The sequence below is a fragment of the Salvelinus namaycush genome, chromosome 13 (genome assembly GCF_016432855.1).
Source record: "Salvelinus namaycush isolate Seneca chromosome 13, SaNama_1.0, whole genome shotgun sequence".
In the NCBI taxonomy this organism is placed as follows: domain Eukaryota; kingdom Metazoa; phylum Chordata; class Actinopteri; order Salmoniformes; family Salmonidae; genus Salvelinus; species Salvelinus namaycush.
This window is the reverse complement of record NC_052319.1, coordinates 24,811,383-24,946,763: the sequence shown is the minus strand read 5'-3', so window position 1 is coordinate 24,946,763 and position 135,381 is coordinate 24,811,383. Positions and strand designations below refer to the sequence as shown.

At 42.2% G+C, this 135,381-nt stretch overlaps 6 protein-coding genes across 6 annotated transcripts; 5 read left to right on the top strand and 1 right to left on the bottom strand.

Moving 5' to 3' along the window:
- Nucleotides 1-3,923: 3,923 nt before the first annotated feature.
- On the bottom strand, nucleotides 3,924-20,225 carry tgfbr2l (transforming growth factor beta receptor-like). The gene is made up of 10 exons (XM_039006408.1): nucleotides 20,078-20,225; nucleotides 12,408-12,558; nucleotides 9,349-9,551; nucleotides 8,966-9,129; nucleotides 8,407-8,661; nucleotides 8,120-8,296; nucleotides 7,684-7,935; nucleotides 6,195-6,336; nucleotides 5,926-6,053; nucleotides 3,924-4,671 (listed from the first exon to the last, which is right to left on the bottom strand). Exons 1-10 carry the CDS (start codon nucleotides 20,124-20,126, stop codon nucleotides 4,408-4,410), a joined length of 1,785 nt encoding a protein of 594 aa, XP_038862336.1. The 5' UTR covers nucleotides 20,127-20,225; the 3' UTR covers nucleotides 3,924-4,407.
- Nucleotides 20,226-20,998: 773 nt separating this feature from the next.
- Nucleotides 20,999-37,645, top strand: LOC120058360 (sorting nexin-4-like). Its single transcript, XM_039006967.1, has 14 exons — nucleotides 20,999-21,119; nucleotides 21,590-21,720; nucleotides 23,990-24,128; nucleotides 24,317-24,466; nucleotides 24,964-25,011; nucleotides 25,364-25,419; nucleotides 25,827-25,899; nucleotides 26,530-26,591; nucleotides 26,724-26,789; nucleotides 34,380-34,469; nucleotides 34,860-34,959; nucleotides 35,362-35,507; nucleotides 35,711-35,825; nucleotides 36,105-37,645. The coding sequence occupies exons 1-14, from the start codon at nucleotides 21,030-21,032 to the stop codon at nucleotides 36,150-36,152; spliced, it is 1,314 nt and encodes a 437-aa protein (XP_038862895.1). The 5' UTR covers nucleotides 20,999-21,029; the 3' UTR covers nucleotides 36,153-37,645.
- Nucleotides 37,646-40,632: 2,987 nt separating this feature from the next.
- On the top strand, nucleotides 40,633-49,616 carry LOC120058359 (phosphatidylcholine-sterol acyltransferase-like). Its single transcript, XM_039006966.1, has 6 exons — nucleotides 40,633-41,770; nucleotides 43,279-43,435; nucleotides 46,715-46,830; nucleotides 46,915-47,010; nucleotides 47,147-47,371; nucleotides 48,016-49,616. The coding sequence occupies exons 1-6, from the start codon at nucleotides 41,623-41,625 to the stop codon at nucleotides 48,561-48,563; spliced, it is 1,290 nt and encodes a 429-aa protein (XP_038862894.1). The 5' UTR covers nucleotides 40,633-41,622; the 3' UTR covers nucleotides 48,564-49,616.
- Nucleotides 49,617-57,198: 7,582 nt separating this feature from the next.
- Nucleotides 57,199-63,416, top strand: LOC120058358 (zinc finger protein 148-like). Its single transcript, XM_039006965.1, has 6 exons — nucleotides 57,199-58,507; nucleotides 58,719-58,847; nucleotides 59,035-59,158; nucleotides 59,315-59,398; nucleotides 59,523-59,641; nucleotides 59,826-63,416. Exons 1-6 carry the CDS (start codon nucleotides 58,205-58,207, stop codon nucleotides 61,476-61,478), a joined length of 2,412 nt encoding a protein of 803 aa, XP_038862893.1. The 5' UTR covers nucleotides 57,199-58,204; the 3' UTR covers nucleotides 61,479-63,416.
- A 4,324-nt stretch (nucleotides 63,417-67,740) lies between these two features.
- On the top strand, nucleotides 67,741-100,130 carry slc12a8 (solute carrier family 12 member 8). Its single transcript, XM_039006407.1, has 16 exons — nucleotides 67,741-67,938; nucleotides 68,637-68,824; nucleotides 79,858-80,004; nucleotides 80,770-80,961; nucleotides 81,165-81,396; nucleotides 93,358-93,471; nucleotides 93,881-93,968; nucleotides 94,208-94,295; nucleotides 95,545-95,691; nucleotides 96,724-96,875; nucleotides 96,966-97,089; nucleotides 97,277-97,715; nucleotides 98,026-98,123; nucleotides 98,217-98,334; nucleotides 98,815-98,875; nucleotides 99,452-100,130. Exons 2-16 carry the CDS (start codon nucleotides 68,684-68,686, stop codon nucleotides 99,615-99,617), a joined length of 2,307 nt encoding a protein of 768 aa, XP_038862335.1. The 5' UTR covers nucleotides 67,741-67,938; nucleotides 68,637-68,683; the 3' UTR covers nucleotides 99,618-100,130.
- A 240-nt stretch (nucleotides 100,131-100,370) lies between these two features.
- Nucleotides 100,371-122,111, top strand: heg1 (heart development protein with EGF-like domains 1). Its single transcript, XM_039006963.1, has 14 exons — nucleotides 100,371-100,868; nucleotides 103,666-105,036; nucleotides 107,059-108,105; nucleotides 108,300-108,413; nucleotides 108,591-108,713; nucleotides 109,728-109,819; nucleotides 110,152-110,207; nucleotides 110,466-110,626; nucleotides 110,932-111,066; nucleotides 111,728-111,770; nucleotides 111,853-111,890; nucleotides 113,123-113,210; nucleotides 113,482-113,659; nucleotides 120,776-122,111. The coding sequence occupies exons 1-14, from the start codon at nucleotides 100,547-100,549 to the stop codon at nucleotides 120,917-120,919; spliced, it is 3,912 nt and encodes a 1,303-aa protein (XP_038862891.1). The 5' UTR covers nucleotides 100,371-100,546; the 3' UTR covers nucleotides 120,920-122,111.
- Nucleotides 122,112-135,381: the final 13,270 nt, after the last annotated feature.

Here is a 135,381-nt window from a genome sequence, read left to right as displayed (position 1 = left end):
TAAATATTTTGTCTTGCCCAGTCACCCTTTGAATGGCACACAGACAACATCCATGTCTCAATTGTCTCGAGGCTTAAAAATCCTTTAACCTGTCTCCCCTTCATCTACACTGGTTGCAGTGGATTTAACAGGTGACATCATTAACAGGGATGCAAACTAGTCACCAAACTAGTCACGTTTTGAATCCAAAATAGGTGACCTACGTGATTCGTGTAGATCCGATGAGAAAAGGTTGGGAGGGAGGTTTGGATGACTACTGGCTCTATACGAACGAGTGATGCGCGTTTGACGCAATACTGTCTGTATCCAACGCTCAGCCAATCGTTCACATAACAGAATGCAGCGCAGCACACGACTGAAGAGACAACCAACTTACTAGTTACAGCATCAGTGCGCGCTCTGGGAAAGCAGCTTGCCAGTTACAACAGCGCGTCCCCTGAACGAGAACGAAGAGGTAACGTTAGGTGAGAAGCCTGACCACGGGGGTGAGAAGGTGATGAAGCGTACTTCATGAGCTGTAACCGAACAACTACTGTAATTTTGAACGTTTTTGGGGTGAGGGAGAAAGTGTGATGGAACAAGTATTAGCATTGTTAAGTATCTTGCTAGCTGGAATTACTTCTCAGCTAGCCAGATAAATGTGGAGCAACATTAGCCAACTTATCTGATCAAAATATTGAGTTTATGGTGTGAAAATTGGCTTCCTAATAAAGTCAGACAGCGGACGTTAGCTAGCTAACGTTACAACATCAGATGACCTAACATGAGTAACCTAACCAATTCGCTATGAACGTTAACTGGTATACGACTCCTTGCCGTTCCTCAAGTTATAACGCGTTAGTTGCTTACTGGACCCTGGCAATATGTGTGACGAACTAACCATCTGTTTATTAACTAATGTTTACCTTTTACAGTATGTTGTAAATTTTCATTATAAGAGAATTAGGTGAAAATTAGGCGTTGCTTGTTAAACAAGTGGATTCAGGGATCAAATGGAGCTGGAGCTGGGTCTGGTTTAAGCTGGATGCCACTATAGAGGTGAAAGGAACACCACACACTTTCTCTTTCTCACTTTTGCTGGCACATTGTAGAACAGACGTCCAAAGGCAGAACGTGTACAATGTAATAATGTGTAGTGTAGCAGCCTAAATATATTGTTTTTGTTGTGTTGAACTGTAAAACGTGTATGTGTGTGAATGAGGGGGATTATATATATTTTTGACTCAGTGAACGTTATTTTTGCACAAATGTAGCCTTGTGCACTTGGTCGATGTCTATAGTGGCCACTACAATAGAGCAAAAATGGAATGCCTGTTTGTTTCATTCTATTTCTACTTTAAGATGTTTTTTCCCCAAGTGCAATATTTGTGTGTGGTCACAAGCGTTCTATTATAAAGGCTGTCATGGCTAACAGCAATATTAGTGTATTGTTTTTTCTCAAGACTTGAGTGTCATTTGCAGTGAAGTCTAGGCAACAAATCACATTGGATTGCTTTCTTTACATTCTTTTAGCTGTGAGTTAGGTTCACATTAACCACTTTTTATTTTACACACAGAGACTGATCATGTAGATCATATTCTTTGGTGTTTAATTAGTTAACCTGCATTTCCCCTTAGCAGGGATTTTGTTGCATGTTTCAGTGCAACAACAAAAAAGTCACCTTTTTGGGCCCTCAGCAGTTTGCATCCCTGCAATAAGGGATCACAGCTTTCACCTGGATTCACCTGGTCAGTCTGTCATGGAAAGAGGATGTGTTTGTACACTCAGTGTATTTTACTTGTAGTTTTAGGTGTAGTTTCTTTTTTCTCAGTAAAAGGGCTGTTTTGTCACTTGAATCAACAAAACTATTAAAACAATCAGAATAAATTATGACAAACTTGAATGTTTTTTCTTTCAATACATCTGTTCATGTCATTATTAGTTCTTGATACACAATACTGTATAATATTGCTGCTCTAGGGCCGGGATTCAATCCGATCACACTTTGTCGACATTGTTCCCGCCTTTGTGAAGACCACATTCACAGTAAATGCTGCATATGTTGGCTCAATCGGAAATTACCTTTAAATGGCACATACTGACAAAGCGTAATCAGATTGAATCCGGGCCTAAATCTGTGCTCCTTACTGAAATATTGTGACGCGTATAATGTCAACCTCTCAAAATAAGGGTTCTGAAACAACAAACCAATAAAGCTGCTTGACATTGGAATGTTTGATGATCTTTTTCATGTGTCTTTTTATGACAGTTTTGTGGTGGTTTTTTCCCCCACTCACAAATAGTAACAAAATAAGAGACCTGATACAAAACCTATTTTACAAGAAAAATAGGTAACATGTTGTGGAACCAGTTCACAATAATTTGGTTTTTATCTGTGGTCATTCATCAGAAGTTCAATAACATCATTCTTTAGTATTCTGCATAGTTCATTAATATCATACTTAGATATTTCTCCATATAGTTAAGGCCATGGTCTTACTCTGTGCATCCTCAAACTTGACCATTCCCAAGGGAAGAGTGTTAACCTTGGTTGTGTTCATTAGGGCACACCGTTGCAATGGAAATCAAAAAATAGACTTGTCCAATAAGAAAGGCTAAGGGAGTACTTTTACATTTCACCTTGTTTTCTTCCATTTGTGCCAATCTAACACGACCCAGCTCATGATTCAAAGAGGATGTCACTGTCATGCCTCTCACAATTAGACAGCGCTTCTTTCCCAGACATTGATTGGGTTCTATGAGAAAAAGCTATTGATCTTCTTAATGGCTTAATCAAATCTACACCAACTCCTGTTAATTATTTTAGTCCGCTCGGTTAGTGTGATAAAATATTTTAACATTACCTTTGAAGCAAGAGAGTCGGTGAATGATTGAATTGGTGTAGATCTGAGTGTCATACCAGGCTGTCTGGGAGAGCAGTCGCTCTTACTGTGAGTTCTCTGATGTATAGTATATAAAGATAGATCATGCCCTCCTCTTAATAATGCTCAGACATCAGATTTGAATTAAACAAATAAACTATGTGTCTTAGTAAACAGATGAAGGCAGCAAGTACTTCACATGGTGGGGAAAAACAAGCCTTGACAATCAATGTAGTTGTATGCAATAGCTACAAACGGATCAAAGTATCCTTAGAAAGTCCTTGTGTACAGCTATCAGTTCAAATGATCATTAAAAGCTCCTTGGGTCTCATTTATCTTAAAAAAGGTATTTCACCCTGCTAGCTTGTGTGTTGTGGTCTCTAGCCTATATAACAACATTCACCATTTGCAGTCAGAGCAGCTTGTGGTTAATCAGAATGAAACCCTTAGAAAAATACTAACCTCTCAGCTCTGCGCTAACTGGTTACAAGTATTGCACCACAGTATGTAAGACATAGGGAGCCATTTAGGACACATTAAGGGGGGGATGAGAACCACACCACTGTTTGAGGCTACACACTGTGAGAAGGCAATGGAAAACTCATTTAAAAAATAAATGATAATTAATCATAAGTAATAATTCTTGTAAAGTAAATGATCTCCTATAGGAGTAAGGACCAATTTAAATAGCTGGTACACCAATGAAGGTTGTCAAAACGTAGTGCTCTCTATACTGTAGTGAATAATAAACATTTGTACGTCCCAAATGGCATCCTATTTCCCTATATAGTGCAGAGCCATAGGAATCTGGTCAAAAGTAGTGCAATCTGTAGGGAATAGGGTTCCATTTTGAATGCAATTTGCATTTTTCGGTCATGAATCTTGTTCTGGAGGCAGCTCTGCAGAGTGGTCACTAGCTGGCACAGCCACAAAGTCATAAAACCTGATTTTAAATCTAACCTTAACCACACTGCTAACCCTTATGCCTAACCCTTACCTAAAATTAATGCCAAAATCACATTTTTGTTTTCATGAATTTTTACAATAATAGCCCATTTTTTTCTTTGCAGCTGGCCTATCTAAGCGGAAATAGATCAGTTCTGCCTCCAGGACAAGACTCATGAAAATAAACGTCAACCTGCATTTAGAACAGATCCATGTGATCATTCATTACAGGATGTATCTACTTCAGATTTGGAAACTAATCTGCTTTTTGAGTTATTTGTAAAATTGACATGTTACAGTGTGATAGTGAAGTTGGGATAATGATTTGTGGTCTGCTTGTTTGCTCTGTTCCCTGAATCCTGTACACACAACTTTCCAAGGGGCAGAAAGAATATCTCTTCAGTGGCAAAAGTTCATAAGTGCATTCATAAGACACTTCATAAAGGTTATATTACAAATCAATCCGGAGACCAGCTCCTTCAAATGATACAATCTATCATAGAAAAATGTGTCTTTTTTCCTCTTTGTTCATAGGGTAGAGTGCCTTCAATCTATCATACAAAGATGTGTCTCTTTTTGGTGATCGAGTTTAAGTCCTCCTTATAATATCTCACTTATCTGCCCAGGGATGAGGGTCCCCTCTGTATCTGTTTCAGGGGCCAGAGGGTCCACATCACAGCCGGTGGAGTCAGGGAAGGTGTCAGAGGGAGGACACTCCTGGCTGTTGTTGACAGCATCTAACACCCCCTGCTCCATCTCCTCTTCGAGACTTCCAAAGCGCTCCACCACACAGTGGGCTGTGAGCCTGGCCTCTGGGTCATGGTCCCAACACTCAGTGATTGTGGCACACAGCAGATTCATCCCCTGCAGTATGGAAGAGCAATACCAGGAAGGTTTGATTATTGACAACCAGCGTTGGGTTCAAGGAAGTAAAAAGTGAATGTATACAGTTGAAGTCAGAAGTTTACATACACCTTAGCCAAATACATTAACTCAGTTTTTCACAATTCCTGACATTCCTAGTAAAAATTCCCTGTCTTGGGTCAGTTAAGATCACCAATTTATTTTAAGAATGTGAAATGTCAGAATAATAGTAGAGAGAATTATTTCTTTCAGCTTTTATTTCTTTCATCACATTCCCAGTGGGTCAGAAGTTTACATACACTCAATTAGTATTTGGAAGCATTGCCTTTAAATTGTTTAACTTGGGTTAAACGTTTCGGGTAGCCTTCCACAAGCTTCCCACAATAAGTTGGGTGAATTTAGGCCCATTCCTCCTGACAGAGCTGGATAACTGAGTCAGGTTTGTAGGCCTCCATGCTCGCACACGTTTGTTTTAGTTCTGCCCACAAATTTTCTATAGGATTGAGGTCAGGGCTTTGTGATGGCCACTCTAATACCTTGACTTTGTTGTCCTTAAGCCATTTTGCCACAACTTTGAAAGTATGCTTGGAGTCATTGTCGATTTGGAAGACCCATTTGCAACCAAGCTTTAACTTCCTGACTGATGTCTTGAGATGATGCTTCAATATATCCACATAATTTTCCTGCCTCATGATGCCATCTATTTTGTGAAGTGCACCAGTCCCTTCTGCAGTAAAGCACCCCCACAACATGATGCTGCCACCCCTGTTCTTCACGGTTGGGATGGTGTTCTTTGGCTTGCAAATCTCCCCCTTTTTCCTCCAAACATAAAGATGGTGATTATGGCCAAACAGTTCTATTTTTGTTTCATCAGACCAGAGGACATTTCTCCAAAAAGTACGATCTTCGTCCCCATGTGCAGTTGCAAACCGTAGTCTGGCTTTTTTATGGCGGTTTTGGAGCAGTGGCTTCTTCCTTGCTGAGCGGCCTTTCAGGTTATGTCGATATAGGACTCATTTTACTGTGGATATAGATACTTTTGTACCTGTTTCCTCCAGCATCTTCACAAGGTCCTTTGCTGTTGTTCTGGGATTGATTTGCACTTCTCGCACCAAAGTACGTTAATCTCTAGGAGACAGAACGTGTCTCATTCCTGAGCGGTATGACGGCTGTGTGGTCCCATGGTGTTTATACTTGCGTACTATTGTTTGTACAGATGAACGTGGTACCTTCAGACGTTTGGAAACAGTTTACCTGATGTGTTGTCCAGCTGGTGGGTATCTCAGGTCTGCCTCTGTCCCTCAGGACCAGGTCCCTCATGCTGTCCACACACGGCTGGTCACACACCTTAGAGCCAAACGGCGGCTCGTAACTCTTAACCTCTATGAAAATACAGGAAACACACTGTAAATCCTTTGTTATTTATCATCTATTCTACATTTACAGACAATGCTACTTTCATCAAAGTCTGAGTTACGAACATTTACTGCTGACTTGGCCCATAATAGAATAGCTTATTGTACCTCCTATGACTTCACAGCGGGACACCATTTCCCAGAGGACCAGGGCCATGGAGTAGACATCCATCTGTTTAAAGGCCTCCAGATCCTCCAGATTCACTCTGGACTCCAACACCTCAGGGGCCATGTAGCGAGCTGTACCCACCTGGACAACAAGGACAGTGACAGTAGCTTAACTTCTCTAGGATAGGGGGCAGCATTTTCACGTTTGGATGAAAAGCATACCCAAATTTAACTGCCAGCTACTCATCCCCAGAAGATAAGATATGCATATTGTTAGTAGATTTGGATAGAAATCACTCTGAAGTTTCTAAAACTGTTTGAATCATGTCTGTGAGTATAACAGAACTTATTTAGCAGGCGAAACCCCGAGGACAAACCATTCAAATTTTTATTTTTTTGAGGTCACTCTCTTTTCAATGGATTTTCATTGGGAATCCAGATTTCTAATTGATGATGTCAACAGTCTTTAGAAATTGGTCGAGGTTTTTTCCTTTGTGTAATGAAGAAGTACGGCCATTTTGAACGAGGGTCACTTGTTGTGTACTGTTTGTTAGAGGCGCGTGACCAGAAAGCTAGCTACAGTTTGTTTTAATCCTGTATTGAACACAGATCATCCCGTCTTCAATTGTATCGATTATTTACGTTAAAAAATACCTAAAGTTGTATTACAAAAGTAGTTTGAAATGTTTTGGCAAAGTTTACAGGTAACTTTTGAGATATTTTGTAGTCACGTTTCACAAGTTGGAACCGGTGTTTTTCTGGATCAAACGCTCCAAATAAATTGACATTTTGGATATATTGACGGAATTAATCGAACAAAAGGACCATTTGTGATGTTTATGGGACATATTGGAGTGCCAACAACAGAAGCTCGTCAAAGGTAAGGCATGAATTATATTTTTATTTCTGCGTTTTGTGTCGCGCCTGCAGGGTTGAAATATGCTTCTCTCTCTTTGTTTACTATGGTGCTATCCTCAGATAATAGCATCATTTGCTTTCGCCGAAAAGCCTATTTGAATTCTGACATGTTGGCTGGATTCACAACCAGTGTAGCTTTAATTTGGTATCTTTCATGTGTGATTTCATGAAAGTTTGATTTTTATAGTAATTTATTTGAATTTGGCGCTCTGCATTTTTACTGGCTTTTGGCCAAGTGGGACGTTAGCGTCCTACATATCCCAGAGAAGTTAAACAAATTAACACTACACGAAGGGCCTTCTGATTCATTCTGGTTTTAGCACGGCTTTGTAATACAATTTCATTCATATAGCATAGTTTTTATTCAAGTGGGCATTCAACCACAACTCTACAATTTAATATGTTGTTATTTTCCATAATAATTCTCTCAGATACAGTAGTTATGTCAGAAGGCAGCATGCATAGGCCTACTGCTTAGTCGCTTTAGCTAGAGTGGAACACTGATACAGGTTCCCTTAGCAACTACTTTTTTTTTAATTAACTACTTTTAATTTCACCTGTTCCACCTTACCTGGCCACTGTTGGCAAAGTCATCCACGGTGAGGGAGAGGTCCAGTCTCAGAGCCAGACCAAAGTCACAGAGGGCACACTCTCTCCGGCTCTTCACCACGATGTTGCTGCTCTTCAGATCACGGTGGGCCACCGGCACCTTGGGGATCCCACAAGGGGTGGTGTCACTGTGGAGGTGGGCCAATCCTCGAGCCACCGACCCAGCCATAGCACACAGCTCAGCCCAGCTCAACACATGGCCTGCCAGGAAGTCCTAATGAATGAATGACCCATTTAGTGACCCATCCCTCACAGGATTATTTGACAACATTTTTATGAAATTGTATGTACAATAAAATTTACTAGTTATCTCTTCTAGTCTTCTACTGCACCATATAACAACAATATACACTTAATCAACCTAGCAATAAACAAAAAAAAAGCTAAATCAAACTAACCTGTAGGTTTCCCAGGCCGTGGTAGGCCATGACCAGCCAGTACTGCCTCTGAGGGGAGCCGGAGGGCCCTCGCTCCTCTGCTGTCAGGAATTGAACCACATTTTCATGCTCCAGGTTGGCGTCAGAGAAGATGGCCCTCTCGTTGCTCCAGGACACATACTCGACAGACGGGAAGATCTTCAAATCAAATAAACATTTATTCAAAGTATTATATCACATGAAAATGACACAAAAAACTACAGAAAAAATGGGGGGGTGAGAAAAAAGGGAAGAGGGAAAACCATCACCTTCACTGCCACCGTCTCATACTGAGAACCAGCTGCCTGGTGGTGGAGCCTGGCCCGCCACACCTCAGCAAACCTCCCTTTCCCCACCAAGGCTTCTAGCTGGATGGGTAGCTGCTCGGTGCTGTGGTTGAAGTTATGGGCCCGGACGGGAGACATGTCAGATGTAGCGTCGCTATTGATGGCTGACAGCTTGCCATGGCAGTCCTCACCGCCGGTGATGGCCTCCCCACTGAGTCCCTCTGGGATGTCCAAGGCCTGGTAAATTAATTCATGAATTATATTTTTAGTTACGTATCAAGTGGCCTTTAGCTACCCATCCCATAAGGGATTATTTTACACCTTTTCACAAACTGTAATGTACTGTAGCTACATGACAATAAATGAAAAGCTTCCAGTTGGTTATGGCGGTGTCCCAAATGGCACCCTATTCCCTATATAGTGCATTACTTTTTACCAGGGACCTATGGGCTCTGGTCAAAAGTAGTGCACTATGTTGTAGGGAATAGGGTGCCATTTGGGTCTCAGAGTATATTTTTCCATACCTGGTAGATCCACCTACCTGGTAGTGTGTGCGTTTGGGAGCCCAGTCTTTGGGCTGCTTGCCGGGCTGTCTGGTACGGTACAGGTAGAAAGCCATGGTAGCGATGATAGCCACTAAAAAGGGAGGGACCAGGCTGATCACCACCACTGGAATCACATCTTTACTCTTGAGCTTGGAAAAATCTGAGGACACATTTAAAAACAATGTGAAGACAACATGGAATCGGATCATAGGTTAGTATACATTACTACTACTACATTTTGTATTTACATTATAAATGCCTATTTTTCCTCACGTTGCATTTTTTATTAATATACAATTGTAAATTAATCTGTTTCAAATTAAAATGTTCTGGTTGCACCATGTACTGCCTGGTTCCAGAGTAAAACAAGTGATGTTACCATTGTAGCCCTTGTCGAATATAAGCTTATCGTTGCACTCGTGTTCTCCCAGGCAGCCACAAACGAACAGGACCCCATCCTCAGAGGGCTGAGGAGCCATCACACACTCGTTGGAGGAGTAGTTTGACAACATGATATTCTCCAGTGGCTGCTGGGGCTGGTGGCATAACGTCTTCACACTCATACTCTCATTGTCCTTCCGCCTGGGACACAGATGAAGACACTAACAGATGTTAAAGCTGTACACGCAGTCATACACTCACATGCACGCACCCACATTCAAACACAAAGTGAATTACTTACATTTCCACAGATCAATTATAAAGTTACTTATCAAACTAGTAAACTGAATTTAGTTAGACATTTTACAATAGGAAAATGTCTCTGGGAAAGCCTATAGTTGACGTTTTACTTTGTGGTTTTGTTTGGATTGGTTATTGTACTGTATGTATTTGCTAGAGTGGATTGGAAGTTTTTTTTATACAAATGGTCAATCCAATCTACCTTTGTATCCTGCCAACAACAACACCAGTCTTAATAACACCAGTGTCTTCCAATTCGGATATGTCCCACATTACATGCCCATAGTGCTCTGGTCAAAAGTAGTGCACTATATAGGGAATAGGGTGCCATTTGGGACACTATCTCTGTCATTCAGAGGTCAGTAGATAGACTTCCTATGAGGGGAGGAACTAAGATCAAGAATGTGTACCAAACGGCACACTATTCCCTATAAAGTGCACTACTTTTGACTGCGATCAAGGACCCTCTCTTTATTACTGTAGAGCAGGGATCGGCAATTTTTATGGGGGCGGGGGCCACAAAACTCATCACGATGGGCCACAGTCACGGTTCTGCATTCTGACATCCATACCCAAACATGCAGTCAGGGCCGGACCTAGCCTTTTTGGGGCCCTAAGTTAAATTTTAACAGGGTGCCCTCCCTGCTGTAGAGGTTTGACCACTGGGGCCCAGCATACCAGACGGTGAGCAACATTCAAATAAAGCCAAAATGAACTTTGTCCTCCTCATCACAAACATAGCAAATATCCCACTCACCACACTCACCACTCATCATCATTTCTTATCAGTATCGTTCATTAAAGAAACTCATCATACAGTTCCATTAATGTTTAGGAGCAACATTTGTTTTGTCTGGGATACACAGACAAAACATGTGGATCAGCTATATATCCTGTTTACTGAGAGTTCAAGAATTATTGTCATGATGAGGATAATTATTAAAGTAGAGGAGCATAACAGTCCAGTGAGGGAGTATATTGGGAAATATACCTTGTCAAAATATATTTTATAGAATGGGAAGCTATCAGCTAAACCAGATAAATATTACTAGTTGTATATACTGTACAGTACCAGTCAAAAATTTGGACACACCTACTCATTCAAGGGTTTTTCTTTATTTTTACTATTTTCTACATTGTAGAATAATAGTGAAGACATCAACACTTTGAAATAATACACATGGAATCATGTAGTAACCAAAAAAGTGTTAAACAAATCAAAATATATTTTATATTTGAGATTCTTCAAAGTAGCCACCCTTTGCCTTGATGACAGCTTTGCACATTCTTGGCATTCTCTCAACCAGATTCATGGGGTAGTCACTTGGAATGCATTTCAATGAACAGATGTGCCTTGTTAAAAGTTAATTTGTGGAATTTCTTTCCTTCTTAATGCATTTGAGCCAATCAGTTGTGTTGTGACAAGGTAGGGGGGGTATACAGAAGATAGCCCTATTTGGTAAAAGACCAAGTCCGTATTTTGTCAAGAACAGCTCAAATAAGCAAAGAGAAATGACAGTCCATCATTACTTTAAGACATGAACGTCAGTCAATTAGGAACATTTCAAGAACTTTGAACGTTTCTTGAAGTGCAGTTGCAAAAACCATCAAGCACTATGATGAAACTGGCTCTCACGAGGACCGCCACAGGAAAGGAAGACCCAGAGTTATCTCTGCTGCAGAGGATAAGTTCATTAGAGTTAACTGCACCTCAGATTGCAGCCCAAATAAATACTTCACCGAGTTCAAGTAACAGACACATCTCAACATCAACTGTTCAGAGGAATCAGGCCTTCATGGTTGAATTGCTGCAAAGAAACCACTACTAAATGACACCAATAACAACAAGAGACTTGCTTGGGCCAAGAAACACGAGCACTGGACATTAGACTGGTGGAAATCTGTTCTTTGGTCTGATGAGTGCAAATTTGAGATTTGTGGTTCCAACCGCCGTGTCTTTGTGAGACGCAGAATAGGTGAACGGATTATTTCCGCCTGTGTGGTTCCCACCGTGAAGCATGGAGGAGGAGGGATGGTGTGGGGGTGCTTTGCTGGTGACACTGTCTGTGATTTATTTAGAAATCAAGGCACACTTAACCAGCTTGGCTACCACAGCATTCTGCAGTGATACACCATCCCATCTGGTTTGCGCTTAGTGGGACTAACATTTGTTTTTCAACAGGACAATGACCCAAAACACACCTCCAGACTGTGTAAGGGCTATTTGACCAAGAAGGAGAGTGATGGGGTGCTGCATCAGATGACCTGGCCTCCACAATCACCCGGCCTCAACCCAATTGAGATGATTTGGGATGAGTTGGACCGCAGAGTGAAGGAAAAGCAGCCAACAAGTGCTCAGCATATGTGGGAAAAGCATTCCTCATGAAGCTGGTTGAGAGAATGCCAAGAGTGTACAAAGCTGTCGTTAAGGCAAAGGGTGGCTACTTTGAAGAATCTCAAAATATATTTGGATTTGTTAAACACTTTTTTGGTTACTACATGATTCCAAATGTGTTATTTCAGAGTTTTGATGTCTTCACTATTATTCTACAATGTAGAAAATAGTAAAAATAAATAAAAACCCTTGAATGAGTAGGTGTGTCCAAACATTTGACTGGTACTGTATTTTTAAAATATTTTTTATGTTTTTAATGTGAGAGTGAGAGCTCTGGTGCAAAATACTCATTTATTATACTGTATATGGCAAATAAACTTGAACTTGGGAGATAGTCCTTTGATGAAACACTTCACACTTACCATATTGCAATGCAGATCTCTTCACTCAGAGCACAGAAGGAGGAAAGGGAGCAGTTGGTATAACACACACTGTCCTCACAGATAGGGCTGGAGTAGTCACACCACTTACACAGGTTGGTCTTGATGTGTGTGAAGGAGAGGATAGGAAGACCTGTGGAATACACACACACAAACACTAATCAGAACAAATCACTTCTGGCTTTGAATAAAATGACTGGCACAAAACAGAACCATAGACTAGGCTTGATTCAATGCGTATTGCCAAAGTTCAGGATTATAGCGCGATTGAAATTTAAAGGTAATTTCCGATTGAGCCGACATAATGCAGCATTTACCGTGAATGAAGTCTCTGCTGACACAGAAATATTGCCTTTAAATTTCTATCACGCTGGAGCAAAGATCTTCAGCATTACGGATTGAATCGAGCCCTAGGCCTATACTTTACATGTGTACTATATATGGCTCTTAGGACACCAATCTGCCAAATGTGCTGCTGTTTAGAGCGCACCCTCTTTATTGTGACAAGCTACATTAGATAATATTGCAGACTCAGTTCGGGTTCATCTAGTGAAGGGGAGGTGTGCATCCAAAATGCTTGAAGTCAAGGACAGGGATAGGATATCCATTATGTATGAAGGTCTGCAGACATTGGCTGAGAGAAATTGATGATAAAAAGATTGTGGGGGCTGTTTTGTTAGACTTCAGTGCGGCCTTCGACATTATCAATCATAGTCTGATGCTGGCAAAACTTATGTCTTATGGCTTTACACCCCCTGCTATATTGTTGATAAAGAGTTACCTGTCAAACAGAACACAGAGGGTGTTCTTGGAAGCCTCTCCAACATAATCCAGTTAGAATCAGGAATTCCCCAAGGCAGCTGTCTAGGCCCATTACATTTTTCAATCTTTACTAATGAATTGCCACTGGCTTTGAGGAAAGCCAGAGTGTCTATGTATGCGGATGACTCAACACTATACATGTCAGCTACTACAGTGACTGAAATGACTGCAACACTTAACAAAGAGTTGCAGTTAGTTTCAGAGTGGGTGGCAAGGAATAAATTAGTCCTAAATATTTCTTAAACTAAAAGCATTATATTTGGGACAAATCATTCACTAAACCCTAAACCTCAACTAAATTTTGTAATAAATTATGTGGAAATTGAGCAAGTTGAGGTTACTAAACTGCTTGGAGTTACCCTGGATTGTAAACTGTTATGGTCAAAATGTATTGATAAAACAGTAGCTAAGATGGGGAGAAGTATGTCTATGATAAGGCGCTGCTCTACCTTCTTGACAGCACTGTCAACAAGGCACTACTACTACTATTTAGTCGTGTGGTCAGGTGCCACAAAAAAGGACTTAGGAAAATATCAATTGGTTCAGAACAGGGCAGCACAGCTGGCCTTTGGATGTACACATAGAGCTAATATTAATAATATGCATGTCAATCTCTCCTTGCTCAAAGTGGAGGAGAGATTGACTTCATCACGGCTTGTATTTATGAGAGGTGTTGAATGCACATGTTGAATGCACCGAGCTGTCTGTTTGAACTATTAGCGCATAGCTCGAACACCCATGCATACCCCACAAGACATGCCACAAGAGGTATCTTCACAGGCCCGAACAGACTATGGAAGGCGCACAGAACTAAATATAGCCATGACTACATGGAACTCTATTCCACATCAAGTAACTCATGCAAGCAGTAAAATTTGATTTATTTAAAAACACCTTATGGAACAGCGGGGACTGTGAAGCAACACAAACATAGGCGCATACACACACACACACACGATAGCATACGCACTATACACACACGTACACATGGATTTTGTACTGTATATATGTGGTAGTGGTGGAGTAGGGGCCTGAAGGCACACAGTCTGAATGTATTGTAATGTTTTTAAAATTGTATACACTGCCTTAATTTTGCTGGACCCCAGAAAAAGTAGCTGCTGCCTTGGCACCAGCTAATGGGGATCCATAATACATACAAATACATTGGGTTTGTTTTACTCAATGCCTGTACTTTGAGGCAGCTTCCAAACCACATGCAATGCATTGTTCAATCCCCACCAGCAGTAGGCCTACCAAGAACAGCTGGAAGCTGAAGCTTCAGTAGTTACTGGTTACTACACTGAACAAAAATATTAAACGCAACATGTAACAATTTCAAAGATTTTACTGAGTTACAGTTCATATAAGGAAATCAGTCAATTTTAATAAATTCATTAGGCCCTAACCTACGGATTTCACATGACTGGGAATACAGATATGCATCTGTTGGCCACAGATACCTTAAAAACCTCTTAAGAATCCAACCCTTTTTTCAATTTTCGCCTAAAATGACATACCTAAATCTAACTGCCTGTAGCTCAGGACCTGAAGCAAGGATATGCATATTCTTGATACCATTTGAAAGGCAACACGTAGAAGTTTGTGGAAATTTGAAATTAATGTAGGAGAATATAACACATTAGATCTGGTAGAAGATAATACAAAGATAATACACTGTACCATCATCTTTGAAATGCAAGAAAAAGGCCATAATGTATTATTCCAGCCCAGGCACAATTTATATTTTGGCCACTTTTTGTGCAAAGTTTTAGACTGATCCAATGAACCATTGCATGTCTGTTCAAAATGTTGTATCAAGACTGCAAAATGGGCCTAATTGGTGTATTAATACCTTTTCAAGTTCATAATTGTGCACTTTCCTCAAATAATAGCATGGTATTCTTTCACTGTAATAGCTACTGTAAATTGGAGAGTGCAGTTAGATGAATAAGGATTTAAGCTTTCTGCCCATATCAGATATGTCTATGTCCTGGGAAATGTTTTTGTTACTTACAACCTCATGCTAATCACATTAGCCTACGTTAGCTCAACCGTCCCGCCGGGGGGACACCGTACAGTTGAAACTTCTCCAGCATACCAGTGGCCACCGAAGTTGAGCATTTTCCCACTGAAGTCGGTTACAACAACGAACTGCAGTCAGGTCAATAACCCGGTGAGGACGACGAGCATGCAGATGAGCTTCCCTAAGATGGTTTCTGATAGTTTGTGTAAACCCACAGTTTCATCAACTTTCCGGGTGGCTGGTCTCAGACGATCCCGCTGGTGAAGAAGCCAGATGTGGACGTCCTGGGCTGGCGTGGTTACACATGGTCTGCGGTTGTGAGGCCGGTTGGATGTACTGCCAAATTCTCTAAAACGACGTTGGAGGCGGCTTATGGTAGAGAAATGAACATTCAGTTCTCTGGCAACTGCTCTGGTGGACATTCCTGCAGTCAGCATTTCATTTGCATGCTCCCTCAAAACTTTTTTTGTCCTCAGCACAATGTGCACCTGTTTAATCCGTTTCTTGATATGCCACACCTGTCAGGTGGATGGATTATCTTGGCAAAGGAGAAATGCTCACTAAGAGGGTTGTAAACAAATTTGTGCACAACATTTTAGAAAAACAAGCTTTTTGTGCTATTTCAGCTCATGAAACATGAGACCAACACTTTACATGTTGTGTTTATATTTTTTCTCAGTATAGTAGTTATTCAACATAGTCATTGCAATATTTTCTATATTGTATTGTATGGCCAATACTCAAGTTGTATTTGTAATATATTTTGAAAACGTTTTAAAATTAGTGTTTGATTGAAAAATTGAACACAGCGAATATGTATTTGACCCAGGTTTGAATGGGGGTGGGGGGGGCTGTGCTGCATTGGTTTGACACAGGCTCTAGAAAGCATTGTGAGCGTTCCTTCCCACGCATCTTGTATCTGCCGTCCCCTCCTTGTGCTGTGTTGCCACATCACAACAATATTAATGGCTGATTAAAGCCAGATGATGAGGGATTTTTTCACTCCCAGGGGGATGGTGATCTAACAAAACTACGCAAACATTAAAAGAAGCTGTACACATATTTCACGAAGGCTTCCAGATGTTGGCCAATGCCAACCAACAAAATATATATACACACACACACACACACACACACACACACACACACACACACACACACACAAAAGAAAAAAGACAAAGGAGAAAGGGTGAAGAAAAAAGAAAAGAAAAACTAAAAAGGCTGGCTAAGCAAAAACTTTCAACGTAAACTTTCAACTAATTAAAATCAGCAGTGACTGCTCCAGAAATAAATTGAAGCCAGAAGTTTCGGCGTGAGCCAAGTTTGAAGCTCAGCCCCTTTGTGTCTTTTTTTTGCGTGTGTGTCTTATGGGAAATCCAACTGCTCTGCTGCATGCTTACAGCCGGGAGGCCCAGGGATGTTGGCTGCATTTATTTGCTTTTCAGTTTCAGCCTCAGGTCTCAACTAACTCTCCCTGGTTCCCTATCAGTTTACCCATAGAAATAGAATGACTAGAATTGGCATCCAAATGCAAGTCAATCGGTCTGTAATGGGTGGATCTGTGACTCTATTTCTATGAGTTTACATATACAAATAACCACAGACACAGCGGGAGAGCTGAACGTTTGATGGTTTTAAAAATATCAAATACATACGGTAACTGTAAAAATGTGACCTCTATAGAGTCAAATGTTTTCTGAATATCGTCTTGATCTCTCTTGTAGAAGACCAGACAACACCAAAACATACAACAGTTTGCCTGTTATGGGTAAATAAGAAAAACAAAACTCTCTACACTCTCATTTATTTTGTCCCCTTTTCCAGAGAAAACATATTGATGTCATCCTATAGTCCATGTTTGTGCAATGTTCATTTGACCATGCGAAAAATCTTGCTTCAAAACAGTCAGCCTTTGGTTTTATAAGTGACAGAATCTCAGCTGACCCCCACCAAGCGTAGTAACCAAACCAGGCCACTAGTTGGCCCATTCTACACCAACCAATCTCCCCATTATTGACGCAGCATGCTGCAATTCCTCTCCACAGGACTCAAAAGGAAAGTATTTCCTGATTAAATAGACAAGAACACAATTAAATTACCCAGGTGTAATGAACGTACGTCCTTTTGAGGGACCCCGCCTAGTCTCAAACAATAAATAACATTTACGCAGCCAGGTACTGTAGTTCTAACAATTATGTGATTTAGTCCAGTCTTAAAACTGGACCTCAATAAGCACAACACAATACATTTGTCAATATCCATAACATCAAAATAAAAACACATGAGAGAGATATGAAAATTGCATTAGATACATTTCTCTGACCTACAAGTCCAAGTGAAGCATCTTATTGTAGCCATCTTATTGTACACTCTTAGAAAAAAATATTATATCTATAATCTAAAAGGGTTCTTCGGCTGTCTCCATAGGAGGACCATTTGAAGAACACTTTTTGGTTCCAAGTCAAACCCTTTTGATTCCAGATAGAACTCTTTTGTGTTCCATGTAGAGCGCTTTCTACAGACAGTTCTACATGGAACCCAAAAGGGTTCTGCCTAGAACCAAAAAGAGTTCTACCTGGAACCAGAAAGGGTTATCCTATGGGGAGAGCTGAATAATCCTTTTGGAACCATTTTCTCTAAGCCAAAGGATGAGAATAAGAAGCTAAACCTATAAGAGGGTTTTCCCAAGCCGGAGGTCATATAAGGGTCATAGTATTCACTGTTGTCATTTTTAAAAGGACCCTTATCTCATACCCAGCAATGAAAAGTTTTGTCCCAAATGGCACATTATTCCCTATATAGTGCAGTGTGCACTACTTTTGGCATAGGTCAAAAGTTGTTCATTATGTAGGGAATAGGGTGACATTTGGGATGCAAACAGGGGCTAAAAGAACACACAGGGGTCTGTATGTGTCCCCAGTGGCCTTCACAAGCTGGGCACAGAGAGAAGGAGGGGGGGGCGGAGAATAAAGGGGATTTCTACATCTTATTTTTGCCTGCTTAGGTCATCACAATCTTGTCATTATGGGCTGATGTGGGATGATGGAAGGTCAGGCTAGAGAACACAACACAAAGCTCATCATGCCACAGCACTCATTGTGCTCTGTGCTACTTCGCTCCCTCAATATCACTGAATATCACCAGCAAGCAGTAAGTACGCAACTTGTTATGTCCCCAAGAGCGCACACACTGAACATAGGTAATGTGAGAAGTTAAATACATACACAATTCAAAAGAAGACTTGCTCAACTCTTACTAAGTTCTATAGTGGGAATGTCAATGAGTTATAAATTGGTGCTATAGCCCAGGATTAATTTTCTTCATAACATGTGAGAAGTTCACCATTACCTCTATAGTACTTACATGACCTCTGTACTCCTCCTCAACCTACAGTTTATCTATGTATTGTGTCACTTTGCTTCCTCAAAATAACTTGTAAGTATCAAGTGTGAAACTTTGTAAGTCCTCTAGAGGACACACTGGGGCAGCAGGTAGCTTAATGGTTAGAGCGTTGGACTAGTAACCGAAAGGTTGCAAGATCGAATCCCCAACAAGTTAAAAATCTGTCGTTCTACCCATGAACAAGGCAGTTAACCCACTGTTCCTAGGCCATCATTGAAAATAAGAATTTGTTCTTAACTGACTTGCCTAGTTAAATAAAGATAAAATGGGTGAAGTGAGAAGTTTCCCAAATTCTCGGTATACAGTTTCTACATGAGCTCCGAACTCCTCCTCAATCTATGCTTCAATCTTGTATTCCCTGAGGAGAAGTGCCCCTGTTTGCATGCAGCAGGGATAATTGAGCCTCAGAATCGATTTCCTGTTTGGAAATTTCCATTACAGATGGCAGCAGTATAAAAATGTATGTGGTCACATTGCATCAAAGTTCTATTACATCGTTTCATCATCACAACTACTGACACTCTTGTTCTAATTAACTAGTTATTTTCTTCTGATTCAAAGTTATGATCAAGCCCTGTTCGAGCAAAATGTTTCATATGTTTTTTATGTAATTAAATACAATAACCCTAATGTTTGTAAGTTGTTGTTTTAGCTTATTGACTTCATATTCAAATAATTTCAGAAATTATTGTGGGAAATTGTTTGAGACAAATGTTAGAGTTAGTTAAGTTTACTTCAGATTCCCTTAATAGTGGCACCACTGAACATGAGAGTAAACAATCTGTGCTTTCAAGTGAAATTCTATTCTAAACATTCAACATCTGCTGATAATAAATAACAGGCATAGCTAAAGAACTGTTAAGTGTCAGAAATATGTTTTTCACCAGATTGGATGACTTGGATCGTTCAGTTATTTCCATTTTATTATGTGCCTTCAGAGGTTCTTAGGTATCTTCCTACTATTGACTGAGTTTAGGTGACTGTCACGACATCATTTAGTTGGACAGTACCTAGGTAGAGCACATACAAATTATATGTTACATGAGGTAAAACTACTGATTTAATAAAGCTACAGTGAATACATTTGTTTTATTAAAACAAATCCACAGAAGAAAAGAAAGAAAGAAATTATAGTTATTTACTTATTTATTTTTGCATTAGGCTATTCCATCACATATATGATATTGAGAAAATTACACCGAAGTCACTTTTCCACTGAAGAAAGGGCAAGAAAACGAAAAGTCGCATTTCATAAATATAAGTTTTGAGCATCTGTTTTACACGACCAGAACCTCCCTTGAATAAACATTTGATCCCCCTCCCCCTTCACAAGATTGAAGAAACAATGGACACTGAAAACTTAAAAGTGAATACGGAGTGAGTAAGCGAATAAAAAAATACTTACAGAAAGACAGAAGAACAATATTCACTGCCGAGAATCTCCAGCACCCCATAATATTGACATTAAAAAAATAACCTGATTAAAACGTCGTGGTCGCACTGTATTTGTCTATGTATTTGGGAACGTGAGTAGTAAGATAGACGTTCATTTAGCTTATTGAAGTCGTATTCAGTGAAACAACTGGTTGGGCTCGGGGCTTTTGGCTGGAGTTCCGTGTAGGCGGATCCAGATGTTTTTCATCCAGCTGTGTTAAGGGACCCGCCCAGGAACTGGACTTCATTAATCGGATCCTAAACCCAGTAGAATTTGGGGTGACAGGGTGACACGAGACGTGTAGTAGGATCATAGTAGGTTATATTAAATAATACTAATAACACTATAATTATTAATATTATTATTATAGCTCAGAATAGGCCTAAGCATTTGTGAAAATGGAGGGTCTAATTGTCTCCAATTGTAGGCTATAGCCTAGTAGGCCTATTTATATCTGCCAAGTGTGAGTTGTGCTGTGTATGGTTTATTGTGTATTTATTATCTTATCGAATGCCACAACCGAAATTTCTTCCAGGAAAAAGTTATTTTATTCCATTCACTTTGAGCTAGCAATAACAGCCTATTTTACACTTTCACTGTGCGTTATAATGCAACATATTGTTATTTTGGTAACGCATACACTAAAGGGGTTTGAGTTTATAAATAGTTTATAATTATGTAATAAACAGTTATTACACAATGTTTGTGTGATTATATTTTGGTTGTTGTCGAATATTGACATCCTTACCTAACCATTTTACCTAAAAGTATATTTGACTATGTACACAGGGCAGGGCAGACAGCAGCTGATCTTTCTCATGACACTCAGGTGAGTTGAGGTTGGGAAAAGAAAAGGGTTAAAGTGCGCATGCGAGTTTCTGCCTGTCTGCTACATTGCTAACAAGGCAAAACTCAGGAAGAGATGATGGCAGACTCCGGACCCGAGGAAATAGCGGTGATCGGGAACACCGACCTCACATCGGCAGAACTAGAGAACAACATTAAAAACACGGTATAGCTTCAAGCCTATTCTTATTGTAAAAAAGTGAGGAATTTGGATTTTGATACTTATTGAGCCTGTTGAATGAGTTGGGTTTTCTAGCTACTGACAGTAGTACTGCAGGCCTTATCGATCCACGGAGTTTCGCGAGAGAGCCCCACTGTCACTGAGTCAACAGCAGCTAGCAGGCTGTGCAGGAAAAGACAGCTAAAAGTTAAATCGTTGTAATGTCGACGCAGAGGAAAGTTAGCTAGATTGTTCTTATGGTTGGCTTGATCATTTTACCAGGAGCTAGCTTGCTAGCACACAACTTTGTTCTGATACAAAGTTAAAGGACTTTGCTAACGTTACAGTACTTATTTTAATCTGGGACCAGTTTTAGCTACCAATATTGATGCCCCATATTGCATGTAAACAACATCAAATTATACTTCATTATGGTATTGTTACCATGTTATGACTTGTGAAATATCCTCTTCTAGATGGTTGAGATTGAGAAATGGACTAGTCTTCTAAGAAAGATGGAGATCAGCGTTGGAGAGGCAGAGAAAAGGACTGGGAAGAATACAGTCAACATGCAGGAGATATACACTGTTTACCTAATTGAGACACGGTAAATATGTCTCATCAGCTCTGAATCATCTGTGTGAATGATGATTGTTATAGCCTACATCTTGCACATTTTGTGACACCACCATGAACAGCTTCTTCCACAATCACACCTACACCTCCTTGCACCTGCGCATAATTATACACATGCAGTTATTACAGATGGTCTTACCCTAACGATAATGATTCTAACATCTGACTGTTTTAGAAAAGTGACTTGGGTACACTCACTTAATTGTGAACATGTGATCTAAAGGTTTTGTTTGTCACAAACTGCACATCACACCAGCTTTCTTACTTACTTTTAGCTAGCTATACTATTAACTGGTAGTATTTTTTTGTTGGCCAAGTCTTTAAAAGGAACCATATGTTTTTATTCTGCTTGGAGCAGGGCATGCTATTCCTCATGCGCACACATGCCCGCGCGCACACACACTGGGCCTTTGTTCACCAGTTGGCCATTGAGAGGAGTGTGGTGTAACCGGGCCCTCAGTGTAGTTAGACTGGAGAATGCCCCCCAGCCACTGATGGAGTCCTCCTCTCCTTCCTCTTCCTGCTTCTCTGCTCATCTCTTTATTTCTTGTTATCCACTCCTCCTCTCTGCTTTGTGGTCCCAGTGTGGATTATTAGTGGAGACAGACCATTATGGGTTCTCATTTCCTCCCAAGAATCTTTGCTGCTGGATCCACGTCATATTTATAAAGTCTCTCTCTATCTTTCTCTGTCGATCTCTCTGTCAGTAGTCTCTCGCTCTCCTCTTGCTTTATATATACAATACCAGTCAAAAGTTTGGACACACCAACTCATTGCAAGGTTTTTCTGGTAGTAGTCACCTGGAATTGATTTCAATTAATAGGTGTGCCTTGTTAAGAGTTTATTTGTGGAATTTCTTTCCTTCTTAATGCGTTTGAGCCAAGCAGTTGTGTTGTGACAAGGTAGGGGTGGTATACAGAAGATAGCCCATATTTGGTAAAAGACCAAGTCCATATTATGGCAAGAACAGCTCAAATAAGCAAAGAGAAATGACAGTCCATCATTACTTTAAGGCATGAAGGTCAGTCAATCTGAACATTTCAAGAACTTTCAAAGTTTCTTCAAATGCAGTCGCAAAAACCATCAAGCGCTATGACGAAACTGGCTCTCATGACGACCGCCACAGGAAAGGAAGACCCAGAGTTACCTTTGCTGCAGAGGATAAGTTCATTAGAGTTATCAGTCTCAGAAATTCAAGCCCAAATAAATGCTTCACAGAGTTCAAGTAACAGACACATCTCAACATCAACTGTTCAGAGGAGACTGCATGAATCAGGCATTCATGGTCAAATTGCTGCAAAGAAACCACTACTAAAGGACACCAATAATAAGAAGAAACTTGCTTGGGCCAAGAAACACGAGCAATGGACATTAGACCGTTGGAAATCTGTTCTTTGGTCTGATGATTCCAACCGCCGTATCTTTGTGAGATGCAGAGTAGGTGAACGGATGATCTCCGCATGTGTGGTTCACACCGTGAAGCATGGAGGAGGAGGTGTGATGGTGTTGTGGTGCTCTTCTGGTGACACCGTCTGTGACTTATTTGGAATTCAAGGCACACTTGACCAGCATGGCTACCACAGCAACTCGCCATCCCACCTGGTTTGCTCTTAGTGAGACTATCATTTGTTTTTCAACAGGACAATGACCCAACACACCTCCAGGCAGTGGAAGGGCTATTTGACCAAGAAGGAGAGTGATGGAGTGCTGCATCAGATGACCTGGCCTCCACAATCACCCGACCTCAACCCAATTGAGATGGTTTGGGATGAGTTGGACCGCAGGGTGAAGGAAAAGCAGCCAACAAGTGCTCAGCAAATGTGGGAACTCCTTCAAGACTGTTGGAAAGCATTCCAGGTGAAGCTGGTTGAGAGAATGCCAAGAGTGTGCAAAGCTATCATCAAGGCAAAGGGTGGCTACTTTGAAGAATCTCAAGTATTAAATATATTTGGATTTGTTTACATTTTCTTTGGTTACTATATGATTCCATATGTGTTATTTCATAATGTTGATGTCTTCACTATTATTCTACAATGTAGAAAATAGTAAAAATAAAGAAAAACCCTTGAATGATTAGGCGTGTTCAAACTTTTGACTGGTACTGTAAGTTTTAGCATTGGAGTTCATAGAATTGTGGATAGTACTGTACTTGGTCCCTTTAAAAGATGTATCAAATATTTACTTGGTACTCTTATTTAAGTGCAGTTGTATGACTTCAGTCCTTTCCTCTCTTCTGACAGGCCGGTTGATGCTGTGACAGAAGGTATAATCCCAGCCCCAGACTCCTTATGGAGGAGATACAGCGAGTTTGAGCTACTCAGAAACTACCTGTTGGTCACCTATCCCTTTGTCGTTGTTGCCCCGTTACCCGAGAAAAGGGTACGTGAGAACAAGGAGGATGCCTTGGAATAAATTTGTGCAATATAGTTTAGGAAGTGATATTTGTAGCATGATGTACTTACTACAGTACCCATAATGCTCTACAGCATCCAGTTTTAACTTAGTAAAGACAATGGTGTTCCATCTCCTTATCAACATAATAGTAATTCTTTGTCTGTTTCTCACAGGCAGAGATTGTCTGGCACAAGCTGTCAGCGGACAACATGGACCCAGACTTTGTGGAGAGAAGGAGGGTTGCACTGGAGAACTTCCTGCTCCGAATAGCCTCCCACCCAGTTCTCTGCAATGACAAGATCTTCTACATCTTCCTCACTGAGGTTAGTTAGCCTCTTTGTAGCCAAGCTACTATACACCATAACTGGGTGAATCGAGCGTGATTCCAATCTGTTTGTGCTGTCTTGCCAACTCCCTTGTTATGTGTGACAAGGACCATAGTGATCCCCAATCGTTAGCAAAACCTACATTCCTCCCTCTCAAGACTACAACAGTACCAGTAGCTAGTCAGATGTGCTGTTCATAGGTTTTGACAGGATATACCCTTTGACAGAAAAGAGATATCACAGACAAGGACCATTTCCTTACTCAGTTTCTTTGTAGCACTGAGAAGTGTTGTGGAAATAATGTCTTATGAAGTAGGCCTAAAGCTTAACTCTTTACTGACAAGAGTTGTGTGAGTGTTGCTGTAGTTGAAAGGATCACCTTTGCCCTTTTGAGTTGATAGTGTGACAGTGTACCCCCAGCGCCCCCATGCATCAGGCTCTCCTATCTCTGAAGGTCTTTGTCAGTCACACGGCATCCTCTCTCTGTCCCACAGGAAAAAGGATGGAAGGAAATGGTGTACGAGACAGGATTTCAAGCAAAGGTTCTCCATCAGCACTTAATGATCTCATCATGGTTGCGTTGTCATGTCAACTCTCTTAGATAAGATGCACCTTACTCAATCCTCATGTGACTTTGAAAACTACAGCAGTGCAATAAAGTATACGTTTGTAAAGTGTGTAACCTGTGTAAACAACTGCATATAGTGCATGTGTATATTTAGGACTTCTGATTTCTTTTAAACAACTTTTAATTGTAATATTTATTCTGATATGTTTTAGGTCTCAAAGGTAAACTGTTGTCTAAAATGATGCAGGTCCTCAATAACAACCTCTGATCTAACAAACGTGTGGGGAAAGAATGTGTTAGTAATTTATTGGTCTGTTTTTTTACAGGCTGATTCCAGGTTGAAAGCTATGAATGCAGCATTCAGGGTGAAGAATCCAGACAAGTAGGCCATAGAAAAGATACATCCCAAATAGCACCCTAACCCTACTGTATATAGTGCACTGGACTCTGGTTGAAAGTAGTACACTTTATAGGGAATGTGGTGCCATTTGGGGCAGATTCACTGTTTTCTTGTCACTGTTTTCTTTTGTGTGAAGCCAACCATACACTTCCATCTTCATGTGTTGTAACTTAATTTAATGAGTCTGTCTCTACTATTCATCCCTTTGCTCTGTATTTGATGTACTTCCATACTTGGTTCTGGGACTGTGTGGGAAGTAGAGTTGGATCAGGTCAATGTAAGTTCGAACATTGACTCTTGTCTTGTTTATCTGTCTTGCTTGAAAGAAAGTGTTGATTTAAGTAGTGATAGGGTGAATTCTTGCTCTTCTCTGGCCCTGGTGTCTGCAGACGGTTTACAGAGCTGAAACACTACAGCGACGAGCTACAGACTGTAGTCTCCCAGCTGCTGAGAGTACGGGCAGTGAGTACAGGGAGCTGTCAGCATATTCACACATCTTACTGACTAGACTGACTACCAGACCTAGGTCAAATACTATTTGAAATCTTTCAAAAACTTTGAGTGTTTGGTTTAGCCTGCCAGTTTTGGAACTATTATATGGTTCCACTGAGCCAGGCAAGCTAAATCAAGCGAAGATAAAGTATTTGAAATTATTTCAAATAGTATTTGAACCCAGGTTTGATAACTATACTCCCATACTGTCAGCTGTAACATACATTTTACTGACTAGACTAGACATACAGTGAGTGTTAACACACCTGAGCTGGCTTGGAAGTTGACCTTCATTAGAAAGATAAAACACACAGCTGGTCTGTCTGATAAAAGTGGATTTGCTGCAGCTGTAACACACAGCTTCTGACTAGACTAGGACTAGACATACAGCTGGCTGTAACACACAGGCTGGTCACACTCAGCATATTCACACTTACTAGACTAGACTGACAACACTAGCACACTGACAGCTGTAGCAAACAACTTAGGATGCTTCCCAATATGACACCCTATTCCCTACACAGTACAGAAATTCACAGAAAATAGAACATAAAAATAGAAGCAGCGGAATCAAAGAAACTGTGCAAAATCTTTCTCCAGAGGGTAGCAGATCGACTGTATGGGGTGTACAAAGTGCATGGAAACTATGGACGAGTCTTCAGGTAAGACAAGTGCTGTGTTTGGAAGAAAGGGTGAAGTGTATTGCTGCTGCACTATGAACAATGTAATGACTTAATTAGTGTCAAATATATATTTGTTTCATGTGAAATATCTGCTCTGTGCTTGTTGGACAGTGAGTGGAGTGCCATAGAGAAAGAGATGGGAGATGGACTACAAAGTGCTGGCCATCACATGGATGCGTAAGTGTTTGTTTTTTAATGACTTGTAACCACACAATAATCTCCCAAATAAATCCAGAACAACTTTATTGGATTACATCAGGATTGTATTGCAAGTATTTTCCTCCTCCTATCCCCTGGACATAATTTTTTTTTAACCTTTATTGAACTAGACAAGTCAGTTAAGAACAAATTCTTATTTACAATGTCAACCTACCGGGGAACAGTGGGTTAACTGCCTTGTTCAGGGGCAGAACGACAGATTTTTACCTTGTCAGCTCGGGGATTCGATCCAGCAACGTTTCGGTTACTGGTCCAACGCTCTAACCAGTAGGCTACCTGCCGCCCCAACATCAGTTTCTCTCCCTGTCAGCAGATGCATCTGAAATGGCACCCTACTCTCTATGTACCCTGGTCAAAGGTAGTTCACTATATAGTGAATAGGGTGCCATTTCATACGCAGCCAGTCTCTCTCGTTACATACAGGCTCATTGAAGGAGCTGATATAGTGATGTGTTGCACAACCCCCCTTCACCCCAGCAATGCTCTACATAGTACATGGTTTCCACTAGTTAAGCTATACAACACATTTGCCGTGTTTGATTTGAAAGCAGTTCAGGTTTCAAGCACAAGGTCTGGTGTAGCAGGTAGTCGACCATGGGGAATGGGGAGACTTGTGTTGTGAAGGTTCTGGGTTCCAGCTGAGAACTGGCTGGCACCTAGCCAGCGGCTTTTAATTTCAACTTGGGTGCTGTGTATAGTTCTCTTTGAGTATCACAAGTGGTCTTGGCCCTGTCCTTGGACACACACACACACACACACACACCTTGGTGTGGTAACATGATTAGCCCCTACCCTGTCACTGATGGGTTCCAGATTGCAAGGCTCAACTCTAGAGGTCAGGGGTCACAGAGCTGGGACAGCTGAGGCGTACCAAGGAAAGGCAGCATTTCTGTCAACGGATGATTCCCAAATGGCACCCTATTCTCTATTTAGTGCACTACTTTTGACCAGGGCCTATAGGGCTCTGGTCAAAGGTAGTGCACTTAATAAGGAATAGGGTGCCACTTGGGACACATACAACCTAGCTTTTAAGCCCGTGGTAATGGTCATAGTGAAGACGGATCATATTTCTCAGCCAGTCTCACCCATTGTCAGGTGTCTGTCAGAGCTATAACACTGTGATATTTGAGTCTCACTTCTGAGAGGGTGTAATGAAATATAGCAGATGTATTCTTGTAGACTCCTCTTCGTCTTTGCTGCAGGTAGGGCTGGGCGGTATACCGTATTTAAGCAATAAGGCCCGAGTCTTTGTAGTATATGGCCAATATGCACAACACAAAGCGTAGTGCCTGGATACAGCCCTTAACCGTGGTATATTGGCCATATACCACAAAGCCCGGAGGTGCCTTATTGCTATTATAAACTGGTCACCAACGTAATTATAGCAGTAAAAATAAATGTTTTGTCATACCTGTGGTATATGGTCTGATATATTACGTCTGTCAGCCAATCAGCATTCAGGATTTTAACCACCCAGTTATTAATTTACTATATTCACCGGTATTGATGCACAGACCGGTTTGGGTTTTTACTTTACCTTCTGTAAAGATATTTCAATGGTTGGTTTGTTAAATGTGATACACAATTTTGGCACGTGTTTTTAGAGTTTACTCTATTTTCTACTTGAGTCGTCTTTCTCCCTCACCTCTTACTGCATGCACTGAATAAGAACGGGAGCATGCCCCTTCCCACACCAAGCCCTGCCCCCGTCACTCAAGGAGAGAGCAGATGCTCGACTACGGAGTCACAAGTACTTTCTTGCTGTTCACTTTGCAGTCTATACATGGTCAGATAGATGCAACAAAATGTTGGTGACATGCTGCTTTCCACAAGCGTTTTATAATTACACTATTAGTTTGTATCTTACTGTCTGCAAACTACTGTCTGCTAGTTTGTCTTTTCTTAGTAAGTTGTGGCTAAATTAAATATTGTTAGCCGCTAATGCTAATCGCTAGTTATATGGCTAGCTTGCTAGACAATACCAACCCTACCATTACGGTGAGAAATGGGCCGGAAAACGTACCTCAATGCAGCGGTGGGATATGCCACTCTACTTCAAATGTAACTTTTAACCACACTGATATATTGAGAAGATTGAAGTACTGCTAGATTTCCCAGGAAAACTGCCCTATTCGTCATCATGCTAGCTAGCAATAGCCACCGCAGCCATTTTGGAATGATAGTGTCAGCCAATCTGCTCCTTTGTTGTTCAATGTGACGTCCCATTCCATAATGGCTGCTATGGCTACTGCTATCTAGCATGAGGAAGAAAATGGCAGTTTTCTGGTAGAACTAGCAGTATTTGAATCTTCTTGTGTGGTTAAAGGTAAAATTTGGAGTAGAGTGGCATATCCCATCCCTGCATTGAGGTATGTTTACCGACCCATATCTCGCGCCGATTCCATGGTGTCTTACTGTAACCATGATTTTGTTCCGACCCCAGTGCAGCTCAGTGGAAACAAGCGTAACGGTAGGGTCGGTATCTTCTGGCAATCTGGCTAGCTAGCTTGATAAATGTACTAAGAGTCAGAGCAAACATAGTTATCTAATACAGTCTGGTACCAGTGCTGGTGTAGGCTTAGAAAAGCATGTTTGTGCAACGGTATCTTCTAAATCAGAGAGGAATAGACAGGTTGGTTGTTCATCAAGGGGCAAAATAAACAGGGTTGGCTTAGATTGTTGACATGTAAACTATATTTCGTGTCTAATGTTTATTGAAAACCTTTGCACCAGGAAAATACATGTCTGTCAAATACATTATTACAGTTGTTGGTTGGTTAGATACCTAGTGAATTTTTTGCCATATTAGCATAGACATGACAGTCAAAACACCTCAAAACAAGACATGGTATCAATAATAAGATGAAACGAGCCACTTATGATTCCCCCATGGCAGTTTCTTATAATTGTCCATCTGTCCATCCAGAATCACAACACACAGACTTCTGCCTCATTGAATCGTGTGCATAGCTTGTGACGATTAGTTAATCCGTCTAGAGGCAAAGCATGAATATGTTAGCTAGCTACATAAAGTAGGAAAACATGTCATGTAACATCTAATTAGGGTCATCTGGAAACACTGACCAACACTTTGGTTCCCCTGTCAATAATTCCTCCCTGGCTTATTCATTTTTTGTCATGTCAAACAACAATGTATTCAAGGTGCTGCCCACTATATTTAATCATTCTATTCAATAATCATTCTATTTCCGTGATTCCAACAGTTAACCAAGTAGCTAGGCGTAGATGTTTTGCACATGTCATGCAGCCCTGCATAGATTAAATACATTCCTCAGCAAACTACACACAATACCCCATAATGACAAAGTGAAAACAGGTTTATAGAAATTTTAGCAGATGTATAAAAAACAGAAATACCTTATTTAAGTATTCAGGCCCTTTGCTACGAAACTTGAAATTGAGCTCAGGTGCATCCTGTTTCCATTGATCATCCTTGAGATGTTTCTACAACTTCATTGAAGTCCACCTGTGGTAAATTACATTGATTGGACATGATTTGGAAAGGCACACACCTGTGTATATGTAACAGTATAGCTTCCGTCCCTCTCCTCGCCCCTACCTGGACTCGAACCAGGGACCCTCTGCACACATCAACAACAGTCACTCTCAAAGCATCGTTACCCATCGCGCCACAAAAGCCGCGGCCCTTGCAGGGCAAGGGGAACAACTACTTCAGGTCTCAGAGCGAGTGACGTCACCAATTGAAACGCTATTTGCGCGCACCACCGCTAACTAGCTAGCCATTTCACATCGCTTACATATATAAGGTCCCACAGTTGACAGTGCATGTCAGAGCAAAAACCAAGCCATGAGGTCGAAGGAATTGTCCGTAGAGCTCAGAGACAGGATTGTGTCAAGGCACAGATCTGGTGAAAGGTACCAAAACATTTCTGCAGCATTGAAGGTCCCCAAGAACACAGTGGCCTCCACCATTCTTAAATGGAGGACGTTTGTAACCACCAAGACTCTTCCTAGAGCTGGCCGCCCGGCCAAACAGAGCAATCGGGGGAGAAGGGCCTTGGTCAGGGAGGTGACCAAGAACCCGATGGTCACTCTGACAGAGCACTAGAGTTCTTCTGTGGCGATGGGAGAACTTTCCAGAATGACAACCATCATTGCAGCACTCCACCAATCAGGCCTTTATGGTAGAGTGGCCAGACGGAAGCCACTCCTCAGTAAAAGGCACATGACAGCCCGCTTGGAGTTTGCCAAAAGGCACCTAAAGGACTCAGACTATGAGAAAAAGGATTATCTGGTCTGATGAAACCAAGATTGAACTCTTTGGCCTGAATGCCAAGCGTCACATCTGGAGGAAACCTGCCATCATCCCTATGGTGAAGCATGGTGGTGCAGCATCATGCTGTGGGGATGTTTTCAGCGGCAGGGACTGGGAGACTAGTCAGGATCGAGGCAAAGTACAGAGAGATCCTTGATGAACACCTGCTCCAGAGCGCTCAGGACCACAGACTGGGGTGAAGGTTCACCTTCCAACAGGACAATGACCTTAAGCACACAGTCAAGACAACGCAGGAGTGGCTTCGGGACAAGTCTCTGAATGTCTTTGAGTGGCCCAGCCAGAACCCCAATCGACCTTCTCTGGAGAGACCTGAAAATAGCTGTGCAGCAACAGTCCCCATCCAACCTGACAGAGCTTGAGAGGATCTGCAGAGAAGAATCGGAGAAACTCCCCAAATACAGGTGTGCCAAGCTTGTAGCGTCATACCCAAGAAGACTCGAGGCTGTAATCGCTGTCAAAGGTGCTTCAACAAAGTACTGAGTAAAGGGTCTGAATAATTATGTAAGTGATATTTAGGTTTTTTATTTGTAAAAATGTACAAACATTTCTAAAAACCTGTTATTAACTTGGCATTATGGGGTCTTGTGTGTAGATTGATTTTTTAAAAATGGATCCATTTTAGAATTAGGCTGTAACAAAATGTGGAAAAAGTCAAGGGGTCTGAATACTTTCCACATGCACTTTATAACGCATCATTTGTTGTGAGAAAACCATCAGTGTCACGTTCTTGGAAATGAATGGACCAAGGCGCAGCATGAATTGAGTTCCACATCTTTTTAATACAAAGTGAAACTAGAAACAAAACATACAAAGAACGTGAAGTCGTAGTGCCCAAACACACGAACACAAACAATATCCCACAAATGCAGGTGGGGAAAAAACCTACCTAAATATGATCCCCAATTAGAGGCAACGATTACCAGCTGCCTCTAATTGGGAACCACACAAACCACCAACCTAGAAATCTAAAAACGAGATAACCCCCCCAGTCACGCTCTGACTTAAACACCATAGAGAACCGAGGGCTCTCTATGGTCAGGGCGTGACAGTACCCCACCCCAAAGGTGCGGACTCCGGCCGCAACCCTGAAACCAAATGGGGAGGGTAGGGGGGGGGGTGACTAGTGTCGGTGGCAGCTCCGGTGCGGGTCTTTTACCCCGCCCAGACCACGGGTCCGGCCATGGAGCCGGGTAGAACGCCGTGCCCGGACTGGGCACCGGCGCCGAGGAAGGCTCCTGCCATGGAGCTGAGTTGGCCGCCGTGCCTGGACTGGGCACCGGCGCAGAGGAAGGCTCCTGCCATGGAGCGGGATTAGATACCGTGCCCGGACTAGGCACCGGTGCAGAGGAAGGCTCCTGCCCTGCAGCTGTACTGGACACCGTGCCTGGACTGGGCACCGGTGCAGAGGAAGGTTCCTGCCCTGGAGCTGGACTGGACATCGTGCCTGGACATCGTGCCTGGACTAGGCACCGGCGCAGAGGAAGGCTCCTGCCCTGGAGCGGAACTGGACACCGTGCCTGGACTGGGCATTGGCGCAGAGGAAGGCTCCTGCCCTGGAGCAGGACTGGACGCCTTGCCTGAAAGCTCCAGATCGTTGACCGTCGTGGGAGGTTCCGGACCGTGGACCGTCGTGGGAGGCTCCGGACTAGGAACCGTCGCCGGAAGCTCCGGACTGGGAACCGTCGCCGGAAGCTCCGGACTGGGAACCGTCGACGGAAGCTCCGGACTGGGAACCGTCGACGGAAGCTCCGGACTGGGAACCGTCGACGGAAGCTCCGGACTGGGAACCGTCGACGGAAGCTCCGGACTGGGAACCGTCGACGGAAGCTCCGGACTGGGAACCGTCGACGGAAGCTCCGGACTGGGAACCGTCGACGGAAGCTCCGGACTGGGAACCGTCGACGGAAGCTCTGGACTGTGAATTCGTACTGGAGGCCTAGTGCGTGGAGCCGGTACAGGTGGCACCGGACTGGTGACACGCACTTCAGGGCAAGTGCGAGGAGGAGGCCCAGGACGTACCGGACTGGGTAGACGCACTAGAGACCTGGTGCGTGGAGCCGGCACAGGTGGCACCGGACTGGTGACACGCACTTCAGGGCTAGTGCGAGAAGCTGGCACAGGACGTACCGGACTGGGAAGGCGCACTGGAGGCCAGATGCGTGAAACTGGTGCAGATGGCACCAGACTGGTGTCACACTCTTCAAGCGCGCCTGTGCGGCAGCATTCTCATCGCTACCACCTCTGTCCGGAATCTTTCATCAAATTCCTCCTCCGACTCCCAAACAGGCTCTGGCACTCTCCGCTGCTCGACCGCCAGCTCCATGTGCCCTCCCCCAAAAAATCTTGGGGTTTCTGTGGCCGTGGTCCCCGGCATCGTCGCTGTCCTTCCCTGCTCCTTGGCAACTCCCGTCAAGGAAGGGTCTCATGTCCTCTCACGTCCTCCCAAGTCCAAAACTTCCTTACCTCATTTTCACGCTGCTTGGTCCTTTGTTGGTGGGATATTCTGTCACGTTCTTGGAAATGAACGGACCAAGGCGCAGCATGAATTGAGTTCCACATCTTTTTAATACAAAGTGAAACTAGAAACAAAACTTACAAAGAACGTGAAGTCGTAGTGCCCACACACTAACACAAACAATATCCCACAAATGCAGGTGGGGAAAAAACCTACCTAAATATGATCCCCAATTAGAGGCAACGATTACCAGCTGCCTCTAATTGGGAACTACACAAACCACCAACCTAGAAATAAAAACTAGTTAACCCCCCCAGTCACAATCAGTAGAATTGAAAATGCGATAGAAACCCATTTAACTTATATTTTTTATTCGGTACAGAATTTAACTGCAAAAGTTATTTTATGTGCACTACATCACGCACAGCCTTTTATCCGCAACAAGTCAATTTGATGGAAACGTATGCTGATTTTTTTTTTTTTTACTATTTGCATGAAAATCTGTTGCCAATTGGATGGAAACCTAGCTACTGACTGGAATGGATGTATTTTGGGTGTGTCCTTGCTGCGTGGTATTCTTGATTCCTTGTCCAACTGTACAGGGTGTGATGGATTAAAGGAAATTTATTCATACTCCCATCTCTTGCCTGCAGGTATGATGCTTCTGTGCTTCAGTCTTACTTTAGTGAGCTGATGTAGTTTTCCCCATCCTTCTGTGTAAAGGTGTGATCGAGTAAAGCAAATGTATTCATATGAACTCCCCTCTTGTCTACAGGTATGCTGCTTCTGTAGATGATATTCTGGAGGAAGAGGAGCACTATGCTGATCAGCTGAAGGAGTACCTGTTCTATACGGAGGCACTAAGGTACAGTACACCTACTGAACACCAGGACTGCTGCTGTAGGCCAAGTAAATATCACTTTATAAACCCTATTGTCAACCAAGATACAGAAAGATCATTATGCCAAATCACTAGTCATTGTGTTCTGGGTTGTGCTTGTTATGGAGGTAGCTTCACATCCTCACGTCAACTTGCCAAAGACCTGTGTGGACCACTGTTGACTTTTGCCAATGGCATACTGAATTCCAACTCACTGAGCCCCCTCATTGAATCTATTGAACAGCCCTCATGACACTGTGTATGGTGCATAATGATCATACATCTACATAGTACAGTAGCAACCACGATGAGCAGCTAGGCATCAGTACATCCAGTAGCAACCATGATGATCAGCAAAGGCCTCTGTTTCTGCAGGGCAGTCTGCAGGAAGCATGAGTTGACACAGTTTGAGCTGGAGATGGCTGCACAGGACTTAACCTCTAAGAAACAGCAGAAGGAGGAGCTGGTCACAGGGGTGAGTCATCACACACAAGGTTGAATCTATCGCCACAGCTAGGAAGAACCAGGTTGCATGCCAAATGGCTCCCTATATAGTGCACTACTTTCAACGAGGGCCTGTAGGGCCCTGAACTGCACTGTTGATTAAGGGCTTGTAAGTAAGCATTTCACGGTAAAGTCTACACTTGTATTCGGCGCATGTGGCAAATAAAGTTTGATTTGATTTAGGGGCATAGGGTGCCATTTTGGACATAGCCTCAGTTTCTAAAGAGACACGTGGAGCTCCTCAGCAAATAATATGAGGCAATAGATTGCAAGCGCATAAATAAAATCAATTTAGTCAAAAGTTGCTGTGAAGCTTATCCAAACCTTAAAGAATGACAAGGTGGAATGTTGAGCTTTCCTTCCCTGTGTTCAGACTGTGCGGACGTTCTCACTGAAGGGGATGACCAGTAAGCTGTTTGGCCAGGAGACTGCAGAGCAGAGGGAGGCTAAGTTGCAAGTGTTAGAACAGCAGATAGAGGAGGGAGAGGAGGCTGTGAAAGAGAAGAACACCGAGAGCGAGTGAGAAACCAAAAAATGTTCTGTCTCTCACCCTCTGTCTCTCTCGCTCTCTCTATGGCTCCTTTGATTGTCCAACATGTTATAATTTAATCACTTTATTTGCTGCTTTAATCAGCTGCTTTGGAGGTTGACCAGCTGACCATTTTTAATTTTAATTTTAAGAATCTGAGAAGGTTATAAAGCAAGTCTTTCTCTCTCCGCAGTGAGTTTGTGAAGACTGCCTGGGTAGACATTGAGCGCTTTAAAGACCAAAAGGACCGGGACCTGAAGGAGGCCCTGATTAGCTATGCAATCATGCAGATCAGCAGGTGTAAAAAGGTGACACGTCCCCACAGATACTTAAAATGTATTGAGTATTCTGCCTGTACATTTTTATATTTTGTGTTCTTTTATCAATACCAAATATATCGTAAAAATACTGTATTACTGTGCTGCATAATACAACTTCCTCTGTTTTGCTCTTTTTCTTTCTCTGTCTCTCTCTCGCTCAATTTTAATTCAAAGGGCTTTATTGGCTTGGGAAACATATGTTTACATTGCCAAAGCAAGTGAAATGGATAATAAACAAAAGTGAAACATTCTCGCTCTCTCTCTCAGGGAATACAAGTGTGGACCAACGCAAAGGAGTGTTTCAACAAGATGTGATCTTCAGGGCCGAAACAGGCCCTCTAAACAAACAGCAAAACAGAACATGCTTCTTTTCAGGGGACTCCTCCTGGAGTTGCATCCCAAATTGCACTCTATTCCCTAAATAGTGTGCTACTTTTGACCAGAGCCTTGTGGGGTCTGTTCACTATATAGGGAATAGTGTGCTTTTTGGGACAGATTCCTGGACACAGTCCCTATGATCCTTATGGCAACATACTGAGAGGTGTTTTGATCGTGTATGCTCAAGAAGAAATACATTTTTATTATTTTTCTATATCTTTATCATGTCCGATTGCTAGCTGCCTTGATTTGATCGACTTGCAATTGTAGTTATTTCTCAGTGACTGTCTGACAAATGTGTGTTTTTTCATACAAATGTATTTTCGCTGAAAGGCTGATTTAAGGTAATTCGCCAAGCACTTATATTAATTTGTTTTTAGAGATGCCAAGAAATGTGGACTGAATCCAATTTTCCTATGCTGCCTTTTACACAATGTTCAAAATCACGTCATAAGATTAGGCTTGCAATTTTTCTATGAATTCCTTGGTTTTCCCAAAATCCAGGCTGGAGGATTCCAGGAATCAGGAGGGAACAAGCAGGAAATCCAGAATCCTCAAACCAGGATTAATGGAAAACCAGAGAATTTATTGACAGTTCCAAGAATTTTGCAACCCTACATAAGATTACAACTATTATTTAGATTTTTTTGTTATTGAACCTTTAACCATGCATGTCAATTAACAACAAATTATTATTTACAATGGAGGCAGGAGGCAATTAGACAAGTTCTATAAGAATGTGCTTGCCGTTTATTTTTCATGCATAATTCACTTATTGTGCTTTTGTCAATTTTATACTTGTGGTTGGTATATTGACCTTTATGTCTTTTCTACTCTCTCAGTGCATTGTCCCAGTATACTAAAATAAGGTGTTCAACCTTTATAGATGTTTTTGTACAACATTAAGAATGTAACCCTCCTATTTAAATGGCTTACTGTACTTTGCCATTCAAAACATACTCAGGCACTTGGCCTTAAGTAACCACTATGATGAATGGCAGGCTTGTCATTTCTGAAGAGTGGGTGGGTCAGTGTTTTGATAAATCTAGCCAAAGGAACAGGAAGGTCACACAGGAAAGACAGGATGTGATCATTTACTTATGGTAGTGTTGTGCGTGTACTGGGGATGCAGCCCAAATGACTACCTATGCTCTATATAGTGCATTACTTTTGACCAGAGCACTATGGGCCCTGGTCTAAATTAGTGCACTAAATAGGAAAGGGTGCAATTTGGGACACAACCCCTGGCCTCTTGCATCTCTATCCACTCTAAGGGCTAGGGGAGGAGGTGCAATGTTAATCGTGAATTTGGGATGAGATCAGAGCGCGCTGGCAGGAAATTGCACTGTTTATGCGGTTGTAAGGTTGTAATCATTGTGCCAAAAATACACTAATAAATAGGAAGAATTCTAGTTTAAGGTCTCTTAAAATCATGTGTGTTGTTTAAATATTTATATAGATTCAGTTAAACTACTGTAACCCTTATTACTTTTACTACAAGGTAGAAGCACACAGCTGCGCTTATAGCAGGACACTATGCGCATTTGTTGATGCTGTATTTCCTGCTGTGAGGAGTGCTTTTAAAGTGCAGTCCAACGATGATTTAGTCTGCATTTACACAGGCAGCCCAATTCTGATATTTTTTTCACTAGTTGGTCTTTTGACCAATCAGATCAACTCTGAAAAACTTCTGATGTGAAAAGTTCTGGTGTTATTGGTCAAAAGACCAATCATAATTGGGCTGCTTGTGTTTACGCAGCCTAACTGACCTCAGGTTTTTCCTCTGACTTTGCCACCCACCTCTCTCATACACAGCATTAATTAAGCAATAAGGCATGAGAACCTGGGAATTGACTCCCAAAGGGCTGTTCGAGGTGAAGCCAAGGGCCAATAAAAAGCCTTTTGGAGGGTGTTATCTACGATTTGCTTTTATAAAATGGTTGCCAACATATAAAAAAAAATATTAATATCATTGTTTTAATTTGTAAATAATTTTTATTTCATCCTTCCACCAGACCATATAGTCCGGGCAAAAGCCAGTCATTAGGACGGAGGTTCTATAGTTGCTAGCCAAACATCCCCTTACAAGATTGCAGTTTTGAAACTGCATTAAAAGTGTAGTAACTGCAGTCGACTGGTATTTTGGACGCTGTAATTGCAGAATAACTGCAGTTATACTTCAATCTAATTGCAGTTACACTACAAAATTACTACAGTAAAAAAACATATTTTGGATACAGTACATATTGAAGTTAAACTGCACTCTTAACTGCAGTTATACTGCACCTGACTGCAATCTTTTTTTGTAATGGTCCTACCCCAGTGTTTTCCAAGCTCAGTCCTTGGGACCAAGTGGCGCACATTTTGTTATTTGCCCTAACAATACACAGCTGATTCAAAGCTTGATGATTAGTTGATTATTTGAATCAGCTGTGTAGTGCTAGTGCAAAAAACTAAATGTGCACCCCTTGGTATCCCGAGGACCGAGTTTTCTATTTTCAATGGTTGCTATCAGTGGCGATTTTAGCATGTAAATCTTGGTGGGGCAAACTGTAAAAAAAAAAGAAGAAAAAAAAAGATTGATGCATGCCAGCAAAGCCACAACACAACACTAAACAATCAATGAATTGCACTATAACAGTGACAAACGGTGCCCACAAACGGTTAGGGCCTACATAAAGCTCTCCCCACAGCAGAGCTTTCTTTTCAGCACCATGGAGTGAATCCTTACCACCTCTACACCTGGCTAGAGCCTTGTCTGGCAGCAAAACAGTTCATTTAACCTCATTTACTGACTTTTTAAAAAACATAGCTGATATGGCTGACTTGCTTAAACAAATGTGGTTTCTACTGACAATTGAGATGTACAAACTATGGCATAAGTGAACGATGTGCAGATAAGAGGCAATACGTCATTTTGATTAAGACATTAATGAGCAAGCTTAGACGGGCGTAGTCCATATAACTATTTGTTCAGCTCTTTTGAAATGTACAGTGACAGAATTCAGAACACAGTATTCTCCCTGTACACCAAGTCAGAACCGTAAGATAAATAAAGGGGGCATATAAGCAGACAATGAAAGCTCTTACAATATTCGATGATGACATTTCGCTAAAACAGGCTATAGGCTACATGTGCACCGCCAAGTCAGAACAGTATGCTAAATTATGAGGGAAAGGGACCAAATTATTAGGGTGAGGCACATGGGCTACTAACAGCTTACTACACAACATATATTACTTAGCTACAGTATACATATCTCCCTGGCATATTACATAATTTATGCAGCAGCATATAATACATTTTTGGACTCACCGTTGTGCTTTGCTCCCTTGAACAGGAAGGTGGTTCAGTGATCCTTCTTGTGGGCAAATTTTGTCAAGAACTTTGTCATCAAAGTCTGGCATTCTCTGGATCTAAGGTGCTTTCAAGACAACTAGGAATTCTGAAAAAAAGAAAAAAAAGATTGAATCATGACGTCAGTTATCTTCAGGTCAGAGCTCTAGAAAGAGGACCGAGTTCCCAACTTGGAATTCCGAGTTGGATGACCGTTCAAAACTTTTTTCCCCAGTCGGAGCTAGTTTTATTCAGAGTTCCCAGTAGTCTTGAACTCACTGAAGTATGACATTTCCCAGTGCCGAGTTTCAGTTGTTTTGAATGCGGCAGAAATCATGCTGGATTGACAGGATGGCCAATGTATTTAACCTTTTCAGGCCATGTTGTATCGTGTGGATGTTTATCCTTTAAAGCTTGGAAAAGAGACCCTTAAACCCAGTCTTGGACCACATATCTTCTCCACCGAATAGCAGGCAGGGGAAGCAAAATAGTGATTGCTTTGCAACACTTGCAGTTAGCCACTAATTCCTTCCAAACCACTCATTGTGGAATTTGCAATTTTCAACTTGTTATGTAATGTTCATGTCCAACGACCAATGATCACCGATACGTTTTATATATAATTTGACAAGGATTGAAAAGCTTTTGCCAGTAGATTGTCAATGCGATTCATGATGACTGCTTGTCTATCTTGCTAGCTAAGATTTTCAAAGTATGATGTTGACATCAGTCCAATTAAAGCTACGGTAGATATAACGTGATTTTATCTGTGGCCAATGACATTGAGCCTTCTTGGATGGGCACTTATAATGGAAATCTATGGCAGAACTTTATAGTTCTCGCTGTAGATTTTGGGGTGAAATAGTGTCCCCATGAGTGACAGAACACTGAGCCAATCACAGCTCAACTAGAGAAGTTTACCAACCCCTACACTCTATTTTCCGCTGGCTGCCCCACCACCATTGACAGCACTGAGCTAGGCTGAAACACCTGCAATTTGGAGCTGACCATGTTTGTATGCGGCTTTATTAACTCAATAAAAACATTTTACAAACGGACATGTGACACGTATTAATGCTAAAATAACTTGCAAGACAGAAAATAGAATTTTAATGTCTGCCCCACCTGCCCTGAACGTGGCCGCTGGTTGCTTTGTAGCTATGCATGAGCTAGTACTCCATTGTTTCCACTAGCTTCTAAAGCCACTAAGTCAGAATTGGCTGCACAATTGGCTTTTTGGTCTTAATTTAGGGTTAGGCATAAGGTTAGCAGTGTGGTTAAGGTTAGGTGTAAAATCCAATTTTAAGAACATAAATTGTAGAAATGGGCAGAGTTTATGACTGTGGCTATAGAAGCTAAGAGCCTTTTACATTGCTAGCTAGCGCACTAAAGTTAACACACAATCACATCAAGCAGCTGAAATTACAGCAAACTATGTGCATTTTCGTTTGTTTCACCTTTGTTTCTTTCTATTGTCATTTCTTTGAAATTATCCATTATAATGATCCTGATAAATGAATTGACATGGCTCAGAAGCTGTCAGTCTTGTCACATTTATTCTCTATGCATGACATTGTGGAGTTCGCAAAAAAAACTGCACAGGTCAGAGGCAAACAAGGTTTAGACAAACCCCAACTGTTTAAACCAAATGCTAGCCTAGTAGCATGGGGAAATATTGTTTAGATACTTTTTTCCAGGGGAGAAGTACGTTTCTGAATTGGCTGTGAGACAGTGGATGCGCATTGTGAATTCAAATGGAACTGTTAATAGGGATGGTGGTGAATAACTAAATCCTTACTATTAACCAATCAGCATCCAGGAACCAAACAACCCGTTTTATAATAGGCCAGGGGTGTATTCATTCCGCCAATTCTGTTGCAAAACGCTTCTTAAAGGAAGCAAACAGAGCGAATCAGGGAGGGACCTACCTGAATTTGTCCAATAGAAACCCTCGTTTTAGTTGCAACTGTTAGCCAGAATGAATACAGCCCAGCTCTCGTCCTCCTGACCTAGTGAGAGACAACTCTGTAAACTTTGACACGATTAAGATTTGGGCAAGATTTTGACAGAATGGGACACGCGCACTGCTGTACTGTGCTTCTTATAGTATTCCTTGCGCTACAGCAAGCTGCTGGATTTTGGCTCTTCGATGTCTTTCCATCAAGTTTAAAAACTCAAAACAAAGTGCCAAACAATAGCACTCCGCCGGTTCTTATAGGTGAGCAGATATATATTTCTTGAGTAGTTTGCTGTGTTAGGCCTATTACAACATGTTATATTTCATGGAATTCAATGTATGTTTTATATAATTGTAATAGGCTATCCATTTGCTTTCTTGTATACTGAAAGTCCAAAATGTATTTCACAAGACAGGTCGATTCTCTATCTAGAAGTAGAATCAAGTTCCAGGCAGTTTTCTCTGGTTTCCACGAGGATTGTAGGTCCTTGAACTCAGTAATAGATGTTGGTGTGAATGTTAATTAAATCATATGGTCCTGGCTGGGTCAGAGATATACAGTGGTGAGATAAAGTTTGTGAAACCTTTAGCATTTTTGGTATTTCTGCAAAAATTTGACCAAAAATGTGATCAGATCTTCATGTAAGTTCTAGTAATAGATAGTAAACCTGGTTTAAACAACACAATAATTGTACTTTTTTCATTTATTTCTTGAGTAAATTGATCCCAACATTCAATCTCTTTGTCGGAAAAAGTATGTGAACCTCTAGATTAGTCATTACAATGAAGTGTATTAAAGTTGTTCAAAGTTTAGTACACAATATATCCAAAAGTATGTGGACACACCTTCAAATTAGTGGATACGGCTATTTCAGCCACAACCCCTTCCTGACATGCAATGTCCATAGACCAACATTGGCAGTAGAATGGCCTTATGGAGGCGCTCAGTGACTTTCAACGTGGCACCATTATAGGATGTCACTTTTCCAACAAGTCAGTAAGTAAAATTTCTGCCCTGCTAGAGCTGCCTGGTCAACTGTAAGTGCTGCTATTGTGAAGTGGAAACATCTAGGAGCAACAATGTCTCAGCTGCGAAGTGGTAGGCCACACAAGCTCACAGAATAGGACCGGGGTTGAAACACTCACTACCGAGTTCCAAACTGCCTCTGGAAGCAATGTCAGCACAATAACTGTTTATTTTATTTTCATAACCATTGCATAATACATTCCTCACCTTTTCTGGGCATGATGGGTTCATATTCTCGAAGGAGCCATACAACAAATTGTCATCCGCATCACTCATTTAATTGGGCCTAGTAAATACCCTGAACAAAAATATAAATATGATATGATGGTTGTTAAATAAATATTTGCACATTAAAGCGTTTACACTGACATTTCCCCACATAATTTAATTTACAGACACAAAAGATCCCACCTTGTCTAGCATATTTTCTTTTGTCGACATTTGGAAAGTTAAACTAAAATGTTTGTTTCCATCAGGCAGTCATTACATTTCTTATCCGACATGTACTTTACTCGCTAAAAAAGGTTTGATGGAAACCTAGTTTGTGTCACCCTAAAAGGAGGACGTTTTTCAGCCGGAGTTATAATGCTCGTTTACACATGCAGTTTTATTTACCGGTCTGATTTTTGTACATGTGCAGACATTTCAGAAATGGTTCATGCAGATATTTAGTATGAAATTTATGCAATGTTTATATATGAGGCCCCTGGCTTCTAACATTTGACATCTTTTTTTTTACCAGTGCCTGGGACTGCAGGAAACCAGCTTGAAGCCAAGATTGACAAGCCAAGCCGTGTGCATTGGATGTGCTACAAAAAGACAGATTACTTTTTCACACTTTGGATTGACTTGAATATGTTCATGCCAATTGGAATTAACTGTTGGATTGATAATATAAGGTGAGGGGGAGAATGAATATGATCATAATAATTCTGTTTAGATCTTATGATTTAATTCAATCATTTTAACTCTACACTTAGGGAGCATTTCCTAATGGTTCATTGTTGTATCAATAAATAATGCACTGTAATAGAAGAGCAAAGCATATACAACCACAACTCTATTTTCACTAGTTAGATTTTTTTTAAATAAAAAAATGTATCCCCTTTTTCAAACACAACCCAACCAAGCCACACTGCTTCTTAACACAGCGCACATCCAACCCGGAAGCCAGCACCAATGTGTCGGAGGAAACACCGTACACCTAGCGACCTGGTCAGCGAGCACTGCGCCCGGGCCCGCCACAGGAGTCGCTAGTGCGCGATGAGACAAGGATATCCCTACCGGCCTAACCCGGACGATGCTAGGCCAATGGACCTCCCATGGACCTCCCGGTCGCGGCCGGCTGCGACAGAGCCTGGCTCGAACCCAGAGTCACTGCGATGCAGTGCCTTAGACCACTGCGCCACCCGGGAGGCTACTAGTTTGATTTTGAGTCAAATCAAATCTTATTAGTCACATGCGCCGAATACAACAGGTGTAGTAGACCTTACAGTGGAATGCTTACCTACGAGCCCATAACCAACAAAGCAGTTTAAAAAAAAATACAAATAAGAAATAAAAGTAACAAGTATTTAAAGAGCAGCAGTAAAATAACAATAGCGAGACTATATACAGGGGGTACTGGTACAGAGTCAATGTGCAGGGGCACTGGTTAGTTAAGGTAATATGTACATGTAGGTAGAGTTATTAAAGTGACTATACATAGATGATAACAACGGAGAGTAGGAGCGGTGTAAAAAGGGGTGGGGGGCAATGCAAATAGTCTGGGTAGCTGTTTGATTAGGTGTTCATGAGTCTTATGGCTTGGGGGTAGAAGCTGTTTAGAAGCCTCTTGGACCTAGACTTGGCGTTCCGGTACCGCTTGCCGTGCGGTAGCAGAGAGAACAGTCTATGATTAGGGTGGCTGGAGTTTTCAACCATTTTTAGGTTCTTCCTCTGACACCACCTGGTATAGAGGTCCTGGATGGCAGGAAGCTTGGCCCCAGATATGGCAATGCGAACGGCCCAGTACCTCTGTTGTGCCTTGCGGTCAGGGGCCGAGCAGTTGCCATACCAGGCAGTGATGCAACCAGTCAGAATGCGCTCGATGGTGCAGCTGTAGAACCATTTGAGGATCTGAGGACCCATGCCAAATCTTTTCAGTCTCCTGAGGGGGAATAGGTTGTGCCGTGCCTTTTTCGACTGTCTTGGTGTGCTTGGACCATGTTAGTTTGTTTGTGATGAGTGCACCAAGGAACTGAAGCTCTCAACTAGCTCCACTGCAGCCCCGTCGAAGAGAATGGGGGCGTGCTCGATCCTCTTTTTCCTGTAGTCCACAATCATCTCCTTTGTCTTGATCATGTTGAGGGAGAGGTTGTTGTCCTGGCACCACACGGCCAGGTCTCTAACCTCCTCCCTATAGGCTGTCTCGTCTTTGTCGGTGATCAGGCCTACCATTGTTTTCATCTACAAACTTGATGATGGTGTTGGAGTCGTGCCTGGCCATGCAGTCATGAGTGAACCGGGCAAACAGGAGGGGACTAAGCACGCACCCCTGAGGGAACCCTGTGTTGAGGATCAGCGTGGCAGATGTGTTGTTACCTACCCTTACCACTTAGGGGCGGCCTGTCAGTAAGTCCAAGATCCAGTTGCAGAGGAAGGTTTGTGTCACTGGGCAGCTCTCGGCTGTGCTTCCCTTTGTAGTCTGTAATGGTTTGCAAGCCCTGCCACATCCGACGAGCTCGAATCTATCTTAGTCCTGTATTTACGCTATGCCTGTTTGATGGTTCGTCGGAGGGCATAATGGGATTTCTTTAAAGCTTCCGGGTTAGAGTCCCGCTCCTTGAAAGCGGCAGCTCTAGCCTTTAGCTCAGTGTGGATGTTGCCTGTAATCCATGGCTTCTGGTTGGGGTATGTACGTACAGTCACTGTGGGGACGACGTCATCAATGCACTTATTGATGAAGTGCCATCAGTCATTGGCTTCATCAATGCCATCGGAGGAATCCCTGAACATGTTCCAGTCCGTGCAAGCAAAACAGTCCTGTAGCTTAGCATCTGCTTCATCTGACCACTTTTTTATTGATCTAGTCACTGGTGCTTCCTGCTTTCATTTTTGCTTGTAAGCAGGAATCAGGAGGATGGAATAATGGTCAGATTTGCCAAATGGAGGGCGAGCTTTGTATGTGTCTCTGTGTGTGGAGTAAAGGTGGTCCAGAGGTTTTTTTCCTCTGGTTGCACATTTAACATTAACAAATTTGGTAAAACAGATTTAAGTTTCCCTGCATTAAAGTCCCCGGCTACTAGGAGCGCCGCCTCTGGGTGAGCGTTTTCTTGTTTGCTTATGGCGGAATACAGCTCATTCAATGCTGTCTTAGTGCCAGCCTCTGACTGTGGTGGTATGTAAACAGCTGCGGAAAATACAGATGAAAACACTCTAGGTAGATAGTGTGGTCTACAGCTTATCATGAGATACTCTACCTCAGGCGAGAAAAACCTCAAGATGTCCTTAGATATTGTGCACCAGCTGTTATTTACAAAAATACATAGTCCGCCGCCCCTTGTCTTACCAGACACAGCTGTTCTATCCTGCCGGTGCAGAGTATAACCAACCAGCTGTATGTTGATAGTGCGTCGTTCAGCCATGACTCCGTGAAGCATAAGATATTACAGTTTTGAATGTCCCTTTCGTAGTTTAATCTTCCGCGTAGGTCATCTATTTTATTGTCCAAAGGTTGCACATTTGCTAGCAGAATGGAAGGAAGTGGGAGTTTATTCGATCGCCTACAAATTCTCAGAAGGCAGCCTGCCCTCCAGCCCCTTTTTCTCCGCCTCCTCTTCATGCAAATCACGGGGATCTGGGCCTGTTCCCGAGAAAGCAGTATATCGTTGGCGTCGGCCTCCTCAGACTCGTTAAAGGAAAAAAAGGATTCTGACAGAACTTGGTGAGTAATCGCAGTTCTGATGTCCAGAAGTTATTTTCGGTCATAAGAGGCGGTAGTGGCAACGTTATGTACAAAATAAGTAAAAAAATAAGTTACAAACAACGCAAATAAACGAACAAAAAAACACAATCGGTTGGTGGCACGTAAAATGTCTGCCTTCTCCGGCACCATCTTTCTTCACTGTCCTCAGCATTTTAGTGGTTGGGTTCATTTCCTTATGCATTATGTACTTACTGCATATTTCTTGCTACAGAATTGTATACAATAGGACAACTCGCAAGTCATCCAATTCTGCAGGGGTGTCTGTGAGAGTGCCTGGTTTTGGACAGACATATACTGTTGAGTTCTTGGACAACAACAAGCTGTCAGGTGAGAACAACCATAATGAGGCCATCTTTTCCTATGTTTTCTTTTTGATTATGATTTCATTGAATGAAATGTCTCCTTTTCCAGGTTATTTTAATAATATGGTTACACATTTGGTCAACATGGGATATGTCCGCAATGAGGCTGTCCGAGCAGCACCATATGACTTCAGAGTAGCTCCGAGTAAGTGTCATCATGGACACACACACACACCATCCAACTGACAATCACTTTCCTGTACGGAAGTGCAACTCATTCATTGTTTATACACACATGCTTACACATAATGTGACTGTTCCTATTTGTCTCACCTTATCAGATGAGCAGGAGGAATACTTTGCACGACTGAAGAAGCTGATTGAGGATATGTACGAGCGAGATCAACAACCACTTTACATCCTGGGCCATAGCATGGGAAGCAATTATGTCCTCTACTTCTTATATCAGCAGACCCAGGCTTGGAAAGAGGAATACATCAAAGGCTTCATTTCACTTGGAGCACCCTGGGGTGGGGCTGTCAAGACCCTTCGAGTACTAGCATCAGGTACTGTGTCACAATTTGGTGGACAGATTGAACAACCTCACCCATAGTAGAAACATAATATACTTGAGAGAACCTCATAACCGGGTTGAAGTAGATTACATTGACCGTAATCACCTCATATTGCAAAATCGTTTTACTTGCAGGGTGAAATAATTAATTTCTTTCCCGGTACAGGACTTCCTATATGTGCACACACTTGCACCAAAAACATTTATGGGCCTAATCATAGAATTACATGTAGAATCTCTTTGGCCCTAGTGGTAAAGATTTGTAATTTAACTTTTAAAATGTATTACTGGACCTTTTTATTGTGGCATAAACACAACCAGTTATGTTTTTATCTGATTGTTTGACAATCACTTAAGGGTTCCTTTACTAGGTTACCTGCACACGTTCATCCACTCGCAACATATATCCAGCCTCCAAACATTGGTGAATGGAAAGAGACATCTGTTACACCAAAAATCTGTTGCCCCCACTATTTATGTTGCCAGGAAAACATACTGGACCGCCTTGCCCATGTCTTAATTTTCTTGAGAGGGTGGTAGGTCAGGTTTGTCTGGATTACATTGGCGAGTCACACATTGGCTGGAGATTACCAAGAGAAAATTATTGATATTGAATGATAACAATTGTCTCCGCAGGTGAAAATCTTGGCATCCCACTGGTGTCCAACATCAAGATCCGGGAGCAGCAGCGGATGACCACCACAAACCCCTGGATGCTTCCATTTGAAGAGGCCTGGCCTGCAGACCACGTCTTCATCTCCACGCCATCATTCAACTATACCCGACAGGACTACCAGCGCTTCTTTAAAGACATTGACTTTGAAGATGGCTGGTTCATGTGGGAAGACACCAGAAACTTGACAGCTGGTCTGCCCCCTCCTGGTGTTGAGATGTACTGCTTCTATGGTGTGGGGCTGCTCACACCGGTTACCTATATTTATGACGACCAGTTCCCAAATGCAGACCCCATAGACTATGTGTATGCTGATGGGGATGATACAGTGGACAGTCTTAGCCTCGGTCTTTGTAAACGCTGGAGAGGGAAGCAAGCACAGCCTGTCCATGTCAAGGAATTCAGGTCTATGCCCCACATGGAAATAGTATTAAATAGGAAGGTGATCAATGTGGTCCAGAGTATTCTGGAGGGAAGATATCGTGAAGAGGATTCTACATTGATGAACTGATGAATGTCCCATTGATTCCACACTCATGCAAGATCAGGCCCAGCTGGACCAGCCTCCCAAATCTATACTGTAAGCTTTTGGGGAGAAGATTATTCACCCTCCCAATATACATACTATTACTGATGCCAGTAGGCTAGCTACGGAGGTGGACTTATACACAATGTACAAACCATTAGGAACACCTGCTCTTTCCATGACAGACTGACCAGGTGAATCCAGGTGAACACTATGATCTCTTATTGATGTTACTTCCAATTTCAATCAGTGTAGATGAAGGGGAGGATACTGGTTATAGAATGATTTTTAAGCCTTGAGACAATTACCACCCCATAATATTATTTGTGCCTCTACCAGATGGAAACTAAAAGTGTAATGGCACTTACAAATGTAGATCCTTCAAACACCCTCAAACAGGGAAATGGATCCCAATCAAAGGTGTTATCATGTGCTCCACTAAGGCAGTTATTTGTGTTATAACTTTTCCTTGTGGTAAAAATTGTGGGTAAAACAAAGCGCAAATTAAAAGTAAAAATCATGGAGCATTGTAGCACCATTAGGTGCAAAAACTAGACGTACCCAGTTGTGGCCCACTTTTTGGAAGCAAACCACTATTTCGTCCCTTCGTGAAATCGCCATCGAACATGTCACCCTCCCTAGGAGAGGGGGTGACCTCGACAATTTATTGTTAAAACGAGAGGCCGCCTGGATCTTTAATTTAAAGACCCCCTCTCTCTTGCTCCCTTCGGTGTCAATGTAGACTTTGATCTGAAGCCATTCTTGTGATTGTGATTTTCCTATACATTGTAAATGTTTATGGGCCTATGTAGCCAAATTGTACCTATGACTGTATGCTACCCATTCATGCTTTTTATATGTTCTATTTATATCTGTAAATCAACCAATGAAATCAAGCCACACCCAGCCATGATTAAACACCTGTGTGTCCTTTAGAGAGTTTCAAACTAGTGAACCGCAGTGTTTGTCATTATACCCTGATGAAGATGGCTTGTCTGTCAAAACGTTGGTTATTAAAGTATTGCATCTGAGCTCCTAGACTTTGCGGCTCTCCTGTTCTTTTTCGAAGGTTCACCTTCCAACAGGACAACGACCCTAAGCACACAGCCAAGATAACGCAGGAGTGGCTTCTGGACATGTCTCTGAATGTCGTTGAGTGGCCCAGCCACAGCCCGGACTTGAACATCTCTAGAGAGACCTGAAAATAGCTGTACAGCGATGCTCCCTATCCAACCAGACAGAGCTTGAGAGGATCCTCAGAGAAGAATGGGAGAAACTCCCAAATACCGGTGTGCCAAGCTTGTAGCGTCATACCCAAGAAGACTCAAGGCTGTAATTGTTGCCAAAGGTGCCTCAACAAAGTACTGAATAAAGCGTCTAAATACTTATGTAAATGTGATATTTCCATTTTAAATTTTTAATAAATTCTAAACCTGTTTTTGCTTTGTCAGTATCAGTGGTATAAAGTACTTAAGTTAAAATACTTTCAAGTACTAATGTTTTTTTGGGTATCTGTACTTTCTATATATATACTATATATACTTTCTATATACTTTTACTAAAGAAAAGATTGTACTTTTTACTCCATACATTTTCCCTGACACCCAAAAGTACTCGTTACATTTCAAATGCTTAGCAGGATAGGAAAATGGTCCAATTCATACATTTATCAAGAGAACATCCCTGGTCATACCTACTGCCTCTGAAATGCTTCGTTTGTAAATTCTCTGAGTGTTTGAGTGTGCCCCTGGCTATCCGTAAATTAAAATAAACCAGAAAATCGTGCCATCTGGTTTGCTTAATATATGGAATGTGAAAGGATTTATACTTGTACTTTAACTACTTAAGTATATTTGAGCAATTTAATTTACTTTTGATACTTAAGTATATTTAAAACCAAATACATTTAGACTTTTGACTTTCACTTTTACTTGAGTCATTTTCTATTACGGTATCTTTTACTTTTACTCAAGAATGACAGTTGTGTACTTTTTCCACCACTGGTCAGTATGGGGTTGTGTGTAGATTGATAAGGGGGGGGGGGGGAAACGATTTAATCCATTTAAGGATGAGGCTGTAACTTAACAATATGTGGAAAAAGTCAATGGCCTGAATACTTTCTGAATGCACTGTATGTGCACTCATCCTAACAGGTATTGATATGTAATATGCATTTTGCCTCGTTTCATTATGTTTATCTTTTCCTCTCAGCGTGATAGGACATTAAAAATGTCTTTGAAGATGCGCTCTATTCATGTGCTTCTACTGAGCCATTTGACTTTATGTTTGTATACTTATCTTTTATTATTTCTTATTGTTGTTGCATTGTCGGGAAGGAACCTGCAAGTAAGCATTTCATTGGACAATGTATACCATGAGTATCCCGTTCATACGACGAATAAAACTTGAAACTTGTTCATCCATTCATGTCCATAACTGAGATGTATAATTTCCTTCTGTACACTTGTTCTCTGAGCTTACTGATGGACAAATCTGAATATTTTTTTTTTTTTAATCGGCCAAAGCATGTCTACAATGTGAGTTTCTGATATTGTACTATATTTAGTCTTTGGACACATGAATCTAGTTGTGTAAATACGTGTTCAATTGATCAGCTCTTAATAATTTTTGGTACAGAAATTTACTGGACATACAGTATATAGTGCCTTCAGAAATTATTCATACTCCTTGATTTATTCCACATTTTGTGGAATACATTTTAAAGCCTGAATTCAAAATGGATTACATTTTTAAATTGCACCCATCTACACACTACCCCATAATGAAAGTGAAAACGTGTTTTTAGACATTTTATTCACACCCGAGTCAATACTTTGTAGAAGCACCTTTGGCTGTGATAACAGCTTTGAGTCGTCTTCGGTATGTCTGTATCAGCTTTGCACATCTGGATTTGGGGATTTTCTCCCATTCTTCCTTCCTCTCAAGCTCTTTTAAGTTACATGGGGAACAGCAATCTTCAAGTCTTTCCACATATTTTCAATGGGATTCAAGTCTGGGCTTTGGCTGGGCCACTCAAGGACTTTCACATTATTGTTCTGAATTCATTCCAACATTGTTTTGACTGTATGATTGGGGTCATTGTCTTGTTGGAACGTAAATATTCACCCCCAGTCTAAGGTTGTTTGCACTCTGAAGCAGGTTCTTATCATGGATTTGCTTGTACTTGACTCCATGTATTGTTCCCTCTATCTTTACCAGTCTCCCAGTCCCTGCCACTGAAAAGCATCCCCATCGCCTGATGCTGCCACCACTATGCTCAAGGGTAGAGTTGGTGTTAGACGCGTGATGAGCTGTTAGACCACAAATTATTTTGCCTTATGCTCTTTCATGTTCCTTTTGGCAAAGCCCAGGCGTGCTGTTGTGCCTTTTTCTCAGGAGTGGCTTCCGCCTGGCCACACCGATAAAGCCCATATTGGTGAAGTTCTACCATCTCAGATAAGGAACTCTGTAGTTCAGCTAGAGTGGTCATTGGGTTCTTGGTCACCTCCCTGACCAAGGTCCTTCTTGCCCAGTTACTCAGCTCTAGGCAGAGTCTGGGTAGTTACATATTTTTTAAATTTCTTTCAATGTGCTCTTGGAAACTTTTAACACTCTAGAAATTGTTTTAGGGAAAGGAAAGCGGATACCTAGTCAGTTGCACAACTGAATGTATTCACCCGAAATGTGTCTTCTGCTTTTCACCCAACCTTCTGAATCAGAGAAGTGTGGGGGGCTGCCTTAATCGACGTCATCGGCACCGAGGGAGCAGTTGTTGTTGGAGGTTAACAGCCTTGCTCAAGGGCGGAATTGCAGATTTTTCCACATTGCCAGCTCAGGGATTTGAACCAGCGACCTTTTGGTTACTGGCCCAATGCTCTTGACCGCTAGGCTACCTGCCACCCATATACTATATACACTGAACAAAAATATAAACTCAACATGTAAAGTGTTGGTCCCATGTTTCATGAGCTGAAATAAAAGATCCCTGACATTTTTCATACGCACAAAAAGATTTTTTCTCTCCGTTTTTTGGCACAAATTTGTTTACATCCCTGTTAGTGAGCATTTCTCATTTGCCAAGATAATCCATCCACCTGACAGGTGTGGCAGATCAAGAAGCTGATTAAACGGCATGATCATTACACATGTGCACCTTGTGCTGGGGACTATAAAAGGCCACTCTAAAATGTGCAGTTTATCACACAACACAATGCCACGGATGTCTCTAGTTTTGACGGAGTGTGCAATTGGCATGCTGACTGCAGGAATGTCAACCAGATCTATTGCCAGAGATCTGAATGTGAATTTCTCTACCAAAAGCCACCTTCAACGTTGTTTTAGAGAATTTGTCAGTACGTCCAACCGGCCTTACAACTGCAGACAACGTGTAACCACGCCAGCCCAGGGCCTCCACATCCGGCTTCTTCACCTGCGGGATAGACAGACCAGCCACCCGGACAGCTGATGAAACTGGATTTGCGCAACTGAAGAATTTCTGCACATACTGTCAGAAACTGACTCAGGAAAGCTCATCTGCGTGCTCGCCGTTTTCAACCGGGTCTTGACCTGACTGCAGTTTGGCATCATAACCGACTTCAGTGGGCAAATGCTCACCTTCGATGGCCACTGGCACACTGGAGAAGTTAATCTGTGAAGATGGCAGACAGCATGTATGGTGTTGTAAGGGCGAGTGGTTTGCTAATGTCAACATTGTGAACAGAGTGACCCATGGTTGCAGTGAGGTTATGGTATGGGCAGGCATAAGCTATGGACAACAAACACAATTACATTTATCTATGGCAATTTGAATGCACAAAGATACCGTGACAAGATCCAAAAGCCCATTGTCATGCCATTCATCCGCCGCCATCACCTCATGTTTCAGCATGATAATGCATGACCCATGTCGCAAGGATCTGTACACAATTCCTGGAAGCTGAAAATGTCCCAGTTTTTCATGGCCTGCATATTCACTAGACATGTCCCACATTGAGGATGTTTGGGATGCTCTGGATCGACGTGTACGACAGCGTGTTACAGTTCCTGCCAATATCCAACAACTTTGCACAGCCATTGAAGAGGAGTGAGACAACATTCCACAGGCCACAATAAACAGTATGATCAACTCTATGCATTGGAGCTGTATGAGGCAAATTGTGGTCACACCAGATACTGACTGGTTTTCTGATCCACTCCCATACCATTTCATAAGGTATCGGTGACCAAAAGATGAATATCTGTATTCCCAGTCATGTGAAATCCATAGATTATGTCCGAAAGAATTTATTTTAATTGACTGATTTCCTGATATGAACTGTAACTCAGTAAAATCTTTGCGTTTATCTTTTTGTTCCGTGTAGACAGGTGTTTTCCTTCTAAATCTTGTCCAAATTGGCCACAGGTGGATTCTAATAAAGTTGTAGCGACATCTCAAGGATGATCAAAGGAAATTGGATGCACCTGAGCTCAATTTGGGTGTCATAGCAAAGGGGTGCGAATACTAGATATTTCTGTATTTTTCAATATAATAAGCAAATCCAATGCAAGTCAATGGAGACTGGAGAGTGAGTAATTTTACAGCGTTTTCCAATTTTCCCAGATCTTAAACTGTTTCAGATCTAAATCATTTTTGGTATATAAATTGTCTGGACCAATATAAAAACAATATACACTGCTCAAAAAATAAAGGGAACACTTAAACAACACAATGTAACTCCAAGTCAATCACACTTCTGTGAAATCAAACTGTCCACTTAGGAAGCAACACTGATTGACAATAAATGTCACATGCTGTTGTGCAAATGGAATAGACAAAAGGTGGAAATTATAGGCAATTAGCAAGACACCCCCAATAAAGGAGTGGTTCTGCAGGTGGTGACCACAGACCACTTCTCAGTTCCTATGCTTCCTGGCTGATGTTTTGGTCACTTTTGAATGCTGGCGGTGCTTTCACTCTAGTGGTAGCATGAGACGGAGTCTACAACCCACACAAGTGGCTCAGGTAGTGCAGCTCATCCAGGATGGCACATCAATGCGAGCTGTGGCAAGAAGGTTTGCTGTGTCTGTCAGCGTAGTGTCCAGAGCATGGAGGCGCTACCAGGAGACAGGCCAGTACATCAGGAGACGTGGAGGAGGCCGTAGGAGGGCAACAACCCAGCAGCAGGACCGCTACCTCCGCCTTTGTGCAAGGAGGATTAGGAGGAGCACTGCCAGAGCCCTGCAAAATGACCTCCAGCAGGCCACAAATGTGCATGTGTCTGCTCAAACGGTCAGAAACAGACTCCATGAGGGTGGTATGAGGGCCCGACGTCCACAGGTGGGGGTTGTGCTTACAGCCCAACACCGTGCAGGACGTTTGGCATTTGCCAGAGAACACCAAGATTGGCAAATTCGCCACTGGCGCCCTGTGCTCTTCACAGATGAAAGCAGGTTCACACGCACATGTGACAGACGTGACAGAGTCTGGAGACGCCGTGGAGAACGTTCTGCTGCCTGCAACATCCTCCAGCATGACCGGTTTGGCGGTGGGTCAGTCATGGTGTGGGGTGGCATTTCTTTGGGGGGCTGCACAGCCCTCCATGTGCTCGCCAGAGGTAGCCTGACTACCATTAGGTACCGAGATGAGATCCTCAGACGCCTTGTGAGACCATATGCTGGTGCGGTTGGCCCTGGGTTCCTCCTAATGCAAGACAATGCTAGACCTCATGTGGCTGGAGTGTGTCAGCAGTTCCTGCAAGAGGAAGGCATTGATGCTATGGACTGGCCCGCCCGTTCCCCAGACCTGAATCCAATTGAGCACATCTGGGACAACATGTCTCGCTCCATTCACCAACGCCACGTTGCACCACAGACTGTCCAGGAGTTGGCGGATTCTTTAGTCCAGGTCTGGGAGGAGATCCCTCAGGAGACCATCCGCCACCTCATCAGGAGCATGCCCAGGCGTTGTAGGGAGGTCATACAGGCACGTGGAGGCCACACACACTACTGAGCCTCATTTTGACTTGTTTTAAGGACATTACATCAACGTTGGATCAGCCTGTAGTGTGGTTTTCCACTTTAATTTTGAGTGTGACTCCAAATCCAGACCTCCATGGGTTGATAAATTTGATTTCCATTGATAATTTTTGTGTGATTTTGTAGTCAGCACATTCAACTATGTAAAGAAAAAAGTATTTAATAAGAATGTTTCATTCATTCAGATCTAGGATGTGTTATTTTAGTGTCCCTTATTTTTTTGAGCAGTGTATAAAGAAATCCACACACACGCACACAACCCTACAGTATATACAGTATAAGCAAATCCAATGCATGTCAATGGGTGGCGCACAATTGGCCCAGCGTCATCCGGATTATGGTTTAGCATGGGTAGGCCGTCATTGTAAATAAGAATTTGTTCTTAACTGACTTTCCTAGTTAAAAAAAGGTTAAATAAATAAAAGAAAAAAGAAAAAAGTGAGGGATGCATTCTTCCTCTTTCTCTGTGGTATGCGTACACACATACCACAGACACATGCTCCCACGCACATACACACACACACACACTTCCTGGCACTTCACACAGGCAACCGTTGCTCGGTTCCGGCAGACAGAACAATTCAGCTGATGGTAAAAAAAAAAAAAAACATTTTCCAGGATCCCCCACTGGTGGTCTACAAGCGTGGCCACAATATTGGGGACGGCCTAGTGGGATCTGCTCTTGCCCCCTGAGCCCACTCAGGCACCCAATACAAATGGGAATTACAAATGTGGCTCGTGCACAGTGCAACAGCAGGCTGAAACACAGGACAACAAAATCCCTGTTCGGGGTGTCATCTCATGTAAGACAAAGGGGGTCATCAGTGAAGAAGACATTTCTCATGGTAGGGTGGTATGCAACTTTGAGTACTTTCTGACAACTTTATTACAAACACGTATGGAAGGTTTCATTTAAATCAAATGGGGTGCAGACAAAAAGTGTTTAAATTCATCTAGAAGGACCCACACAAAATAACAGTTCTACAGTTCCCAGAAACTAAACATTCAATCAAAGAAACCAGCTAGGACATCCGACTAAACAACAATAATCAATTGAATTTACCAGAGCTGGACTCCAATCAAGTTGTAGAAACAGCTCAAGGATGCTAAATGGAAACAAGATGCACCTGAGCTCAATTTCAAGTCTCATAGCAAAGGGTCTGAATAATTATGTAAATAAGGTATTTATGTTTTTTATATGTAATACATTTTTAAAAACCTATTCTTGCTTTGTCATTATGGGGTATTGTGTGTAGATTGGTGAGGGCAAAACATGTATTTAATCAATTGTAGAATAAGGCTGTAACGTAACAAAATGTGGACAAAGTCAAGGGGTCTGAATACTTTCCGAATGCATTATACATGAATTCTTTGGCTAACTAGTTAACTTAAATGTTTTGTTTTTTGTTAACGAGGACGTATAATACGACAGCATTTCTTATTTTTAAGTGTTTGTTGGACGCATGAAACTTCATGTTTGGTGAACAAGTAGCTCGTAGCATAGTCTTGATTTTCTTCTGTCATCATATCCTAATCCAGTGTGAGCGCAGAAGAGATGCATAATAAGGGCTGCAAAGCAGAACACACAGTAGTGCTTCACCACAGGTGAGCCGCAGAGCAATCACAAAGCCAAACAACTACGGTACAGTCCCCATGCGCTGCAGTTGGGCCAGATGCGGTGATTTTCTTTTCTGTCGCGGCGTATATCACACAGCGGATACACTTTTCCCATATAAACCATGACTGTTGAACGACCTTATTAGACCATAAAGTAGGTAAGCAGGCTAACGTTACGTAAGTTAGCTAGGCTAGCTAACTAATGCTAATAGCTAGCTAACGTTTTGTCAGTTGTGAACAGTTTGGTCTGCCGTGCTTTTGAGCTAACGTAAACTACGTCTCGATTTGACTTGTCTTGAGTGAAGCTAAATCTTGATTTGACTTGAGGTCTTGCTAGCTATCTGTTAGTTCTGGTTGTTGTTGGTTCTGATCAGGCATAGCTAGCTAGCTTGCTAACGTTTGCCATTCACAGCTAGCTAGCTAATTATATACTGCAAACTACGTTAGCTAGCTAACGCTTGTCCACACTACCGGTAGTTTTCTAGCTAACTAACGCAGTTGTTACTTGTTTAGCTAACTAGCGAAAATTGTCTAACGAAAGTTGTCTAGCTAACTAAAGTTATCAAAAATGACACCTAGTTACATATTTAGGTAGTTCAAGTACGTTAATCTAGTTAGTTAACTAGCTAATCTATCCAGTTGACCACTAGCGACAGATGATGAAATATTAACGTTAGTTAGCTATAGTATGGTCAAAAAGCCTAGTTTTATTGCTGACGTTAATTTTGGGCAGGTCGATGTCCTATTATGAGTAAACGGGTTTGTGTTGGCTAACGTTATTTGGTTGGTTGATCATCTTTAGGTAGCTAACTACGTTATCAGCTAAACCTCAGATTACTCAATGATGGCCCCACTAAATTGTAGCTAGCAAGCATTTGTAGTGATTTATTATTAACGTTAGCCTATTGCTACCAAAGCTAAATAGTGGTGTTTTGTTTTGTCTTTACCTAGCTAATACTTCTGCCCTCTCTTGACACCACAGACACGTAGCTAGGATGAACATTGATGACAAGCTGGAGGGGATGCTGCTAAAGTGTAGTGGGGTAGTGGATGAGAGGGTGGGGATAGGGGGAGGGGGTCTGGTCGTCATGACCCTGGGCGAGAGGGGGTTAGCCCACCACCCCCTGTTAGCTGATGATGATGAAGAGGATGATGACCTGACAGGGGTTTCAATAGTGTCTCATGACCTGATTGCAACTGATGAACTGATGGTACATGAGGAGACTGTGAAGAATGACCGGGAAGAGGGAATGATGCAGAGACTCTCACACAAGCTGCCATGCACGCTCCACATGCCTGTGAGTACATATCATGCATACATTCTTATTGCCAGTCTTGCAATACATGCACTGTAGTGTAAACCACGACATTGGGTGAATCTCAAGTCTTTGCTTTTTCCTCTCGCTGCCTCCTTTTTGAAGACTTGGGAGTCACCCATTGAGAGCGTTGTCATTCTGACTATAATCGGTGAAATTAATTCATGTGAAGTGAATAAACAATGTTTTGCAGGTGAGCATCAAACAAGAGTTGAAGCTGTCTTCGGATCCACTGATGCTGGGAAAGAAAGAGAGAAAACAGCCCAGGGACCTCACAACAGAGTGTCACAAGAAGAAGAGAAAACAGCGCTCTCCTGCCAAGGTATATATTTGCTTGACACTAGGTCATAATCACATGTTAGGTCCAGATTAAAGATTTATATTGTCACCTGAAAACTACCAGATGAAAACCAAATGTTTTTATCTGGGTAAAGGCCCCGCTTTAGTTGTGAAATAATTGACTGACCTTTTGTTCTTGTCTTTCCATGTATCATTCCACTTTTTGTTAGATTCTCACCATCAATGAGGATGGATCATTGGGTCTCCAGAGTCCAAAGTGTCATGTATGTGGGCACTGCAATGCAGCCTTTCGAACAAACTACCATCTACAAAGACACGTCTTCATCCACACTGGTATAATGTATTTTATGACGGTCAAGTCTGTTGATTAGCATTAAATGATCACAACAATTATTGTTAGTTGCATTGTCTGCATAATAAGTAGGCTAACACAATTTCCCATTGAATAAACACCAGAAAATATGGTAACTTACTGTTGCTTGGTTTCAGGTGAGAAGCCATTTCAGTGCAGCCAGTGTGATATGCGCTTCATACAGAAATACCTTCTCCAGAGACATGAGAAGATACACACTGGTAAGAGAATGCCCCATGAAGCTATGATTGAACTATGGTAGCCAATGATTGGTCAAAGATCCCACCTGTTGAATGTTGATGTTACTAGCTCACAGAATAACCTGTTCATTTGACTTTCTATTAGGTGAGAAGCCCTTCCGCTGTGAGGAGTGTGGCATGAGGTTCATTCAGAAATACCACATGGAGAGGCACAGAAGGACCCACAGTGGAGAGAAGCCCTATCAATGTGACTACTGCCACCAGGTTGGTTATTTATGTTATCAAAGCAAATGACAATGAACTTAAGAGTTGGGCTTGACAAGACTGCACAAACACCTCTGGTTTATAAAGCATGCAGAAGCTATTTAAAAAAATAATAATAATAAAAAAATAAAAAAAAGTACACTACTGTCCTTGTATGCCACAAACCCATTCTTGTTTCCGACAGTACTTTTCCAGAACAGACCGGGTTCTAAAGCACAGGCGTATGTGCCGTGAGAGGAAAGCCCACAAGACAGCAGCAGCGGGGAAAGATGGAGGACTCCTGAGCGACACAGAATCTCTGAGCTTCTCCTTCCCTGCCAAGGAGTGCTCACTGCCCAAGAAGAAACGCCTGAAGACCTCAGACAAGTCTCAATGTGCTCTCTCAGCTGCTGCCACTGAAAACGCTGCCACAGTCGCTTCTCTTAGCGACATGGATAGGGAGGTGGAGCAAAGACCGAGCAAAATTGAATGTCTACCTCTCTATGTGGTTACCTCCAAGGTGGTCAAAGACGAGTATGTGATGGCAGATTATTCTGTGGCACTTCCTGACTCATCTAGTGGGCGGCAGTTGGGGCTGGGTGGGGGGAATCTCTCCTCTGAGGAGATTCATCCTCCCAAGCTGGTCCTCAAGAAGGTCCCCAAGAGGAGTCTGAAGCAACCAACTGAACCTGAACCACCTGAGAGTTTATCCCCTTTGTCCTCTTTCGAAGACTGCAAAGTCACCAGGTACACGTTTGAGATTGTTGACAAACAAGGTCTTCTGGACGTGGATGTGGCCAACTCTGACCTGGAGCCAGTAGACGCTCTACCAGGAGGGCAGACGAAACCAGCATCCAGCAGCACACACTACGACGATGCCGTGCAGTTCCTGAAAAAGAAGAGGTATCTCCAGCAGGTCGCTATGGCCAACAACGACAACCGAGATTACGCTGTTAATGTAAGCAGCATCGCGTCCCAGCCTTCCGCTACACAAGTCGCAGTGGCCGGCGTCATAGACGAAACCGTTCCCGCCACCATCTTGGAACCCCAGCCGTTGAGCGTCGAGCTCAAGTCCAATCACGACAAGAACGTGCTCCCGGATGAGGTTCTCCAGACTCTCCTGGACCACTACTCAAACAAGGCCAACGTGCAGCCAGATATCTCCTTCAGTGTGGCCGACACTGAGGTGACATCCAGCATCTCCATCAACTCCTCCGATGTGTCTGAGGGCAGCCCGGTAGAAAGCTTGGGAGGTAACTCTCAAGCCCCATCAGCAGAGAAATCTAGCCTCCTGCACGAGTACTCCAAGTTCCTCCAGCAAGCACTGGAGAGGACCAGCCAGAACGATAGCTACCTGAGCAGCCAGAGTCTTACCTTTGTCACCGAGAGCCCCAGCCTTTCCAACCAGCCTCTGTTCTCCACAGAGAAGCAGTACCCTTCCCCCAGCAGGTTTACCACTGGTACTGGTAGGTCAGGGATGAACTCTCCACTAAGGTCTACCTTGGAGAAACCCCATTTTGGACTCCTTGTAGGGGACTCCCAGCACTCTTTCTCATTTTCGGGGGATGAAACCACTACCTCGGCCGTGTCGCCAACCGAAGATTTTCTGGAGGGAGTTGCGTCCTCGAAAAAGACTGATGCTCAAGGGTTGCATCAGACTTATCAAATCAGCACCTTCGATCAGAACTTCCCGTCGCAGTTCCAGACCTCACGTTCTGGAATCACCTCCCAATTTACTATTGCCAATGGACAAGTCAGTCTGCGAAGTCACGGAACAGACTTCTCTGAATTCCCCATTGAGACGAGGTCTCAATTGAACTCTTCCCCTGATGCTACAAGCAGTCAAACGTTTGGTTGAGGATAATATTTACATTATTCTTCGATAATTTTAAAAGGCACTTTATACCCATGTCCTCTGTCCTGCCAAAATAGGTTACACTGCAAAGGTGGGTGTTGCTCAAAGCATTTAATGATTTAAAAATATATAATTTTCTGTTAGATTAAAGGGGTCAATTTTGCGAATCGTGAAAACATAAATAAAATAATGTATATGAAGCAAAACATTAAATTGGGTTGTTGGGGAAGAAACTACAGCCCGACCTATGTTTTTTGGTGTATGGTTCGGATTTTTTTTTTGGGGGGGGGCAAAACTTAGTTTTAGATCTACCGATATACTGTTTTACAGCGTGGAAATTAAGTGTCATTTTCCCACACTGAATTCTCAAATTGCCATCCAAAAAGGCAATTGTCCAATAACTATGCTTCAAATGTTGATTTCATACATTGTGATAATGACACATCATGAGAATGGACACAAGTGTTCAGATCAGCCCAGTAGTGAAATGGATTTGATTGCATAGTCACTCTATTTTTGTCTCCAATTTCATTTTCTGCTTGACTTCAATCATGTTTCTTCCACCTTTTTATTGCTTTAACTCTAACTAGGTATCTGTGCCTGTATTTATAAAGTGTCTCAGAGTAATAGGAAAGATTTTAACTAACCCAAGATAGACCAGAGCCTGTAGTTTCCAATGGGCACAAATTAATCATAGTGGGCAGAACAAGCAAGGAGGTGGGCAGAGCCAAGCACGAGCTAGTGAGATCCTATTGGCCTGTTCTAGCATTTATTTGCATATTTACGTTCGGGAACGCCTACACTGAAGTACGCGTGTGCTATAACTCAATTCGCCCTTACACTCCTAACAAACGCAATTTAAAAAAAATAAAAAAAACTTTGGCGAAGGGTGAAGTCTACAAACCGCAGTCTAATCTGTTGGAGATTCTAGTCAGATCAAATGTTTAATCAATGAGAAAATTAATAGAATGTCTGCCACATTTGTTCTCGCTCCATCTTTTCCCACTGCCGGCCACTGAGCTTCCTTACATCCCCATAGTGAGTGGAAACACCAACCGGATGCTTCACAATTATTTATATATCTGGCTCATTGTTTTAACTGTGGTAATGGTGCTGGTCTAGGGTCAGTTTTGCCTTTTTGATCATAATGTATGGACAGGGGGGGCTGGTCCTAGATCTCTGAGACCATATGAAGGGACCCTGTTACCATGTGACATGTTGGCATAACAGTCCTGCTATATAACTGCTGAATGTAGAGTTGTCCACTTGTTGATTATGTATAGTTGCTTGCTAGACTCCTGTTTTCAAGTTGACACAATGGTAAGAGTGGGTATCCTCATGGTGTATAGCCTGAAATATATAGTTTTGATTTGATCATATGATGATCACAAGATTTTCATTTGATCAACCTTAATTTGAAGTCATGTTATTCTAAGCTCTACCCCTGAAAGAAATGTATGGTTGATGGTGTGAAATCAAGTATATAATTCATCATCAATCACCAGAACTTAATAGGTTGTTATAATGGCTAAGACAAATCTAAACATTTGATTTTTCTTAATATTAAATTGTTTGCACAATGGACCTTAAGTGAGGTCATGTGGTGATAACCTCATTCAGATCTTTTTAGAGTTTAGATTATGGTTCAAATGAAAACCGAAATGCTTTGGTATTGGTCATAAAAATGTTACACATATTTGATGCATGCACTTATCAGGAAACAAATCATGGGTCATTGCTTATGTATTAATCTAAACAGTCATAGGATACTTGAAATACTCGAAGGGTTGGTACTCTTCGGGACGGTTTCCCAGTACCAGGTTAAGACCACAGGACGAAAAAAAATCTAAATGTAAAATCTCCACATCAATTTATTTTTAGTTCATGCGTGGAATGGGAAATAAGTCTTTGAATATATATAAAATAAACGTTTTGCACACACTTCATTATGGGAAAATGTATGTCAATCATTGTAAGATAATTGCCCATTCAGCACTACTTTATATCGTACATTAACACATGTAGCTGTAAGAGATTCAAACGATTGCTCCATTTTATTTAGGCTCCTGTCCTGGAAAATACAGTTGAAGTCGGAAGTTTACATGCACCTTAGCCAAATACATTTAAACTCAGTTTTTCACAATTCCTGACATTTAATCCTAGTAAAAATTCCCTATCTTAGGTCAGTTAGGATCACCACTTTATTTTAAGAATGTGATATGTCAGAATAATAGTAGAGTGATTTATTTCCGCTTTTATTTCTTTCATCACATTCCCAGTCGGTCAGAAGTTTACATACACTCAATTCGTATTTGGCAGCATTGCTTTTAAATGGTTTAACTTGGGTCAAACGTTTCGGGTAGCCTTCCACAAGCTTCCCACAATAAGTTGGGTGAATTTTGGCCCATTCCTCCTGACAGAGCTGGTGTAACTGAGTCAGGTTTGTAGGCCTTGCTCGCACACGCTTTTTCAGTTCTGTCCACAATTTTTCTATAGGATTGAGGTCAGGGCTTTGTGATGGCCACTCCAAAACCTTGACTTTGTTGTCTCTAAGCCATTTTGCCACAACTTTGGAAGTATGCTTGGGGTCATTGTCCATTTGGAAGACCCATTTGCGACCAAGCTTTAACTTCCTGACTGATGTCTTGAGATGTTGCTTCAATATATCCACATAATTTTCCTTTCCTCATGATGTCATCTATCCCATGTGCAGTTGCAAACCGTAGTCTGGCTTTTTTATGGCAGTTTTGGAGCAGTGGCTTCTTCCTTGCTGAGCGGCCTTTCAGGTTACGTCGATATAGGACTTGTTTTACTGTGGATATAGATACTTTTGTACCGGTTTCCTCCAGCATATTCACAAGATCCTTTGCTGCTGTTCTGGGATTGATTTGCACTTTCGCACCAAAGTACGTTCATCTCTAGGAGACAGAACGTGTCTCCTTCCTGAGCGGTATGACGGCTGTGTGGTCCCATGGTGTTTATACTTGCGTACTGTTGTTTGTACAGATGAATGTGGTACCTTCATGCATTTAAAAATTGCTTCCAAGGATGAACCAGACTTGTGGAGGTCTACAAAAAAAATAGCTGAGATCTTGGCTGATTTCTTTTGATTTTCCCATGATGTCAAGCAAAGAGGCACTGAGTTTGAAGGTAGGCCTTGAAATACATCCACAGCTACACCTTTAATTGACTCAGGCTAATTTACATGATTTATCAGAAGCTTCTAAAGCCATGACATCATTTTCTGGAATTTTGTAAACTTCTGACCCACTGGAATTGTGATACAGTGAAATAATCTGTCTATAAACAATTGTTGGAAAAATGTACTTGTGTCATGCACGAAGTAGATGTTCTAACCGACTTGCCAAAACTTTGTTAACAAGAAATTTGTGGAGTGGTTGAAAAACGAGTTTTGATGACTCCAACCTAAGTGTATGTAAACTTACGACATCAACTGTATATTTTATTAGTTCTGTGCTTTTTGAAGTATTTCTAGCCTCCACCGTATGGTTCATAGTCAATCTTGGTGACTGTCAAGTCAATAAACTACTGTAGCTCCATCTGCACTTTCTGAAACATACAATTCAAGGTTAATGGTAACTTTATTTTTAAATGGAAGTGCAACTTTCCCCTATTTTATAAGCGCTTCCCTTTCACACATTTTAGCCCTCTTGGTATTTCAGCAAAGACTGACCACTGGCATCGCTTCCGATTTCCTACCTTCAGGGAACAGATATTTTAAATCAAACTTTTTTTTGCAATATACTGGTTATTTATTGTTAGGGGTTTCTCTGTGTGCTTTCACCTTAGTAAAATTGTTAGGATGGCTTTTAATGCCCCATAAAGTTCTGAACATCAAGCTTTGACTTGCAAAATTACATTTTAATTAAGTAAATTGTCTTTCTTTATAGGTATTACTATTACAATGCATAACTTTCTGAATAGTTAGGCAGAGGTTACATAAAAGGGTTTCTATGATATATATTGAATCAGAATAATTGTTGCATGTGAAGCGAAACACAACAGCCACATTTGAAATGTACCTTGACAAAATGAAATGAGTTTTCTTTTCATATTCCCTTAGTCATTTTTGTCTTGCATGATGTCTCCTTTGCGCTTTATTGTTAATGTGTCTTTAAAGTTAAATTGTTTAGTTAACATGGTAGCGATTTAAATCTATCTTGTCAACATTGTTTTACATCAAATGCTAGCTTCTCTAACTTGTTACGTTTCTACAATAGGTTAAGAGATTAGATTTAATGTTAGGTGTTACAGTACCCTTGTTCTGGATTCAACAGCTATGAAACTTTACTCTGTAAACATTCCCTCTGTACAATGTATAGAAAGTTGGTCTCTCTGCTATAAGTAAGTTGTGTATTTTCTGTTCTGGACAACCTGGTGTAATAGCTACATGAGTGGAGATTGGTCTATAATGTTTTATGGAACCTCTTTCTTTTCATTAGGTTGCCAATGCAATTTATTGTTCGTCAATACACAGCTACTTCATGTTCTGTGAAACCATAGCTTTTTGCCACCCATTTTTGGAATTTCTCTCAGTAGTGATTTGAATAGCCTCGGACCACAGCTATGATTTGACCTGCAGTAATGAAGTCCACCCATCCTTACATGAACTAGTAGTTACAGTATTGTGGACTGGACTGTCAGTTTTAAGAATACCTGGAGTATCATCCTCCTAAATTAATCAATTGATTATTCATGTGGCATATAGTTGAAATGTTGACATTTAAATGAATCAATCATTAGGTGGTTCCAAGAAACGATTTTCATTTTGTTAAATTATCATCTGATTGTATGGTTTTAGTGCTCAATGAGTCCTACTGTACACTAGTGAAAGAAAGCACTTTCAAAAGCATAGTGTATAGTCGCATGTTTATTTCTCCATGACTATCTAAGACTGTGTTTACACAGGCATCCCAACTCTATTTTTCTACTAATTGGTCTTTTGATCAATCAAATCTGCTCTATTGCACATAATTGGGCAGAAGATCAGAATTGGGCTGCCTGTGTAATCACAGCCTTAGAGACAGAGTGTACAAAACATTAGGAACACCTTCCTAATATTGAGTTTTGCCCTCAACAGCCTCAATTCGATGGGGCATAGACTACAAGGTGTCAAGCGTTCCACAGGGATGCTGGCCCATGTTGACACAAGTGCTTCCCACAGTTGAAGTGGATGTAACAGGTGACATCAATAAGAGATCAAAGCATTCACCTGGTCAGTCTATGTCATGGAAAGAGCAGGTATTCCTAATGTTTTGTATACTCTGTGTATATAATACCTATAATATAATTTTTAGACCCCAAAAGCAGCACCTTCAACCGCATACAGAGGGAACTGAACATATTTCTGTTTATTGTTGTGAAAAAAGCAACCAATTTTGGGGACAGTTCCACCACTTACAGTAACCCCCTATCCATAAACTGACCGTAAGTGTCCTTGTATAAGCTGGTGAAAAATGAAACTTGTTTCATCAATGTGGGGGGGGGAAATATCAATGTTCAAATATTTTGTTCTATTTTTGAAAATGCAATGTGTCACTTGTAAAAAGGTTATTCTGATGTATATAAGTCATATACAGTCATTATTGCAGACGGTTCTCAGTTTAATATTAGGTAATTGTTTGATTGTGAATATGTTGAGCTTGAGCAATTGAGGACAAAATCTTCATTTTGAGAGTTATTTTGACTCAGATTTTCATATTGGATCATTGAACTAAAGGAAGTATAAAAAACAATTGTTAGTCAAGTTATAAAGTATTGAATTATTCAATTTCACAGGTGGTTGATCAAAAGCCAGATGTTGATTTGCATAGTCTTTTAAGTTGTCCATTCGAGTGATCTGTTTTTTTATATATATAAATATGTAATGTACTGCTTTAATTGTAGCTGATTTATTTCAGTAAATTACTATTAGATGTGAGATCTGATTTTTCAATGTATTTTTTTATTTGAAAGGACATGATGAACATTCTCAGTACAGCAGGCCTACAGTTTCTTAGTAATATAAACTTCATAATTAAAGGTAATTGATTAGGCTTTTTTTCCATCATAGGGCATATAAAATACACAAATAGTCTAACACTTGTGAATTCTCCTTGGTATTTCAATTGGATTGCTGCCAAATGCACCTTTGAAGGTTGGCCAAAACTAACAAATGGCGTAGCTGTATCTTTTTGGAGCAGAGCAACACACCTATAAAGTGGCATTGGACAAAACAAACATTTACCTGCTGACGTTAGTCGAACACGTTGCAATACTACGCTTATGGTGCAGACAGAGTGTGAGGGTAAACCATACGGTTGGATTATTTTTTTTATCACAACATTAATCATTTATATGATCTTTAATGTACTTTTATTGTATTAAGATTTTAGAATGAGAAACTCGATATTTGGAACAGGCTGTTTTTGAGGACTTCAGTTGATGGGAGTTCATTTTTGAGGTAGGTCAAGAAATATCATTGTGCCGATTTTTAACGGATCCAACATAAGATTTGCTGAAATAAGGACGATTTGAGATTACATTTTTTAGATCTGCGTTTATTGAACTGTTCCTATTTCCGATTGACAGCAATATAGCCTATATGCATAATCGTGAAAAAACAACACATTTAATATAACGGACGTGATTTTCTGTCGTGAAAATGCAATCGTTTTCCTTACAGACTAAATTACATGTTGCCCCAGTGAATACATTTTATGTCAAGGAATGTACCGGTAATTCGAGAAAAAAATGTATCGTCGAATTCAACTACACTACCCTACCATGATCCAGGCAAATCAGGCTCGTGCTGTTGCATAATCCCACCTACTGCCTGCATCCGGGTGGCTGTTTGGTTGTCACACCTCTATTTGGCTCTAGGGAAGGTAACGCAATGATTAGGCTACCTTTGTATCTCCACATTTAAATAAACTCATGATTTTTCCCATCAAATAAGGATACATAATTGTATAGCTTATTTCTGAATCACTATGCCCTATAGATAGAAGTTTGTCTGAAAACCAAGCATTTCAGACAATCTTGCCCTTTGATTTTGTATACTTTGGGGGTTAATGAATATACAATGCACATTGACCTTGTTTCAAGGTGAGTCACTCAGTTTTTAAACTTTGATGTACTTTATGTATCCATCCACTCCAGGGTACTAAACTGGAGTGCGTGCAGGCAGAGGTTTGGTCAAAGCGGTTATGGAAGCGTTGCCATTCGGCTGGATGCTCCACAGGTCTAACGTGGGGGATGTGACAGAACTTCTGAAGGCTAGGGAGTCTATGAGGGCCAGCGGCAGTAAAACCACACCTGTCCAGGATCTGTTCCATGAGGATGCTCAGGTAGGTTACAAATGCTGCCTGCCCTGATGGTATGAGGAAGTCTTCTTTGATGACATAGTTGGAGCCTGGTCCAATATATGTTTGTGCTGTCTTGTGAAATCTCATGGTCATTGTTATGGCGTTGAGTTGGAAAGAAAACACAAACAGATCTGGGACCAGACCAGTGCCGACCCAGTTAATAAAGCCGCATACGAACATGGTCTCTTTTTTGCTTTCTTAAGGCAGCTCCAAAATGCAGATGTTTCTGAGCCTAGCTCAGTCGATCAATCAATCACATTTATTTATAAAGCCCTTTTTACATTAGCCGATGTCACAAAGTTCTATACAGAAAACCATCCTAAAACCCCAAATAGCAAGCAATGCAGATGTAGAAGCACGGTGGCTTGGAAAAACTCCACAGAAAGGCTGGAACCTAGGAAGAAACCTGGAGAGGAACCAGGCTCTGAGGGGTAGCCAGTCCTCTTCTGGCTGTGCCGGTTTGAGATTATAACAGTACATGGTCAAGATGTTCAAACGTTCATAGATGACCAGCAGGGTTAAATAATAATGATCACAGTGGTTGTAGAGGGTGCAACAGGTCGGCACCTCAGGAGTACATGTCAGTTGGCTTTTCATAGCCACATTCAGAGTTAGAGACAGCAGGTGCTGTAGAGAGAGAGAGAGTTTAAAACAGCAGGTCCGGGACAAGGTAGCATGTCCGGTGAACAGAACAGGGTTCCATAGCCGCAGGCAGAACAGTTGAAACTGGAGCAGCAGCACGACCAGGTGGACTGGGGACAGCAAGGAGTCATCAGGCCAGGTAGTCCTGAGGCATGGTCCCAGACCGAATCTGCGTCTCTCACAAGGATAGGCAGACCATTCCATAAAAATGGAGCTCTATAGGAGAACGCCCTTCCTCCAGGTGTTTGGGACAGTAACGTACGTGTAGGTATGTATGGCAGGACCAAATCGAAGAGATAGGTAGGAGCAAGCCCATGTAATGCTTTGTAGGTTAGCAGAAAAACCTTGAAACCAGCCCTAGCCTTTACAGGAAGCCAGTGTAGAGAGGCTAGCACTAGAGTAATATGATTTAAAAAAAAAATGTTTTGAATCTAGTCAAGATTCTAGCAGCCGTGTTTAGCACTAACTGAAGTTTATTTAGTGCTTTATCCGGGTAGCTGGAAGGTAGAGCATTGCAGTAGTCTAATCTGGAAGTGACAAAAGCATGGATTAATTTTTCTGCCACATTTTTGGACAGAAAGTGTCTTATTTTTTAAATGTAACAAAGATGGAAAAAAGCTGTCCTTGAAATAGTCTTGATATGTTTGTCAAAAGAGAGATCAGGGTCCACAGTAATGCCGAGGTCCTTCACAGTTTTATTTGAGACGACTGTACAACCATCCAGATTAATTGTCAGAAGATCTCTTTGTTTCTTGGGACCTAGAACTAGCATCTCTGCTTTGTCTGAGTTTAAAAGTAAAACAGTTGCAGCCATCTACTTCCTTATGTCTGAAACACAGGCTTCTAGGGAGGGTAATATTGGGGCTTTACCATGTTTCATCGAAATGTACAGCTGTGTGTCATCCGCATAGCAGTGAAATTTACAGTTGATTTGTCAGAGGACCAACCATCCACAGAGACAAACTGATATTTTTCCAACAGATGAGATCTAAACCAGGCCAGAACTTGACGGTGTAGACAAATTTGGGTTTCCAATCTCTCCAAAAGAATGTGGTGATCGATGGTATCAAAAACAGCACTAAGGTTTTTTGATGATCCTTGGTTGGCGTCTAAGCAGATTATTTGTCAAGATTGTCAAGCACATAACTGTCGGTCTCACGGTAATTGACTGTTAATCAACATAAACATATTTAGCATCTTCTGGCTTCCACACATAGCCTACCAGCTATTTTAAAAAGTCTAATAAATCCATTTTATATAGCCTACACCTTCACAATAAATCTGTTTTTTATTTTATTTTAGACAGGTCTAAAGAAGCATTATATGAAGACAGACAATATTGTCTATTTCAGATGAAAAGAATAGCATACTCTGAGTTGTCCTTATGCTAGGTCTTGATGTGGCTACGCCATATGGCTGTGGGCTACACTAGTTAATTTAGCAGACAAGATTTGCTTATAGTTCAGTGGCATTATTTTATATTATGATCAAATTTTATTTGTCACATGCGCCGAATACAACAGGTGTATTCGGTGAATACTTAGTGAAATGCTTACTTACAAGCCCTTAACCAACAATGCTTTAAGAAGTTAAGAAAAATTATAATTGTTAAGTGAAAAATAGAAAATAAAAGTAACATAATTAAACAGCAGCAGTAAAATAACAAGTGAGGCTATATACAGGGGGCACCGGTACAAAGTCTATGTGCAGGGGCACCGGTTAGTTGAGGTAATTGAGGTAATATGTACATGTAGGTAGAGTTAAAGTGACTATGCATAGATTATAAACAGAGAGTAGCAGCAGCGTAAAAGAGGGGTCTGGGTAGCCATTTGATTAGGTGTTCAGGAGTCTTATGGCTTTGGGGTAGAAGCAAGCTGTTAAGAAGCCTTTTGGACCTCGACGTGGCGCTCCGGTACCGCTTGCCGTATGGTAGCAGAGAGAACAGTCTATGACTAGGGTGTCTGCAGTCTTTGACAATTTAGGGCCTTCCTCTGACACCGCCTGATATAGAGGTCCTGGATGGCAGCAAGCTTGGCCCCAATGATGTACTGGGCCGTACGCACTACCCTCTGTAGTACCTTGCGGTCGGAGGCGAAGCAGTTGCCATACCAGGCAGTGATGCAACCAGTCAGGATGCTCTCAATGGTGCAGCTGTAGAACCTTTTCAGGATCTGAGGACCCATGCCAAATTCTTTCAGTCTCCTGAGGGGGAATAGTCTTTGTCATGCCCTCTTCACGACTGTCTTAGTGTGTTTGAACCATGATAGTTTGTTGGTGATGTGGACACCAAGGAACTTGAAGCTCTCAACCTGTTCCACTACAACCCCGTCGATGAGAATGGGGGCGTACTCGGTCCTCCTTTTCCTGTAGTCCACAATTATCTGCTTTGTCTTGATAACGTTGAGGGATAGGTTGCTGTCCTGGCATCACACGACCAGGTCTCAGACCTCCTCCCTATAGGCTGTCTCATCGTTGTCGGTGATCAGGTCTAGCACTGTTGTGTCATCGGCAAACTTGATGATGGTGTTGGAGTCGTGCCTGGCCATGCTGTCATGAGTGAACTGGGAGTACAGGAGGGGACTGAGCACGCACCACCGAGGGGCCCCTGTGTTGAGGATCAGCGTGTCGGATGTGTTGTTCCCTACCCTTACCACCTGGGGGCGGCCCGTCAGTAAGTCCAGGATCCAGTTGCAGAGGGAGGTGTTAAGTCCCAGGGTCCTTAACTTAGTGATGAGCTTTGAGGGCATTAGGGTGTTGAACACTGAGCTGTAGTCAATGAATAGCATTCTCACATAGGTGTTCCTTTTGTCCAGGTGGGAAAGGGCGGTGTTGAGTGCAATAGAGATTGCATCATCTGTAGATCTGTTGGGGCGGTATGCAAATTGGAGTGGGTCTAGTGTTTCTTGGATAATGATGTTGATGTGAGCCATTATCAGCCTTTCAAAGCACTTCATGGCTACAGACGTGAGTGCTACGGGACGGTAGTCATTTAGGCAGGTTACCTTAGTTTTCTTGGGCACAGGAACTATGGATGTCTGCTTTAAACATGTTGGTATTACAGATCCAGTCTATGAGAGGCTGAAAATGTCAGTGATGTCACTTGCCAGTTGATCAGCGCATGCTCGAGGTACACGTCCTGGTAATCCGTCTGGCCGTACGGCCTTGTGAATGTTGACCTGTTTAAAGGTCTTGCTCACATCGGCTACGGAGAGCGTGATCACACAATTTTCCGGAACAGCTGGTGCTCTCATGCATGTTTCAGTGTTCCTCACCTCGAAGCGAGCATAGAAGTAATTTAGCTCGTTTGGTGGGTTCATGTCACTGGGCAGCTCGTGGCTGTGCTTCCCTTTTGTAGACTGTATTAGTTTACAAACACTGCCACATCCGATGAGCATTGGAGCCGGTGTAGTACGATTCAATCTTAGTCCTGTATTGACGTTTTGCCTGTTTGATGGAGAATACAATTGAACAAAGATTAATAAAATACATATTTTCTCCAAACGATTTGAGGGAATGCGGCTATTCTGTGTTGAGTGGTTTACAAAAAAATAGGTACTCCTTTATGCTTAATTTATTAATTTAACTTTAGTTGTTCTACAATTTTTGGGCTATATGTTTTGATTTTTAATACATTGTAAGGCTGCATGATGCAACTCTAATGATGATTTGAATAAAGTTGCTTGAAAGGAATGATTTCTGCTTTGTTTTTTTGCGCAGGCTGTACACATTCTAATAGTCTCTCATTCACAATTTGACAAGCACTTGATAATTCCTAGAATTTCACGATGGCATCCCTTTTGTGGCAGTAATGCACCCTAACAAATCCATGCCTTTTGCGATCGGAGTGCTGCGTTGTGACGTTCTCCCTGAGTGTGCTACGCAATCCGAAGCGTCTCTCTATCACACCGCTCTGTCACATGATCGGGTCTTTCTCACAGGCTACAAGTTAAGACAGACACATCGGGATGCAACTGCGCGAGTCCTTATCTAATTTCGAGGTGCATATTGTGAGAACTGTCCACATTTACTTTTCGTCAGCCAACAAGATGAGTAGGCCTAACGAACAGCAAAAGCTCTATCCTATGTCAATCTACTATCCCCCATAGTACAAAAGTTGACCTATTCTGTGCGAGAAATAATTATTACAAACATAGTCTGGGACAGTTGTGGCATGCGGTAGATCCCAAAATAATACAACCACTAGCATCAAAAAAACTTTTTTATTCAATTTGGCTGACGCAACAGAGCAGAACGTTTAGCTTAAAATGTTGATACAATTAGGCTATTTCTTCACATTATAAGCGCAGCAATGTGCACATGGTAGTAGGATATAAGCGTGAATTTCCCATTAGCATAATGTGCTTAATTGTAAGTAGTTATTTCACCACTTTAGGTATGATACAAACCTTATTAAAACATAGGCCTATGGGCTAGGCTACATGAGGTGTACGACATTGATTCGAACAAGTCGCAAAAAGGCATTGTTATGCTGGGCATCATTCAAAAGTGATAATATATCATTCACAAGTGATAGGCTAATATTGTCACCGATCAGACTATTCTTGATTTAATTTTGTCTACATAAACTAAATAATATATGTGCGACATTTGTTTTGATTTAGAATGGACCATTATCACGCACCTGTATCGAAATAGGGGCAGCGGGAACAAAATACATGTCATCTATGCACTTAAATAGCAAATGGAGGACGCTTTTCCCCGTTGTTTATTTTCATGCAACCCAGATAGGCTATACTCCTGTTGGAAATATAAGCAAGGTACTTAATATTAGGAAATTTGAGATATGTAGTTGGCCTGTAATGAATAATCAGGGAGGAAAAAGGTGTGGATTCACACGCAGATTGCAGCAGGTGTTTATTAAGCTTTCGCAGAAGTAACTGGAGGTGGTACGTGACAGGGTTGATGCGATGGGTTATCTTGAAGGGACCAATGAAGCAAGAACATAACTTTTTGCAGGGGAGGCGGAGCCGTATGTCTCTGGTAGAGAGCCACACATGCTGTCCGGGGTGAAAGCGTGGCATTGGTCGGCGGCGTCTGTCGGCAAAGCGTTACTGGGTATTAGAGGCTTCCTGCAGATGCCGTAAGCGGTCTCCCATTCCCGCTCACTACGCCGAAACCAGTCAATGACAGCTGGGACAGTATCGGGCTCCGCCTCCCAGGGAAACATGGGGGGTTGGTAACCAAGTACACACTTAAACAGAGTAAGGCGGAGGGATGAAAACATGAGTTCTGAGCGTATTCGGCCCAGGCCATATACCGACTCCAGCCTTGTGCAGAGGCAGAACATTGTTGGCAGAGGTACTTCCCTATTTCTTGGTTCAGGTGTTCCGTCTACCAGTTGGTCTGAGGATGGTACCCGGAGGAGAGGCTGAGGGCGACCCCCAGTCGGTCACAGAAGGCTCGCCACACCCGGGAGACAAACTAAAATAGGAAGCCGATTATAGATTTAATTTTGGATTGGAGATGTTTAATGTGAGTCTGGAAGGAGAGTTTACAGTCTAACCAGACACCTAGGTATTTGTAGTCGTCCACATATTTTAAGTCAGAACCGTCCAGAGTAGTGATGCTGGACGGTCGGGCAGGTGCGGGCAGCGATCGGTTGAAGAGCATGCATTTAGTTTTACTTGCATTTAAGAGCAGTTGGAGGCCACGGAAGGAGAGTTGTATGGCATTGAAGCTCATCTGGAGGTTAGTTAACAGTGTCCAACGAAGGGCCAGAGGTATACAGAATGGTGTCGTCTGCATAGAGGTGGATTAAATGAATCACCTGAAGCAATAGCGACATCATTGATGTATACAGAGAAGAGAGTCGGCCCGAGAATTGAACCCTGTGGCACCCCCATAGAGACTGCCAGAGGTCCGGACAACAGGCCCTCCGATTTGACATACTGAACTCTATCGGAGAAGTAGTTGGTGAACGAAGCGAGGCAATCATTTGAGAAACCAAGGCTGTTGAGTCTGCCAATAAGAATGTTGTGATTGACAGAGTCGAAGGCCTTAGCCACGTCGATCTATACGGCTGCACAGTAATGTCTCTTATCGATGGCGGTTATGATATCGTTTAGGACCTTGAGCGTGGCTGAGGTGCACCTATTACCAGCTCTGAAACCAGATTGCATAGTGGAGAAGGTACGGTAAGATTCGAAATGGTCGGTAATTTGTTTGTTAACTTGGCTTTCAAAGACCTTAAAGGCAGGGTAGAATAGATAAAGGTCTGTAACAGTTTGGGTCTAGAGTGTCTCCCCCTTTTTAAAGAGGGGGATGACTGCGGCAGCTTTCCAATCTATGGGAATCTCAGACGATACGAAAGAGTGGTTGAACAAGCTAGTAATAGGGGTTGCAATAATTTCGGAAGATAATTTTAGAAAGAGAGGGTCCGAATTGTCTAGCCCGGCTGATTTCTAGGGGTCCATATTTTGCAGCTCTTTCAGAACATCAGGTATCTGGATTTGGGTGAAGGAGAAGTGGGGGAGGTCTGGGCGAGTTGCTGTGGGGAGCGCAGGGCTGTTGACCGCGGTAGGGTTAACCAGGTGGAAAGCATGGCCATCCGTAGAAAAATGCTTATTGAAATTCTCAATTATTGTGGATTTATCGGTAGTGACAGTGTTTCCTAGCCTCAGTGCAGTGGGCAGCTGGTAGGAGGTGCTCTTATTCTCCATGGACTTTAGTGTCCTGGAACTTTTTTGAGTTTGTACTACAGGAAGCAAATTTCTGTTTGAAAAAGCTAGCCTTAGCTTTCCTAACTGCCTGTGTATATTGGTTCCTAACTTCCCTAAAAAGTTGCATATCACGGGGGCTATTCGATGCTAATGCAAAACGCCACAGGATGTTTTTGTGCTGGACAAGGGCAGACAGGTCTGGAGTTAACCAAGGGCTATATCTATTCCTAGTTCTACATTTTTTGAACGGAGCATGCTTATTTAAGATGGTGAGGAAGGCACTTTTAAAGAATGACCAGGCATCCTCTACTGACGGAATGAGGTCAATATCCTTCCAGGATACCCCAGCCAGGTCGATTAGAAAGGCCTGTTCGCAGAAGTGTTTTAAGGAGCGTTTGACAGTGATGAGGGGTGGTCGTTTGACCGCAGACCCATTACGGAAGCAGGCAATGAGGCAGTGATCGCATAGATCTTGGTTGAAAACAAAAGAGGTGTATTTGGAGGGCGAGTTAGGATGATATCTATGAGGGTGCCCGTGTTTACAGATTTGGGGTTGTACCTGGTAGGTTCATTGATAATTTGTGTGAGATTGAGGGCAACAAGCTTAGATTGTAGGATGGCCGGGGTGTTAAGTATGTCCCAGTTTAGGTTACCTAGCATCACGAGCTCAGAAGATAGATGGGGGGCAATCAATTCACATATGGTGTCCAGGGCACAGCTGGGGGCAGAGGGTGGTCTATAGCAAGCGGCAACGGTGAGAGACTTGTTTCTGGAAAGGTGAATATTTAGAAGTAGAAGCTCGAATTGTTTTGGTACAGACCTGGATAGTAAGATAGAACTCTGCAGGCTATCTCTGCAGTAGATTGCAACACTGCCCCCTTTGGCAGTTCTGTCTTGGCGGAAAATGTTATAGTTAGGGATGGAATTTTCTGGGTTTTTGGTGGTTTTCCTAAGCCAGGATTCAGACACGGCTAAGACATCCGGGTTGGCAGAATGTGCTAAAGCAGTGAATAAAGCTAACTTAGGGAGTAGGCTTCTAATGTTAACATGCATAAAACCAAGGGTTTTACTGTTACAGAAGTCAACAAATGAGAGCACCTGGGGAGTAGGAGTGGAGCTAGGCACTGCAGGTCCTGGATTAACCTCTACATCACCAGAGGAGATGATAGCATAGATAGCATAGATTCACACGATAGCATAGATTCAAGGCATAATGTACAGACCAAGGTATGGTAGGAAGAGAGTACATTGGAGGTAAACCTAGGCATTGAGTGACGAAGAGAGAGATATAGTCTCTAGAGACGTTTAAACCAGGTGATGTCATCGTATATGTGGGAGGTGGAACAACATGGTTGGTTAAGGCATATTGAGCAGGGCTATAGGCTCTACAGTGAAATAAGACAGTAATCATTAACCAGGACAGTAATGGACAAGGCATAATGATATTAGGGAGAGGCACGCGTAGCCAAGTGATCGTATGGGTCCAGTGAGTGGTTGGGCTGGCTAGGGACACGGCGATTCAGACAGTTAGCAGGCCGGTGCTAGCAATTAGCAGGCCGCGGCTAGCAAGCTAGCATAAGGGCCTTAGAGGGACGTCGCGATGGGGGAAAAGTCTGTTTTTGCCTCCTCGTGCGGTGACGTCGATAGACCAGTCGTGGAATTAGTTGGGTTCCAAGTAGCAGAGGGGTCCAAGTCCAATTGGCAAAATGGGTATAGTGGTCCAAGAAACTGGCCGGTGGATCAGCTAACAGTCCAATATGCTATAGATAGCTAGCAGGCCGCGGTTAGCAGAATGGTCATTCAGGGGACGTCGCGCCTGAGGGGCCTGTTGGGATCCTCGGGCAGATTATGTCGGTATTCCAGTTGTGATGGATCGGCGGGGTTTCGTGCCCCGTACCGGCAGTAGAAGGGGTCCGGATGTTGTAGCCAAGGAGTGGGCTTCAGGAGTAGCCCAGGAGCCCTAGCCTGTGCTTGCTACGAGACGGAAACGTTAGCCAGGAGTAGTCAACCCGGGTTGCGGTTAGCTAGCTGCCATGATCCAGATGAAAGGGTTCAGAGTTTGCGGTAGGAATCCGGGGACATGGAGAGAAAAATAGGTCCGGTATGCTCTGGTTTGAAACGCGTTGTACGAACTGGCGAGAGCTTTCCGAGCTAAAGGTTAGCTGACTGATAGCTGGTAGCTAGTTAGCTAGCTAGCTTCAGTTGAGGTATTCTGGTTCAGAGGTAAATAGAAATACTTTAGAGAAAAAAAAACAGATCCACACCACATTGGGTGAGGCGGGTTGCAGGAGAGTATTTTGAAGTTGAGGTTTAGGAAAAATATGAAAAAGAATGCGAATAAAAATATATAAAAAGATACATGGGACAAGACAAGACAAAGACGTCTGAATGCTACGCCGTCTTGGAAATACATTCAACACCATGAGCCAGAAAAGGTTGAATGCATTGGCCATGCTGTCAATCCAGCATGACTTCTGCCATGTTCAAAACAACTGGAAACTCTGAACTGGGAAATCCCAAACTTCAGTGAGTTCAATACAACTGGGAAGTCGTAAAAAACATGCTCCGACTGGGGAAAATACGTTTTGAATGGCCATCCAACCCAGAATTCCAAGTCGGCCTATTTCTAGAGCTCCGACCTGAAGATCACTGACGTCATGATTCAATCTTGTTTTTTTCCGAGTTCCCAGTTGTCTTGAAAGTGGCAAAAAATTCAAGAGAGTGCCAGACTTTGATGTCAAAGTTTGATGACAAAATTTGTCCACAAGGACCGTCGCGCCACCTTCCTGTTCAAGTGAGCACAGCACAACAAGGTGAGTCCAAACATGTATTGTATGCTGTTGCATTAATGATGCAATATGCCAGGGAGATTTGTATACCGTAGCTAAGGAAGTAATACTAAGTGTAAGTTATGTAGTAAGCTGTTAATAGCCCATGTGCCTCACCCTAATAATTACTTCCCATTCCCCTTCATCATTTTGCCTACTGTTTTGACTTGGTGGTGCACATGTAGCCTATAGCCTGTTTTAGAGAAATGTAACAATCGAATATTGTAAGAGCTTTCATTGTCTGCTTATATGCCGCCTTTATTTATCCTACAGTTCTGACTTGGTGTACAGGGAGAATACTGTAAGAACAGCACATGTTATGAATTATGTCACTGTACATTTAAAAAGTGCTGAAAAAATAGTTATATTGACTACGTTCGTCCTAGCTCGCTCATTAATGTCTTTATCGAAGTTACGGATTGCCTCTTATCTGCTCGTCGTCCCATTATGCCATAGTTTGTACATCTCAATTGTCAGTAGAAACCACATTTGTTTAAGCAAGTCAGCCATGTTTTTGTATGTCAGTAAATGAGGCTGAATGAACTGTTTCGCTGCCAGACAAGGCTCCACTGATAGCCAGGTGTAGCAATGGTAAGGATTCACTCCATGGTGCTGAAAAGAAAGCTCTGCTGTTGGGACAGCTTTATGTAGGCCCTAACAGTTTGTGGGCACCGTTTGTCACTGTTATAGTGCAATTCATTGATTGTTTAGTGTTGTGTAGTGGCTTTGCTGGCATGCATCAAAAACAATATATATTTTTTTTTGCCCCACCAAGATTTACATGCTAAAATCCCTACTGGATCACACTATAAAAGTTGTGCAGGTCTGGTAAAAATCAGGAAATGTCGTCTATTCTAAACTGCAGGGGTCGCAGCATCTCTCTCAGCCATGGTGGAGGGTGAAGCTGTTTGTGTGGGAGCCTGTCCTGTTTGGGACGTGGGACGGAGTCTTTACTACCTGTATGATCAACATCTTTGGTGTGGTGTTGTTCCTCCGCACTGGGTGGCTGGTGGTGAGTTGGAATTTCATTTCATTTCATTCAATACATTTATTTGACAGGGACAATGCACACCAATCAACATTTATGTACATTTACCAGATTTGGCCAGCTAGCTAGTTTTCAACTGTAGTCCCAGGGCAGGTAGCTGTAGGCAAGAGTTTGCTCACCAAGGGCTCTGCATACTGAACAGGCGGACCACAGGTTGGATCCGAACCCAGAGCCGGGTCAATATAGACCGCTGGTCCTGACCCCCCCCCCCCCCCCCCCCCAAAGTGTATAATAGAACTGTCGGGCTTCAACCCCTGGTATCATATGTACACACAAGACTTGGCAAAATGTGTAGAATTGCAGGACATTTGCTTAAAACTGCCAAATTTCTATCTGCCCCATGGGAAAATGTGTAGAATTGTAGGGAATGAGCATTAAAACTGTAAAACTGCCTCTCCTCCATCAAGAGGGGTTTGAACAGTTTGGGTTTGCATGGGTTGCGATTTGGGGGTTTGTTACTATGCCGATAAATGACAATATCCATTCGGACATTTGCCACCTAGGAAATTTGTGTGACTGGACCTTCTGAAATAGTACTTGAGTATCTCTGCCCTACGGTGTGCACATGTTGGTTCTATATTCCAGCACTAAAACACCTGATTCAACTAGTCAAGGGCATAGTGATTCATTGATTTGTTGAATCAGTAGTGTTAGTGCTGGGCTGATCTAGACATACAAGGACCTGTTCCATATATTGTATGACTTTGTTTTTTCTCTTGATGATGTAAGGGGAACCTAGGTGTATTGCTAGGTATGCTCCTGGTATCCGTGGTGGTTATCGTTGCCCTGGTAACAGTGATGTCAGGCATCGGCGTCTGCGAGCGCTGTGGGGTCGGTAGTGGTGGAGTATACTCCATGATCTCTACTGTCCTGGGAGGAAGAGTAGGTGGGACCGTGGGGCTCCTGTATGTTTTCGGCCAGGTGAGAAACACCATGTGTGTGTACATGTTTTCATTCCCCCTTCATCCTCCTGCAACCCTTTGCATTGTGGTAAAGGACACCTTACCTTCAGTCAACTCACCTTTTAAAACAAAGATTATATAGCTAAATAAATAAAATAAGAATCAATGTGTTTACATACAAGATCTCATGTATGTCTTCTGCGTGTGTTTTGATTTCAACAGTGTGTGGCTGGAGCCATGTACATCACAGGGTTCTCAGAGTCTATCGCTCAGCTCCTGAGCCTGCAGAGTGAGTGGGCTGTTAGAGGGATGTCTGTGGCTGTCCTGCTCGGCCTTTCGGGTATTAACCTCGCCGGGGTCAAATGGATCGTCCGTCTCCAGCTGATACTACTGGCCGTGCTGGCTGTCTCAACGCTGGACTTCGTTATCGGGACGTTTTCCCACCTCGACCCAGGTGTGTACATGGCATAGCCTATAGTAGGCCTGCTGATGTGTTCTGCTTGACAAAATCTTCTGGACTGTAGTGTATAGTGAACTGACAGAAGTGTGTGTGTAGCACTGTTAGAAGGGACTTTAGTGCCAGGAGTAGCACAGTGGTGGTGTGAGGAGTTGTTCTTTTTTAGCCTAGATCAGTGGTTCTCAAACCTCTTCTTGGGGATCCCCACACATTTCACAATTTTGTTGTAGCCCTGAACTAGCTCACCTGATTCACCTATTTATGGGCTTGATCATTTGTTTGACTAGTTAAATCAGGTGTGCTAGTTCTGGAATAGTTAAACTACATTGGGTCTCCGAGGAGAGGTTTGAGAACCACCGGCTTAAATCACAGGTTCAATTAACAATTTTGTCCAGTAGGTGTCACTGTGGCATAATATAGCCTAGAGGATAACCACAAGCTTTCTCTGCACTGCATTTACTATAGACTTCAGAGTTCATCATTAGCCATCTCTCAGCCCTCTAGCTTAGTTGCAAATGTACTGCACCTCTTACTTCATACTCGTCATACTCTTATGCAGTAGCAGTAGCATATAAACATACCTAGTTCTTCCCCTTGGTTAAATAAAAACAGAAATGTTTTTGGCTGTAGAGAACCTTATAGGCTCCCCATCATAGTTTGACATTTCAAGACTGTGTGTGTGTGTTAGTGTAGTAGATAATGCATACAGTAGAGAAAATGAATCAGGTGCTTGACTGAGGGACTTCAACTGACCCCAGGACACTTCAACTGGTGACTATTCAAGAAAATAAAGAAAAAGGAGCACTTTGTTTCTGCATTGATCTGAAAGATTGAATGCATACAGTAATCAGTGATGAGGCAAGTTTGATTGACTCAGGCAGCAGTCTTGTGTAATGTTTACCCAGAATGTTTTTCATGATGAGGGTATGATGGGCGTGGTTTAGCCAGATTTTTTTGCTTTCCCCGGCCTTCAACCGGAAGTTGATCCCTGCTCTTCCCGTTCTCACTGATTATCCACTTCCTGTCCAGTCCAAGGGAAGAGAACAGTCTGCGTTTCCAATGGCACCCTACTCCCTGTGTAGTTCACTACTTTTGACAAAAGTAGTGCACTGATTGGGGCAGGGGTTATCAAAGTGGGGTCCGCAGAGTTACTGCAGGCGGTCTACGGTCAGATTTATTATTGTTCTAAATTTTTTTGTTCTTCTTTTTTTATGAATATTACTAACAGATTAAAGTGTGTAATACAATGTAATAATAATCATGTACAATTTATGTTCTTAACCCTGGGCAACATGGGCCTGTGGGGCTCACAGGGATATTGGTATGAACAGTACTCAACCAATTATACATTTTCAAAAAATATATATTTTTACATAAATGCAGTGTAATTTAAGCTTTAATACTGAAAAGTTTGCTCTGCCTCATGGCAAAATGTGTAAATCTCTCTGCCCCATGACAGAATTCACTCCGATGCCAAGAGGCGGGCCTTTTAGATGGTATCGACAGACATCATAGTAAAACTCCTTGTAGACTATTTGTATTTGTGTTCTAATTACGAGGGGGTCCCTGATATATTTGCAATCACAAAAGGTGTCGCTGGACCCAAGAAGTTTGAGAACTCCTGTATAAGAGAATAGCGTGCCATTTGGGATGCAAATACAGTGTTCCAGTAGGAGCTGGGTGTTTCTCCTTTCTTTCTCTCAACAAACCACAAAGAACACTATGTAAATGGTGGTGGTGATGGGGGTTGGTTTAGTTCAGGAAGCTGAAACCTTAAACCTTACCCCAGACTTTTGCACACCATGTCTCTCCTTTCCAGTCCAAACCTCTCATCCCTAATGATCCTCTCTTTCTCAGTCAGAACCCAGAGCCCAGGTCTGGATCCCAAATGGCTACCTATTCCCTGCACAGTGCAGTACTTTTGACCAGAGACCTATGGGAATAGGGTGACATTTGGGACGCACCCCAGAGCTGCCATAGGGATCACATCTTGTAGTTATGGCCTAGTGAAACTGATGCCCAGGTCTTTCCTAATAAGTTGCTGCTGTGTTTTGAGGTGATCTCATGCTTTGGCACGGAGCCACCCTGTCCTCCAGTCTAGGAGAATAGGACTGCGTATGAAATGGCAACCTATTTCATAAATGGTACACTACTTTTGACCAGGGCCATTAGAGCTCTGGTCAAAAGTTGTGCACTCTATAGTGGATAGGGTGCTATTTTGGATACACCCTTGGTTGGGGGATGTACGGCCTGGTTTGGCTGGCACCTCCTTTAAAAAGGCAAATGTGTTTATAGTTTGATAACACTTTAGATCAGACTATCAGACTGGTGATTTTAGTAGAAGGCCAGCTAGGCTGGTCGACATAGGGTTAAGGTGGTCTCAATGGTTAATGCTGTCTTTTATATGTATGTATTTCTGGTCATAGATGAAGTAGATGAAATTCTGAAACTGAAGTGTCAAATACAGCAGGTTTCAAGAATGACACATTTTCTCATTTAGATAGGTTGTCTTGTTACGGAAATGTTGTAGTAAAGGATTGGTTACTGCTTATTACACTACTAACAGCCAGATGGTTGCAGTTTTCTTGACCTCATCTACCTGCCTTTATAGTGCCTTACTGACTGACTGTACTCTTAACGTCAGACAGCTAAGGCAGTATAGAGGTCTGAGAGGTAAAGGAATGATTAACAGTTCCTCGTGGGAGAATCCAGAAGCTCTATGCCACTCCCAGCAGTGCCATAACTTTGTAGTGAAATATAAATACATTTGAAACATCTTCTAAATCTCTAACATTTCTGCATCGTTATCCTGACACTGACCTGTGCTCTGTGTGGGAAACTCATTATGTGAGTCAAATGGAAATACATCTAACCCTTTAAAAGAGAATACGTGTGGATTTGTGAAGTAATATTAACCTCCTTCCTCTGTTCATGTAACTGTTTAATGTAGTCTGACAAGTCATTCCTGGCTGCAGTAGCGTGGTCTGACTCGGGTAGAAAAAATACAGGAGTCAGTAGTGTGGAAACAGGACGATAAAGTAATCTTCTTCTTCATAACTAATATAATAATTATCCTCTGTCCTCACATTATAGAGTCTGTGAATCATGCATGTGTTCATTTATTTAAGCAGGGGAATGTAAGGGTATAATTCCTGTAACCAAAGGTGTTGTCACTTCATCACAAAACACCATCTGCCCCTCTCTCTTCTCCCCCCCTTTCACTTGTCCCTCCTGATCTTCATTTGAACTCTTTTCCAGATTGAACAGACAGGAAGTTCCATAATGTGTTTCGTGGTTTGGGTGGTAGGGTGTTAACCGGGCTCACCCACATTTTTGGACAATGAAAAAGAGAAAAGGCCGGAATCCAAATTTGAGAGAGCTGCTCTTGAGACCAAGCACCAAGTCATCACTTCCTGTGATATTATGAAGGGTCCTCCAATCAGAAGATCAGGGGCTCTTCCCAATGAATAGTGTCCTGGTTGTGGGTCATATCCAACTAAATAAATAGAAAAGTGAATTATAGGATCTCTATGGTCATACCATTCTCTAGTCAGCACGCATGCATGCTTTTTAAAATGGATTTGTTTTACCTTTGGTCAGTGTGGGTGAGTTAGAGTTGTGTCGGGTGAAGTTGGTGTGTGTTAACACCATGATGTTATATAAGGGTTGTGGACACTGGGGCTGTGTCCCAAATGGCACCCTATTCCCTATATGGTGCACTACTTTTGACAAGAACCCTATGGGGCTATAGGGAATAAAGTGCTGTTTGGGAGACATCCTGTCTGGGTCTGTCTGTTCTGTTGTACCACAATTACATTATCATTGTTTGGATAGAGAGAGGTCTAAATTGGTTATGTAATGTACAGCAATTTGGCTAGTATTGTTTTGTTTTAAAATCTGACCTTGTTATTATAGTTGCCAAAAGCGAGGTCGGTGTTGGTTCATTCTGTGGTGTTGCTGCAGTGTTAGAATGAGAGAACATGAGGTGCCTCTCTCTTTCTCTTTCTTACGCTCTCTTTCTCTCAATTCAATTTTTCAAGTTAAGGGCTTTATTGGCATGGGAAACATATATGTTAACATTGCCAAAGCAAGTCAAGTAGATAATAAACAAAAGTTAAATAAACAATAAAAATGAACAGTAAACATTACACCCACAAATTTCCAAAATATTGTGTGCAAATAGTCTCTCTCTTTCTCGCTCTCTCTCTCTCTCTTACTCACTCTTTCTCTCTCTCTCTATTTCTCTATTAGTTTCTTGCTCTCTCTCTTCTTTCTTTCTCTCGTTTCTCTCCTTTCTTTCTCTCTTTCTCTCTTTCTCTCTTTGTTTCTCTATTTCACTTTCTCGATCTCTTTCTCTTTTAATTTCTCTTTCTCTTTTAGTTTCTCTCTTTCTCTATTAGTTTCTCTTTCTCTTTTAGTTTCTCTCTCACTTTCTCTATTAGTTTCTCTCTTTCTCTATTAGTTTCTCTCTCTCTCTTTTAGTTTCTCTCTCTCTCTATTAGTTTCTCTCTCTCTTTCTCTATTAGTTTCTCTTTCTCTTTTAGTTTCTCTCTTTCTCTATTAGTTTCTCTCTCTCTTTCTCTATTAGTTTCTCTCTCTCTTTCTCTATTAGTTTCTCTCTCACTTTCTCTTTTAGTTTCTCTCTCTCTTTCTCTTTTAGTTTCTCTCTCTCTTTCTCTTTTAGTTTCTCTCTCACGTTCTCTATAAGTTTCTCTCTCACGTTCTCTATTAGTTTCTCTCTCACGTTCTCTATTAGTTTCTCTCTCACTTTCTCTATTAGTTCTCTTTCTCTATTAGTTTCTCTTTCTCTATTAGTTTCTCTCTCACTTTCTCTATTAGTTTCTCTTTCTCTTTTCGTTTCTCTTTTAGTTTCTCTCTCACTTTCTCTATAAGTTTCTCTCTCACTTTCTCTATAAGTTTCTCTCTCACTTTCTCTATAAGTTTCTCTCTCACTTTCTCTAAGTTTCTCTCTCACTTTCTCTATAAGTTTCTCTCTCACTTTCTCTATAAGTTTCTCTCTCACTTTCTCTATAAGTTTCTCTCTCACTTTCTCTATAAGTTTCTCTCTCACTTTCTCTATAAGTTTCTCTCTCACTTTCTCTATAAGTTTCTCTCTCACTTTCTCTAAGTTTCTCTCTCACTTTCTCTATAAGTTTCTCTTTCACTTTCTCTATAAGTTTCTCTTTCACTTTCTCTAAGTTTCTCTCTCACTTTCTCTAAGTTTCTCTCTCACTTTCTCTTAGTTTCTCTCTCACTTTCTCTATTAGTTTCTCTTTCTCTTTTCGTTTCTCTTTTAGTTTCTCTCTCACTTTCTCTATAAGTTTCTCTCTCACTTTCTCTATAAGTTTCTCTCTCACTTTCTCTATTAGTTTCTCTCTCACTTTCTCTATTAGTTTCTCTTTCTCTATTAGTTTCTCTTTCTCTATTAGTTTCTCTCTCACTTTCTCTATTAGTTTCTCTTTCTCTTTTCGTTTCTCTCTTAGTTTCTCTCTCACTTTCTCTATAAGTTTCTCTCTCACTTTCTCTATAAGTTTCTCTCTCACTTTCTCTAAGTTTCTCTCTCACTTTCTCTATTAGTTTCTCTTTCTCTATTAGTTTCTCTTTCTCTATTAGTTTCTCTTTCTCTATTAGTTTCTCTTTCTCTTTTCGTTTCACTTTCTCTATTAGTTTCTCTTTCTCTTTTCGTTTCTCTTTCTCTATTAGTTTCTCTTTCTCTATTAGTTTCTCTTTCTCTATTAGTTTCTCTTTCTCTATTAGTTTCTCTTTCTCTATTAGTTTCTCTTTCTCTTTTAGTTTCTCTTTCTCTTTTAGTTTCTCTCTCACTTTCTCTAAGTTTCTCTCTCACTTTCTCTAAGTTTCTCTCTCACTTTCTCTATAAGTTTCTCTCTCACTTTCTCTATTAGTTTCTCTTTCTCTATTAGTTTCTCTTTCTCTATTAGTTTCTCTTTCTCTTTTAGTTTCTCTTTCTCTTTTAGTTTCTCTTTCTCTTTTAGTTTCTCTCTCACTTTCTCTAAGTTTCTCTCTCACTTTCTCTATAAGTTTCTCTCTCACTTTCTCTATTAGTTTCTCTTTCTCTATTAGTTTCTCTTTCTCTATTAGTTTCTCTTTCTCTATTAGTTTCTCTTTCTCTATTAGTTTCTCTTTCTCTATTAGTTTCTCTTTCTCTTAGTTTCTCTTTCTCTATTAGTTTCTCTTTCTCTATTAGTTTCTCTTTCTCTATTAGTTTCTCTTTCTCTTTTCGTTTCTCTTTCTCTATTAGTTTCTCTTTCTCTATTAGTTTCTCTTTCTCTATTAGTTTCTCTTTTAGTTTCTCTTTTAGTTTCTCTTTCTCTTTTAGTTTCTCTCTCACTTTCTCTATAAGTTTCTCTCTCACTTTCTCTATAAGTTTCTCTCTCACTTTCTCTATAAGTTTCTCTTTCTCTATTAGTTTCTCTTTCTCTATTAGTTTCTCTTTCTCTATTAGTTTCTCTTTCTCTATTAGTTTCTCTTTCTCTATTAGTTTCTCTTTCTCTTTTAGTTTCTCTCTCACTTTCTCTTAGTTTCTCTTTCTCTATTAGTTTCTCTTTCTCTATTAGTTTCTCTTTCTCTATTCGTTTCTCTTTCTCTATTCGTTTCTCTTTCTCTATTAGTTTCTCTTTCTCTATTAGTTTCTCTTTCTCTTTTAGTTTCTCTCTCACTTTCTCTATTAGTTTCTCTCTCTCACTTTCTCTTAGTTTCTCTCTCTCACTTTCTCTTAGTTTCTCTCTCTCACTTTCTCTATTAGTTTCTCTCTCTCACTTTCTCTATTAGTTTCTCTCTCTCACTTTCTCTATTAGTTTCTCTCTCTCACTTTCTCTATTAGTTTCTCTCTCTCACTTTCTCTATTAGTTTCTCTCTCTCACTTTCTCTATTAGTTTCTCTCTCTCTTACTCTCTTTCTATTACGGTCTTCTCTCTCCCGTACTATATCTCTTTATTACTCTCTCCCCCACCTCTCAGACAGCCTACCTAAACCCTTCAATGGATTATTCTAGGTTAATTCCCAAATCCATGCATGCCTCACACAGTCAATTCCCTATCAGATACAGAGGTTCCATACTCTGGAATTCCTATCTTCACATTGCCAAAACATCATCATCCTTCAATAACTTCCAACATAGACTAGAGGTCACCCTGGTGAACCAAACTACCCAGTAGTCTCCTCCATGTAGCCTAACTCTCACATTCACATGTACACACACATAATCAAACATGTTTTTTCCTTGTATATTGAGTATACTGTGCCTTGCAAAAGTATTCATCCCCCTTGGCATTTTTCCTATTTTATTGCATTACAACCTGTAATTTAAATGGATTTTTATTTGGATTTCATGCTATGGACATACACAAAATAGTCCAAATTGGTGAAATGAAATAATTATCTTGTTTCAAAAAATTCTAAAAAAAATTTAAACTGAAAAGTGGTGTGTGCATATGTATTCACCCCCTTTTCTATGAAGCCCCTAAATAAGATCTCATGCAACCAATTTCCTTCAGAAGTCACATAATTAGTTAGATTACCCACAGGTGGACTTTATTTAAGTGTCACATGATCTGTCACATGATCTCAGTATATACACACCTGTTCTGAAAGGCCCCAGATGCTGCAACACCACTAAGCAAGGGGCACCACCAAGCAAGCGGCACCATGAAGACCAAGGAGCTCTCCAAACAGGTCAGGGACAAAGTTGTGGAGAAGTACAGATCAGGGTTGGGTTATACAAAAATATCAGAAACTTTGAACATCCCACAGAGCACCGTTAAATCCATTATTAAAAAATTGAAAGAATATGGCACCACAACAAACCTGAAAATAAAGGAGAGCCGCACACTCTAGGAGCTCAGATGCAAAAATGTAATGTCCAACGTTTCGACAGCCAAGCTGTCTTCATCAGGGTAAGACAAACCTGCCAAGAGAGGGCCACCCACCAAAACTCACAGACCAGGCAAGGAGGGCATTAATTAGAAAGGCAACAAAGAGACCAAAGACAACCCTGAAGGAGCTGCAAAGCTCTACAGCGGAGATTGGAGTATCTGTCCATAGGACCACTTTAAGCCGTACACTCCACAGAGCTGGGCTGTACGGAAGAGTGGCCAGAACAAAAGCCATTGCTTAAAGTGTTCGCCAAAAGGCATGTGGGAGACTCCCCAAACATATGGAAGAAGGTACTCTGGCCAGATGAGACTAAAATTGAGCTTTTTGGCCATCAAGGAAAATGCTATGTCTGGTGCAAACCCAACACCTCTCATCACCCCGAGAACACTATCCCCACAGTGAATCATGGTGGTGGCAGCATCATGCTGTGGGGATGTTTTTCATCGGCAGGTACTGAGAAACTTCTCAGAATTGAAGGAATGATGGATGGCGCTAAATACTGGGGAATTCTTGAGGGAAACCTGTTTCAGTCTTCCAGAGGGACAGAGGTTCACCTTCCAGCAGGACAATGAGCCTAAGCATACTGCTAAAGCAACACTCGAGTGGTTTGCCTTGAAGAATGGGAAAAAATCCCAGTGGCTAGATGTGCCAAGCTTATAGAGACATACCCCAAGAGACCTGCAGCTGTAATTGCTGCAAAAGGTGTCTCTACAAAGTATTGACTTTGGGTGGGTGAATAGTTATGCACGCTCAAGTTTTCAGTTTTTTTGGTCTTATTTCTTGTTTGTTTCACAAGAAAAATATGTTGCATCTTCAAAGTGGTAGGCATGTTGTGGAAATCAAATGATACAAACCCCCCCAAAATCTATTTTAACTCCAGGTTGTAAGGAAACAAAATAGAAAAAATGCCAAGGGGGTGAATACTTTCGCAAGCCACTGTATAATATACATGTATAATTAGTATGCTCTGTTTAACTGATTTGAGAACTTTTTTTGGTACTTATTTGTATATTGGGTTTTGTGGTGTGGTTTTCATATAGGCCCTTTTAGGTTTCCAACCTCATCTGCACACAGTTTTTACCAGTTTAAAAAAAAAATCTGCTATTTTTTCTTTCACTGTTTTTCTTTTATGTGAATAAATGAAACTTAAAACCCTACCCCTCTCTCTCTCTTTCTCTCTCTCTCTCTCTCTCTCTCTCTCTCTTCCTCTTGGACTTGGAACCAACAGGGCTTCTGAAAAGGGTGGATATACATGTCATTAATCGGAGAGAACAAATTATTTCCCATCGTAAGATAACCATGAGGGAAATGCTTGATGTTCTTACATAGGAGGGTCTTTCAGATTTTACCATCTGGATTAAACCTTTTAACCCCACCAGAACATGGCTCTGTCCCAAATGGAACCCAATTCCCTATATAGTGCACTACTTTTGACCCTATGGGCCCTGTTCAAAGGCAGTGCACTATATATGGAATTTGGTGCTATTTGGGATGAGACTTACAGTACCTCAATCTCGGGAGGAACCACATGAGCCATTACAAAGACTGCAGGAATAGTTTCTTTCAGAGGAATAACTTGATTCATACAAGCTTTTATTCATGGTCATTGAATACATTTCTTTATATTTTCCTGTTTTCTTAATTGCTTGTAGGCTATTGTTTGTGTAGGCTTACCATTTACTCCACAGTTGCTTATATAGCTGTACTGCTTGCTGTCCTCCCTGCATATCATGACCAGCTATGTGCACTGATATCTAAACCATCCATACTCCACATGCCCCATGTTAAATTTCATAACGAGGTGTGAACAAATCAGTCATGTCCATCCGACTGTATTGCAGAACAATTTGATCTCTGTGCTTTTCGTGCAAATGTTTGTCGGGCGCCTGCGTAAGGGTTGTTGTCTGTGAGTGATCACGCCCAGTCTATTTCTCTTTGTCAAAACCACAGTGCTGTTACAGCTAGCATGCTACCTCTGTTTAACTTGGCCAGTGTTACCGTAAACTAGGTCCTGGTCCCCTGATTGCACGCATCTAGGCGGGGCGCATATGGGTTCCTCTCCTGGACAGTTACATAAGGGGCTGGGTTATGGTTAAGTTTCTAATGGTCTGAGGTTGTCTGTCAGGATCAGAGCAGACACTTCTGTCTTGATCTGGGGGGTTAGGGTTAGTCTGGTTCCCGAGTCCAGCCCTGGTTTTACCTAACACTGGAAAAAAGTCTAGGGTCTCTCTCTCTCTTACTCTCTCTCGTACTCTCTCACACTCTCTCTTAGACTGCAGAATTCGGTTGCTGTTAAACAGTCAATTTTTTTTTCATCCTTCTACTAGAATGTAGAATCTACACGTCTGTCACATGTGCTCATGTGCTCAGTGTGAACCTGCTTTCATCTGTGAAGAGCACAGGGCGCCAGTGGCGAATTTGCCAATCTTGGTGTTCTCTGGCAAATGCCAAACGTCCTGCACAGTGTTGGGCTGTAAGCACAACCCCCACCTGTGGACGTCGGGCCCTCATACCACCCTCATGGAGTCTGTTTCTGACCGTTTGAGCAGACACATGCACATTTGTGGCCTGCTGGAGGTCATTTTGCAGGGCTCTGGCAGTGCTCCTCCTTGCACAAAGGCGGAGGTAGCGGTCCTGCTGCTGGGTTGTTGCCCTCCTACGGCCTCCTCCACGTCTCCTGATGTACTGGCCTGTCTCCTGGTAGCGCCTCCATGCTCTGGACACTACGCTGACAGACACAGCAAACCTTCTTGCCACAGCTCGCATTGATGTGCCATCCTGGATGAGCTGCACTACCTGAGCCACTTGTGTGGGTTGTAGACTCCGTCTCATGCTACCACTAAAGTGAAAGCACCGCCAGCATTCAAAAGTGACCAAAACATCAGCCAGGAAGCATAGGAACTGAGAAGTGGTCTGTGGTCACCACCTGCAGAACCACTCCTTTATTGGGGGTGTCTTGCTAATTGCCTATAATTTCCACCTTTTGTCTATTCCATTTGCACAACAGCATGTGACATTTGTTGTCAATCAGTGTTGCTTCCTAAGTGGACAGTTTGATTTCACAGAAGTGTGATTGATTTGGAGTTACATTGTGTTGTTTAAGTGTTCCCTTTATTTTTTTGAGCAGTGTATATTTTTTTTACATTTAATCCAATTGGTATTTAGCTTATTCCATCCCCAAACACCATGCTAGTTCTGTGTGAGTGGGCCAGTTTGTTTTGCATGACTATCTTAGTGTTTTAAAAAAAAAAATCATCTACTTGCGACATAACATGACAAATCTCTTTGGGCACTTTAGTACCTACTTACCCGATTCACTTCCATCACCGAAGCCACCTGCCGTCGTGCTGTAGTAACACCGGTGAGGTCAGTGGACTTGGAGACTTCATTGACTGTGGCACAGGACCATTTGTTTCCCTGAGCTTCATGGTGAATCGACTCTTCCACTATTGGTAGCCATTAATCTTTTTTGACAAAGTGAGCCCTGCCTGTGACTTAAGAACCAGGCAGGGGTTCCCCTGACCCAGTCTGCCCACCGCATCCTCGCTAAGCGGTCCCACTTTCTTCCCCTCTTCTCGCATTTCAGGCCAAACATGCATGCCGATAAACAGTGGTTGTAGTGCACTGCCCCACCACCAGGCCGTTCCCTTCTTGACGTCAAAGCCGAAATGTATTGTTGGTAAATTGCGAAAATGGAAGTGTATAATTATAGTTTTTTTAATAAACTTGTATAAGGTCCATTTTAAATGTAATATCATCAATCTATGTTGTTAGAATTGTGGAAATATATTGTGAAACCTGCCCTTTTAAAGCCTGCAGTAAGGATGCTTTATAACCTGTTATGAGCATGTATGAGCCTTAATAATAATCAGCAGGCCTTCCGTAAAATGCTACCAGAAGTTATGTACTCAATCAGGGAATTGGGCAGGAGTTAAAATGCCTAAGAGCATTATGAAAACTTAATGAATGTAAAGATCAGATCACAATGTCCACACAAATAAGAGACTTAACTTTATGCTGAATCTCTGTTAAACCTTGGCCTTTGTGGATGTTTTGTTGTTTCAGAGCATGGCTTCGTAGGGTACTCCGAGGAGCTGCTACGTAAGAACACTCTACCAGACTACACGACAGGAGAAGGATTCTTCACTGTATTTGGAGTGTTCTTCCCCGCTGCTACAGGTAAACTACTATAACCATGTTTACAGCTGCTTACATGTTTACATTTTGGTCATTTAGCAGACACTCTTATCCAGAGTGACTTAGTATAAGTCACTCTAGATAAGAGTGTCTGCATTCAACTAAGATAAGTTACAAAATCACATATCACAGTCATTGCACAGTCCCTGCTCTAGGTCTAACGACTGTTGATTGACTCACATTCTAGTGGTTCAAAGGACTGACTATGAACAATGCTTTAAATGCACAATCTCTAAGGTGTCTTGCTGTTCAATGGTCATTAACAATGCCCCTTTTCTAGCCATTGCCTTCATGGTAGGTCTGAGCTTCCACAGTGACAATTTGTATACATGTGATTATAATAGTTATAATATGACAGTTATAATTATATAGTCCTGTCCCTGGTGCGTAGGTGTGATGGCAGGCTTCAACATGAGCTCAGATCTGCAGAGACCGGAACACAACATCCCTGTGGGAACACTGGCTGCCGTCTGTACCTCGTACGTGTCTGTTGTTACTACCAGCACTTATTACATTGAGGTGTTCCAGACTTGTCCCTCAGCTTTTTTTTTGCTGGGGATTTGATAAACATTATACAATTTAATCTTTATTCCCACACCAATCCCAACATGCCATGAAATATTTAGGATCTTGTGACATAATTTCTTATTTATAGTGCGATGTGTGATCTTCCATCTAACTGATGAAAAACTGCTGGTGGTATTGTTGGCCACTACAGGTGGTTCCTGTATCTGGTCTTTGTGTTCCTGCTGGGAGCCATCTGCACCAGAGAGGCACTGCACTTCGACTTCTTAATAGCAGAAAAGGTAAACTCTCTGTCCATCCTTTCCTCATTGTGACCATAGTGATTATTTCCTTTTGAAGAGCTTACTCTCTTTCCTATTGATGATCAAGTTCAGAAGTATTCATGTCCAACGTAGTTCATGCTTCCCACACATTCTTCAACATTTTGAACATGTACACAGACATAGGCTACACAAGAATTGTCTGTGTGTTCCCGTATATCCTAACTGTGTTATAGGCATAGTGGGAATCTGTTATTATATGTGTAATGAAGTAGACTGATCACATATCTGTTTATGCTGTCTCGCTAACTTCTATGCTAATTATTGTCATTGGATAGCACACAGACCTGAGACCAGGCTAGTGATGATGATGATGATAAGGATGTGAAATTGTTTAATCTCAGTGGTCCCAGTGGGCCCCTTTCTAGAGCGACAACAGTAGGTTCTCTGAACCCCATTTGTACAGCTGAGAATGACAGAAATTTGAGAAAAGCTCTGCCGCTGAGCCCCCCTCCCCCCAACGCACACACACGTACTCACACACAGAATGACAGAGATTACAGGAATGAGAGAAACATTGTACTGCTGAGGTCAATACCCTCCCACCTCCACACTCTCCCCAGTCACAGCTGTCCCTACACCAGCTAGCAGGGGGAGGTGCTGGGAGGGTGTGGGCGCTTGGGGGTTAGAGTTGATACACTGTACAGGGGGTGCAGCTCAGCTGTCTGTGGTGAGGGTGGGGGGTTGGATTAGTGGGTGGTGGTCTAGGGGGGATTGAGAGGAATGGGCTATCTGTTGCATATGTGTACACGTTATCTACAGCATATGGTACAGCAGAAATACTATGGAGCTCAGCGAAAATATACAGCACACACATTTTGTACACCAAGTACTTTGCAAACAGATTTATTTGTGATTAAAAAATATATGTTTACTCATGGTAACACTTTATTTAAAGCCTGCAGGTAAATCAAATTGTATTGGTCACACACATATTTAGCAGATGTTATTGCGGGTGTAGCGAAATGCTTGTACAAAGTTGCTTAGGAGCTAGAAGCAGAGCTGCCGTATCTGTTAGCGCCATCTTTTAACTAGTAAAGTGCTACCAAATGTGTATAGGAAATTGTTCTAATTGCAAAAATGCCTACATTATGTCCTCGTTTTTTTCCTACTTCAAACCTATTTTCACAAGGACTAAGTTGAGGAGAACTTAACTGGGTGTATTCATCATGGGGCCTCTTTCCCTCCTCGTTTTGTTCCAACTTCCCAGGTCTCCTTGGTGGGTTTCTTGTTTCTCCTGGGCCTCTACATCTCCTCGCTGGCCTCCTGCATGGGCGGTCTGTACGGAGCACCCAGGATCCTCCAGGTCATCGCCCAGGAGAGGGTCATCCCAGCCCTCGCCTTCCTGGGACAAGGGGTGGGTTTGCCTGGCAGGATGGATGGATGATCCATGAATCCAAAATTAAGAGAAATGGATCAGGGGCTCTATGTATTAAGCATCTCAGAGTAGGAGTGCTGATCTCGGATTTTTGATCACAATGAATAAGGTGACATAGATTGGGTGGACCTGATCCTAAATCAGCACTCCTACTCTTAGACTGTTGATACAGCTCCTGATAATCTTTCTCAGGTGAACAGTGCCACAGGACTAAAATAAGCCAAAAAAGACATTGTGCTGCTATAAACAGTTTATCACATAACTTGAACTGACATGTTTCTCCCTTGGCTAAATCAGAAACATCAAACACAATATAGTCTGTCTCCAGTGGGTGGGGGGGTGATACCGGTACGATGGGTGGGTTCCATGGGAAACGGTGAGAAAAGGGCCTGATTTTAGAGTGGTCAGTTGAGTAAACTAACCTCACAGAGAGAAAGAGAACAGATGGGGCATCCCAAATGTCACCCCATTTCCTATAAGGTTCACTACTTTTGACCAGAGCCCTATAGGTTCTGGTTAAATGTAGTGCACTATATAGAGAATAGGGTGCCATTTGAGATGCTACCTGAGTGTAGCCTAACGGTTGGTCGTGGCTTATGAAACACAGCACACTACCCCCCTTCCTTTCCTCGGCCCCCACGCCCTTCAGTATTGCCTGGCCTGTACTGTTCGTGTTCGCTGGAACCAGGCCCTAGACATCTTGCCCTGAATCAAAGCCTCAGAAACCCAGGAAGGGAGGGAAGGGAGATGGACGGGGCTGGCCCAGATTGGCCTGGAACACTGCCAGAAAGGGAGAGAGAGAGAGAGTACCAGTGGTGGTTCAGGCAGCATGGTTGTAGTTCTAGTCAGAGCAGGCTGAGTCTGAGACCACAGCAACTTTTTTAAACAACCGGTTTGTCTCTTTTGTTGAAATTAGAGCTTCTCAGCAGAGCATAGCATATCTTCCTCTTTTTATCTCGCTCTATCTCCCCCTCTATCTCTCTCGTTGTCCTCTCTGTCTGTCTCCAACAGAAAGGTCCTAATAAGACTCCGGTGGCAGCCATAGTCTTGACTAGCCTGCTGACCATGGCTTTCATCTTCATCGGACAGGTCAACGTCCTGGCCCCCATCGTCACCATCAACTTCATGCTCACCTACAGCTTCATTGACTACTCCTACTTCAGGTGCGTGTGTGTGCATTGGGCGTGCATGTGTGCTGGAACCAGACCCTAGACATCTTGAATCAAAGCTGACTTTGACTACTCTTACTTCAGCGTGGCGATGACCTATAACCTCCAGCCCAGAGAGAAGAGGGTTGGTCCTGCCAAGAGGCCTGGGACTGGAGCCTCATCCTTCACAAACCATACGTCCAAGCCCCTCATGACCACCACCCACCAGGTTTTTTTCATTAGTCAATACATTTTTCTAAATTCTGTTAAATGTTGAGTTCAGTCGTTTAAGTTCAATCAAGAGTAAATCAAGTGTCAATCAAAATTGATGCAAGAAAAAGCAAAAACAAAAAAACAAATATTCGGGTCAGTACAATACATCACAAAACAATACTTTTTCCCCCACAACCCACCAGGGTTATGGTACAGAGGGGGATGTTGCGAGCCCGGGGAAGGGGACCCTGTTAGAGTTTACTAGGGATATGGACCAGATCTTTCCCCTGCCCAATGCTGGTGAACAGGAGGAGACAGAAAAGGACAAGGCCACAGAGAAGGTGTCCATGCCAGGCCTGAGAGGCAGGATCAGGAGGGTGAAAGCCCCTGCCAAGAAGACTCTGATGGATAGCTTTGGGCTAGACCTTAACAGCAATGCCTTCCCTAGTGAGGGAGATGAAGATGGAGAAGGAGAGGGAGGGGTTGATCCGGCTCCCCCAGGTCCAGGAGAGTGTATCTTCCCCAAGGAAAGACCTGGAGAGCCCTGCCCAGACCCTGAGGAGGTGATACAGGACAAGGCCCTCCTTCCCGGTCGTAACCCCATAGAGCTTGACCCTCCAGGGCCACAGAGAGAAAACACTGGTGAGGAATACTTCGACTTAGAATTTTTGTTCACTTTTGACATTTGTTAGTGGTACCATTGGGCACATGGTGCACAGCTCTGATTCAGTCAACTTCATCACTCCCTGTGTGTGTGGGCATGCATGAGTGTGTGTGTCGGCATTTTACACATTCTCTACCTAATTTGCAACCATTTACCTCCTTCATACAGTACACTGTTAACATAGTGATGTAATAGTGAAATAGGTTATTGAATGTCTGGATTGTGTCTACCTTTCTGTTATAATGCCTGTTGTTTATACTTCATTCATTTCTGTAAATATGATGACAGGTTCTGACTGTAAACCAGACTACCAGGGATCAGAAATCCAACCGATGCCTGATTCCTTCTATGCCAAATTCTGCAACCACTGGATTGCACTGATTGGTGTAAGTAAGCCAGTAAAACATGCAGTATAACATTTCTGCCATATTGTATCTAAATGTATTTTCTTGATTACTTATGTTTTCCCCCCTGTGCAGGCATTATGTTCCATCCTGATCATGTTTGTCATTCAGTGGGTCTACGCCTTGGCCAATATAATAGTCGCCTTGGTCCTCTTCCTCTACATTGGAAAAGCAAGCCCTGGACTTCCAATAGGTGACTATCCATCTATGTCAACAACTGTCACATTCACACATCTCTGTGCATTTCTAATACAAGAAAGTATGTGTCAGTCACTGCTGAAGCCTTCAGTTACAGTCTCTCAGCCACACAGCTGTTCAGCAGGATAGTTAGAATAACTTAGTTAGAGGATTCTGCAACTCTGTGATATACAATCTCCCCTCCATACAATACCCTGCTTTGCTCCCCTAACTCAAGACTTTGACAGATGCATAATGTAGATCACACATGCACACCACACATGTCATGGTTAGTAAAATGGTTTTCATATTTTACAGGTCATACGAATATCTCCTATTGTATATCAGAGGAATATATTTTTATTCTGGAGTGGCAAGCTTTAGCTTATTGAATACATTGAACTTAGATGTTTTGTTTGTGAAATATGGTTTATAATATCAGCTAGTAATTGATGTATCATATTTATTACAATGTTTCTTTTGTGTGTATTTACAGGAGTGGCAGCCCGTTTCAGCTTTTTCAGATGGATTAGGACAACCCTGAGCAACCTAGGAAGGTATACAGCATCACAAAAACTTGTGCAAAATGAACATCATTCATCATGTATTCAGCTTTCTAGTTTGATGTTTGGCGATGTCTTTAAAGGCAGACGCAGCGAAATGACGTTGCCTAGAGCATCACTGCAGATATTGAGATGAGCGAGATGCAAGACTTCGCTCTCACAGTCACAAAATAGTGTCTGAGCATATGCACAAGTTCTCGTTACGCTTTTCACAACATGGTAGCTACGGAACCAAAACAGCAAAGAACTTGAGCCTCACGCTTCAACCCTCTTAGTTGTATTGAAAATTAACCCACTATGCTGTTTACTTTATGTATCTACGTCATATCGATGAGTCTACCTTTAAGGCCAAATATGTAGATAATTGCTATATACAGTATAATCATTAAATATAGTAGACAGAAGCAGTGAAATCAACGTCTTGGTAAACAAGTTCAGGAACTCAGGAGACTGATTTAAGAGGAGACCGGGATTGAACTCCGGTCTCTGGGGAGGCATACATGTACCTAGACCCCCAGACCATCGAGCCTGCACATTCTATTCTAATTATTCTAATGTCCTTTCCTTCAGGGGTGAGCTTCCTCGGGACCAGATTATCGTGACACCCTCTCTGTCAGGAGTCGGCATGGAAACCAGGCAGCTGACAGAGGAAAACCTGGACTTTGCCTCTCGGGACCGCTACCACCAGTCTTCCTTTATCGAACCAGACAGGATGGCGCACCTACAACTAAACTAATCAACACAACTCTGGATGGCTGGTCCCATCACAGACCATAGTAGCCTGGTCCAATATTTGTTTGGGCTGTCTTGCCAACTTGTTACAATGACCATAGGAGTTAGCAAAACAGCACAAAAAGATCTGGGACCAGGCTGAAGTAATGTCTCATTCTAGAATTTATAGACCGATTATAAGCAGTCAAGCTGAAATCAGTAGTCCTACTCTATGACATCTGGATTTGTACAGGTCTCTATGACTGTGGCAATGCATTACATGTTTGAGCAATGCATTCCTCTCAATGATGTGCTCAAATGGTTATTCTCTATTTATTGTGTCCATTATCATTGAATATATAAACAATACATGTTATTTTCTTCCAATCTATGTTTGACCTCTGATTAAAATGTCTGGCTTCATCTGCTTGTATGTTGATGAGGGTGGTGCAACATTTTCAGCTGATTTGCAATTTTGTGACTTGCAACTTTGTAACATCAAGTCAACATTTCATCTTTGAGGTCTCAACTCCACACTTGTGGCATGCATGTCGAGTTTACTATTGTATCTTACATTGAAGAAATCAATATAAAGGAACAGAATCAGAGATTCGTGATATTCTGAAGTCTAGTTTTCTGAAGTCTAGTTGAGTGTAACAATAGGCTAGTCCGCGGACGGCCAACTGGGAATTGGGTGGAAACTACTATAGCTGAAGTGTGTGGGAGGAGCTAGGCGCCTCGGATGTGATAACATGCTTTTTTTCCCATCACCACTTTATGGTTTTCGAATTTATTGCCCGTCATCGGATCAATAGGTGTTTAGGGTCTCCGATGTGATTTTTTTAAAATAAGAAATTACTGAAGAACACACGTTCCAATGTTGGCTGTGGGTGACTCGCCGCTTCTTGTTTGGAATATACTCCTGCCTTCCGCCGATTTCGTGTCGTTTTGATTATGGAAACGTGTTCTTTGAGTCACGTAGTCCTAGCCCGTCTTTCTCTTGTGGTCCTCTTGATCGTTCTGAGGCCCATCAATGCGTGGACATACACCTCCAGCAGCAACGATATGGATAGGACACTGGTAACGAGGGGATACTTTTCTCCCAGCGTTACGAACTCTGAAGAAATAACTGCCTTACCAAAATACTTGTTTACTACTTCGGGAACTTCTAAAGACTTTAGGGAGGTATCATCACCATCAACTGGAACAGAACAATCCCACCGAGTCCGGCATTCTGAGGACAGTGAGACCCGGACATTGAGTGAAGACAAATTAGGTAAGGGGTAGTAAGATAGGCACCTACAGACATATGGAAGAGGGTACGTCCCTTGGAATTCGCAAACGGGTCAATAGTTCTACACACTGTCCCATCCCTGTATGTGGCACGGATCGCCCGCGGTGACAATATCTTAAGTATCGGTGTTTTTTGTTGTCAGAGACTATTTAAATCTCAGTCGTGATTTAATCATTGTATATAAAAGTAAACTATAACGGACTATTTATTGCACGTTTATAGGCTTCTTGATCAATATTCCGGGGTATGTTTAGACTAAATTAAATAACAGCATTGAGGTTGAAAAACCCAGAACAAGGTCCTGGGCTGGCATGGTTACACTTGGTCTGCGGTTGTGAGGCCAGTTGGACTTACTGCCAAATTCTATAAAACGATGTTGGAGGTGGCTTATGGTAGAGAAATTAACATTCAATTCTCTGGCAATAGATCTGGTGTACATTCCAGCAGTCAGCTTGCCAATTGCACACTCCTTCAAAACATCTGTGGATTTGTGTTGTGACTGCACGTTTTAGTGTGGCCTTTTATTGTCCCCAGCACAAGGTGCACCTGTGTAATAATTATGCTGTTTAATCAGCTTCTTTATATGCCACACCTGTCAGGTGGATGGATTATCTTGGCAAAGAAGAAATGCAAACTAACAGGGATATAAACAAATTTGTGCACAAAATTGGAGAGAAATAAGCTTTTTGTTCATATGGAACATTTCTGGGATTTTTTATTTCAGCTCATCAAACATGGGGCCAACACTTTACATGTTGTGTTTATATTTTTGTTTAGTATAATTCATAGTGATCATTTGAAACAATATACTAAAATGTGCTTGGCAACTAATAGCCTAACAGTAGATTAGAAAAACACACGCTGTACTGAACAACTTCTAAGGTTTACCTTTCAAAACAATGAATGTCTTTGTTGACTCTTGTTTCAGCACTCAGCCAGAGTTTTGGAAGTGTTGTTTACCTCCATAAATTCGTATGAGGTATTGTCAGTGAGTAAATGTGGAGAAAGTGTAGAATCTTTCCGGTAATTATTTGCCCAGACTTCATTAGAGAGTAGAGCTATTATATCCTCCTTGTAAGAAAGGTTACTACGGCCACTACCAAGAGGTCTGAACCTTTATGGCACAGGGGGCAGTGTGCTTGGCTGTGAACTGCAGGTGCTCTGGTTCAAGCACCGTTTTCCCTTCTCAATCACTACATCAGATTGGTGGCAACAGCTGTCTCAAGCCTTTACTGGAATGGTACCTCAATCTGCACAGGGGTCGAGGTCCGCTTCTTGAGAAGGTGAATAGTCTGTCTCTGTATATAAACGTAACAGAGTGCTTTCTGTTCTGCCCCGAGCAGGGCGCGAACCAGCGATCTTCTGCAAAACAACACACACTACACAACTCAAAGCCAACTGTCTTATCCAGCAGAGGTTGGCTTCAGATCTCAGGGAAGTTGTGATTTTCTTTACAGATGTACTCCAGCCAACATGCTTTGGGGCAACTTTCACATCCACTATATAAGTGTGCTACAGTCTCTGTCAAAAGGTCTGAGTCTGGACCTTTATAGAACAGCCAAGGGTGTAATTTGGGACAGAACCCATTTCATCATCGTCATGAACTGGGCGCAACACAAATGATGGCGCTGGTTTAGAAAGAAAAAAACTAAACACACACAAGCTAACTCATTGTGCCTGCCATACGGCTCCAGTCAAAAGTAGTGCCCTATATAGGTGTGCTATTTGGGATGCATCCTAGGCCTCTCTCTGTGGACTGACTATACCATTGCTGAACTCTTCTTCCCTCTATCTGCGTACTGACTGTCTGACAGTTTGACTGTCTGAGTGTGTCATTGCTGTGTGTTACATTCAGGATGTTATCCAGCACCGACAGCGCTCAGCTCTTCCTTGGCACTGGCAGTAGGTTATTGTTCCAAAGCCCTCCAGCAGCAGTGTTGAGTCAGTGGAGAAGATCCAGGCACAGGCCTTCCCTACAGACAGGCAGGCTGTCAACAGGCTGCCGCAGAGTAGATAGGCGGAGATTTCAGGTCCCAGACCAACTATAAACCAAGCTTTAGGCTTAGGTGGAGTTTGTAGGCCCTAGTAGTAGTGGTGATACGGACAGGAACACTCCTCACCCGGGGTGTCTGTTTTGTTACCATTAAATAGCTTACATATTGTGTCTGCATGTGTAGGCCTAGAACTGCCAAATCTTAGTAGCAGGAGGTATAGTCATAGGTAGGTATATGTATCTTTACAAACAGAAACATCATTGGCAACAAAAACAATCAGCAATGGACTTACCAATGAAATGTCATATTAATGTGACTTTAATGAGACATGAACTGTTTTCATAAAGCTTATACAAACTATGAGCCAGAGAGCCAACTCTGCCTCAATATGGACCCAACCAACATCTGCTGTGTGACTGTATTTTAACGTCTATGGCTTCTGCTAGATCAGGATTAGGAAGGAAATGGCAAGGTCCCAAAGGCCTGAGTGCACCTCCATTCTTAGGGCCCAGGCTTTTGTCAGGGTAGACAGGCTGGGCTGCCAATTGTTCTCCACGCAAAATCATTACATCCACAGGTAGCAACTCCTGGCAACGTCTTCCCTTTCAGACAAGACCACTCTGGGGCCATCTGGTGGCCTGATGTGCACATTGCAGACATTTACATTTTGGTTTTGGGTGTCTTTCTCCCCAACTCATTATGTAGGCCCATGTGACACACTGATTTTCTTGAATACAGAAAACTCATACCTATCATCCTTAATTGTATTTATTTATTATTCACAGCCACTGAACAAAACGCGCATCTCTCCACGGTCTCAACCCGCGGGGCATCAGAAGGAACCCTTAGTTTGTCGAAAGAGCAGATGAGCTCTACAATTGTAGTGTCCACAGAGGCTACGACACATTGGGAGGACCAGACCAGACTAGCACCAGACCATCTACTAGAGACCTACCCTGGGCTTCGAGTGGACCTCAGGTCTGTGTCTGTGACACAAGCCAGACTGCCTCAGGACAGCCCTGATGCTGACAGCAGTCTCAGGCAGGACCAGTTGACGAACCGAGGCACCGTGGGTCTCAGAAAGGACCAGTTGACGAACCGAGGCACCGTGGGTCTCGGAGAGGACCAGTCGGCGAACCGAGGCACCGCGGGACTCGGAGAGGACCAGTTGACGAACCGAGGCACCGTGGGTCTCAGAAAGGACCAGTCGGCGAACCGAGGCACCGCGGGTCTCGGAGAGGACCAGTCGACGAACCGAGGCACCGTGGGTCTCGGAGAGGACCAGTCGACGAACCGAGGCACCGTGGGTCTCGGAGAGGACCAGTCGACGAGCCGAGGCACCTCGGGTCTCGGAGAGGACCAGTCGACGAACCGAGGCACCTCGGGTCTCGGAGAGGACCAGTCGACGAACCGAGGCACCGTGGGTCTCGGAGAGGACCAGTCGACGAACCGAGGCACCTCGGGTCTCGGAGAGGACCAGTCGACGAACCGAGGCACCTCGGGTCTCGGAGAGGACCAGTCGAAGAACCGAGGCACCTCGGGTCTCGGAGAGGACCAGTTGACTAACCGAGGCACCGTGGGTCTCGGAGAGGACCAGTCGACGAACCGAGGCACCTCGGGTCTCGGAGAGGACCAGTCGACGAACCGAGGCACCTCGGGTCTCGGAGAGGACCAGTCGACGAACCGAGGCACCTCGGGTCTCGGAGAGGACCAGTCGACGAACCGAGGCACCGCGGGTCTCGGAGAGGACCAGTCGACGAACCGAGGCACCGCGGGTCTCGGAGAGGACCAGTCGACAAACCGAGGCACCGTGGGTCTCGGGCATGGGCAGTCAACAGCCACTCTCAGACAGGACCAGTTGATAGACCTAGGAACCGTGGCTCTCCCCGTCCAAACTGACAGCACCTACATCTCCTCCACTGTGAGTCGAGCAGGAGAGAGGACTTTACTGTCTGTGACCTCCAACAACACCTCCATGTACTCTGAGGACTCCAACTCCTCCTCCCAGTCCCGGGCCTCCAACTGGGACCTCCCGACTGGCCGCACTGGAGCCGGGGCTGGGGCCGTCACCATCAGGATACCCTTCACAGGACCTGAGCATGGGCATGATGCTACATCTGGGTCTGACTCTTACCACCACACCAACTCCTCACAGGGTAAACAGCCCTCAAACTCCCTCACTGTGTATATGTATGTCTGTGTATATACAGTGGGGCAAAAAAGTATTTAGTCAGCCACCAATTGTGCAAGTTCTCCCACTTAAAAAGATGAGAGAGGCCTGTAATTTTCATCATAGGTACACTTCAACTATGACAGACAAAATGAGAAAAGAAAATCACATTGTAGGATTTTTTATGAATTTATTTGCAAATTATGGTGAAAAATAAGTATTTGGTCAATAACAAAAGTTTATCTCAATACTTTGTTATGTACCCTTTGTTGGCAATGACAGAGATCTCCTCTAGAGCAGTGATGTTTTGGGGCTGTTGCTGGGCAACACGGACTTTCAACTCCCTCCAAAGATTTTCTATGGGGTTGAGATCTGGAGACTGGCTAGGCCACTCCAGGACCTTGAAATGCTTCTTACGAAGCCACTCCTTCGTTGCCCGGGCGGTGTGTTTGGGATCATTGTCATGCTGAAAGACCCAGCAACGTTTCATCTTCAATGCCCTTACTGATGGAAGGAGGTTTTCACTCAAAATCTCACGATACATGGCCCCATTCATTCTTTCCTTTACACGGATCAGTCGTCCTGGTCCCTTTGCAGAAAAACAGCCCCAAAGCATGATGTTTCCACCCCCATGCTTCACAGTAGGTATGGTGTTCTTTGGATGCAACTCAGCATTCTTTGTCCTCCAAACACGACGAGTTGAGTTTTTACCAAAAAGTTCTATTTTGGTTTCATCTGACCATATGCCATTCTCCCAATCTTCTTCTGGATCATCCAAATGCTCTCTAGCAAACTTCAGACGGGCCTGGACATGTACTGGCTTAAGCAGGGGGACACGTCTGGCACTGCAGGATTTGAGTCCCTGGCGGCGTAGTGTGTTACTGATGGTAGGCTTTGTTACTTTGGTCCCAGCTCTCTGCAGGTCATTCACTAGGTCCCCCCGTGTGGTTCTGGGATTTTTGCTCACCGTTCTTGTGATCATTTTGACCCCACGGGGTGAGATCTTGCGTGGAGCCCCAGATCGAGGGAGATTATCAGTGGTCTTGTATGTCTTCCATTTCCTAATAATTACTCCCACAGTTGATTTCTTCAAACCAAGCTGCTTACCTATTGCAGATTCAGTCTTCCCAGCCTGGTGCAGGTCTACAATTTTGTTTCTGGTGTCCTTTGACAGCTCTTTGGTCTTGGCCATAGTGGAGTTTGGAGTGTGACTGTTTGAGGTTATGGACAGGTGTCTTTTATACTGATAACAAGTTCAAACAGGTGCCATTAATACAGGTAACGAGTGGAGGACAGAGGAGCCTCTTAAAGAAGAAGTTACAGGTCTGTGAGAGCCAGAAATCTTGCTTGTTTGTAGGTGACCAAATACTTATTTTCCACCATAAATATGCAACTAAATTGATAAAAAATCCTACAATGTGATTTTCTGGAATTTCTTTTCTCATTTTGTCTGTCATAGTTGAAGTACATTTACATTTTAGTCATTTAGCAGACGCTCTTATCCAGAGCGACTTACAGTAGAGTGCATACATTTTATTACATTTTTACATTTTACATATTACATATTACATTTTACATACTGAGACAAGGATATCCCTACCGGCCAAACCCTCCCTAACCCGGACGACGCTATGCCAATTGTGCATCGCCCCACGGACCTCCCGGTTGCGGCCGGCTGCGACAGAGCCTGGGAGCGAACCCAGCCCAGCCTGGGCGCGAACCCAGAGACTCTGGTGACGCAGCTAGCACTGCGATGCAGTGCCCTAGACCACTGTGCCACCAAAGTGTACCTATGATGAAAATTAAAGGCCTCTCTCATCTTTTTAAGTGGGAGAACTTGCACAATTGGTGGCTGACTAAATACTTTTTTGCCCCACTGTATATGTGCCGTATGCATATGCCTACTGGGGAGAATGGCATATGCAAAAGTATAATTTCCATTTCTCATGTAGTAAATGGACAAATAAATGTATCTCCTCCTCTACCTCTTCTATTTCTTTCTAAACAGAGTGGTCTGGTGGTTTCGCCTCCAGAGGGACCAACCCACTGACTGGACCTCTCAATGTGACCCAACAGGACCTCACCTCTCTGGTTTCCGATGGAACCCCCAACTCCACCCCTCTGCTCAGGGTGGTTGATAACCATAGCAGACGGGACACAGACACAACAGACTCTAGTCAGCCCTCCAGAGGCAGGACATCCCAGACAGAAGAGGGGTTATCTGCTTCATCACAGCCCCCTGTGCTGTCGTCAGAAGAAGGCCCCAGCCACCCCAACACCTCTCAGGGAGGAGAAACAGATAGAGATTCTCCCTCCATCCTGGTCACTGGGTCTGAGACCTCCACCAAGTCCTCCACATGTCCCCCTAGCACCCGGGGGGGGCATGGTGAGACAGAGGGGGTCCCTTCGCTCCACACAGAGGACAATACTATCCTAGGCCTGGGTCTAACCACTGCTCCCCCAACACTACGAGACAGTGCCACTGCCCTGGATGACTTCCTGTCTCGGTTCCTCGCCACCCAGCCTCCCTTCATCCCCAAGACTCAGCGGCCGGCGGTGGCCACAGAGGTCCTGGTGTCCACCACACCTGTTACCGTGACAATAAAGTCACAGGTCATCGAGGAGGAGCCCTACATTGTTACCATGGCAACCAGCACCACACCGACCCCGCCTCTTGCTACGACGAGGATGGTTCAGCCCAGTACCGCCACTTCCATTGAGGCCCAGACTCAGCCCACCATCATCCCTACCACCACTACCACGGAGACTACCCTGGGTCTCCAGAGCTCTGCTTCCACCCCCCAGCCCCCGGGCACCACTCAGACTCAGACCCAAGGGCCCTCAACGGGGGTGAGCTCCACCGACGTCACCACCTTGCACCTGGAGACCAGCACGGCTCACAGCATCACCACCACTGCAGCCTCCTACAGTTACAGCGTCCCCACCAGAAACACAGTGGAACTACACACAACAGGGAAACACACTGACAGGGGGACCACTGAGATAGAGGTGACCACCGCTCCAATGGACATCAGATCTACACCGCAGACACCAGGTTTGTCAACACAGTATATCTTTCAATACTTTGATTCTTCTAAAGTTAGTTTTGCCTTGAATTGAGCTGGAAAAGTGAAATGAAGATCCCAAAACCTAATGACTGTTTGGAACAATAAAGAAAATGGTAAGAAACTATGAACTGCATTGATATGAGATACAGTACGTCATTCTGAATCCTGCCCTCTTCTTTAGGTAGTGCCTGTGAGCCCAGCCCCTGTCTGAATGGAGGTGAGTGTCTACCCTATGGAGTGACTGGGTTCACCTGTGACTGTCTGTCATCATGGACAGGACCTACCTGCAATGAGGGTGAGCTCAACCCACAATTCCCAGCCATACTGTATGTGAGCTATTTGTGAAGTCTATATATTGCTAATGGTATTGAATGGTATAGCCTTTGTGGGGGGGCGCGGGGTGCATGCATAGTCAGCTTTATATTGTGTTGACCTGCTCTCTCTCCTCTGTCCTCTGTCTGTGTTGGTTCAGATGTGGATGAGTGTGAGAGTGGCCCCTGTCCCAGTGACTCTACGTGTGTTAACACCAGGGGCTCCTTCAGCTGTGAGTGTCCCCTGGGTCTGGACATGGAGCACGGAAGAGACTGCACGCGAGGTACGGCTAAACAAACAGTACAGCCTTTGTTTATGAAGGCTCCTATGACAATAAAAATATATACAATATTTAGGTTCTTATTTAATATACAGTATAATAATAGATAATAATAATATATGCCATTTAGCAGATGTTTTTCTCCAAAGCGACTTACAGTCGTGGGTGCATACATTTTATGAATGGGAATCAAACCCACAACCCTGGTGGTGGCGCCATGCTCTACCAACTGAGACATACAGGACCCGTTTGGGTTATAATAAAGTAAGACAGTTGCACTATAAATCTTATAGCTAAACATACTGTACATATCAGTACTTTATTTACAAAGTCTCATATCACATAACAATGAAAATATAAACAATACTCAGGGCCTTATAGATTAGGTTGTGGTATATGTTATGTTATTAGGTTGCACTCACTTTATAGAGGGGGTCTATATACAGTGTGTGCAAATGAGGGAAGATAAGGGAGGTAAGGCAATAAATAGGCCATAATGGTGAAATAATTACAATTTAGCAATTAAACACTGGAGTGATAGATCTGCAGAAGATGAATGTGCATGTAGAGATACTGGGGTAATGTTATTAGGTTATGGTTTAGGTTATTAGGTTATGGTATAGGTTATGTCGTTAGGTTGTGGTATAGGTTAGATTATGGTGTATGTTATTAGATTATGGTATAGGTTATGTTATGGTATAGGTTATGTTATTAGGTTATGGTATAGGTTATATTATTAGATTATAGTATATGTTATGGTATAGGTTATGTTATTAGATTATGGTATATGTTATGGTATAGGTTAGGTTGTGGTATAGGTTAGGTTATGGTGTCAGTTATGTTATGGTGTAGGTTATGTTAGTAGGTTATGATAAGATAAGACATTACTAAACTTTTTGAGGTATTTATTCAATATCAAGCAGGTTACCTATATTTCATTAGATGAAAAAAAATGGCTGTAAACTTTACAGACTGTCTTGAACCTTAGTTAACCACAGTGTCTGTTTTCCTCCACAGCAAAAACCTTCCTGGGCACGTTCAGTTTCAACGTCCCCCTGCTCTCCAGGAGCGCCACACTGCGTGAGATCCAGAGAGAGATCAACCAGCTGGTAAGGAGCACAGGGACATGGTGGGGGGTAGGGTTGCAAAGGGAGGGAATATTCCCTGTGTATAACCCTGAATATTCCCTGTAACCAGTCAGTTTAGAATATTTCAAGAAATTTGTACATTTGCTAAATTACTGGGAGTTTTGCAACCCTAGTGGGGAGAGAGAAATTACAATCACTGATATACAGTATACTATTGTGTATTGTGGGTCTGTTGTAGTGAGGCAGCAAACCTGTTCAAACATGATAATAGATGTATTATGAATGCAAGGAAGGTATAGTTTATGTATTATATGGTGATTATTAATAATAGTTTTTATTATTTTATTTTACAGCTGAATGCCTCACTATCAATTCTGCGTGGTTACCGGCGCTCTTCTTTGAGTAAAAAGTGAGTTTCTTCTTTCCCCGTAAGATTGGTTTTGCACTTATCAATTTACTCTGAATGCATGACAACAAGCCATATTCTCTTGGTTCTTGTGTATTTTGTCTGTAAAGTTTCGTAAAAAAATAATAATCAGGACCACATATTTAAAATGCCTTTATTGTTCAATAGAACAAAAATTCTGACGCTTTCAGCATGACCTTCGTGTGTTGTGATTTTAAATGGACTTCAAATCAAGTTTGCTGTGACATGTGTGTGTTCCAGGGGGGAGGACGGGGTTCGTATCTCTGCTGTCAACATGTTCTCCATCTCTACTGATGTGACCAGCTCTGAGGTCTACCACATCATACAGATGTCTCTGAACAACTGTAACAGCACCGCTGGACACTGCCGAGTGGTGGTCACTCACCAACTTTCCTATCATGGTACAGCACTCTCTCCCTCCCATCCTCACCTCTTTCCCCGTAACCCCAGTCTTAAAGGGATAGTTCATCCTAATTTAAAAATGACTTATTTGTTTGGTTGCCTTGTAAGCAGTCTGTGGGGACAAGGACATAATGCAATCCACGCTTTGGGTTTGTGTACGCAGCCACTGCCACCATCTGCTAACTTAGGCATTTCCTAACCATAAAACAATGGAAGTCAATGAACGACATTAGCATGTTTAAAATGTCATACCTGACCCTGTTACAACCATCCTTACCACACCTCTCTCCTCTCTGTCCCTTAGTTGAGAGTCTGTGTCTGGCCCAGAATACCCAGTGTCACCCTGAGCATTCTTTTTGTACCGACTCCAATGGGACAGCCTTCTGCCAGTGTCAACCAGGGTACTTCAAACTCAATCCTGAGGATCAGTCCTGCATAGGTGAAGCCTGGGTCTGGGAGAGGGTGGAGGGAGAAGATAGGTCTCAGTCCTGCATAGGTGGGGCCTGGGTCTGGGAGAGGGTGGAGGGAGAGGATAGGTCTCAGTCCTGCATAGGTGGGGCCTGGGTCTGGGAGAGGGTGGAGGGAGAAGATAGGTCTCAGTCCTGCATAGGTAGGGCCTGGGTCTGGGAGAGGGTGGAGGGAGAGGATAGGTCTCAGTCCTGCATAGGTGAAGCCTGGGTCTGGGAGAGGGTGGAGGGAGAAGATGGGTCTCAGTCCTGCATAGGTGGGGCCTGGGTCTGGGAGAGGGTGGAGGGAGAAGATAGGTCTCAGTCCTGCATAGGTGGGGCCTGGGTCTGGTGAAGGGAGAGGATAGGCCTCAGTCCTGCATAGGTGGGGCATGGAAGGATGGAGCGAGCAGACGTTAGAGCACAACATAGCGTTTTTCCTATTGACATGTTCAAGTAGCCCCCCCTCTCCCGTTTCAGTCTTTTTTTTCCGTTTGGTGCCAAGTGAATATGAACCTGGGTCAATCTTCTGTAAAATTCACTTCATTCTTTTTATTTCATTGTAGCAAGCATCGTATTGAAAAGAAAATGCATTCTATAACTGAACCGTTCTTGTTTTGAAAGGATTGTAAAATAACATTCCTTATCTTACAGAATGTGGTGATGGACTGAAACGGGTCAATGGAACCTGTGTCAGGTAAGCAATGAGAGCTCTAATCCATGGACCATTCTGTTAATTCCATGCTTTGGTCTTTTATTTGGTTGTTTATATCTTTCAGGTGCACATTTGGATTTGGAGGATTCAACTGTGGAAATTGTAAGTAGGAGAGTTTAATAACAAAAATAATAATTTAAAAAGTGTGAGGAAAAAGATACAATTGAGAATCAAGACAACATAATCATTTAAAGGTATCCTTCAGGATGTATCTTCTTCCCCAGAGTCAGATGAACCATAGTCACGGGAGGTTGTGGTGCCTAGGGTGCTGCAGCATCCCCTAAAGAATCTGAATGAAAAAAAAAAAAAAATCAAGAATTTTATTTAGTTTTTTCTTCACAAAAGTAGTGCACTGGGCTTTTACCAACCCTGTATAAGCAGACCGATACAGCCATCTGTAGTGTGGGCAAAACATTTTTTATGCAGTCATAATCACAATGAAGCGCCAGAGCCCTATACTGCGAATTAGCGAGTTCATCTCGGGATTACCGTTATCACCTTTTATCCAGGTGCATTTTTATGGCATCGAATCCTTCAGAACTAACCTGCTCTGGGACAAGCTAACTCCATTTATCCTGAGGTGTCTGAGCCATGAGTTTAGGACCAATGAAATCAGATACTCTCGTAAAGATTGTGCCATCATCCCTTGCATTTGAGGAAGAAGACTGATTATTTTATTAATCAAATGTATATTTTTTTTGTGTAAAAAATACCTATCACATTACAAATTTAGTTAAATAAAGTTAAAATAAAGTAGCAACGACAGTGTTTTCTTTCCAATCTTTGTTTTTCATAGGATTGTATTTTGAAATTTGCGAAAGGAAAACTGACAGCCGCAACCAACCATAGACATATAATCCATAGATTACAGTTTCCATTCATGTCAAGACTGGCAGCCATTGTTAGTGTTCCCGTGAGTTTAACAGTCAAACTGCCAGTGTTAACGATAAGTAATAAAAAAAGACAACTCTTCTAAAATCCTATTTCACACCATAACCTGCTGAATTTGCAAAATCACTTTTCTGTCATTTTGATTTTGGCACAAATTAAAATGTGGCACTGACTCGCCCATGGATTGATGTTCCAGCATTGTCTCTATGAAGAGTTTGGCGTTCGACTAGCAATGTAGGACATGCACGTGCAGTTACAAGCCTGCTAGAGTTAGCGTCAGACGGACGAGCAATATCCACCGTCGTAGTACGGATGAAACCTGAGCTGGAATGTGAAGCTGGCTAGCTGTAAAAAAAAAAAAAAAAGTCTGAGTAGATCTAACTTGCTTTGTAGTATACCACTCAGACCTCCAGTTTATTCATAATGTTTTGTGTTTCTACTAGTCTACAAGCTGATAGCTGTGGTGGTATCGCCAGCAGGGGGTGGCCTACTCCTTATTCTCATCATCGCTCTCATTGTCACCTGGTGCAAGTAAGACTCAATGACACTAGTACTGTTGTTATTACCATCTAATAACACAATAATAGAATTACAAAACCTAATTCCTTATTCTCAGTCCATGTTGTATTATATTTATCAAACTAATAATATCTCAATTAGAAAACTTTATTGTCCACACAATTTGGAAATAACATAAGCGTTAATAATGATGTAATAACGCAATAATAACATGCAAATGTTTTACTAAACTCAGTCAATGTGCTGCCATTGAACTAATATTTGTCTGTCTATCTCTTTACAGGAAAGACAAGAATGACATCAATAAGATTATTTTCAAAAGCGGAGATTTTCAGATGTCGCCGTACGCTGAGTTCCCGAAGAGTAACCGTGTTTCTATGGAGTGGGGGAGGGAAACCATCGAGTTGCAGGAGAACGGTAGCACCAAGAACCTGCTGCAGATGACAGACATCTACTACTCTGTACGTATAGAACCTGCTACAGATGACAGACATCTACTACTCTGTACGTATAGAACCTGCTACAGATGACAGACATCTACTACTCTGTACGTATAGAACCTGCTACAGATGACAGACATCTACTACTCTGTACGTATAGCACCTGCTACAGATGACAGACATCTACTACTCTGTACGTATAGAACCTGCTACAGATGACAGACATCTACTACTCTGTACGTATAGAACCTGCTACAGATGACAGACATCTACTACTCTGTACGTATAGAACCTGCTACAGATGACAGACATCTACTACTCTGTACGTATAGAACCTGCTACAGATGACAGACATCTACTACTCTGTACGTATAGAACCTGCTACAGATGACAGACATCTACTACTCTGTACGTATAGAACCTGCTACAGATGACAGACATCTACTACTCTGTACGTATAGAACCTGCTACAGATGACAGACATCTACTACTCTGTACGTATAGAAACTACTACTCTGTACGTATAGAACCTGCTGCAGATGACAGACATCTACTACTCTGTACGTATAGAACCTGCTACAGATGACAGACATCTACTACTCTGTACGTATAGAACCTGCTACAGATGACAGACATCTACTACTCTGTACGTATAGAACCTGCTACAGATGACAGACATCTACTACTCTGTACGTATAGAACCTGCTACAGATGACAGACATCTACTACTCTGTTCGTATAGAACCTGCTACAGATGACAGACATCTACTACTCTGTACGTATAGAACCTGCTGCAGATGACAGACATCTACTACTCTGTACGTATAGAACCTGCTACAGATGACAGACATCTACTACTCTGTACGTATAGAACCTGCTGCAGATGACAGACATCTACTACTCTGTACGTATAGAACCTGCTACAGATGACAGACATCTACTACTCTGTACGTATAGAACCTGCTGCAGATGACAGACATCTACTACTCTGTACGTATAGAACCTGCTACAGAAGACAGACATCTACTACTCTGTACGTATAGAACCTGCTACAGATGACAGACATCTACTACTCTGTACGTATAGAACCTGCTACAGATGACAGACATCTACTACTCTGTACGTATAGAACCTGCTGCAGATGACAGACATCTACTACTCTGTACGTATAGAACCTGCTACAGATGACAGACATCTACTACTCTGTACGTATAGAACCTGCTACAGATGACAGACATCTACTACTCTGTACGTATAGAACCTGCTACAGATGACAGACATCTACTACTCTGTACGTATAGAACCTGCTACAGATGACAGACATCTACTACTCTGTACGTATAGAACCTGCTGCAGATGACAGACATCTACTACTCTGTACGTATAGAACCTGCTACAGATGACAGACATCTACTACTCTGTACGTATAGAACCTGCTACAGATGACAGACATCTACTACTCTGTACGTATAGAACCTGCTACAGATGACAGACATCTACTACTCTGTACGTATAGAACCTGCTACAGATGACAGACATCTACTACTCTGTACGTATAGAACCTGCTACAGATGACAGACATCTACTACTCTGTACGTATAGAACCTGCTACAGATGACAGACATCTACTACTCTGTACGTATAGAACCTGCTACAGATGACAGACATCTACTACTCTGTACGTATAGAACCTGCTACAGATGACAGACATCTACTACTCTGTACGTATAGAACCTGCTGCAGATGACAGACATCTACTACTCTGTACGTATAGAACCTGCTACAGATGACAGACATCTACTACTCTGTACGTATAGAACCTGCTACAGATGACAGACATCTACTACTCTGTACGTATAGCAACTACTACTCTGTACGTATAGAAACTGCTACAGATGACAGACATCTACTACTCTGTACGTATAGAAACTACTACTCTGTACGTATAGAACCTGCTACAGATGACAGACATCTACTACTCTGTACGTATAGAACCTGCTACAGATGACAGACATCTACTACTCTGTACGTATAGAACCTGCTGCAGATGACAGACATCTACTACTCTGTACGTATAGAACCTGCTACAGATGACAGACATCTACTACTCTGTACGTATAGAACCTGCTACAGATGACAGACATCTACTACTCTGTACGTATAGAACCTGCTACAGATGACAGACATCTACTACTCTGTACGTATAGAACCTGCTGCAGATGACAGACATCTACTACTCTGTACGTATAGAACCTGCTACAGATGACAGACATCTACTACTCTGTACGTATAGAACCTGCTACAGATGACAGACATCTACTACTCTGTACGTATAGAACCTGCTACAGATGACAGACATCTACTACTCTGTACGTATAGAACCTGCTGCAGATGACAGACATCTACTACTCTGTACGTATAGAACCTGCTACAGATGACAGACATCTACTACTCTGTACGTATAGAACCTGCTACAGATGACAGACATCTACTACTCTGTACGTATAGAACCTGCTACAGATGACAGACATCTACTACTCTGTACGTATAGAACCTGCTACAGATGACAGACATCTACTACTCTGTTTGTATAGAACCTGCTACAGATGACAGACATCTACTACTCTGTACGTATAGAACCTGCTACAGATGACAGACATCTACTACTCTGTACGTATAGAACCTGCTACAGATGACAGACATCTACTACTCTGTACGTATAGAACCTGCTACAGATGACAGACATCTACTACTCTGTACGTATAGAACCTGCTACAGATGACAGACATCTACTACTCTGTACGTATAGAACCTGCTACAGATGACAGACATCTACTACTCTGTACGTATAGAACCTGCTACAGATGACAGACATCTACTACTCTGTACGTATAGAACCTGCTACAGATGACAGACATCTACTACTCTGTACGTATAGAACCTGCTGCAGATGACAGACATCTACTACTCTGTACGTATAGAACCTGCTACAGATGACAGACATCTACTACTCTGTACGTATAGAACCTGCTACAGATGACAGACATCTACTACTCTGTACGTATAGAACCTGCTACAGATGACAGACATCTACTACTCTGTACGTATAGCAACTACTACTCTGTACGTATAGAACCTGCTACAGATGACAGACATCTACTACTCTGTACGTATAGAACCTGCTACAGATGACAGACATCTACTACTCTGTACGTATAGAACCTGCTACAGATGACAGACATCTACTACTCTGTACGTATAGAACCTGCTACAGATGACAGACATCTACTACTCTGTACGTATAGAACCTGCTACAGATGACAGACATCTACTACTCTGTACGTATAGAACCTGCTACAGATGACAGACATCTACTACTCTGTACGTATAGCAACTACTACTCTGTACGTATAGAACCTGCTACAGATGACAGACATCTACTACTCTGTACGTATAGAACCTGCTGCAGATGACAGACATCTACTACTCTGTACGTATAGAACCTGCTACAGATGACAGACATCTACTACTCTGTACGTATAGAACCTGCTACAGATGACAGACATCTACTACTCTGTACGTATAGAACCTGCTACAGATGACAGACATCTACTACTCTGTACGTATAGAACCTGCTACAGATGACAGACATCTACTACTCTGTACGTATAGAAACTACTACTCTGTACGTATAGAACCTGCTACAGATGACAGACATCTACTACTCTGTACGTATAGAACCTGCTACAGATGACAGACATCTACTACTCTGTACGTATAGAACCTGCTACAGATGACAGACATCTACTACTCTGTTTGTATAGAACCTGCTACAGATGACAGACATCTACTACTCTGTACGTATAGAACCTGCTACAGATGACAGACATCTACTACTCTGTTTGTATAGAACCTGCTACAGATGACAGACATCTACTACTCTGTACGTATAGAAACTACTACTCTGTACGTATAGAACCTGCTACAGATGACAGACATCTACTACTCTGTACGTATAGAACCTGCTACAGATGACAGACATCTACTACTCTGTACGTATAGAACCTGCTACAGATGACAGACATCTACTACTCTGTACGTATAGAACCTGCTACAGATGACAGACATCTACTACTCTGTACGTATAGAACCTGCTGCAGATGACAGACATCTACTACTCTGTACGTATAGAACCTGCTGCAGATGACAGACATCTACTACTCTGTTCGTATAGAACCTGCTACAGATGACAGACATCTACTACTCTGTTTGTATAGAACCTGCTACAGATGACAGACATCTACTACTCTGTACGTATAGAACCTGCTGCAGATGACAGACATCTACTACTCTGTACGTATAGAACCTGCTACAGATGACAGACATCTACTACTCTGTACGTATAGAACCTGCTACAGATGACAGACATCTACTACTCTGTACGTATAGAACCTGCTACAGATGACAGACATCTACTACTCTGTACGTATAGAACCTGCTACAGATGACAGACATCTACTACTCTGTACGTATAGAACCTGCTACAGATGACAGACATCTACTACTCTGTACGTATAGAACCTGCTGCAGATGACAGACATCTACTACTCTGTACGTATAGAACCTGCTACAGATGACAGACATCTACTACTCTGTACGTATAGAAACTACTACTCTGTACGTATAGAACCTGCTACAGATGACAGACATCTACTACTCTGTACGTATAGAACCTGCTACAGATGACAGACATCTACTACTCTGTACGTATAGAACCTGCTACAGATGACAGACATCTACTACTCTGTACGTATAGAACCTGCTACAGATGACAGACATCTACTACTCTGTACGTATAGAACCTGCTACAGATGACAGACATCTACTACTCTGTACGTATAGAACCTGCTACAGATGACAGACATCTACTACTCTGTACGTATAGAACCTGCTACAGATGACAGACATCTACTACTCTGTTCGTATAGAACCTGCTACAGATGACAGACATCTACTACTCTGTTTGTATAGAACCTGCTACAGATGACAGACATCTACTACTCTGTACGTATAGAACCTGCTACAGATGACAGACATCTACTACTCTGTACGTATAGAACCTGCTACAGATGACAGACATCTACTACTCTGTACGTATAGAACCTGCTACAGATGACAGACATCTACTACTCTGTACGTATAGAACCTGCTGCAGATGACAGACATCTACTACTCTGTTTGTATAGAACCTGCTACAGATGACAGACATCTACTACTCTGTACGTATAGAACCTGCTACAGATGACAGACATCTACTACTCTGTACGTATAGAAACTACTACTCTGTACGTATAGAACCTGCTACAGATGACAGACATCTACTACTCTGTACGTATAGCAACTACTACTCTACGTATAGAACCTGCACCTGCTACAGATGACAGACATCTACTACTCTGTACGTATAGCAACTACTGCTCTGTACGTATAGAAACTACTACTCTGTACGTATAGCAACTACTACTCAGTACGTATAGCAACTACTACTCTGTACGTATAGAACCTGCTACAGATGACAGACATCTACTACTCTGTACGTATAGAACCTGCTACAGATGACAGACATCTACTACTCTGTACGTATAGAACCTGCTACAGATGACAGACATCTACTACTCTGTACGTATAGCAACTACTACTCTGTACGTATAGAAACTGCTACTCTGTACGTATAGCAACTACTACTCTGTACGTATAGAAACTGCTACTCTGTACGTATAGAAACTGCTACTCAGTACGTATAGAAACTACTACTCTGTACGTATAGAAACTACTACTCTGTACGTATAGAAACTACTACTCTGTACGTATAGAAACTACTACTCAGTACGTATAGCAACTACTACTCTGTACGTATAGAAACTGCTACTCTGTACGTATAGAAACTGCTACTCTGTACGTATAGAAACTGCTAATCAGTACATATAGAAACTGCTACTCAGTACGTATAGAACTACTACTCAGTACGTATAGAAACTGCTACTCAGTACGTATAGAAACTACTACTCAGTACGTATAGAAACTACTACTCAGTACGTATAGCAACTACTACTCAGTACGTATAGAAACTGCTACTCAGTACGTATAGAAACTGCTACTCTGTACGTATAGAAACTACTACTCTGTACGTATAGAAACTACTACTCTGTACGTATAGAAACTGCTAATCAGTACGTATAGAAACTGCTACTCAGTACGTATAGAAACTACTACTCAGTACGTATAGCAACTACTACTCTGTACGTATAGAAACTGCTACTCTGTACGTATAGAAACTGCTACTCTGTACGTATAGAAACTGCTAATCAGTACGTATAGAAACTGCTACTCAGTACGTATAGAAACTACTACTCAGTACGTATAGAAACTGCTACTCAGTACGTATAGAAACTGCTACTCTGTACGTATAGAAACTACTACTCAGTACGTATAGAAACTACTACTCAGTACGTATAGAAACTACTACTCAGTACGTATAGAAACTACTACTCAGTACGTATAGAAACTACTACTCAGTACGTATAGCAACTACTACTCTGTACGTATAGAAACTGCTACTCTGTACGTATAGAAACTACTACTCTGTACGTATAGAAACTACTACTCTGTACGTATAGAAACTGCTACTCAGTACGTATAGAAACTGCTACTCAGTACGTATAGAAACTACTACTATAGCCGTGGTATATCAGACCGTATACCACAGGTATGACAAAACATTTATTTTTACTGCTCAAATTACGTTTGTAAATAGTTTATAATAGCAATAATGCACCTCTGGGGTTTGTGAAATATGGCCAATATAATATGGTTAAGGGCTGTGTCCAGGCACTCCGTCATACCCATAGTATATTGTCTGATCAGCATCCAGGACCCAAACCAGGTAGTTTGTAATAAGACAAACATATGATATTTCTCCAGAAAACAATAGACAAACCAATTAGACAGAAGGGCCACTACTTTTGTAATTTTGCTCCACCGCAGCAGGTTAGGATTAGCATACACCTCCCTCTCTCTCTCTCTCTCCTTCCTCCGCTGTTGACATTGACCACCTCATCTAATTTTCCTGTGTTGCAGCCTGCTTTGCGTAACTCTGACCTGGAGCATAACGGCCTCTACCCATTCTCCAGCCTGCCGGGCTCCCGCCACTCCTGCATCTACCCCGCTCAGTGGAACCCTTCCTTCATCAGCGATGACTCACAACGCCGGGACTACTTCTGACACCCAGCTACTCCACCTCTGCCTCCTAATTTCCACTCCCATCCACACAAGGTCCGCATCTGCGCACCTCCTTGGAAAAAGGTCCTGCGGACGAGGAGATTTGTCAGTGCGGAAATGTGCACCATTTCGTTCGGCAGACCTAGCAGACAGCTCAGAAGCGGAAGGTATAAATTAGGCTTTAGCCTGGTCCCAGATCTATTTGTGCTGTTGCATACTCCATCCATTGCTGTCCTTGTCAAGCCAAACGTGGCAATGAGTGATAAGTAGTTGGCATGGTAGCACAAACACACTGGCACACAGGCTACCTCTGCCTGGGTAGGGTTCAGTAAAAGGGCTGGCACTGGGGCTAGGTCTGAAGGTAAATTTGCATCCACTGCACTGGACTGTGGGTGGACTGAAGATCGACTGCATCAAAAACATTTCACAGTGATTTTGATCATATGATTTGATTATTTTTCAAAAGCAATAATCCATAAATTATAAAAGTTCCCATGAATTCATAATGTGTGGATAAATGTCTGTTCCGCAAAGTGAGTGTGTTTGTGTGTGTGTGCGCGCGTATGTATGTGTGGACACCCATTTGCCAACTGCTGTGAATTGTAGATTAACATTATCTTATTTTATTTCACTGAAAATACAGGTTGAAAAGACAAAGCTGCCAAATGTGTTTTGTGTGTGTCAAGTATTGTTACATTGTGAAGATATTTAACTGCATATGAGATGGAAAACATGTCAAAAATGCTATGTGTTTGTCAGATGAGGAATAGATGCACCAAAGTGGTTTCATATGACAGATTGAATGATGGTCAAGGTCTGCTGCAGTCTGTTGGTCTGAACAGTAGAACAGTTGTTATTTATTGAATATTTCAACTGTTAGAAATGTATGAAGACATTTTCAACATCTTGCATTGTAAGAGAGACTCATACCCCACCCTATTCTATAAGAAGTAACATCTGAAGTTTGGACCACAAAAGGGTGTGTGTGAGTGAGAATCTTGGATGAATTCAGATCAATCACCATGCCAAGTTTCAGATCTCGTTGATTGTTTGCATAAAGATGTACTTTAAAAACAGCAGGCTTAATTACAAATAGATGGAGTTTCCTTTTATGTATTTGTTGTCTTTCTAATATGAATGGTCTCTTACCTCTGGCGTTTTAGTCAGACATGTATTTAATAATAAATAAGATAAAGTTCTGTAAAACTGCCTGTCTGACTCTTTAAAAGTGATCATTCTGGGAAATTGTATTTGCATGATCACACTCAAACTTATTCTCGACGTGTATCAGAGTAGGAGTGCTGATCTAGGATCAGTTCTGCCTTTTTGATTATAATGAATATGATTAAATGGCCATGGGGGTCCTGATCCTAGATCAGCAATGCTACTCTGAGACGGTTTATGAATACAGACTGTTGTTCATCTCATAGTGATATGGCCTATGTCCCAAATATCTGCTACTTCCTCCCAAAGTGTGCACTTGTTCACTGATTTAAAGGAAATGACAGGTATAAGAAATACGGTGGAAACTCCCAGTAGCCCATGTCTCTACCAATCCAATTTTTTGGGATGTGTGGGAAGTGGTGAAAGAGTACACACTCCAGGAGAAAGGAGATTGTATTGGGAATCACCCATACTGAGCATTTGATCTACTTTCATCTTCCATGTGGATGATTTCTTCATACTACACCAAGATTATTCCTGTCCACAGGTCTATATCATAAAGACACATCTATACCACATAAAATGGAAAGTAGTTTGTTTTTAACTATACAGGAAGCTTATGCAATGCTACAGGAAGCTTATGCAATGCTACATGCAGATATTCCTTCCTTTTTGGTTTCTGTTGCTGACCAATCATTTACATATTTACAATGTGCGTTGGTTGTATTTGAATTTGATTTCAATGTTGCCTCAGACACCTCATACCCTCAGATATTGACGGTTTCTTTTCCATCACTTGAGCATCCAGAGTAACTCCCTGTAAACATACAATAAACCTCTGGATTTTCAGAAATGTCGTTTACCTATATCATGATGGATGAATTGGCTTATGCCATAGTCAACGGGCCTCTGGCTATTCTCAACATATTAGCCAACTTGTTTTTTGCTTTTTGCCTCTTCTGTCCACCGCGAGGCAGAGAGGGACTCAAACAGCCTGTGAAGTTACTCCTGGGATTCTTGGTTTTCTGCACCACACTTTTCCTGGTCTCTCTTATCATGGTGGAATGCGTGTGGCTACTCACTTACAGCGAAGAGATCCAGTATGTTGATATGTTAGTGTTGTTCACTGCATTTACCAGCATGTCAACTTCCGTTTGGCTGAATTTCTTCTACTACACCCAGATCGTCCCAGCCCAGCGAGCTCTCTTCATCTGGGTGAAGAGGAACATCAAAATCATAATTTACTGGGGCCTGTTTGTCGACAGAGTTTTCTTTCTGTTTGCCTTGGCATTAGAAGTTAATTTCACCATTACCGAAGGAAACGATAACATCACTTACACATCAACAAATGACACTGTTTCTGGCTCTACAGATGGACTGTATTACACTGAACTGGTGTGTTTCTATTGCAAAGTTATCTACATGTTTTTTTGTCTGTGTGTGATGGTGGGGTCGAGCTGGGTCACAGTGTGCTACCTGCGTAGACACATGAAGAGTATGAAAGAGAGCGGCAGCCCCTTCTCCTCTCCCCGCCTGCACAGTCAGATGAGGGTCACCATCACTGGGATCCTGCAGGGAATTCTCTACTTCCTTTGTGCGCTGTGGATCTTCATTTCTTTCTTCAGCATCAATTTCTCTGTGGTCTTCAACTATACTTTTTTCAACACTGTCATCTCTCTCTACATGTTTCGATGTCTACATCGAAAGACAAATTAGTTCTTAATGCAATCGCTGAATTACATTTCTAAAATTATCCTTACATTTACATTTTTACATTTAAGTCATTTAGCAGACGCTCTTATCCAGAGCGACTTACAAATTGGTGCATTCACCTTATGATATCCAGTGGAACAACCACTTTACAATAGTGCATCTAACTCTTTTAAGGGGGAGGGGGGGGTTAGAAGGATTACTTTATCCTATCCTAGGTATTCCTTAAAGAGGTGGGGTTTCAGGTGTCTCCGGAAGGTGGTGATTGACTCCGCTGACCTGGCGTCGTAAGGGAGTTTGTTCCACCATTGGGGTGCCAGAGCAGCGAACAGTTTTGACTGGGCTGAGCGGGAACTGTACTTCCTCAGAGGTAGGGAGGCGAGCAGGCCAGAGGTGGATGAACGCAGTGCCCTTGTTTGGGTGTAGGGCCTGATCAGAGCCTGAAGGTACGGAGGTGCCGTTCCCCTCACAGCTCCGTAGGCAAGCACCATGGTCTTGTAGCGGATGCGAGCTTCAACTGGAAGCCAGTGGAGAGAGCGGAGGAGCGGGGTGACGTGAGAGAACTTGGGAAGGTTGAACACCAGACGGGCTGCGGCGTTCTGGATGAGTTGTAGGGGTTTAATAGCACAGGCAGGGAGCCCAGCCAACAGCGAGTTGCAGTAGTCCAGACGGGAGATGACAAGTGCCTGGATTAGGACCTGCGCTGCTTCCTGTGTGAGGCAGGGTCGTACTCTGCGAATGTTGTAGAGCATGAACCTACAGGAACGGGTCACCGCCTTGATGTGAGTTGAGTGCAATACAGGGTTACTGTGCAATACAGGGTTCGCCAAGCGAAGCTATACCAAAAAAAATGGCGGAATATGCGTTTAACATTTTTCTACAGAACAACGATTTATCATCTTAAATATTTCTTACTATGAGCTGATCTTCCATCAGAATCTTGGGCAATGTATCCTTTCTCCGGTCTAATCGTCTTTTGGTCGAAAGATGTCCTCTTGCCCTGTCGAAATGGCCACTAACGTTTGGCATGTACTGGAAATGTGCCCAGCCGTTCAAAGTGCATCACAAAGAAATGCCTCAAAATCGCACTAAACGGATATAAATTGCTATAAAACGGTTTAAATTAACTACCTTATGATGTTTTTAACACCTATAACGAGTAAAAACATGACCGGCGATTTAGAAGTGGCTAAACCAAAGCTTGGAAAGAGAGCCAGTCCGACGTCCATCGTGCGTCAGGCGCAGGAAGAAAAGAAAGCTACTTCCGCCTTGTGCTCTTTTATACAGGCCCTGATTGCGCAATCGACTCCATTCAAATTGTCACCTCTTACTGACATCTAGAGGAAGGCGTAGGCAGTGTTTGTATCCTCATAGCATTTACAGGGACCTTAAAACTGACCTGGGACCAGGGGCCAAGATTTCTGAAATCTCACTCCCTGTCAGGAAAAGTGCTGTAGAATGAGTTCTGTTTCACTCAGAGACATAATTCCAACTGTTATAGAAACTAGAGAGTGTTTTCTATCCAATAGTAATAATAATATGCATATTGTACGAGCAAGAATTGAGTACGAGGCCGTTTGAAATGGGCACCTTTAATCAGAGCTACTCAATACTGCCCCTGCAGCCATAAAAAGTTAATCTGGGTCTGTGAAACTGGTCCATTGAGTAGGCTTTAATGTGATAATTACCCTTTCTCTTTTCTTCAAATGTTTCTCTATTAATAGATGTATCTATTTATATATTGTTGCGTACAGCAGGTCAGCCACCAGGGGAAGACTTGTCGAGGCCTGGTGACAGACGGAGTATACATCACGAGGCGATGGCTCCATCTGCTGGACGTGCCAGGTCTCGACGGGCTCTCCGGCCAGGACTATTTGTGGCTGATTGGGAGTTGGTGAGTAATTAAGGGCTGATTGCTCACCAGCTGTACAAGTCCCATAAAGCTGCCAGAAGGGCAGCGCACAGGGGAGAGAGTGGGGGAAGGAAGGACTACCGTATAGTTGGGGACAGTTGCAGAGGTAACAGGAGTGAGTTCAGTTTTTGATCCCCACAGGATACAGCAAGACCCAGAGCCAAGAAGACGTTATCCCGGAGAAGGTCTCATGGGGGAGACCTATTATTTTCTTTTGAACTATTATTTTAATAAACACCTAATCCTAGCTAATCCTACTCTGTCCGTGTCTGATCTGTGTAAACGTTTTGACCCAACCCCCTGGTCTGCCACAATATATATATATATTATTGTTCATTTTTTTATTTATTTTTTTATTTTACAGTTTTTGGTCCATGTTTCTACATTGTGATTTCCGCCTATATCAGAGATGCAAAGTGGAGAAGGTGGAAAGTTTTAAGTTCCTCGGTTTACACATCACGGACAAACTGAAATGGTCCACCCACACAGACAGTGGTGAAGAAGGCGCAACAGCGCCTCTTCAACCTCAGGAGGCTGAAGAAATGTGGTTTGTCACCTAAAACCCTCACAAACTTTTAGCATGTCGGGCTGTATCACTGCCTGGTACTGCAACTGCACCGCACACAAACGCAAGGCTTTTCAGAGGGTGGTGGGGTCTGCACAATGCCTCACCGGGGGAAAACTACCTTCCCTCCAGGACACCTACAGCACCCGATGTCACAGGAATGCCAAAAAGATCATCAAGGACGACAACAACCACCCGAACACTGCCTGTTCACCCCGCTACCATCCAGAAGGGGAGGTCAGTACAGGTGCATCAAAGCTGGGACCGAGAAACTGAAAAACAGCTTCTATCTCAAGGCCATCGCAATAACATCTGCTAACCATGTGTATGTGACCAATACAATTTGATCTGATTTGAAACAGGTTATGTACCTTTGAACATGTTTTCATACCTAAGACGTGTGATATTTCTTTGGTTTCTTCCATGGACTATCAACACATATAATCTGTTAAGCAAATTTGAAGATAACCATGCATTTCCTTGCTGCAAATTGACTTATACACTGAGTGTCCAAAACATTAGGACCACATTCCTGATATTGAGTTGCACCCCCCTTTGCCCTCAGAAGAGCCTCAATTTGTCAGGGCATGGACTCTATAAGGTGTTTAAAGTGTTCCACATGGATGCTGGCCCATGTTGACAACAATGCTTCCCACATTTTGTGTCAAATTGGCTGGATGTCCTTTGGGTGGTAGACCATTCTTGATACACACGGGAAACTGTTCAGCATGAAAAACACATATTTAGTCTTACCCATTCACCCTCTGAATGGCACACATACATAATACATGTCTCAGTTGTCTCAGGGTTTAAAAATCCTTCTTTAACCTGTTGAGGACAGAGGGCGCTGTTTTCACTTTGGGGGAAAATCGTGCCCAATTTAAACGGCCTCGTACTCAATTCTTGCTCGTACAATATGCATATTATTATTACTATTGGATAGAAAACACTCTCTAGTTTCTAAAACCGTTTGAATTATATCTGTGAGTAAAACAGAACTCATTTTGCAGCAAACTTCCTGACAGGAAGTGGAAAATCTGAAATCGATGCTCTGTTCTAGGGCCTGCCTATAAATGTCCTTCATATATATCAGTATACATGCACTTCATACGTCTTCCACTAGATGTCGACAGGCAGTGAGAGAAGAAATGGAGTGTATAACTTGATCTGGGGTCGAATAAAAGCTCTCGGCATGACGTGTCACCAGTTTCCTGTTTTCTGGAGAGCGCGTGAAGGGACCTGGTTTTGCCTTCTGATAAGCTGTCGTTATAGACGACTAATATCTCCGGCTTTGATTTTATTTGATACATGTGACAATATCATCGTAAAGTATGTTTTTTCAATATAGTTTTATTAGATTATTGAAATTTATTCGGGACGTTAGGCGTGTTGCGTTGTGTGCCTTTGTTCAGGAAGGAGAGCTTCGCGCTACTTTGCTAGCTTTCCGTGCTAATTGACTGGAGAAGAGGACATTCTAAATCCAAACAACGATTGTTCTGGACAAAGGACCCCTTGTACAACATTCTGATGGAAGATCGTCAAAAGTAGGACCCATTTTATGATGCTATTTCATATATCTGTCGAACATGTGAAATAGTCGTTTGCGCCCAGATTTTGGGTACTCTCTCGCTATAACTAAGCTGTATGTCGTAATGAAGTTATTTTTAGAATTCTAACACGGCGATTGCATTAAGAACTAGTGTATCTATCATTTCCTATACAACATGTATTTTCTAGTAACGTTTATGAATAGTTATTTGGTCAGAATAGTTGAGTGTCATAAAAATATCCGCACATTCTGGGAAAAAGATGCTACGTTAGCACAATGTATAACCACTGATTTCAGCTCTAAATATGCACATTTTCGAACAAAACATAAGTGTATGTATAACCTGATGTTATAGGACTGTCATCTGATGAAGGTTTATGAAGGTTAGTGAAAATTAATATCTTTTGCTGGTTTATTCGCTATCGCTACGTGCCTATTGCTATCGCTAACGTGCCTTGATGAATGAATGCGGTAGTGTGGTAGGCTATTGTAGTAAGCTAATATAATGCTATATTGTGTTTTCGCTGTAAAACACTTAAAAAATCGGAAATATTGGCTGAATTCACAAGATGTTTGTCTTTAATTTGCTATACACCATCGATTTTTCAGAAATGTTTTATGATGAGTATTTAGGTATTTGACGTTGGTGTCTGTAATTACTCTGGCTGCTTCAGTGCTATTTCTGACTGTAGCTGTGATGGTAGCTGCAATGTAAAACTGATTTATACCTCAAATATGCACATTTTTCGAACAAAACATAGATTTATTGTATAACATGTTATAAGACTGTCATCTGATGAAGTTGTTTCTTGGTTAGTTTGGTTGGTTCTTGGTTAGTTAGGTTGGCTTTGTGCATGCTACCTGTGCTGTGAAAAATGTCTGTCCTTTTTTGTATTTGGTGGTGAGCTAACATAAATATCTGTGGTGTTTTCGCTGTAAAACATTTTAAAAATCGGACATGTTGACTGGATTCACAAGATGTGTATCTTTCATTTGCTGTATTGGACTTGTTAATGTGTGAAAGTTAAATATTTCTAAAAAATATCTTTTGAATTTCGCGCTCTGCCTTTTCAGTGGAATGTGGGAGGAGTTCCGCTAGCGGAACCCCGGTGCCAGACAGGTTAACTTCTTTAACTTCGTCATTGGGACGTTAGCGTCCCACTTCGACAACATCCGATGAAATTGCAGAGCACGAAATTCAAATTACAGAAATCGAAATATTAAACACTCATGGAAATCAGTTAAAAGCTTCACTTATTTTTAATCCAGCCCTTTGTGTCACACCCTGACCTTAGATATCTCTGTTTTTCTATATATTTTGGGTAGGTCAGGGTGTGACTAGGGTGGGTACGCTAGTTGTTGTTTCCTGTATTTTCATTGTTGGCTTCAGACAACCAATTGATCTTAGGGACGTGGAGAACTATACAGTAGATCTAATCCAAAAGGCACCTGAACCGGTATTTATTTCTTCAATTAACATTTAATAATTCCCTTCAATCTCAAATGTCATATCACTGGCCAGGACATATCACACAAACATTTAACACATTTTCTTTATTAGTTGAATGTTTGTGATATTATTTTGTCTTAGCCAGTGTTATGATCACTGGCGTACCATACACACAAGCTCTTGGGGTCCCCTGGAGTTCGGGGCACACCCCCAGATAGCAAATTAACTCCCTGGGAAGGAAGGACGCCTGTATAGTTACTTGGTGTATTGATACACCATCCAAAGTGTAATTAAAAACTTTACCACGCTCAAAGGGATATTCAATGCCTGCTTTTATTCCTTTTTTTACCCATCTACCAATAGGTGCCCTTTGCGAGATATTGGAAAACCTCCCTGGGCTGGGTTAAGATCATCAGCTGGGTATCTTAAGATCATCATTCCATGGAAACTAAGTGGACGAAAGATGAGACTATTTGGAATTGGCCATATGGAATGTTCACTCTTAGCCTAAAAAAACTTGGCTAGACCACAAACTCAAGGGCTCTTTTGAATGTAACCAGTGCAACCATTGCACAGAAAAAGTATTTTGTTGACACAGCTTCTAAATGTCAAGCATTTCGTTAAATGCAAATCCATTCCTATCATCTACAGATTGGAATGTCCACAGTGCAGGGTGTTCTACATTGGACGGACAAAGAGATGTCTTCAAGACCACTTAGCGGAACACAAGTACGCCATACAGGTAGGCAATGAATTTGATCTTCAATTAGAAAAGGGGACCGTCTTAAACAGCTAAACCAAAGGGAAAGTTTTGTGATTTACAAACTACAGGCCACTATGTACCCTGATTTAAATTAAGATATGGATTTCTCACCTTTCCTGTAGGGTCGTGATAGGTCCATTTGCTGTCATCTAGTGGACATTTTGCTCTATTGCCCTCAGCAATGTTTAGACTGTTGTTGCTAATGTATGTTGTGTTCTCGTGTACTATGGAATAGATGGCTCTCCTATTCTTGGCACTTTGCCCAGCATATTTAAGGTTAGGAATACCTTTCTAGGCGTTCTGATGCTTCTAGCTTTGAGCTGAATTTTTTTATAACATATCGACAGTATTTTACTTTTTAATGTGTATAGTATTGCTTACTTTGTTAGTTAGTTAGTTTTAAAACTTTGTTTCCATTGAACATGCCTTACAAATAAAAACATTTTAATTAATTATACGAAGAGTGCCTTGGTCCTCCTTTCTTTTTGATCTTCTATTCTATATTCAATTTCTGTCAAAAACTAAACACCACATTTAATGACAGGATAATGTCTTACATTTTCATTATGCCAAACCATATCTGAGAATCAGAGCATACAAAATCTAATATGATACATATCTGGGTGAATTTCCATGGCCATTATATTGGGTCAAATGATATTCCTTAGACCTATGATGAATTATTCATTACAGCTAAATAAGTTTAGTTTCAAAGGTCATTTTTTGAAGCTTCTGTATTGCAATAGTCTACACACCATGGAAATACAATGGGTTTTACACAGCATACACTCTGGGAATCGTAGTATTTCAACTTCCAGGGTGCAATGCTCCACCCAGGGCTGCTGGCTGACTAGTGGCTACTGCTAGCAAGCCCAGACAATTGGGAAGTAGTCTAAATATATTGCTGTCATAGCTAAGTTATGATTGCATTTCACATTACTTTTGGTTTGTACTCATATTATAATGCTAAAATGAATGTCACGCTGAATATATGGTCATGTCACTGTCATTGAAAAATAATTTGAATTTAATTGCTAGTAGAATAACGTTACAATGCAAACGTCATGTGTAAAATAGTTTTTTATGTCGTTTTGCAATGCATCCTCCTTTCCACTGCCCTGATTTGTCTAAAAGTGCTCAGACTCACGTCAGAATTAGACGTTCTTCGATGTTTCTCAAACATAAAATGTAGAAGTTGTTCCAAACGTCAAATCTCAAAGTGTATAAGGTTAAGTTTAGGCATTAACAGTGAATGGCTAAGGTAAGGGTTAAGGTTAAGAATAGGCTTAAAGAGGCAATATGTAACTTTTCGGCAACCTGACCAAATTCACATAAATATATGAGTTATAGATCTCCTCATTGAAAGCAAGTCTAAGAAGTGGTAGATCTGTTTGAAGTGCGTGTCACGCCCTGACCATAGAGAGCCCTTGTTTCTCTATGGTGTAGTAGGTCAGGGCGTGACTAGGGGGTATTCTAGTTTATAATTTCTATGTTGTGTTTTAGTTTATAATTTCTATGTTGGTGTTTTGTATGATTCCCAATTAGAGGCAGCTGGTAATCATTGTCTCTAATTGGGGATCATATTTAAGTAGCTATTTTTCCCACCTGTGTTTGTGGGATATTGTTTGTGCATGTGCACCACGTAGTCACGTTTAGGTGTTCGTTTATTGTTATATTTTGTTTTGTTTAAGTTTCTCTTTGAATTAAATATGTGGAACTCAACATCCGCTGCGCCTTGGTCCCGTTCTTACGACAGCCGTGACAGTGCGCTATTTCTATGCTTCCTGTTCTTAAGTTTCGTTTTTTTGGTTATGGAAAAAAAGAATCACAGCAGTTTAGATGGTACAATGATTCTCTACACTATACTTACTTGTTTTGTCACATAAACTGAAATTAGAATAACTATTCGAATTTTTGCAAACAGGAAATGGCGGAGCGATTTCTACATAGTGCACCTTTAAAACAAAAGTCTCAGATGGATGGACGTTGAATACTGACTTGTATAACGGATAACCTGCCTAGCTTTGTAACCCCTTTTGCTTAGTTGTTTCAGTGGGCTGGCCCTCATCTGTTTTGTAAGCAAAGTATTTGCGTAGTTCGCTCTTGGAACCAGATTTGTCAACAAGATGTGGGTGTGGAGGTAAGATGTGTTCGTTACAAGAAGCCATGCTGTCAGCATTTTCTCTCTCCTCTCCCTTGCTCTCAAAAGTGGGTCGTCACGCTGTATCTACCCCCGCCCAGTGGGAACTCTTCCTTCATCAGAAACTGCTCATTTGATTATATGTCAAAAGCAACAATCCATTTCATTATAAAAGTGACCATGTATTCATAATGTGTGTATTCATGTCTATCTGTTCTGGAAGTGTGTGTGTGTGTGTGTGTGTGTGTGTGTACATGTGTATCTGTGGACATTAGTGATGCGGCGGTCAGCTGTTTGATTACCCGCACCAGACCACAATGGCTAATAACCCATATGCAAATGACCGACTTACTAAACATCTATGTGATAAAATCTAAATCCCGCACCCGACCCTAATCCGCTAATATAGAAGAAGCACTGTAGGCTACTGTCAGAAACAGCAGAATACTTTTTATGACTGATTTAGATAGGTTTCTGCTTATAATTTCAGACATTTTGGTAGTCAACTTTTCTATAATCAGATACATGCAGCTTCCCTTCTGTCATTATATGTTGACCTAGTAGATTAAATAAACACTTGCTTGCCAGAATAATGTCATGAATCGAGAGAATGAGTCAATCCAAATCAAATGTTATTGGTCGCATACACATATTTAGCAGATGTTATTGCGAGTGTAGCGAAATGCTTGTGTTCCTAGCATCAGCAGTGCAGTAATATCCAACAACTCACAACAACACACACAGATCTAAAAGTAAAAGAATATAATTAAGAAATATATAAATATTAGGATGACCAATGTCAAAGTACGGAGTATAAATATATATACAGCACCAGTCAAAAGTTTGGACACACCTACTCATTCCAGGGTTTTCTTTATTTTGACTATTTTCTACATTGTAGAATAACAGCGAAGACATAAACTATGAAATAAAACATATGGAATCATGTAGTAACCAAAAAAGGGTTAAATCAAAATATATTTTATATTTGAGATTCTTCAAAGTAGCCACCCTTTGCCTTGATAACAGCTTTGCACACTCTTGGCATTCTCTCAACCAGCTTCATGAGGTAGTCACCTGGAATGCATTTAAATTAACAGGTGTGCCTTGTTAAAAGTTTATTTGTGGAATTTCTTTCCTTCTTAATGCGTTTGAGCCAATCAGTTGTGTTGTGACAAGGTAGGGGTGGTACATGAAGATAGCATTATTTAGTAAAAGACCAAGTCCATATTATGGCAAGAACAGTTCAAGTAAGCAAAGAGAAATGACAGTGCATCATTACTTTAAGACATGAAGGTCAGTCAATTCTGGAAAATGTCAAGAACTTTGAAAGTTTCTTCAAGTGCAGTCGCATAAACCATCAAGCGCTATGATGAAACTGGCCCTCATGAGGACCGCCACAGGAAAGGAAGACCCAGATTTACCTCTGCTGAATAAGTTCATTAGAGTTACCAGCCTCAGAAATTGCAGCCCAAATAAATGCTTCAAAGCTCAAGTAACAGACACATTTCAACATCAACTGTTCAGGGGAGACTACGTGAATCAGGCCTTCATGGTCGAATTGCTGATAAGAAACTACTACTAAAGGACACCAATAATAAGAAGAGACTTGCTTGGGCCAAGAAATCAATCAAGTTTCAATCAATCAAGTTTATTTTATATAGCCCTTCGTACATCAGCTAATATCTCGAAGTGCTGTACAGAAACCCAGCCTAAAACCCCAAACAGCAAGCAATGCAGGTGTAGAAGCACGGTGGCTAGGAAAAACTCCCTAGAAAGGCCAAAACCTAGGAAGAAACCTAGAGAGGAACCAGGCTATGAGGGGTGGCCAGTCCTCTTCTGGCTGTGCCGGGTGGAGATTATAACAGAACATGGCCAAGATGTTCAAATGTTCATAAATGACCAGCATGGTCAAATAATAATCAGGAGTAAATGTCAGTTGGCTTTTCATAGCCGATCATTAAGAGTATCTCTACCGCTCCTGCGGTCTCTAGAGAGTTGAAAACAGCAGTTCTGGGACAGGTAGCACGTCCGGTGGACGTGGAAACACAAGCAATGGACATTACACCGGTGGAAAACTGTCCCTTGGTGGGAGGAGTCCAAATTTGAGACTTTTGGTTCCAACCGCCATGTCTTTGTGAGACGCAGAATAGGTGAACAGATTATTTCCGCCTGTGTGGTTCCCACCGTGAAGCATGGAGGAGGAGGTGGGATGGTGTGGGGGCGCTTTGCTGGTGACACTGTCAGTGATTTATTTAGAATTCAAGGCACACTTAACCAGCATTGCTACCACAGCATTCTGCAGCGATACACCATTTAATCTGGTTTGCGCTTGGTGGGACTAACATTTGTTTTTCAACAGGACAATGACCCAAAACACACCTCCAGGCTGTGTAAGGGCCATTTGAACAGGAAGGAGAGTCATGAACTGCTGCATCAGATGACCTGGCCTCCACAATCACCCGACCTCAACCCAATTGAGATGGTTTGGGATGAGTTCGACCGCAGAGTGAAGGAAAAGCAGCCAACAAGTGCTCAGCATATGTGGGAACTCCTTCAAGACTGTTGGAAAAGCATTCCAGGTGAAGCTAGTTGAGAGAATGCCAAGAGTGTGCAAAGCTGTCATCAAGGCAAAGGGTATCTACTTTGAGGAATCTAAAATATAAAACATATTTCAATTTGTTTAACACTTTTTTGGTTACTACATGATTCCATATGTGTTATTTCATAGTTGTGATGTCTTCATTATTATTCTACAATGTAGAAAATGGTAAAAATAAAGAAAAATCATTGAATGAGTAGGTGTGTCCTAACTTTTGACTGGTACTCTATAGAAAATTCAAATACAGTGCCTTCAGAAAGTATTCATGCCCTTTGTTGTGTTACAGCCCAAATTTAAAAATGTTTCTTCTCACCTGTCTACACACAATACACATTTATGACAAAGTGAAAAAAAACGTTTTTAGAAATTGTTGCTATTTTTTTTTGTTGTAAATACAGAAATATCAAATTTACATAAGTACTCACACCCCTGAGTCAATACATGTTAGAATCACAGCTGTGAGTCTTTCTGGGGAAGTCTCTAAGAGCTTTACACACCTGGATTGTACAATATTTGCACGTTTTTTAAAATGTATTCCTAAAACTCTGTCAAGTTGGTTGTTGATCATTGCTAGACAGCCATTTTCAACTCTTACCATAGATATCCAAGC

Excerpts from the sequence above, each read along its gene's own strand:
- tgfbr2l (XM_039006408.1), bottom strand. The coding sequence starts at position 20,126 with ATGGGGTGCTGGAGATTCTCGGCAGTGAATATTGTTCTTCTGTCTTTC. Across the intron at positions 8,297-8,406 it reads ATGAGACGGTGGCAGTGAAG|ATCTTCCCGTCTGTCGAGTA; the intron begins GTGATGGTTTTC and ends TTTGATTTGAAG. Across the intron at positions 4,672-5,925 it reads CCAGCTGGACAACACATCAG|GGGATGAATCTGCTGTGTGC; the intron begins GTAAACTGTTTC and ends TCCATACTGCAG.
- LOC120058360 (XM_039006967.1), top strand. The coding sequence starts at position 21,030 with ATGATGGCAGACTCCGGACCCGAGGAAATAGCGGTGATCGGGAACACC. Across the intron at positions 21,721-23,989 it reads GTTTACCTAATTGAGACACG|GCCGGTTGATGCTGTGACAG; the intron begins GTAAATATGTCT and ends CTCTTCTGACAG. Across the intron at positions 25,420-25,826 it reads AGGGTGAAGAATCCAGACAA|ACGGTTTACAGAGCTGAAAC; the intron begins GTAGGCCATAGA and ends TGGTGTCTGCAG.
- LOC120058359 (XM_039006966.1), top strand. The coding sequence starts at position 41,623 with ATGGGACACGCGCACTGCTGTACTGTGCTTCTTATAGTATTCCTTGCG. Across the intron at positions 43,436-46,714 it reads TGTTGGATTGATAATATAAG|AATTGTATACAATAGGACAA; the intron begins GTGAGGGGGAGA and ends TTCTTGCTACAG. Across the intron at positions 47,372-48,015 it reads CCTTCGAGTACTAGCATCAG|GTGAAAATCTTGGCATCCCA; the intron begins GTACTGTGTCAC and ends TTGTCTCCGCAG.
- LOC120058358 (XM_039006965.1), top strand. The coding sequence starts at position 58,205 with ATGAACATTGATGACAAGCTGGAGGGGATGCTGCTAAAGTGTAGTGGG. Across the intron at positions 58,848-59,034 it reads AACAGCGCTCTCCTGCCAAG|ATTCTCACCATCAATGAGGA; the intron begins GTATATATTTGC and ends ACTTTTTGTTAG. Across the intron at positions 59,159-59,314 it reads ACACGTCTTCATCCACACTG|GTGAGAAGCCATTTCAGTGC; the intron begins GTATAATGTATT and ends GCTTGGTTTCAG.
- slc12a8 (XM_039006407.1), top strand. The coding sequence starts at position 68,684 with ATGGAAGCGTTGCCATTCGGCTGGATGCTCCACAGGTCTAACGTGGGG. Across the intron at positions 93,472-93,880 it reads GTTCTTCCCCGCTGCTACAG|GTGTGATGGCAGGCTTCAAC; the intron begins GTAAACTACTAT and ends CCTGGTGCGTAG. Across the intron at positions 97,090-97,276 it reads TCATGACCACCACCCACCAG|GGTTATGGTACAGAGGGGGA; the intron begins GTTTTTTTCATT and ends ACAACCCACCAG.
- heg1 (XM_039006963.1), top strand. The coding sequence starts at position 100,547 with ATGGAAACGTGTTCTTTGAGTCACGTAGTCCTAGCCCGTCTTTCTCTT. Across the intron at positions 108,714-109,727 it reads CGGAAGAGACTGCACGCGAG|CAAAAACCTTCCTGGGCACG; the intron begins GTACGGCTAAAC and ends TTTCCTCCACAG. Across the intron at positions 111,771-111,852 it reads GTCAATGGAACCTGTGTCAG|GTGCACATTTGGATTTGGAG; the intron begins GTAAGCAATGAG and ends TATATCTTTCAG.